Genomic DNA, 144,179 nt, shown 5'->3' on the forward strand with positions numbered 1-144,179 from the left:
AACTATGCAGATATACAATGCTACACTTAGGTGTTTATTTTTTTTCAAATCCTCTCCCTATAGTATTGAATCATAGAATAGTACAGCACAGAAGTAGGCTATTCGGGCCATTGCGTCTGCGCTAGCTCTGTCAAACAGCAATCCAGTTAGTCCCACTCCTCCCGCTCTTTCCCCATATTCCTGCAATGTTTTCCTCCTTCAAATATTTATACAATTCCCTTTTGAGTTAAAAGAAAGTCAAGAAAACATGAAAGTCACTTTATACGAATATACTATTTTATAGACGTTGCTGTAAACATCACGGGCTTAAAACTTACACATTTTCATTTAGCTGTATCACAGTAAAAGTATGGAGTACCATACAGTCAAGTTTTCACATGATATCTTTTCTATTTTAAACAAAAATGCAGTTTCCCTTGGTTTTATCGTATATTAGCAATATACAGCACTTAACCAAAAAGAGCACTGAAAAAGCAAGAGTTTTCATGATAAAACTGTTCAAAAATGTTTTCTAAACAAAGCTGGAAAGCTGTTGAAATAAAATTAATTTTGGTCACTACAGAACTATTAATGTATACAGATAATGATGGACTAGTACCAGTGCATAAATTATATTATCTAATGAATTTGAAACATCAAAAACTCCACTTGTGTTGCATAGGGATTTAATATGTATTCAGTGTTCACTGTTATTGGTGCTATGTTTAATCAATTCTGTAGACATAATTTCTTCTTACAGTAGAAGCCACTTAGGATGATTACTGGTTAGTGAAATTCTTGTCAAAAGAACTGACTTACATAAAATCCATTTTTTACCAACAGAAATTTATGAATGGACAATATAAACCAAATACGCAGATGAGATAGCACGAACCTTGTACTTTTAACCCATATAGTGTAATGAAGTGAGGTTTAAAAAAAAAGTTCTTAAACGAAGTTCTGTTTGTAACTTGTAATGTTACAGGGATCAGCTGGTGTGATCAAAATCAAGCAATCCTAAATATCACTAAGTAGCTTTTGCTGTAGGAACAGTAACAATATTTTATATTTGATATTTCTCTAATGTCAATAGACAGTCTTTTCTCTTTGAAGGGGTCAAAAAAGTTTGACATTTTACTTTATTCCTTTTGAAATTATCTACTAAGCTGCCTTTTATAGCTAAAATTATAGTAGGCTGGATTAAAATAATATAAATAATTGTATTTTTCCACATAGGGCTCAGTGCATAATTGTAATGGAATTTCAACAGGCTCCAAGCCTCTGCTGTGTCAGATCAATGCACATAACATAAAAGGATGCACATTATTAGCCACCAAAAAAGCCACGCCCATTCGGAACTATTTCTTCTATTACAATTATTTGAATTTATTGGTTGGGCTCCTGTTTCAAGATGGACAAGAATCACTTTCTTCCTACTCTGGTTTCTTGCAAACCTTGATATGGTTTTACAATCACAATGCCGATGGTAACCCATTTAAAATGAATGGGTTAGCATCAGTATTACAATTGGAAAACCCAAGCTCTTTAGTCCCATCTTCCCATGGAAATTGCCAACATATTACAGCAGAAAATAGCACTTGACCACTTTTATATTCCTTTCCCTGTCCACATCACTCATACATAGAACAAGCAGTGGAAAATAAGTTTATTCTTCCCCACACTAAATTGTCCAGTGTAATATATTGGACATTCAAAACACACGCATTTCAGGTGTTTGAAAATATTAACTGTAAATTACAAATGTCTTTCAGAAAATACATGATTAAACAAACTTTCCCAATATTATTTATACCTTTGATTTCCCCCCCCCCCCCAAAGATCCAGAACTCCTTTCAGTAACTTTATGGATGCAGGACAAGTCTTTTAATGACATTTATGACCATTGCAACATACTTTCAAATAGAAAGCTGAATGAATTGGATAGGACACATGCTAATTGCAATGAATATCCTTAAAAGTAGGCAACATTTTTTTAGTTACAAAAATTAGCAAAATATGGCACATGAAAATTTATCGATACATACATTTTAGTTTACGAACAGCAAAACCTTTTTCCCTGTGGTAAAACTGCAGTATTTAATTGCAATTCCTTCCACTTTAAATCAGAGATGCAGTATTTATCAAGTACCTAGGAATAGGTCCTTATTAGCAGCACTTTAAAATTATTATGTTTACTGCATTCAGCTAGAAGGGGTTGATTAAGGCCTTTGTGCCAACTTGTTCTTTCCTTCTTCTTGTTCACGAAGTTTAAAATGGGTGTAAGACAAAATGCCACATAATGTACACAGAATCCCCAGACCTTGATTAAGTGAAAGGGGATCTTTAAACAAGATATACCCTCCCAGTAGGGTAATGCAGAATTTGAAATGTCCAAACATGTTGTATCTGGAATTTAATTTGTCAAGGAACAAAACAATACTGTGGAACAGATTACATTTTGTCCTGCTTGGTAAGAAACATAAGAATTCATGCAACGAGAGATTCTGCCCCATTATAGATTTCACCAAACTATTCAATCACATGAAGCAACATTGTGCAAAATATCTCCCTAGCGACCAAAGGCATTGAGCAACTCCAAAATAGCTATCCACACTTACAACTTCATTATTCAAACCACAACAGTTGCTTTTCACAGCTGAAAATTTCAGTCCACATGCATTCCACCCTTCTCCAAATACTTAGCTAGGATGTGTGCGTGTATGTGTTTTTGCATGTGTGTGTAGGGGTAGGGAGAAAGGGAGAGAACTTCCTCAAATCCATATCTTTGCCCAATGCAAACTTATACCCATATCATCTAGTCTGCACCTAGCTTAAATAGCCTGTTCACATATACATCATCCATGTTTTCCATTATTTTAAAGACTGGAATTATGTTCCCCATAAACTTTGTTTTCCTAAATGAAAAGAGGTTTAGTTCTGTAAGTAATTATTTTAAAGTTACAGTCCAATGTCCCAGAATCAGGCTTGTATTCTTCTCTGTCCCCTCACCAATGCATCAATGTTGTTTCAAAATTGTACACTCAATTTCAAAATGTAGCTTCACCAATGGTTTGGCTAAGGTGCAGAAAACTTATTTCAACTACTGTTGAAATGTATCCTAATATCTGATAGGCTAGCAGATTCACATCCATTAGAAACATCAGTAAATGGTCAATAATCACACCTTTGGCGATGAACATCCTTTCATCAGGTACACATTTCATTGCTCCTGTTCCAATGTGCACTACTTTTATTTATTCACATTAAGATCCTTCTATTATTCCTTAAACTTATCTGTTTAACTGTATTGTTCACTTTTTTGTGCTATCAGTCTCCTTTACAAGAAAGTAGATAATGAGGCTTCTGCATAAACATACGATGAAATGATTCAGACAAGTTTACAAGGCAGCATTGTTGTGAAAACATTTACAAATGCAGCAAGCATAAGCAGCATAGTGTGCTATGCCCATGTAATTTTAGGATGCAGATCCATGAGTGATTCCTTACACAGTGAACTCCTAATCTCAATCATATCATCAAGGAAAGTGCCAACTGGAGGCTAGGTACTGCCCGCTGGGAGGAAAATACATGAAATTCCTAACTGGATACAAAACAACATTTGCAAAAACCTTAAGGCAGGTCATCTAAATGCCCTCCGAGTGGCAGGTAACGTGTTTCATGGAGATTCTCGAGAGAAAGAAAATACATACATACATACATAAAGGCCTTGGAGAATTTGCCCACTCTCAAGCCAAACCACTTTTTAACAAAATTGACATAATCCATACGTGAAAAAGAAAACAAAAATCTGGAAATTCACAATTTTAGCAACATATTAAATTGCCATGACTTGACAGAAATACCAAATGCAGAAGGATACGTAACAGGCGAGGTATTTCCAATGATCCAGTAAATTGACAAATTCACCAGAAAGGCAATTATTCCAGAAAGCAACACCATCATCTATAAAAGATAAAGTTTACATTGTAATTTTAAAACACATTATATACATAGTAGTACATTATATACAAAGTAGTAAAGCGGAAACAAATAATGAATCGGTTTATAATTAACAACCCTATTTTTCAAATGCAATTTTTATTTAGTCCAACATATTCTGTTTTATCAAACTAAAAGCATACTTGTGTTTAACGTTTAAAATGATACAAAGTTGTCAATGGAAGGCAAACAGTTCATAGCTGGTGGCAGTCAGCTACATTGGAGCCCATCGTATTTACTATTTAAAAATTACTTCCCTCTGGATGGTGTAGCACTTCATTGTAATGACCGGAGCCAAGAATTGAATATATTAACTCTGCGTGCATTTAGCACTCTGCAGTATTACAACCCTCCCATTATTTCTGGTTTTACAAGTGGAATGGCATTGGAGTAATTAGCAGGTTGCATGGACTTGCTTAGTATATTCAAAGTGTAGAGTTGCAATCTAAGAAATTATTAACTTGGATCAAGGCAACAATTTTATGCTTGGCTCTTGATGCAATATTTCACCTCGAGCCAAAATTGTTTTTGCTTTGCCCACTTAGTATTAAAAATATATACACTCATCTAGCTATATCACATGTCTGCTATCAGATGATTAATTACCCAGATAGACTGATGGAATGAAAGTCTCCTCTCTGTTGGTATATATATATATAAGGGTCTTATATGAAACGAGTCTGGCCATTCTCAGTCCAGGATTTGGAGGTTGTGGGCAAACAGCACATAACTTGTAACTAAATTGCATGTTTCATTCAGAGAGGTCACTAGAAAGGCTAGTAGGAAAAATTAAAAATGTCACCTTGGTGCAGCAAGGATACTCTTTTGAGGTCAGGATTAAGGTACACTGTTAGACAGAGAACATGGAGCTTTATTACTCTGTGTCTGTGATACAGCTAATACAGGAGTGAGTGATACCACCAGTGAGTACCCAAAATAACTTTCCCTAAGCACCAACATTTCTTATCTTGATGTGTACAAAATATTTTTAAATTAAAAAATGATCTGCACATCATTCTTGTTCTACGTATATTACAAAAATGATGTTTATAGAAGCATCACTTTAGTTTTGGATAGTTTTACATGTTCTACAATATTCTGCTTTTTTTTAACAACATGCTAGAAAAGTGAAGAAATTCTCAAATTTCAACCCCTGTCCCAAATTTTAAAAATTGTATAAATAACGATGCCAAATATTCAGGAAATCTTACCAATGCTGTACCAGACCAGTTTCCAAAGATTCCTCCCTCTCCAATCACTGGCTCAAAAAAAGGAACAGCAAACATGAGAATGGCAGAGGACATTGGGGCCTGGTAGTATAGGAGCTGCATAGAATTCACCTGCAATTCATGTTGTTTAGCTCCTACCCACTGTAAATAAAACCAAAGATACCTCATATTACACAAATGATCAAGCGATAATTGAACAGTTTTAAATGAATGTCTTTATTATTTCGTACTAGTGGATTGAAAGAGCACAATAGTACAGAGAAAAAAATGTCAAGAGAAAGAAAAAATGTACAGGGTTGTCAAAGATTGCACAGGGGTGAAAGAGAGAGCACCAGGTCATGCATGCATGACTGGGGCCCATTGGAAATGAAGGAACAGGAAACAATGCTAAAGTGAAACGCCAGGCAAAGAAAAAAAGTGAGTCCCCAGGTCGATCTCCCCACCTCAAGATATTGATAATTCTCTGTAAAGAACCAGCAATACCAGACTGGCAACTATATGGATAAATGATTTTAGGGGAAATTATTCAATTTTACTGGCTCTGTTATTTATACAGCTATATATTCAGCTGGATTCTAATCAAAATAGTGACTGGAACCACACCGGAAAAAATAAATTCAATAATGTGAGTGGTTGAAATTGCAGCTTTTGAAATGACTGTTTCTGTGGGATCTCTGTTGATCTACATTTCAGTAAATTAGGACTGTCAAGTTACTTACCCGAGTCAAACATTTGGCTAATTCCCGGATCCGGCATTCTATGTCAAGAGGCTACTCTTGTAAGAAGTGCTGGGCAAGAATTCGCTAGCTCACATACCTTGATTTTCCATCTATTTAAATTAACAGATGGAAAAATCAGAATCTGCATGCCTTCCTCGCTGGGAGTGCCCAATCAGGGAACCAGCCCTTTAATCTTTTCCTAGATCAGACAAATTTAATGTGTCATCTTACATGTTTAATGTGTGACTTGTTACATGGAGGAGTTTTAATTACAAAGACAGAAAATAAAAAAGATCTACAGCAATATTAATAAACTGGAGTGGTCTAAAAAGAAAGAAATTTTAGCACTTTGTAATACAAGACCAGAAACAAAAAATCCATTTTCAACATCAATAGGGTAATAAATATTTTACAATGCCAATTCCAACATATAATATTTATGGTAGAAGTCCTTAAACAGGCTTTCAGGAAAGGTAGCTTCACTTGGGATAGCAATCAGTAGCAGGAATCCTGCCATGGCTAGAATCAGCTAATTCAGCACAGGTCGGACTAAACGAAGGATCTTCCTGTTCTGTGTGGTACATTAAATAGTGTATTGAAGCCAGAGAGAGCAATACTCTTGTGCAAGAAGGGAATCTTTCCACAATTTAGCACCTGAGTGCAAGGGTGCCCAAGATTTTCTTTGTCTCCGTGGGCAACATAAGTACGTACCATGGAGCCTCAAGGGCAAGAGTTGAAATGCATGTTCATATTAATTTGCAGATAACTCACTTTACTGATACTAACAGCACTCGGTGTTCTGATCTACGATTTCTCCACTACTGAGCCAACAGCCCTTTCTAAACCCCTATGCCCCCAGAAACAGGACAAATAAGAAATAAAGGCAAATAGGATCGAGTTCCCTGGGCCTTGAGGGCCAAATTACCAGGACTTGGGGAGCCATATGTAACTCAGCTATATTAAAAGTCTTGTATGTGGCACACACTTACAACATTCACAAGGTGTCAAGCAGTCACATTTTGTTGATTTGTTGCCATTTTACTTTGAGGCAATCAGTAATGAAAAGATAGGAAATGTATGAACTAAAAGCACAATAAGCACTTAGAAAACAACCAATGAGAAACTATTAAGGAATTATGAAAACAACCAATACTGAATGGTACATTCTCCTGAGTAGTCAATTAAAAAAAGGAAAAAATGAACCAATCAAATCACTCAAAATACTTTTGATAAATATTTCCCTCAAAGTAAATTTTAAATTCCAGAATAAGCTTTTAAAAAGTGTTCAGAGATGCACTTGGAATAATATAATTGGTCATTATCTTTGAACAAGTTCTTCTTAAAGTACTTTTGATCATCCTGCTGTTGCCTCAAAACATCAGACTGTTGAGAACCTGAAAGTTCAGATTGTGAGCAGCAAGTATTTTAGTACTAATTACTTGCAAAACTACACAAGAAAAAAATATCAGAACTACTAACCACTTGATATAGAGAGGTAACCAAAACGCCAAGTGTTGCAAAAAGTATTCCTAGAAAATTAAACTTCACGTCAAAGTAAGAGTTCAGAACTACACCCAATGTAATAGGGATCTGCAAGAAATAAATGGGAGACGGTTAGATCAGGTTTAACAGTTACAACCTTACAGCTGGTACAAACTACAGCGTATTACATTTTCCAGAAGAGATGGACGAAACACAATAGACTAAACATCTAAAGCTGGAATTTCTGCTTGGAGGAAAAGGAGGAATTGTTGTTCTAGATTTTTAAAACAGCATCTTTCAGAATATTTAAAGCTGTAGATTTAAAAAAATCTTTCAGAATATTTAAATACTAATTTACTGATAAATTAGTTGTAAGAAATATATTGCAAAATACTGATTTCAAGGAGTCTCACATTAATTTTACTGATCATGAGGATAGATCTAAAATTCAAATAAATAATCCCAAGTATCTTCACTCTGTTACTGTTACAGTTGCAACATCTGTAATAAAAGGTGACCTGTGTAAAAATGTTGATTCAAACATACAGTAATCTTTTAAAAACACTGCCAGAAAAGCACAGTACTAGTCATTCATTCACTGCTATTTCACCCCCGTGTTAAAGTCTTAGTCATAAAAATTCCACCGTATTCATTTTCAAACAACTTTAAACATATCTTATTCCACTAATGCATATTAGAAAAGGCAGTACTGTGCAGAACAGTTATGTTATTCAAGGTTTTGGCCTAAAGGGATTTGATTGCCTGTCTTTATTTCCTCTGGGTGTAGATTATAATGTAAAACCCTATAATCACCATTCCTTGACTTATTTCAGTAGTTTTTCTAAAAATTTCTGCAACTCATTTTAAAATAGAGAAATATGCACAATATTAAAATATCTGAGCTATAAAATGTAAATAAAAATTGACCAGATTTAAGTTATAAAAGATTCTCATGCAGAAGTACTCCAGTCTTTACGCAAGAATTAGTCCATATTGCAACATTCAACGTTGAATGTAACTTTTACTAAGCAAAGCTTTGCTAATGCCATTATTGTGATGCTTACATAAAGTTTACTATTGTGCTTATAATTTAGATCCTGTTGACTGATTGTTATCAGTTTGCATTTACTGTAACCACCAATACTCTTGGTCTTTGATATTGGCAAGCAAAAGCTGCATCTGACTCCGTGTTATTTTACTATGGTCCCCCTTTTATCGATTGGACTTGGTTAATTAACAATATCTTTCAAACTGGGCTAGTTAGGATAGTTTGAATGAGCTAATTTAAGCATCATATCAAACCCTAGCCAAATCCTAATCTAACACTAACACACAAGTGTTCGCATTTCTTACAGCATGTAACTGTTCAGAGGAGAGAGTGCAAGGATATGATTAACATGACTGTGAACACATTGGGCTGGATTTTCATTGAGGAGGTGGGACTACAACTTTTGGGGTTGTAGTCCCGCTTACATCGAGTTCTAGCCAACCCACGCAATTTTGACTTGATTGCCCTTGTTGAGCCCACCAGCTGTTTGAAGCTGTCAAACACTGACAATCTGTACTCCAGGTTAATTCCTTCCTCTCAGGATGATTTAGAGATCTCCCCGGAACAGAAAGCAGAGGCTGCAGATTTTGACAGCTGGCGGCCATTCTGCTTTCTGTGCTGGTGAGATGAGGGACTCCCGAGACCTGAAGGAAGGAAGGCTGTAAAAGGTAAGTAAAGGCTAGTAGAACTTCTTTAAACACTTTACACAGACCAAACACACTTACCTCTGCACTCATGCACCCATCACTCACCTGAACACCTCGATCCCTCCAAGCCCTTCATCCCGATGGCCCGCTTCGCTAACCTGGTGTGGTTTGGAGCAGTCGGGAACCCCACATTTCAACAATGAAAATAGGGATTAGGCTAAAAACTGCCTGTTAACTACCTGTTAACAGGCAGTTAATTGGCACTAATCCCCTTCCCGCCTCGGGGAGGCGGGTCACAGTGCGGGGCAGGTACCCGCCTCCTTTGAAACTGGCATGGAGGTGGGTTGGGGGCGGGATGGGATCGGGACCCCCGATTTCGGGATTTTAACCCCCCACACGCCTCCAAACCCGGCTCCACAGCCCAATGAAAATCCAGCCCATTGTGTGCGTTGTTGTCGCTTCTTTGTTTTATTTTAGTAAAACCAATGAGGGTTAACTAAGATTTGGGGGATTTACAAAAATCAATAGGGAGAAGTTGCATATTAGACTCCATTTTGTGAACATAAAAGTTACTCCACCACTCTAAACATCGAGGAAAAGACAACTACTTAAATCTATTAAAAACAGATTTCTCTAATTGTGCAAAAGAGAAAATGGAAAATTGGTAGTTGATTTAGCTTGCATGTGATGAAATATTCCATTCATCACTGCCTGTGACTGTGGTTGGTTTCAGGTTTCCCCTCACCATTGTATTGTATATTGGAATGTATGGAATGTGTTGTGTGTAGGGCTCCGCCCATACCTGGCCTCTATGTAAGCCAGCTCAGTCTGGCCTCATATCCAGTACTGCAGAGCTCCAGATGGAAGATACCTCTCTCCACTGCGTGTTATCTTCTAAGTTAATAAAAGCCTTGTTTTGTTCCGCTAACATCGAGTCTCGGGATTATTGAGGCACATCAATTTTATTAACTTATTTTTCAACACAATGGATCAACCCCTGAAACCCGAACGTTTGGATTTGGATCAGCATGCTCCGGACGCATCAGCACGCTTCGGACACTGGTTTATGTGTATGGAATTCTTCCTGGACAATTCCGCAGCCGTCAAAGACGCTACGGACGCTGCGAGTATGAAACTCGGAATTCTGCGGAATTGGGTAAGCCACCGGGTTTACCCCCTCATCCAAGACGCCGACACGTACCTGGCCGCCTGCGACATCTTAAAGGCGCATTACCAGCAGCCTACGAATGAGGTGTATGCTAGGCATCTGCTCGCCACTCGCGCACAGCGACCTGGGGAATCGGTGGAGGAGTTCCTAGGCACCCTGAAAATGCTTGGCAAAGACTGCAAGTGCCGAGATGTAAAAGCCGCAGTGTACACCGACGAGCTTGTTCGCGATGCCTTTATCACAGGCCTCAGCTCCACTTACATCCGGCAAAGACTGCTGGAAAAAACGGGATTGGACCTGAAACAGGCTGCAGACACCGCGCGATCCCTGGATGTGGCCCAGAGAAACTCGGACGCCTACTCTTCAGCCCGCGCCGTCCACGCCGCCACGTGTGCACCAAGGGCGCCGCCATCTTGGAAGGCATCTTCCCCGCCCGGCAGCCCGACACCGTCGGGGCCCCGCTCTCCCCCCAGAAGCCCTACGACAGCCGCGACGCGTCGGGGACCCAACTGCTACTTCTGCGGGCAGCCAAAGCACACCAGAAACCTGTGCCCGGCGAAAGGCACCACCTGCTTTAAGTGCGGTAAGAAGGGGCACTTCGGGAAGGTGTGCAGAGGGAACCCCGCCGGAAAACCAAAACCCGCCACCGCCGCGTGTGCGCCGTGGGAGCGGCCATCTTGGACGCCATCTTGCCCGACCTCGTGGGGTCCGCCATCTTGTGAGCAGACAGCGTGGACGCCATCTTGTCTCGATCAGGGCCCTACAGTGGCATCGGTCACAGTGGACCAGACCAGGCCCCACCCGCTATCCAAATCAATGGTGGACATCGAGGTAAACAGGTGCCGGGTTAAATGTTTAATTGACAGCGGAAGCACGGAGAGTTTTATCCACCCTGAACTGGCACAACAACTCTCCCTAAAGGTGGTCCCTACTCGGGGTACCATCTCTATGGCTGATAAAACCCAGACATCGACCATTCTGGGTTACTGCACGGTACAATTGTCCGTTAACGGGACTGTATACGATAATATTAAAGTATTAATCATGAAGAATCTATGCGCGAGCGTGATCTTGGGCCTGGATTTCCAGTGCAACCACCAAAGCATCACGCTCAAGTACGGTGGGTCCCAGCCGCCCCTCACAGTGTGCGGCCTGGCTACCCTGAAAGTAAAGCCGCCTTCGCTATTCGCGAACCTTACCCCTAACTGCCGGCCAATAGCGACCAAAAGCAGGAGGTACAGCTGGGAGGACAGGCGGTTTATCGCGACCGAGGTAGACAGGCTCCTGAAAGAGCGCATTATTGAATGCAGCAATAGCCCGTGGCGCGCCCAAGTGGTGGTGGTAAGGGGTAGCGAGAAGAAACGGATGGTGATCGACTATAGCCAAACGATCAACAGGTACACCCAACTAGACGCCTACCCGCTACCCCGCATATCAGAAATGGTGAACCAAATCGCCCAATACCGGGTGTTCTCCACCATCGACCTCAAGTCAGCGTACCACCAGCTCCCTATCAGAACAGAGGACCGCCCGTACACCGCCTTCGAGGTGAACGGACGCCTCTACCAATTCCTCAGAGTCCCCTTTGGGGTGACGAATGGGGTCTCGGTCTTCCAGAGGGAGATGGATCGCATGGTCGATGACCACCACTTGCAGGCAACCTTCCCCTACCTCGACAACGTCACCATCTGCGGTCACAACCAGCAGGATCACGACTCGAACCTCGAGAAGTTCCTGAAAACCGCACAAAAACTCAACCTCACCTACAACGAGGACAAGTGCGTTTTCAACACCACGCGCCTCTGCATACTAGGCAGCGTGGTGGAGAATGGGGAAATCGGACCAGACCCCGACCGATTGCGCCCCCTACGGGAGCTGCCCCTGCCCAACACTCCCAAAGCCCTGAAAAGGTGCCTGGGGTTATTTTCTTATTATTCCCAATGGGTCCCCAACTACTCCGACAAAGCCCGCCCTCTCTTGAAAGCATCCTCTTTTCCGCTCTCTGCTGAGGCCCACGCCGCCTTCAAAAGCATTAAGCAGGACATTGAGCGGGCCACGCTACAGGCAGTGGACGAGAACACTCCATTTCAAGTGGAAAGTGATGCGTCTGACTTTGCCTTGGCGGCCACCCTCAACCAGGCGGGGCGGCCCGTAGCTTTCTTCTCGAGGACCCTCCAAGGGCCCGAGATCAGACACTCCTCCGTGGAAAAGGAGGCCCAAGCCATCGTGGAGGCAGTGCGCCACTGGCGCCACTACCTAGCCGGCAAACGCTTCACCCTACTTACCGACCAGCGGTCGGTAGCGTTTATGTTCAATAATAAACAGAGGGGGAAGATCAAAAATGATAAGATTCTTAGGTGGCGGATCGAGCTCTCCACCTTCGAGTATGACATCATTTACCGGCCAGGGGCCCTTAACGAATCCCCAGATGCCCTCTCACGAGGGATGTGTGCCAGCGCCACCGGGGATCGGCTACAGACCCTCCACAACGACCTCTGCCACCCAGGGGTCACGCGGCTGTTCCACTTCATAAAGTCCCGCAACTTACCCTACTCGATTGAGGAAGTTCGGTCTCTGACCAGGAACTGCCGCACTTGCGCTGAGTGCAAGCCTCAGTTCTACCACCCTGATAGAGCCCACTTAATCAAAGCTACACGGCCCTTTGAGCGGCTCAGCTTAGATTTCAAGGGCCCCCTCCCGTCCGTCGACCGCAATGTTTACTTCCTGAACATTGTGGACGAATACTCCCGGTTCCCATTCGCCTTCCCCTGCCCAGACATGACCAGCGCCACGGTCATTAAATGCCTCAACAGCCTGTTCTGCCTGTTCGGTATGCCGAGCTACATCCACACAGATAGGGGGGCGTCCTTCATGAGTGAAGAGCTACGCCAGTACATGCTGTCCAGGGGTATCGCCACGAGCCGTACCACCAGCTACAACCCCCGGGGTAACGGCCAAGTGGAGCGAGAGAACGGGACAGTATGGAAAGCAGTCACTCTAGCTCTAAGGACCAAGGGCCTCCCTATCTCCCGCTGGCAGGAAGTCCTCTCAGATGTGCTCCATTCGATATGGTCGCTATTGTGTACTGCCACTAATGCCACGCCTCATGAACGAATGTTTAGCTTTCCCCGGAAATCCACCTCAGGCGTATCCATGCCGTCATGGCTCTCCACCCCAGGTCCGGTATTCGTGCGAAGGCATGTGAGGGGCCATAAGACGAACCCTCTCGTGGAGCCAGTGCACCTACTCCACGCCAACCCCCAATACGCGTATGTCCGGCACGCTGACGGAAGGGAGGACACCGTGTCAATAAAAGACGTCGCCCCAGCCGGTAACGACAACAACCACGGCAATAGCAGCAACAACGACCACAGCAACTCTTACCCACCCACTACTCTTTCATCACCCCCGGAAGAACATCGACCAACGGCACCCCCACCAACTACCCCTTCAACAACCCTGGCGGCACCCCCGGCAGAGACCCAGGAGGCCACCGGGGACACCCAGCCGACACCCGCGACACCACAACAGCCACATCGGTCGCAGAGGACTACCAAACCCCCGAACAGACTAAATCTATAGAAGGGGTGAATGTGATGAAATATTCCATTCATCACTGCCTGTGACTGTGGTTGGTTTCAGGTTTCTCCTCACCATTGTATTGCCTGTGAGTGTGGTTGGTTTCAGGTTTCTCCTCACCATTGTATTGTATATTGGAATGTATGGAATGTGTTGTGTGTAGGGCTCCACCCATACCTGGCCTCTATGTAAGCCAGCTCAGTCTGGCCTCATATCCAGTACTGCAGAGCTCCAGATGGAAGATACCTCTCTCCACTGCGTGTTATCTAAGTTAATAAAAGCCTTGTTTTGTTCCGCTAACATCAAGTCTCGGGATTATTGAGGCACATCAATTGCAATCTAAATTTAAACACACTGCTACATTAAGAGGTTCTCTTCCAATACAAACCTGTCAAAATAGAGTATATGTGGTAAGCAGGTTTCCACTTCAGGTGAACATAATTCTCACAATAGAAAAGCAGTGTAAAATGTAACTTCAAAGTAACTTGGAAACACTAAGTCTAGACTACTAGCACTCATCTGCTAGACATCATACCAGTTAGTATTAAACAAATTCTCTTCAATTTCACACATTACAATATGTTTTGGCAACTGCATTCAGAGTATTCTAGGCAGTCCTCAGAGAAATGTGAAAAATAACATTTCTTTGAGAAGACTGAACAATCTGCACACATTTTTAACTAGTACTTTTTGGGCACATTCATAATTTTTAAAAATACATCCACTGTAATTGCTATAGATATATACTAAGCTTGGCATTGCTTAATTACTGCTTTGCTAAACAAAAAATTACTGCTTTGCTATTTCATTCATCTGCTCTATTTAACTTAAGCATTGCCCTGCACTATGGACACCTCCACCTTGATTACTCAATAATAAAAATATTCTGTATTATAGTTTAATGGTACATGAGCTAGACTTGGATGTCTCCTTTCACACACTGCCTGTCAAGGGGAGTGGAGTCTTCATACATCATAAAACTCATTTGAAATCATGAGAAAATTAAGCCTGAAAACTGGGAAGTTAAAAAAAATAGGTTACAAACTGTGTAAATATAGGCTGCTGACCAACAAAACTGACAATACATACAACTATTGTTCGGGGAGTCACCAAGTGATTTGGTTAAAGATAAGATGGCATCAAAGAGGAAAATTATTTTAAAAAGACAATGAACTTAGACCATGCGCATACACTAATCAACTGTAAACACAACAGCATTGGCAGAGGCCTTCGGTAAGTTCCCTGCCTATTCATCTAAATTTTGCACTAATTCCTGGAAAATAGTCTTATAATAATGAACAGAAATTAAATTTTAAAAAGATTATTCCTTGTAACAATTCCAAATTAAAAATTGCAATAATTTAGGACCAATCTTTACATAAGTATGCAAGATTGAAGTCAGAACACCACTGTCTAGTTCAGCATTATTGTCAATGAAACAAGTTACAGTAGTTGTAGGCTTCAGTCTATATAGAAATAGTTTAATCTTTATAGCACAACCTCTTGTGTCTGTCAACTGTTTGAATTGAAACTGAGACTTGACGATCCTAAGAATCAACTTTTCAAACTTTATGAAAGTTACAAGAAGTAAATATTTCCCAATTTTCAAGGTAGTTATTTTTTTTACAGATAAGAAATAATATGTAGGCATTTTTCTCCCCATCCCAGTGCAAGTTATTCCAATCTTCTTGCTTCTTACCAATGTCAGCTTTATTTTGGAGGAGAAAGTCTTCTTGTAGTAGACAGTCTGTATGACTATAATGGCTGGTGTGGTCATGGCCTTGGCCAGCTGGTAAGTGCCGATGGTGTTATTCTGAAGGGACAGATTTGTGAAAACAACAAACCCGCAGAAGCTCAGAGCCAGCAGCAGGATCTTGGTGGGCTGGAGGCTCTTTGGGGAGAAGATGTCCAGCCTTTGGCAGATGTACAGCCCCAAGCTGGTCATCACAAAGTGCACCAGCGTGAGGGTCATGTTGGGGAAGCCGTACTGCACATAAATCCATTTGTTCACGAAGACGATGCAGATGGAAGCCAACAGGTTAACCAGGAGCCCGATGGCCAGCCGCCCGTGGGCGGGCAGGTTGAAAGCCTCCGGAACCGCCATGGCTCCCCGGACCCTTCTGCTCCTGAAGGCGAACCGAGCCGCAGACCTTCGCGCTGCTCCCAGGCCGAGGTGACGTGCGGGGCTGGCTTATGTGAAATGCTCCGCTTCGCGCTATGTCCCCTCCATTTTGAACCAATATCCGCAGCTCAACTGCTATAATAAAATACGGGTCAGTAGTCCGAGTCTCCGCCTCCTCCCGATCGAGTCTCCTCCTCCGTCCCCCCACATCGAGTGGCAGAGTCTCCCTCTGATCTCCCCCCACCCCCATCGAGTGGCACAGTCTCCTCCTCCTCCTCCACAGCAAACTCCTATTTCTCATCTACATGAAAGAAAGACTTGCATTTATTATACAAGTCTTATATTTATATACACACTTGTATTTATAGGTGCTATGCCCCTTTCACAACCTCAGGATGTCCCAAAGTGCTTTACAGCCAATTATGTACTTTGGAAGTGTAGTCGCTGTTGTAATGTAGGAACGTGGCAGCCAATTTGCCCACAGCAAACTCCCACAAACAGCAATGTGATAATGACCAGATAATCTGTTGATTGAGGGATAACTATTGGTTGGGATAGCGGGGATAAATCCCCTGCTCTTCTTCGAAGTAGTGCCATGGGATCTTTTACCTCCACCTGAGAGAGCAGACTGGGCCAAGGTTTAACGTCTCATCCAAAAGCCATCACCTCCAACCGTGCAGCACTCCCTCAGCACTGCACTGGAGTATCAGCCTAGATTTTTGTGCTCAAGTCTCTTGAAGTGGGATTTGAACCCACAACCTTCTGACTCAGAGGCAAGAGTACTACCCACTGAGCCACGGCTGCCCCTTGGTGACATCATCCGGTGACACAGCATAAGTTTTCATATGTATGCTAATGATACCCAGCTCTACCTTTCCTCCACCATCTCTATACTGACAGACTGCTTGACCGACATCAAGTACTGGATGAGCAGAAATTTCCTCCAATGAAATATCAGGAAGACTGAAGCCATTGTCTTTGGTTCACACCTCAAACAATGTTCCCTTGCCCCTAATTCCATCCCTCTCCCTGGCAATTGCCTGAGGCTGACCAAGTCTGTTCACAACCTTGGTGTTATATTTGATCACAAGTTGAGCTTCCTACCTCAAGATTGGCAGCTCAATATTCCGGGGTACAGAATCTTCAGGCGAGACAGAGGGGGAGGTATAAGAGGAGGGGGTGTCGCAATATTAATTAAGGAGTCAATTACTGCAGTAAGGAGGGATGATATATTAGCAGGGTCCTCTAATGAGGCCATATGGGTGGAGCTTAAAAACAAAAAGGGGGCAAGCACTTTGCTGGGAGTGTACTATAGGCCTCCAAACAGTCAGGGGGAGATAGAGGAACAGATATGTAGGCAAATCTCAGAGAAATGTGCAAATAATAGGGTAATAATAATGGGGGATTTCAACTTCCCCAATATTAACTGGGATAGTCAGAGTGTGAAAGGCTCAGAGGGTGTAGAATTCTTAAAGTGCATCCAGGAGAGCTTTTTGAGCCAGCATGTAGAAAGTCCTACAAGAGAGGGGGCGGTACTGGACCTAATTCTAGGGAATGTGGCCGGCCAAGTGGAAAAAGTGCTAGTAGGGGAGCACTTTGGTGATAGTGACCATAATATGGTAAGATTTAAGGTGGTCATGGAAAAGGACAGGGATGGGCCGGAAATAAAGGTTCTAAATTAGGGGAAGGCCGATTTTAATAGGATAAGGCAGGATCTGGCCAAAATGGACTGGGATCAGCTACTTGTAGGAAAATCCGCATCGGAGCAATGGGAGGCTTTCAGAAGGGAGATTGAGATCATACAATGGCAACATGTTCCCGTAAAGGTTAAGGGTGGTTCCAAAAACCACAGGGAACCTTGGATGTCAGGGGATATACGAGAATGGATTAGGAAAAAAAGGAGGGCTTTTGGTAGATACAAAAGGCTAAAGACGGAGGAAGCCCTAGAGGAGTACAAAAAGTGCAGGGGGATACTTAAAAAAGAAATTAGGAGATCAAGGAGGGGCCATGAAATAACACTGGCGAGCAAAATAAAGGAAAATCCGAAGATGTTTTATAAGTATATTAAGGGTAAGAGGATAACTAGGGAAAAAATAGGGCCCATTAGGGACAAAAGTGGCAATGTGTGTGTGGAGCCGGAAGATGTAGGAGGGGTTCTAAATGAATTTTTTGCATCTGTTTTCACTATGGAGAAGGACGATGTAGACATAGAAATAGGGCGGGGGGACTGTGATATGCTCGAACATATTAACATCGAGAGGGAGGAGGTATTGGCGGTTTTAGCTGGCCTAAAAATGGATAAATCCCCAGGCCCGGATGAAATGTATCCCAGGCTGCTGTGTGAGGCAAAGGAGGAGATTGCGGGGGCTCTAACACATATATTCAGGACCTCTCTGGCCACAGGGGATGTGCCAGAGGACTGGAGAACCGCTAATGTAGTACCATTATTCAAGAAGGGTAGTAGGGAAAAACCGGGGAACTACAGGCCAGTGAGCCTAACATCAGTGGTAGGAAAATTATTGGAAAAAATCCTGAGGGACAAAATTTGTCTCCACTTGGAGAGGCAAGGATTAATCAGGGATAGTCAACATGGCTTTGTCAAGGGAAGATCATGTCTGACTAATTTGATTGAATTTTTTGAGGGGGTGACTAGGTGTGTGGATGAGGGTAACGCAGTGGATGTGGTATACATGGATTTCAGTAAGGCCTTCGATAAAGTCCCGCACAGGAGACTGGTCAAGAAGGTAAGAGCCCATGGAATCCAGGGTGCCTTGGCACATTGGATACAAAACTGGCTTAGTGGCAGAAGGCAGAGGGTGATGGTCGAAGGTTGTTTTTGTGACTGGAAGCCTGTGGCCAGTGGGGTACCACAGGGATCGGTGCTGGGTCCCTTGCTGTTTGTGGTCTACATTAATGACTTGGATATGAATGTAAAGGGTATGATCAGTAAGTTCGCGGATGATACAAAAATTGGTAAGGTGGTAAATAGCGAGGAGGGTAGCCTCAGTCTGCAGGACGATATAGATGGGTTGGTCAGATGGGCGGAACAGTGGCAAATGGAATTTAACCTGGAAAAGTGCGAGGTGATGCACTTTGGGGGGACTAACAAGGCAAAGGAATACACAATGAATGGAAAGACCCTAGGCAAGACGGAGGGTCAGAGGGATCTGGGTGTGCAAGTACACAGATCCCTGAAGGCGGCGGAACAGGTGGATAAGGTGGTAAAAAAGGCATATGGGATACTTGCCTTCATTAGCCGAGGCATTGAATATAAGAGCAAGGGGGTTATGATGGAGCTGTATAAAACACTGGTTAGGCCACAGCTGGAATACTGTGTGCAGTTCTGGTCGCCACACTACAGGAAGGATGTGATCGCGTTAGAGAGGGTGCAGAGGAGGTTCACCAGGATGTTACCAGGGCTGGAGCGTTTCAGCTATGAAGAGAGACTGGGCAGATTGGGTTTGTTTTCCTTGGAGCAGAGGAGGCTGAGGGGGGACATGATTGAGGTGTACAAAATTATGAGGGGCATAGATAGGATGGATGCTGAGGAGCTTTTTCCCTTAGTAGAGGGGTCAATAACTAGGGGGCATAGATTCAAGGTAAAGGGCGGGAGGTTTAGAGGGGATTTGAGAAAGAACTTTTTCACCCAGAGGGTGGTTGGAGTCTGGAACTCACTGCCTGAAAGGGTTGTGGAGGCAGAAACCTTCACAACATTTAAGAAGCATTTGGATGTGCACTTGAAATGCCATAGCATACAAGGCTACGGGCCAAATGCTGGAATATGGGATTAGATTAGGCAGGGCTTGATGGCCGGCGCGGACACGATGGGCCGAAGGGCCTCTATCCGTGCTGTATTACTCTATGGCTATATCCGTTCCATCACTAAGACCAACCATTTCCATTGTAACATCGCCCATCTCCGCCCTTGCCTCAGCTTATCTGCTGCTGAAACCCTCATTCATGCTCTTGTTACCTCTAAACTGGACTATTCCTGGCTGGCCTCCCTGGTTCTACCCTCCATAAACTTGGTCATCCAAAACTCCGTCGCCCGTGTCCCAACTTGCACCAAGTCCCGCTCACCTTTCTCCCTTGTGCTCGCTGACCTATATTGGCCCCCGGTTAAGTAACACCTCCATTTTAAAATTATCATCCTTGTTTTCAAATCCTCCCATTCTCTGTAATCTACTCTACCTCTATAATCCCCCAAGATCTCTGCACTCCTCCAATTCTGGCCTCTTGAACATCCCCAATTTTAATTGCTCCACCATTGGCGGCCGTGCCTTCAGCTGCCTAGGTCCTAAGCTCTGGCATTCCCTCTCTAAATCTCTCCGCCTCTCTACTTCTCTTTTCTCCATTTAAGACGCTCCTTAAAACCTACCTCTTTGACCAAGCTTTTGGTCACCTGCCCATACATCTTAAATGGCTCAGTGTCAAATTTTGTTTTTTGATAACGCCTTGGGACGTTTTATTATGTTAAAGGGGCTATATAAATGTAAGTTGTTGTTGAGTTTCCTCCTCCTCTGCCCTTCCCTGCCTCCTCCCCACCCACCGGCCAGGCAAGTGGCCGAGTCTCCTCCCCCCTCCTCCAGAGCAACTAAATCAGCTGTCTTTAAAGGGACCACTGGAGACTGCCACCAAAAAAGGAAGTAAAACATTTATTTTTATTACCTTAATGTTGAGCCAAAAGGATAAGAAGCGTTGCTCCTGGCGCCATATTAAAATTGTGAGCCACTGCCGAGTAATGCTCACTCCCTCCCATTCTGCTTCCCCGCCCAGACTCACAGTCTCCTGAATGACCGACACACTCCTGCATGTCAGTCTTGCCTCGATCCTCTTGCTCATCAGCTTCAACGTGCTGGTTTGCATTTGCCACTGGGTTCATGCCCAACGTCAGGTGCAAATCAGTTTCTTGGTCATTGAGACAGAAACAATGAAAAGTTGGACAGTGATAAGAGAAAGAGATAGTGGTGAACGATTGTTTTTCAGACTGGATGGAAGTATACAGTGGTGCCCCCCAGGGGTCAGTATTAGGATCACTCCTCTTTTTGATATATATTAATGACCTGGACTTGGGGAAACAGGGTATATTTTCAAACTTTGCAGGTGACACGAGAGTCCAAAATGTAGTAAACAGTAAGGAGGATAAGAAGAGACTTCAGGAGGACAAACAGACTCGTGCAAGGGCAGACACATAGTAGACAATGTTCCTTTTAAGTTGCCTGGCCCGGTGTGTGGAATTTTGAATGGCCAAAAAAATTAGAGGGACCATTGATGGCAGATGCAATTTAACACAGAGAAGTGTGCATTTTAGTAAGAAAAATGAAGAGAGGTAATATAAACAAAATGGTACAAGAGGGTGCAGGAGCAATGAGACCTGTGGGTGTACATACACAAATCTTTGGAGGTGACAGGACAAATTGAGGCGGCTATTAAAAAAAAATTGCTATCCTTGGTTTGATGAACAGAGACAGAGTACAAATGCAAGGAAGTTTTGCTAAACCTTTATAAATCATTGGTTAGGCCCCAGATGGAGTATTGTGTCCAATTCTGGGCACCACACTTCAGGAAGGACGTCAAGTCGTTAGAGAGGGTGCATTGGAGATTTACTTGAATGGCACCAGGGATGCAAGACTTCAGTTATGTGGAGAGACTAGAGATTCTGGGGTTGTTCTCCTTAGAAAAGAGACGGTTAAGGGGAGATTTAATAGGTGTTCAAAATCATGAAGGGTTTTGATAGAGTAAATAAGGAGAAACTGTTTTCATGACAGAAGTGTTGGTAATCAGAGGATACAGATTTACGGTAATTGGCAAAAGAATCAGGTGAGACAAGGAGAAAGAGTATCTATGCAGAACAGTCCCACTTCAAGTATGACAAACTGCACTGATTACACACCTGTTTCTACTTTTGTTACATTCAGATAGTAAGCATCCAATTATTTTCTTCAGTGGAAAATCATTTTATGTTGCTGAAAATGATTTGAATAAAAACATGTATAAGATTTCACCTAAGCTTTAACAAGAGGTATTTATTTTTCACTTTAGGAAGTGTATTATGCTGAAAGAGGAAAAAAAGGAGACAGAGAAAATGTAAGTTTTTTCTAATTGAATTTGAAAACATTTCAAGCAGACAAAGGCTCTGATTTTCCATCAACAAAACATGGGTGATGGCAATGTAAACATTCCATTTGGTAACAGGAGAGAGCGTGAGACAGAGCGCAACACTTGTCCAGGAACCACAACACATGTCTGGGAACCAATCATAAAACACCAAATTTAGTGATTGCAGAGATTTTAGAAACTTACAAATCACATTGCCAGACCTACCCCTTCTTCCTGCCAGTGCTGCCAAGCATAATCCCTCAACCCTCCCCAGTTCTCGTTGCTGACAGAATCTCCACAGAATAAAAACATGAATAAGATTTCACCTAAACTTTTAAACAAGTAGTATTTATATTTAAACCCCATATTCTGTCAAACCTCAAATTTCCCCTCCACAGTAAATGGCATACTATAGGACCCAAGTACTACCCCAAGCTATCACGTTCTAGGACCCCTACATAAGTTGTCAAACTCCAGGACCATGTTCCAACACTAACAAAGCCTAACACCACTCTCCAGTCAAACTAAGCCCCATCCCTTTCCCCAGTACAGCTAAATACCAGGTCCCTACTTGTTATCGAGGACGTATTACCAAAAGCTTATCTAGATCTTGAGGCCAAGCCATGACACACTCAAAGGTAGGGAGTTGGGACTTGCCCACGAGAGTGATTTAAGATGAGCCTAAATAATCTAAACTAAGGGTAGAAAATATTGAAAAATATAAAAGACAGTAACACAAAATGAACCAAAGTGGGAGACAGACAGTTACAAAGATTTTTTTTGTTTATGCAGGAGGCCTGCTATTCTATATCTGCAGTTGTAATAAGAATTTCCACTTATGCTATGAATACTGGGATAGCCTCAAATGTGAAGCCAGATTGGTCAGATTATTGGCACAGTGCAGAGATGATAGATTGCAATCTCAAGCAGAGGGCTCCTGTTGAATTCCAGAGGGCTTCTGTTGAACACTTGAATTCAAGTGTTTATAGGCCTGTTTAATGGCCATTACTTCTTGAACACTTCTCTTATATACATCAGCACTCAAAACAAATCGTGAAAACCAAGGTACCAAGATTTTTGTACAATATATAGAAGCAGTCATCAGATCCAGAATTTGTGCCAAAGGGGGCAAAACAACCAGGTCTCGGTAGAATATACTCGCACTGCACAACATGGCTCGAGAGATCATTCTTGTGTAGAGAAGAGAAAGACTGCTACTTGCATATTTAAAAAGGTTAAAAAAGAGAGGAAAACCCAAGTCATTTTTGATAGTGACTTCAGGTAGTTTCTTAATGCAGGTATATTGTTAGATTGGTCAGATTATCAGTATTTGACTATCTTCAGAAACAGTTTCACTGTAATTTTACAAAACATATGTAAAATTCTACACACGCTGCATACCGTCCGAGAGATGTGAATTGACTGAAGCTAGAAAGTGACCAGCTGTAGTTACACTCTGAGGTTACCATATGATGGCTAATTCCTACATATCTTCAGGATGCTGTTTTTAAATCCATTGAGGGACAAATTGCTGAAGCAATATGGACAAAAGCTGAAGCGTTTGCAACATCTTCAGCCAGAAGTGCCGAGTGGATGATCCATATCGGCCTCCTCCTGAGGTCCCCACCACCACAGGAGCCAGTCTTCAGCCAATTCGATTCACTCCACGATATCAAGAAATGGCTGAGCGCACTGGATACAGCAAAGGCTATGGGCCCCGACAACATCCTGGCTGTCGTGCTGAAGACTTGTGCTCCAGAACTAGCCGCGCCTCTAGCCAAGCTGTTCCAGCACAGCTGTAACACTGGCATCTATCCGACAATGTGGAAAACTACCCAGGTATGTCCTGTCCACAAAAAGCAGGACAAATCCAATCCGGCCAATTACCGCCCCATCAGTCTACTCTCAATCATCAGCAAAGTGATGGAAGGTGTCGTTGACAGTGCTATCAAGCAGCACTTACTCACTAATAACCTGCTCACTGATGCCCAGTTTGGGTTCCGCCAGGACCACTTGGCTCCAGACCTCATTACAGCCTTGGTCCAAACATGGAGAAGAGCTGAATTCCAGAGGTGAGGTGAGAGTGACTGCCCTCGACATCAAGGCAGCATTTGACCCGAGTGTGGCATCAAGGAGCCCGAGTAAAACTGAAGTCAATGGGAATCGGGGGGGAAACTCTCCACTGGCTGGAGTCATACCTAGCACAAAGGAAGATGGTTGTGGTGGTTGGAGGTCAATCATTACAGCCCCAGGACATCGCTGCAGGAGTTCCTCAGGGCAGTGTCCTAGGTCCAACCATCTTCAGCTGCTTCATCAATAACCTTCCCTCCATCATAAGGTCAGAAGTGGGGATGTTCGCTGATGACTGCACAGTGTTCAGTGCCATTCGCAACTCCTCAGATAATGAAGCAGTTCATGCCCGCATGCAGCAAGACCTGGATGACATTCAGGCTTGGGCTGATAAGTGACAGGTAACATTCGCGCCACACAAGTGCCAGGCAATGACTATCTCCAACAAGCGAGCGTCTAACCACCGCCCCTTGACATTCAACGGCATTACCATTGCCGAATCCCCCACCATCAACATCCTGGGGGGTCACCATTGACCAGAAACTTAACTGGACCAGCCACATAAATACTGTGGCAACAAGAGCAGGTCAGAGGCTGGGTATTCTGTGGCGAGTGTCTCACCTCCTGACTCCCCAAAGCCTTTCCACCATCTACAAGGCACAAAGTCAGGTGTGTGATGGAATACTCTCCATTTGCCTGGATGAGTACAGCTCCAACAACACTCAAGAAGCTCGACACCATCCAAGACAAAGCAGCCCGCTTGATTGGCACTCCATCCACCACCTTAAAACATTCACTCCCTCCACCACTGGCATACTGTGGCTGCAGTGTGCACCATCTACAAGATGCACTGCAGCAACTCACCAAGGCTTCTTCAGCAGCACCTCCCAAACCCCGCGACCTCTACCACTTAGGACAAGGCCAGCAGACGCATGGGAACACCACCTCCAAGTTCCCATCCAAGTCACACACCATCCTGACTTGGAAGTATATCGCCATTCCTTCATCGTCGCTGGGTCAAAATCCTGGAACACCCTCCCTAATATCACTATGGGAGTACCTTCATCCCACAGACTGCAGCAGTTCAAGGCGGCGGCTTACCTTCTCAAGGGAAACTAGGGATGGGCAATAAATGCGACGTCTACATCCCATGAACGAATAAAAAAAATTAAGAGTTAAAATTTCTGAATGTTCATTTAAATTCTACAATAAATCTATTTGTTTTGTGGTTTTCAGCTAAATGTAGAACTTAAGTTTAACATTTCAAGGAACACTGGATTTTACCCAGAAGAAAATATTGCAGCAAAATAATGTTCAGGTTTTAGAAAGAACAAACTTACATTTATATAGTGCTTTTGATCCCAAAGTGCTTCATAGTCAATTAAGTACTTTTGAAATGAAATCATTGTTGTAAGGAAGTAAATGATGGTATCAAATTGAAAAAAGGCATACAATGTTGCCAAGATTAGTGGGAGGCCAGAGGATTGGGAAATTTTTAAAAACCAGCAAAGGACGACTAAAAAAAAATGGATTAGGAGAGTAAACTAGCAAGAAATATAAAAACAGATAGTAAGAGTTTCTACAGGTATATAAAAAGGAAGAGAGTAGCTAAAGTAAATGCTGGTCCCTTAGAGGATGAGACTGGGGAATTAATAATGGGGAACAGGGAAATGGCAGAGACTTTGAACAAATATTTTATATCAGTCTTCACGGTAGAAGACACTAAAACTATCCCAATAATACATAATCAAAGGGCTATAGGGAGGGGGGGAACTTAAAACAATCACTATCTCTAAAGAAAAAGTACACGGTAAAATAATGGGACTAATGGTGGACAAGTCCCTTGGATCCGATGGCCTGCATCCTAGGGTCTTAAAAGAAGTGGCTGCAGAGATAGTGGATGCATTGGTTGCAATCTATCAAAATTCCCTAGACTCTGGAGAGGTCCCAGCGGATTGGAAAACCGCAAATGTAACGCCCCTATTTAAGAAGGGAGACAGACAGAAAGCAGGAAACTATAAACCAGTTAGCCTAACATCTGTCATTGGGAAAATGCTAGAGTCCATTATTAAGGAAGCAGTAGCAGGACATTTAGAAAATCATAATAGTCAAGCAGATTCGGCATGGTTTTATGAAAGGGAAATCATGTTTAACAAATTTGCTGGAGTTCTTTGAGGATGTAACAAACAGGGTGGATAAAGGGGAAACAGTGGATGTGGTGTATTTGGATTTCCAGAAGGCATTCGATAAGGTGCCACATAAAAGGTTACTGCACAAGCTAAGAGCTCATGGGGTTGGGGTTATATATTAGCATGGATAGAGGATTGGCTAACTAACAGAAAACAGAGAGTCAGGATAAATGGGTCATTTTCCAGTTGGCAAACAGTAAGTAATGGGGTACCACAGGGATCAGTGCTGGGGCCTCAACTATTTACAATCTATATTAATGACTTGGATGAAGGGACCCAGTGTAATGTAGCCAAATTTGCTGATGATACAAAGATAGGTGGGTAAGCAAGTTGAGAAGAGGACACAAAGAATCTGCAAAGGGATATAGACAGACCAAGTGAGTGGGCAAACATTTGGCAGATGGAGTATAATGTGGGAAAGTGTGAGGTTATCCACTTTGGTAAGAAAAATAAAACAGCAAATTATTATTTAAATGGAGATTACAAAATGCTGTAGTACAGAGGGACCTGGGGGTCCTTGTGCATGAAACACAAAATGTTAGCATGCAGGTACAGCAAGTAATCAAAAAGGCAAATGGAATGTTGGCCTTTATTGCAAGGGGGTTGGAGTATAAAAGCAGGGAAGTCCTGCTACAACTGTACAAGGTATTGGTGAAACCACACCTGGAGTACTGCGTACAGGTTTGGTCTCCTTATTTATGGATTGGAGGCAGTTCAGAAAGGTTCACAAGGTTGAGCAGGTTAGGCCTAAACTCATTGGAGTTTAGAAGAATGAGAGGTGATCTTATTGAAACATACAAGATACTGAGGGGGCTCAACAGGGTAGATGGGGAGAAGATATTTCCCCTCATGGGGGAATCTAGAACTAGGAGGCATAGTTTTAGAATAAGGGGGCACCCTTTTAAAACGGAGATGAGGAGAAATTTCTTCTCTCAGAGGGTTGTAAATCTGTGGAATTCTCTGCCCAGAGAGCTGTGGAGGCTGGGTCATTGAATATATTTAAGGTGGAGAGAGACAGATTTTTGAACAATAAGGGAGTGAAGGGTTATGGGGAGCGGGCAGGGAAATGGAGCTGAGCCCAAGATCAGATCAGCCATGATCTCATTAAATGGCGGAGCAGGCTCGAGGGGGCAAATGGCCTACTCCTATGTCTTACGTTATGTAATTTAGGAAACGCGGCAGCTAGTTTGTGCACAGCAAGGTCCCACAAATAGCGGAGATAAATGACCAATTAATCTGCTTTAGCAGTGTTGGTTCAGGGATAAATGTTTGTCAGGACACTGGGAGCATATGTTGAGCATAGACCATGGGCCGAATGGCCTGTTTCGGTGCAGTAGATTCCATGTAACTCGCCTGGTTTTTCTTTGAATAGTGTCATGGGATCTTTTACATCCACCTGTGATGGCAGAAGGGGTCCCAGTTTAACCGAGAGATGGCACCTCTGACAAAGCAGCACTCCTTCAGTATGGCACTGAAGCGTCAGCCTAGATTATGTATTTAAGTTTCAGGTTTTTTTTTTTAAAACATAAAAGCAATTGTTGACCAAAATAATACAATTATTATATCTTTGCTACATTTAAACTATTTCATGTGTTTCAACAAAAAGTATTTGGGCATAAACAAATCTAGCCAAATTAAAGTAATTTAAAATTTAGCTAATTAAAAAGCTGATTAATAGTGCACTAATAGAATTATGAAATTGTGTCCTACTGATTTGCCAGCATGTGCAATGTATGGGGTGAGTATGATTTGTAGATTTCAATCAATATTTTTAATGGGGAAAAACACAACAGGGTTGATGCCATCAACACAGCAGCTTGAAACTTTTCCACTTTATTGGGTTGTAATAATTACAAAATAGAATGACTGATTTGAGTACAGTTGAAAAAGATTTTTGTACAAAAAAAATTAAACATTTTCAATAAAATTGTAAATCCAAGCAACATCAAATTCCTGCTAAACAAAGTTCAACTTTCTGAAACAAAGAGATGAGGGCAATTGGGGGGGGGGGGGATTACTAAGTTGTCTTTCAAGATATCTGCAAATTGTCGATCCTTATTTTGACAGAATCATACCCTCTCACAGCTATTTTAGGTATCAACTAGGGCTGTAATTCATATCCCAGGGGATCGAGGTTCTGATCCAACAGCTTGAGTGATGACTCCCTCAGCAACCGCAAAAACCTCATCATTTCCTCTTTAGAAAATACCTGTTGTATAGAAAAGCAAAAAAAAACTCAATACTTAATTCTGCTTTGTCCTTCAACACAAAAGTTTCACAGCACATTTTACATTCACCATCATAACAACATCAGAAGTCCAGGAATGCAGGCAGATACCTGAACTAATAGGTCTGAAGTCAATTGTTCATTGAACAAAATATTTTTGGCCATTAAGTGATAGTTATTTTTGTATTCTTATTTAAATTTATTTTTACCCTGTATAAACAAAGTTTATTTTCAACTTTCTTTAGCTTCCCCCCTGACGGGCATCATTTGCTAGCATAGAAAGTGTGTGTGTGTGTGTGTGGGGGGGGGGGGGGGATTGGCTACCTGTGCCAAGGGCTCTGCCAGTGTTTCTCAATGACCAAGAGCACCTCTATACCTATGGAAAAGGCTTTGCGCTCTGCTTGCCAATAGTACAGTCAACATCAGGAACTTGCTGTGTGGGGAATTGGTAGCATGCAGGCCTGTGCCCACAAGTGATGCCAATTTTACATATATAGGAATGAATGAGATTGCAAAGGAGTAAATTTAGGTCAACAGGTGTTAATTTAAAAATTCATTTTTTAAATATCCACTGGTCAGTGCTGTCACACAGTGTACATGAACTTATAGCTTACATTTTGTATCAGGCCTCTTAAATATCAGTTTGTCAAAATTATTACAGATACTGCAGCATCAGATTATCTTAATGAAAAGCTGTTGTTGGCAAAAGCAGCATTAGTAAATTTACAAAGGTTATACAGTTTGAGGATTACGAAGTTGGCAGCATTATACTTAAACATTAACATTTCTTGATGTAATTCTTCAGATGTCATTAATAATAGTTACCTTTTCCACAATAGCTTACCCAGGCACGTCCTTTAAAAAAGCATACATATTACCTATACAATTATGGATGACCCCTTAAGCAGGAATGCCATGTTAACCAAAGTAGCATATATTATTGCAATAAATCCTTTTGGCTATTTGGTGAAATATTTCAAAAGCTTTTAGGACTCCTAAACAGATTTTAAAATTGGTTACCCAACAGCAATAAATCTTTCACCTTGATTGGAATAATGCTTTCAAATATCATGATTGGTAGCCAGCTGTACAACCAGAGTGAATTTCTTTCGGCACGCTCAAATGATATGATTTATTCAGGAATCTTACAAATAAAATTACTATCTTTAAACAAAAGATTCTAAATAGATATCAAATCCGTGTACACAACTTACTTGATAAAGCTTGTGTTGTTCCGATGAAATGATATCAGCTAGCTTTAAGCATTGCTGGTATTGTTTAGTGCTGTGCAGTACTGTGTGAAGCAAGAAGCACATCATTGGTAGGCAGAGCTGACGTAACAAATTCAACTGGTGACTGCGCTCAGCATCCTCTTCAGCATCCTGAGTCATAGTAAACACTTCAGTTAGCTTTAGGAACTTTTTTAAAGCTGTTGCAGGTTAAGTACAACACTTCACCTGGAATGTTAGGTGAAATTTAGCTATTTTCCTCACTTATTGAGCCAATAACTCTCCTGGGTTACCAAAACCAGTAATCACTGTATATTGATAAAAACAGAAAATGCTGGAAATACACAGCAGACTGGTTAGCATCTGAAGAGAAAATAGGTTAACATTTCATCAGAACAGGAAAGTGGAAGATAAACGAGCCCCTTAATAGGATTGAACAACACAAGCGAGCAGCAGACAGAAGTTGTCAGGAATGCTGAATCCTGTCACAGAGAGGCAGATAACAGGCTGAATTGTCAGCAAACAAGGTTTTTGAAAAGCTGGGGAAAAAAGTGTTGATGTACAAAGATCTGTGAAGCAATGAAAAATTATTAAAAGGGATATGAAAAGGTAAGGCAACGAAGAGGCATGGGAAAAATACACAAAAGAAACTGGTGAACAGAAAGGAATTGTTTGGCAAAGTGGTATGAATGATGTCCTCAGCAAGGGCCTGAAGTTCACCCACTTTCACTCCCATATTAATTAACTCAACACAATGACTGAGTTTTTCTGTTGTCACCTCTTTTGGCCCAGTGACTCCACCTCATGAATGTGACCCCTTCTCCTGTCAGCAGCTCTCTGTTGTCCTGGTTCCATCCCTTCTCTACATGATTGAGGTCTATCTTTCTGTGGAGCATGACCTCACTGTCAAACCGTTACTTTCCAGGCTGTCACCAATCTGATTCTTCCAAATAAGTTAAACTGTCTTTCCTCTGTTCAGTTGTAGCCTAATACAAGATCCAAGTTAAACCTGACACTAAAAACTTCACTTAAAATCAGGTATTTAGGAGAATTTGTGATTTTACATTGTACTGGCTGATGCAATTTTTAAAATGAGAATACATGAAGTATAAAAATATTTAATTAACATGAAGAAAAAATTGTTAGCCAAATAAATATTTTACAATGTACAGTAGAATCTCTACTAGATTTTGACTGAACAAAACTCCAACAATGGTCTCCCAGTGCCAGTGATATTTGTTATGTTGGTAATTTTGCGGAGTTTGACTGTTTGAATTTCATGGGCTTGGCAGGTCTGTTGTCAGCACTTGGCTCTCATTTGTAGGGTAGTGCTCAGAACAGGCTCATTGGACTCATGAAATTCAAACGGTCAAAACCCAGTGTTATTGTCTGTAACAATCTCGGCAAATACAGATCATTGTCTGCAGAAGGGCAAGTTATCCAGGCTGGGAGGCCTTCATTAAATCCAGAGTTTCAGTAGACCAGACTTCAGTATGGTGTGGTCCTACTTTGCAATTCTAGAGCTACCAAATTTCCATTCTACCAAAGACGGGATAGAATTATCCAGCATTAATCTTCTGTCAGTGATGGTACTGCACAGAGAATGTATTAAACAGGCAGATAAAATAGGCTCTCAAAATATTCTACCAGAGCCTGGATAACCATCACAGAAATTCAGTGGAAAACAGGTTTGTATTCATTGATGCCTCATAGATTTTCAGTTTTGCTAAAGTTGGTACCAAATAAAGTGGTTCAGTAGCACAAGAGGAGATTAAGTAGCACCCATAGACTTGACTGCTCATTATTCTTCCTCAGTCAAATTAATTTCATCAACTTTTTATATGCCAAGATGGAGTGCCATATAGAAGTCAGCCATTCCATCTTCCACTTATTTTGCTTAGGAGAATGGGAAATAATTTGGGATAAATTACTTGATTTATACCTTGTTGCTGATCAGGAGAAAAACACTAGTTGTAATCAAGGAAAAATGGTCAGATCTTTTGGTAGGAAAACCTACAGACCCTAAAGTTACATCGACACAACACACAGAAGCCAGCCATGGTATTAAACTGTGTCATGTGACCTTGACCATCTAGCTAATAGATGACCAACACATCTCTCTCATATTTAGCAGCCATGTATCCTCTATTTCCACAGCCACCGAAATAAGGTATTCAACTATTTATAAAAACTAAGCCTTTTATTCAAAGTGCAATAAATTCACTTTCTACTTTCATTCACATTCAATTCCTTTTCCTACATAAAATTAAGTGCCAGCTTGGTTCAGCTGGCAGCATTCTTGCCTTTGAGTCAGCTCATATGTTCAGGCCCCACTATGGACTGGAGCACATAATCTAGACAGACACTTCAGTGCACCACTGAGGGAGTGCTGCACCATTAGAGGTGCCGTCGTTCAGAGGCCCTGTCTGCCTGTTCAGGTGCACATATTCGATGGCACTATGCAGTAAAGCAGGGAGTTCTCCTGTTGTCCTGACCAACGTTCCTTCCTCAACTAGCAACCAAAATCATATTACAGGAAACTTTGTGCTATCCGGCACCCACGGGACCGAGCTGCTGCCGTTGCCTCAAAACTTCCATACTCTCCAGAGTTAATGTTGAGAGATACGGAGATTCTTATCTCCGTATTTGACAACAAACACTGTTGCTTAGCAACAGCTTCTAAACACTCGGGTGTGGCCCTAAAGCTCTGTAGCTGAAGCTGTTGCTATAGCTACAGACCTTGCACAACTTGACTGTTCAAACAAAGCAAAAAAAAACAAAGAATAAAAAACGGCTGCTGATTTTTGCCGGTGGCTCCAGATTGCCGGATAGCACAAAGTTTCCTGTATCTGGTTATTCATTTATTTGCTGTATGCAAATTGGCTGTCTACATAGCAGCGACTGTACTGAAAAAGTAATCAATTGGTTGTAAAACACATATCCCGAGGACATGGAAGGTGCTATATAAAATCATTTTTTTCTTTTGGTCTTTTATTACATTTACTAGTTAACCAAGAACATTCTGAATAGCTCAACAAATGTTACATTGTGATTTTACCTCTCTGATGTCAATCAACCATCCTCCATTCACAAAAAGCAAGACATTATAGATCCTCTCTTTTATTTCATTGGTCGCTGCTTCCAAATGGCCACTCCATCTCTCATAATCTTGCTGTTTGGGGGGAAAAAAAAACATCAGTACCAAAAAGCATTGAAAAACACATTGCAACAGCTAAAATTGTATATATTTTGAACCTGGAACTTCTTCTGTTTGTGCTCATGAGCCACTGTCTCTGTGAAACTTGCGCTTGCAGAAATGGTGGGTTCCTGAGGTGCAGATTGCATCTGTTTAAACCATTCATTGAATGCTTCATGAGCTTCCTGGAGAAGAACATAATTTATAAAATTCCATTAGCTAAAAACAAAAGATTGAGAATTCATAAAAGAATTCATCAATACAAGTCAAATAAAACAAGATTACACAGCAAGTGAAATAGGATGTTTTCACAGGTGAAAGACTATTCAAGTGTTACATTTGAAAAATAACTGACTTGCATTTATAAAACGGAGTTACAGGACAAACTAGGAAGGAGCATTCATCGGAATACAAAATCTCCAAGCAGGTTCTTTTTGTATCATATAAATGTTATCTTTAGGGGTGTTGGCCAATTAAATGTTAATGTAACTCTAAACTTAAGATGGTCTGTCATCAACCTTCCTTCAAAATTATAAGGCTAATTCTACATGTACTGGGAGCGCAGATTTGAGTATTGGGACTCCAACAATGTAGCCATATTTCTGTTCCGCATTCCCCTTGAGCATGGTTTCGCTACTAGGAGTGCAGGATTGTGGAATTATCTCTTGTATCTTACCAGATAAGCTCTTATGCACAAGTGCTCCCGGATAGCATTTTCATCCTCTGCTGGAGGCATGTTATCCATTCCGTAATCATCCCAGTTTGTGTACACCTCACCTATAGAATCCTGTGGGATTTTGTTGAACACTTCTTTAGCTGCTTCATGTTTCTTAGCAGCTATAAAACAAAATTATGGCACTTGAATTACATAATACAGATTACACTCGCCCATTACATGGTCTCACTATATATGAAGAATTCCTTAGATTACCTCTTTCTGGCCCCAAACCTACAATGATGCTACATGTAACGGCTCCTCAGCCTCCAAAACAAACCTATCAGGAGGTGATCTTATAAAAATACTGGATACATAATGGAATAAAGTAAATCCGAAACAGTACTTTCAGTTATGCTCGGCACAGGTTGACAGGCAAATTAAAATCAACAGCTGGAACAAGCTACAGTACTAGGAAGGGTGGATGTGGCCACAACATTAGATTAATTTGGGAGAAAACTAGATACTTTAATAGATAAGATATTCTGAAAAGATGAAATAAAATGAGCTGATGGAATTTCTTCATCCAAACCACTTATGAAAAACAATTTTAGAATTATAATTATTAAATGATTAATAATTTTGGATCTTAATGTTGGGATGTGCAATATCAATATTCCTAAAGTATTTAATTAACTATATGTGCACCAATATTCCATCAGAAAAGTCATATTTTAGCATAGTTACCAATTTCACTACTCACAGCACTGTTATCATCCAAAAATAAAAATAGAAAACATGTGAAAAATAAAATGCAATAGATCCTATCTATAATAGAGCATCTGAAGAGCATGCAAAAAGCAGGTCTGGGCAGGAACACAACACCAAGTGTAAGGAGCAACCATGCTCAATGGTTGGCATTATTGTGCATGTTCATAGGCACAATATTTTCACCAAGTACAATACATTCATAGAATAGTAAAAATATCTCAGCAGTGACAGTACACCAAGCAGTCTTTTCACTCATCTACATTATAACTTGTTCAAGCCTGTAGGATTGAATGTAATTAATTTCACAAATGGTCAAGCCCATGGAGCTCTCAACCTCATTTCAATGGAGTAGGCGAGCTGCACACGAATCGTGGCTGAAGATCGGGCCGTCGCTGGGTGGGAGATCAGGCCAGGCTTGCATTCTTTTAACGTGGGGTCAAGAGGAACACTCTTGCTCCTCCCAGCTCCACATTCAGGCAAGTATGGGGACCTGGCTGCCTGTTAGCGCCATGTTGTGCTGTGAGAGAAATGCTCTGGGGCATACCAATATCAAAAATGGGTCCTGCAATTTAAATAACATTCTGATGTTAGCTTAATTTGGACTTGCGCTGCTGGCGCCAGCACATCTGCCTACACCAATATGGCAGGCACTACCAGCTGGTAATGAGCATGCAACTTTACCCAGCCATGTTGGAAGGTTGTTTAGCGCCTGGAAAATGGGCACTGCAGAGCTGAATTTCTAGGCCAGAGAATCCACACATCTATTAATCACAAATCAAAGAGCTTATCAAGCTATATCCATCTAATAGACACTGGGTTTCATCAATTACATTTAGCATGAAAACAAAATCCACATAAGCAAATCATGTATTTACGAATTTTATTGAATCTCTTTAAAATCATATATACAGGAAACAAAACGACATACCCAGGAATTTCCTCATGATAGCATTGCTCTGTTTCAGTGCCTCGGCCCGTTGCGTAGGATCAAACACCAACCACTCAATTACATTAATCTTCATACGATCTTCCTGTAAAAGTCAGCAGTTACTAATTTGACAGCTTGTAAAATTCAAAAATATAGTCACTTTCAATTTTATTGTTAAAACTTTCTTTTTTCAAATATTCATTTGTAACACAATCAAACCAACATTTTTAAAGCAAAGTATTTCAAAATCAAACATCTCATATCATAAGTAATAGTTTGGAATCTCCCATCAAATGAATCACAGTCCAATACAAATATATTAATTATTAGAACAGATTGGGAACAAAATTCCTCCTTTGGAAAGAAGTTAGTTTGAGTACAATACAAAATCCTGTTTTGTTCCTGCATCAGCTTTTTTGTTAAAATTAGATTGCAGGAATTTCACCCCCTTAATATGCAATGAACAGAGTGTATTTTATCATTAAGTACCATTTAAGGTTATAACCAGATCTATGCAGAAAATGACACTCACTTTTGTAGTAGCAGTATCCAAAGATGGCGATAGGTCATGGTGGGTGAACTCCTCGGCATCCTTTTTCCGGATGTTTTCTACAACACACTTGGTCACAGCTGCTACATCAAGACCTAGGTAATAATTTTGGAAAGATATCTCAGTTAAAAACTCATACAAGAATGTGTTTACAGACAGGCTTATATATTTCTTAAAAATGCCATTTAAGCCATATTAACACATTTCAACATTTGTCGATGACTGTATTGTTGTAAATCACTTACTTAGCCATCTTGAAAACAACAAAGTTATTAATGTGAAATGCTTTCAAAAACCTAAATCTAGCCACTTTACTTTGCATGCTTCAATTCAGTAACCAGTAACATTTTTATTCCCTAAAATACAGCATCTGATTTAGTACTTTATATACTGATCCAGAATTTCCTGAAATGGTGTAGCCAGCAAGTTACGCCAAAATTTATACCAATCTTTCCATCGACGAGTTACGTTGCATTTCCTGAGAATCTAATTACCATACTCCAGAACGTAAAAATCGGTGCAAAACAAATGGAAATCAGCGTTAAACAACCGGGACCCGAGGAAAGTGCCAAACTTACACCATATTCAGGTATCACCCTGGGCTTACTCTAGCATCGGAGTCAGAAGGTCATGGGTTCAAGCTGCCCTCCAGAGACTTGAGCACATAATCTAGGCTGACACTTCAGTGCTGCACTGTCAGAAGTGCCGTCTTTCGGATGAGACTTTAAACCGAAGTCCCTTTTGCCCCCTCAGGTGGACGTAAAAGATACCATGGCACTATTTGAACAGCAGGGGAGTTCTCCACTTTTCTGGGCAACATTTGTCTCTCAAACACCATTAAAACAGTTTAACTTTTCATTTATCACATTGCTGTTTGTGGGACCTTGCTGTGTGCAAATTGGCTGCTTTGTATTCCTACAGTACAATAGTGACCACACTTCAAAAAGTAAATCATAGTTTGTGAAGCCCTTTAAGATATCCCGAGGTAATGAAAAGCACTATAAATGCCAAGTTGTTTCTTTCTTTCTATATTCCTTCTTTAAGTCCCTCTCTATGCTAGAAAAAAGTTTGATATCATTTCAGCACATTAGGCACAGCATGTTTAAGAAAATGCAATCATGGATGTATTTCAAATTTAAAATCAAATCATTCTGATGTCAAAGATACAGAAAATACTCTGAGGAGAAATTAAAAAAACACTGGGGGTGGGGGGGGGGGGGGGGAAGCCATAAAACTTCAGAAAAATGACTGGGTCCTGTTGCATCTAAAATTTTAGGCTAAATTTACAGCTATTCAGGACTGGCATTAGTTCAGGAAATGTGTGTGAGCTGCACTTTTGCATGAGCGTGGAGCTACATTAACGAGCTGCAGAGGGTTTCTGTGGCAGTTTCGCGGAATCGGGCGTAAAAGATTGAGGAAATCTGGGCGTAAGTGATTTGCACCCAAATTTCCTCCATCTTCTGCCAAAAATCGATATTACGCCATTGTTTCAATGCAAATTTTCAAGAAATTCCAGGCCATTATCTTTATAGGTGAAACAAACCTAAGGTTTAATTCTGAGAACCAGTACAGAAGAACTGCATTCAATTTTAAGCTACGATAAATGCGAAGAATTCTTGATAAGATTTTGCTACTGCAGTGGCTCACTCCTGAAGGCAAGAGGCAACTCATACGAGCTATTGGAGAGTATTGAATCAGCCTCATTTGCTACTATACTTTGGTCTCAGGATTTTCAATATTTCATTCTGCAGTTTGCAAAGAAATGTTTTGCCCCAAAAGGCTCGCTCCTCCCTTTGGGAGCCAGGCAGCATCCTTCTGATGTGAAATGGACAGTCCAGGGCACAGGTTTCTTTACAGCTTCCATCAATGCTATTTTGTGATTAGACGACAGAAGCATACCATAATATTTGAGCTACCAGATGAAGCACACTGCTGATTAACTAAGCTCGCTGACAACAATGGAAGAAGAGTTTGAGCGACTGTCTGCCTATCAAATTCTGACTGTCTTAATCAAAGATAGGAGGTACCCTGTGCCACCAGGCTGCCCACTATTCAGAAATTACATATAGTAACATTTTATTGGCATTACTCAAAGTTTATATAACAAAAATTAAACATTATTGGATAATACAAACTATTATCTCCTTACCAGCCTCTCTCGCCAGATCTAGACAAAGTTTCCGTTGTTCAGTCTCTGTGACCGTCTCCAAAAATGCAGAATATTGAGCGACAGCCAGCTCCTGTGGCAAGTGGCTGACGTAAAATGCTATTAAATTTGTGTGCTTCGCTCTGATTAGAAGCTATAAGAGACAACATTCAAAACTAATGAAGTTTCAAGATAGATTTTATTCTAATGCAGTAAAGAAGGAGAAGTCAACTTATTTCCATTGTTTAAGAAAGTATGTGATGCTATATTTCTAGGAAGGCTGACTGGATAGCTCTCAGTCACAAATTAGATGTCTTTAACCACAACAGTGAAATAAATAACTATTATCTAGTGGATGGTTTTGTATTCCATTTATAAAAGGAGTGAAGATAAATAATGAGTACATTTTACATTGATTTCAGTCAGTGTGGTAAACCACTTTTATCGTTCACTATCGTTACACTATAGTTATCACTGTTATATCGTTATCACTGTTCACACTGTTGTATCACTATACGAGGTCGCCTCGTCACGCTGTTATACCTGGGCTGACCACTGCTGACTCCGCCCATGGCTCCACCTACCTGCCCAGGTATAAAGGTGGTCGACTGGCTGGTATTCCTCCTTGTTGGATCCGATCGCCCACGAGGGTGGGCTCTGTTATTTAGCCAATAAAAACCTATAGTTACTTTCTTAACTCGTCGCTTTTCATTGGATGAATTGATAGGTATATCAATTTTATTGGCTAAATTTTAAAATGTCGACACCTGGACAGTCAAACGACCAGCCAAGCGACCAGCCAGACGCCCAGCTACAACAGCCACAGCAGCCTGCCTGGCTGCGAGCCCTCAGACCACCGTACCTGGATCTAAATCCACAGGCAGCAAACTCAGCCCTCGACTTTGAACACTGGCTGAGCTGCTTCGAAGCCTACCTGGGAGAATCCGGCGTGCCTCAGAAATCCATGCTAAGAGTTCTGAACGCCCAAGTGAGCCCTAAAGTATTCGCACTCATCCGGGACCTCAAAACATACGAGGACGCCATCAACCGGCTGAAAAGACAGTACCAAACCCCGATAAATTCCATGTATGCCAGACACCTCCTAAGATCCCGCCCGCAACAGCCAGGAGAGCCCGTGGAGGAATTTTTACGGGTGCTACAAGCACTCGGCAGAGACTGTAACTTTAAAGCGGTAACGGCGGCAGAAAATACTGAAGACAATGTCCGCGATGCTTTCGTGAAAGGCCTGCGGTCCGACTACTCACGGCAAAGACTACTGGAAGCAAGGGACCTTGACCTGGACAAAGCTGCAGCCCTCGCTCTCTCTCTAGAAGTGGCCCATCGGGACCTCGAGGCCTACTCAAGGTACTGTAACTCGCGACCCTGGGACTTGGGACCGACCCCGACCGCGATACCCCCCGCAGCACCCCCCCTGGGACCTACCTCAGCGTCGGCGTCCCGGACCCGATCGAGACCGTCACCCCCGGTACCGGCTCCGACATCGGACCCCCGCGATCGGGCCGCCGGCTGCTTCTTCTGTGGCCAGGCGAAACACCCGAGGTTGCGCTGCCCAGCCAGGAACTCTACCTGCTCAAACTGTATGAAGAAAGACCACTTCGCTAAGGCCTGCAGAGGTGGATCATCAGAGGCCAGCAATGCCTCATGCGAGCTGTGGGGGCGGCCATCTTCCTTCAAGGCAACAGAGGCCAGCATCACCACATGTGACTCATGGGGCGGCCATCTTTGATACAGGCAACCGACACCAGCAGTGCCTCATGTGAGTTACGGGGGCAGCCATCTTCTCCGCCATTTTGTCCAACCTCGTGGGAGACGCCATTTTACCCACCACGCTCGATCGCCACCGTGCCTCTAGACCCGACTACCGCCTCACCCGCAGACTACAACGACTCGCTCAGCTATACACTAGCCTCCGTCTCACTGGACCAAGCCCGCCCGCATCACCTGTCCAAGTCAATGATGGACATCAGAGTAAACGGCCACGCCACGACCTGCCTGTTCGACAGCGGAAGCACGGAGAGTTTCATCCACCCAGACACGGTGAGCCACTACTCCCTCCCTGTCCTGCCAACGCGCAACCGGATCTCGATGGCATCGAGATCCCACGCCACAGACATCAGCGGCTACTGTGTTGTGACCCTATCGGTTAAGGGTACGGAGTATAAAAATTTTAAACTCCTCGTCCTTCCCCAGCTATGCGCCGCCGTCCTACTAGGGCTAGACTTCCAATCCCACCTCCAAAGCGTCACGCTAGCATACGGCGGACCCCTCCCCCCCCCCACTCACAGTCGACAACCGACAGATTTTAAACCGCCCACCGCGTAACACCTGCGGCCTATCCACCCTCAAGGTCCCGCCACCTTCCCTGTTTGCTAACCTCACCCCCGACTGCAAACCCGTCGCGACCAAGAGCAGGCGGTGCAGCGCCGGGGACAGAGCTTTCATTAGCTCCGAGGTGCAGCGTCTCCTGAAGGAGGGCATCATCGAGGGGAGCACCAGCCCCTGGCGTGCCCAGGTCGTGGTCGTTAAGACCGGCAATAAAAACCGCCTGGTCATCGACTACAGCCAGACCATAAACAGGTACACCCAGCTGGACGCATACCCCTTCCCCGCATATCTGATATGGTCAATCAGATTGCGCAGTACCGGGTATTCTCCACCATCGACCTTAAGTCGGCCTATCACCAACTCCCCATCCGCCCTGAGGACCGCCAGTATACAGCCTTCGAGGCGAACGGCCGCCTCTACCACTTCCTTAGGGTTCCCTTCGGCGTCACCAACGGGGTTTCGGTCTTCCAAAGGGAGATGGACCGGATGGTTGACCAGAACGGGCTGCATGCCACGTTCCCCTACCTAGATAACGTCACCATCTGCGGCCGCGACCGGCAGGACCATGACGTTAATCTGGAGAGATTCCTCCGTACGGCCCAACGGCTGAACCTTACCTACAATAAGGAGAAATGTGTGTTTAACACCTCGCGCCTTGCCATCCTCGGCTGTGTAGTAGAGAACGGAGTCATCGGCCCCGACCCCGAAAGAATGCGTCCCCTCATGGAGCTACCCCTCCCCCACTGTCCAAAGGCTCTGAAGAGAACCCTGGGGCTCTTCGCCTACTATGCCCAATGGGTGCCCAATTATGCAGACAAAGCCAGACCCCTCATGAAGTCCACATCCTTCCCCCTTACGGAGGAAGCGTGCGCAGCCTTCTCCCTCATTAAGGGAGACATCGCCAAGGCCACAATGCACGCAGTGGATGAGTCCATCCCCTTCCAAGTGGAGAGCGATGCATCCGACTTCGCCCTAGCCGCTACCCTTAACCAGGAGGGGAGACCAGTGGCCTTCTTCTCAAGGACCCTACAGGGCCCTGAGATCCGACACTCGTCGGTCGAGAAGGAGGCCCAAGCGATTGTGGAGGCGGTACGACGCTGGAGGCATTACCTGGCAGGCAAACGATTTACCCTCCTCACCGACCAGCGTTCGGTCGCTTTTATGTTTAATAACAAGCTGAGGGGCAAAATCAAGAATGACAAGATATTGAGGTGGAGAATCGAACTATCCACCTATGATTATGATATCTTGTACCGGCCAGGTAAGCTGAACGATCCCCCTGATGCTCTGTCACGAATTACATGCGCCAGCGCGCAAAGTGATAGACTTCAGACCCTCCACAACGACCTCTGCCACCCCGGGGTCACCAGACTTTACCACTTCATTAAGGCCCGCAACCTGCCATACTCCATCGAGGAGGTCAGGACCATGACCAGGAACTGCCAGACCTGTGCCGAGTGCAAACCGCACTTCTTTAGGCCGGACAGAGCAAGCCTGATCAAGGCCACCCGCCCCTTCGAGCGCCTGAGCATCGACTTTAAGGGGCCCCTCCCGTCCTCTGACCGTAATGTGTACTTCCTCAACATCGTTGATGAGTACTCCCGTTTCCCCTTTGCCTTCCCCTGCCCAGACATGACCAGTACCACGGTCATCAAATGCCTGAACGACCTCTTCGCCTTGTTCGGGTTCCCAAACTATATACATAGTGACCGGGGCGCCTCCTTCATGAGCGAGGAACTCCGTCAGTTCCTACTAGCGAGAGGTATTGCTGCAAGCAGGACCACCAGCTACAACCCCCGAGGGAACGGCCAGGTAGAAAGAGAGAACGCGACGGTATGGAAGGCCGTCCTCTTAGCCTTAAAGTCTAAGGGCCTCCCAACCTCCCGCTGGCAGGAAGTCCTCCCGGCAGCCCTGCACTCCATCCGGTCACTACTTTGCACTGCCATTAACGCCACCCCCCCATGAACGAATGTTTGTTTTCCCCAGGAAGTCGACTACGGGAACCACACTACCAACCTGGCTGACCTCCCCGGGGCCCGTCCTGCTGCGAAAGCACGTGAGGACCCATAAAACGGACCCCCTGGTCGAGAAGGTGAACCTCCTGCACGCCAACCCCCAGTACGCCTATGTGGCTTACCCGGACGGGCGGGAGGACACAGTCTCCTTGCGAGACCTCGCACCCTCGGGCATTCCGGAGACACCACCTTTACCCCCCCCCCCCAAATTCCAGCTCAAGTAGACGGCATGCCGGAACCCCACGAGCCTTCGCCGACCACGCAGACACCAGCATCAACACCGGAGAATGCAACACCGCCGCTGCGACGATCAGAAAGGCTTACGAGGCCTCCGGACAGACTGACTTACCAGAACTGGTAGTACACTTCACCCCGCCGGACTCAAATCTAAACAAGGGGTGAATGTGGTAAACCACTTTTATCATTCACTATCGTTACACTATAGTTATCACTGTTATATCGTTATCACTGTTCACACTGTTGTATCACTATACGAGGTCGCCTCTTGTCACGCTGTTATACCTGGGCTGACCACTGCTGACTCCGCCCATGGCTCCACCTACCTGCCCAGGTATAAAGGTGGTCGACTGGCTGGTATTCCTCCTTGTTGGATCCGATCACCCACGAGGGTGGGCTCTGTTATTTAGCCAATAAAAACCTATAGTTACTTTCTTAACTCGTCGCTTTTCATTGGATGAATTGATAGGTATATCAGTCAGCATTACTTAATTGGGGAAGAAAATGTCGATAGCCAACTTTGCCTTGCAGAGACAAAAGGCAGAAGTAGCACATGGCCATAAATATCACTATGGAGCAGTCGCTCCAACTCAAAATCCTTAAAATAATTTGTCAAATTAAGCGAGACATTGACATCAGCATGAGTATTAATACAAAAAGTTGAAGTACTGTATTTAGTTTGCTTAAAAAGGATATCTGGAAAAACTTGATTTAATTATCTTACCTCTATATAAGTTTTTAGAATGTCTGTACAAACGTCCTCCTGAAAGAAGTAAAACGTCATTTAACCAAGATCATCTGTTGCAGATTTTAACTTGTTTGGAACTATTTATACAAAGCAGAAGGTTAAAACAAGACTGTTAAATTCATCAATAGTTACGCAAGCTTGGGTGGGGAGCAGAGATAGGGATAGACTTCTAGCTAGATTAGAGAGGGAAAGAGAGGTCCTCTTTAACACTGGCCCAGATTTGTTCCAGGATAACAGAATTCGTGGTATTTACAAATTCTTTCACTTAACCCCAGAGGAAGAAATGAAAAAGACTGATTGTAGGCCATTGTTGTCAACATTAGCTCTTTTCATTTTCTAGTAGTAGACCTGCTCATTACCCAAACTTGCTCACCCTTGTGGAATGAATTTCATCAGGTCTTGGTCAGGCTGTTTGATGGAAAACTAAGGAGAGGAAATGGTGTTCACTCTCGATAGAATTAGATTTTAGATGAAGTTCAAGCTTTACTGAATTTAAAATCAAAAAGAAATTGAAATGTGGTTTTCAAATTTTGAATGTTTGTATACTATTGCAATGTTAAGAAACTTTTTCCACAGAACAACATTAAGATGCAATAAACAGGTTTACCTTTATCTGTAGGCCCAAATTCCAAAAGAACAGCACAAGGTGAGTCATGAACCGAAGGAGATGCGCTGGAAGTAGAAATCTGCACTTCGCTAGCCAATCCTGAAATTCATCCATCAGACCTATTATTCATAAAAGAACAATTACATCAGATGGACAAGACATTATATAAATTTTGCATAATAGTACAATTTACAGGATATATGCCAGAATTTCTCTGTACACATACTTACCTACTTCCACTCAGTTTACATTTTTTTTTAACTCACCATCGATGTCTCCCAAGATTATGAATTTTTGAATGATGTGGTAATGAACTTTATTCTCCTCCAACACTTGCTATAAATAAAAATCATAAATTAGTTTAACATTCACATAAATTTCTGTTGAGCACACCCAAACATTTGATACCATCATTTACTACACATTAATGCTATCTAACCTTTGGTACCAATCGCATTCAGACATAAAACGTATGCATTGTTTGATATTAGGCAGTTGCATTTGTGCCATTAAAAAAAAAATCTTATTTATAAACAAAACAAACCAATTTAGGGGAAGGAAAGTGACTTCTGTTTGAAATATATTCTTCCTCACCAGTCTGGAAAAAAATGGTAATTTGTTTTTTTTTAGGAAAAACAGTTACCAGTTATAAGATTCTGTGGGACTAATTGGATAGCTCTTTCAAAGAGGCACAATGGGCTGAATGGCCTCCTTCTGTACTATATCAAATAATGCCATCTAGAATCATAGCACGAGACCATTTCATGCAACTAAAGGCTCCCCTTTTATTAAAAAAAAGTAAAACCTAGGTAAAGGATGAACATTCTGATACTCACGTGGTGACACATTTGTTTCCCATTTCTATTTAACCAAGATATTAAGCCTTCGTGTGTGCCAATCTTAGCCACCCAGTCCTGTTCATTCCATCTTACTTTTTTCTCGCCCAATCTCTCTTTTATATTCCAATCCTTTTCTAACTAAAAATAACTTTTTTTTTACTTAAGTGTTTCCTTTTTTGTCTGGCCTCCACCCATCATTTTGAGGTGGAAACAACTAACCCCTGCTCCCCCTTCAAATTTACAAAATTGGATTTTCATTCACTTTCAAAGCCAGGTTATTATCCTGTCAAAAGGCCAGTCTTAAGATAGATATGGTCACATCTACAGCTAATAAAAATGCATCCAAACAAAATTATGTTCTTGCCAGGCATCATCAGAGCCCTTGGAGTTAGACAGTGCCTGAATGAGCAAACTCAACTACAAGCTGTAAGAGTTTATTGTATAAAAAAAAAAATTCAAATTGCAAGTGTTTTATAATGATTCCCACCAAGTGTTCACCTCATCCCAAGTTAGTACAACTTATTTTTCCTTTTCAAGTTTCCACAAGCAATTCATCACCCCATAAGACCTTCACCCCACCTTTTGTGAATTGTCATCCATAGGCAGCTACTAGGACATGCACATAACTGAATCTCCACTTTTCTCTCTGGGTTTTTGGTTGGAGAAGGGAGTGTTTATCTCTCAGTCAACACTTGCCCATTATGGCACAGCTGAAATAGCACCAATCAGTGCCTATGTCTCATCACTCCATACCACATCACATTGCAGCCCCAATATGTTAGACCATCATGCAGCCCTTCCTCCCTTCCCAGATAAATTCAAAATTCTGGTCTTCATCTATAAATCCCTAAACCATGCCCCACCGTATCTTTACAATTTCAAGTTCTATATGCCCTCTCGAACGCTATGTTCCCAACTCAAACCTTCTGTGTATCCCCCCCTCCCTTCACCCCACTACAGGAGGCAGAGCTTTCAGCTACCACAGTCCAACTCTTCACAATTTCCTCCCTAAATCTCTCTCCACTTTTTGAATAGCTTTCTCTAGATCAATTCCTTTGACCAAGCTTTCAGTCATCCCTAATCTCTCCTTTCCTAGATCGATGTCTTACTTTCCTTATGCCTATTTATTAAATGCTACGGGACATTTCTTTATATTAAAGATGCTATAAAAACACAAGTTCTTATATAAAATTGTACATAAACTTCCAAATTAATTGAAAAAAAAACCTAAGGGGCACTGATTAATCCCATGTCTTTCAAAGAAAAAAAACAACTTTCATTGGTACACAAATCTCACTTCATAACTTGCTTGTACAGTGCTAGTCACAAAATGAGAGGTACTTGCATAATTACTTAGCTGCTGGAAATTCAGAACTAAAAAAGAGGCATTTTGAAAATAGATGATTCAGGAAAAGAACATTTCATCTCATGTTTTCTCTTACCTTTTTGTCTGTTGCTTTCAGCTCTTCAAATATTGCCTCTAATGTCCAACTAAAAATGTACAAGATTGGATTTGTATTTACTTGATCTGTTCAAGAAAACTGCATGAAACATGAAGTACAGTTCACCTGTTTTACAATGTCTATGAAAAGCTTTAGAGTTTATACTTACTTTGCTTCAGTGTACTCTTTAGGTAACTCTTCTAATTCACGCACAGGAGTACTCAATGCACGGATTTCTTGTTCCACAAGACTGTCTACCATGACCCTGAAGTATGCCCAAACACAGTCTTCCCAAGTATCGCACACTGAAAGGAGCTACAATATATAACAAAAATTACTGTATTACTGTAGGGACACAAGTATTTCAACATTTCTTTGTTTTTAAATGTATTTTCTTTTTCTATATGGATTTTCTTAAGAACTGGGATATATAAAGGGAAGTCTTGCATATTTTACCTGTTTGAGATTTCCACTTAGGGCTGCGTAGATTGCTCGCTCATATCTGTTAAATTGTTCCTATAAAACCAAATTTAGGAATTCACAGCTGTTTATTATTAAAAACATTAACCGTGAACTGTTTAAACAATGTTTATGACTTCCTCATTAATATAAAGATCCATGTAAAAATCCTTCTTACAAAATGACTCTCGAGGACGACAAACATTTTGCATAACTCCTAAATTAAACATTATAAACGAAGCACATTGTACTTTAATTAATTTCAATACAACAGGTAAACAAATTAAAATACTGTTTAAAATAAAGTCTATTTTAGGTTCCAGGATATCTACTGCATTGTTCATTCTGCAAGTTTTTAAGAGGAAATTAGAGGCTACATTATCCAGCATGCCCATTTCCTCCTGTAAATAAATTCAATATAGTGTTCATGTCAGCTGGTTCAATAATGGATAGAATGAATAACAAGCGAGTGGAGAGCAGAGATGTACAAAGTGGATCAGGCACATAAAAACACTACTATAGCACAGTATACCTTCATGGCTACCGCTATAATATGATACTTACACGTGAGGGCATGCTGCCCATAATGTATTGCAGGAAGAAACAATCACCCTTCTCTCGTGCGACATTATGAATTAGACTGATGATCAACAGCACAGCAGTAAGTTGTTCAGAACACGACACACTTTTGAAGAAACTACTGAAATTTACCATTTTAAATATGGTTGCAATTCCTTTTATCTATATAAAAATAAATACTACTGACTTTGCATTGATTTGCATTAAGTAATCCAATAACAAATCTGTTGCAGCCCAAATATGCCTATATAAAGCAGGAATCTCTGCTGAAGCTATTTAAACCCCTCACTATCCCCAACCAATTTTCCCTATTGCATTGTATAGGGAATTCATTGATAAAAGAGCAACTGATCACTTTAAATTAACTGACATCTACTGAATATGGCCTACATCAATGACACGTTAATTCTGAACATAACTGACAGTGGGTCCAAAGAAAAGAAATTAGTTTTAAGAGTTACTCAATTAAAATTTCACTTATATAGAAGATTACATTATGCCAACTGGGAATTCTGACCAAATACCTTGCATGTTACAAACTGCAAGTTAAAACTCAAATTTAAATTAATTTATCGCAAAGTGTTTTAACTTTCAAGCACATAAATTAATGCTTCTAATTAAGAGAAATATGTTATTGCATTTGTGGAAAGCAGCAACTAGATTTTTTTTTTTAAAGCTGATTGTCTAATGCTAATAAATAGCATAGTTCACAAGATTTTTTTAACACTTATTTTTTAATGCCTTTAATTATACTTGTATAGCTTACATCTTCAGCCATCCTCCAACAACAAGCCTTCCAAACACCTCTGTATGGGTTCCCTTCCACAGGTTCAAGCACTGCTCCTGAAATCAGACCGAACAGCAATTTAAACAATTCAAACAATGATTTGTTGCCAGGTGAATAACTAAAGACAGTTAACATTCTGGAATAATATACTCACCACCATTAAGATTTGGATCATGGTACAGTTTCCAGCCTTCCAGAGTTGCAGCTCTCCAAGCCTGACCACAACGTTTGCACAGTCTTTGAGCCTGAGGGGCGTTATATTATTAACTAAGTACATGGATTTTTCATAACCAATGAAGACTTTTGAATGTATTAAGTGCATGCTGAAATAAGATCAGAACAGTTCTACCTCATCAGTCATCCCTGCTCGTATAAGAGCAAAGAGATATTTCATGAATCTGGCGTCATCTTCCCTATCCAAATCTGCAAGAGGCATTTTCTGCCTTATAGGAGCATCTGGATCCTTGGAGAGAAAGTGGGAAGAAAAGTTTAGTCACTATTTTGCTTTTGCTCATAGATATCATAAATTTCAAACACAGACTTAGCTGCAGTAGAGATGGTTAGCTTTAACATGTTCCCCAACTCACTGAGTCACTCTAGTTTTGAGTGGACCATAGATCATTGGAAAATCTTGTTCAGCTCTCCATATAAAGTTCTGTTTAACAGGGCATGGGAAAAGTTGATAGTGTTGCTGGAACAACTTAACCATGAATATAATTTGTGGAAAAGCAGAACAAAGTTGTATTACCAGCTCAGTCACAAGCTGCCTTGAAAATCCAGAGATGCCCAATCGCCGTTGTTTCAACACATGTAGTGTGTTTTCCCTACATGAAGAAAATAATGAGGTTCACAAAACACGCAGTAAGCACTATAAAGATCTTATTTAACAATGTCCCTCCTGAAATTTCTCTAGATTCATTAATTTAATGGCTAGTTATCTGTGCGCTACTTTCCATTATTGGGAGACCCAGAAAATGGGTTACTATTCTCCAAGACAATCAACACTCCCCATAGCCTGCAGATGTCCATTTGTCTATGAACTATTACATCAGCCCAACACCTCTCTCCTACCTATACAATCCAAGAAACAAGAGATCAGTGCTTGGATCTAGCCTGAATAATGATTGGTATGCACTTAAACCAAAATACTGCCGAGATAGTTTTTGTCATGTGTAATGGGGAGTAGGGAAATTGAAGTTGGTAAAACTTCAGACAAGGCAGATGTTGTTTGCATCTTTTGACATGGGAGGGAAGAGGTTAACTTAATGAAAGTACTCCATCCTCCCAGGCTCGTGTGGAGCATAAACACGGGCATGGACCTGCTGGGCCAAATGGCCCGTTTCTGTGATTTAAATACTATGGAAGACTCCTCCTACAAGTGTCTGACATCACAGGAAATGTGTTTTTGAACACATCAAAAGTTGGTATTGAAAGAACAAATGAGAGTAGATGGTTACAAATATTCAACTAATGATGAAATCTGAAACAAAGGTCTTGACTTTTCTAGCAATCTAATTTGATTCCCTCACAACCTCCCGCCCGACCGCGCCCCACCCAGCCCCAAAAATAAAATGTGATTCTTACCAGTATACAGATTTTGCATAAAATTCGATGTTCTCTGCAAAATCTCCAGCTTCATCTTTGGCAATACTCTCTAACCAGTCTACAACGATCTATGGAGTTAAAAATAAAAGGTTAACATGTTTCTTAAAAATAAGATTAATTCTTCATTGGACAAAACATCTGAACAGGGAATTGAAATGCTACTGGAAGGCGGCGAATCTCTAAACATCACATTTCCATTTTAACAAGTAAAGATGCGACCTACAATTATTGAGAAAAGCAAATAAATTGGAGGACTTAGATATGACTCTTCTACATAATTGGCCGGAATTCGCTGCAACAGCCATTTTGGTGACAAATGCCACAGGTTAGACTGCTGTGCTTCACTATCATCCACTGGCAAATTTACACCACACTTTGCTGGGGAACTGATTACAATACACCGCAGCGCACTGAATCTTAAGTGGCAGGGCCAATAGCCAATGTATTGATCCCGTCACCGAAGTAACTCACGCCAGAGGATGAAGGAGCAGAAGATAGAACACCTTTACTGGTTTATTTAACAAAACCAGCAGATTAAAATTCTAGTTATGCTGCCAGGTTGGACTATGAAGATTTTACTGTACAGGAAACTTTCGTTTAACCGGAGGTTAAATGTCCGGAAAGCTCTATCTACCGGCAAAATTCAGGAGCTGTTTCCTGTAAGTTTTTTTACTTCTCATTGCTTTTTTTTTTCTCCAGTCAGGCTCTGCAAGGTCTAGCTGAAGCTGTTGCTTAGCTACAGAGACGCTTTTAAGCTGCGGCCGACTGTTTTGAAGCTGTTGCTAAGCAACAGGGTGTTGTTGTTTCATATGGAGTTGAGAAGCTCCGTATGTTTTAACATTAGCGCTGGTTTATACGGCAGTTTTGATGGGACAGCACCAACTCGGTCCCGTCAGTGCCGGATACCAGAAAGTTTCCTGTACTATTTCATTTTAATAATTGCAAAGTGTCCGACATTTTAAAAGGTAGATCATGTCACCCGAGATAGTTATTGACTTTTTGAATATGTAAAGCACAGAGAAATTCTGATTTTCTGCATACGCAGTTGTAAGAGATTGTGATTTTAATCAAGCAGCTCACAACCCTACCATTTTGTTCACACCCCATCTAAATAGAGGCGGTCATCCATATATGGTGCGTGTACTTGTAATCAAGACAAACAACAAATATAATTACAATAGAGGTCATTAAACTCTCCATGCATCCCCTTGGGACTCACAAGTAGCCTTGTCCCATTGGAATTTGCCACTTCTTGCATTAAATTGTATTAAATCACACACTTGTCATTTTCAGATTGCTAAAATTAGAACAGTTTTGCATCTGTGTTCACTATGGAGAAGGACGATGTAGGCATAGAAATCAGGCAGGCGAATTGTGATATACTTGAACAAATTAGAATTGAGAGGGAGGAGGTACTAGCGGTTTTAGCGGGCTTAAAAGTGGATAAATCCCCAGGCCCTGACGAGATGTATCCCAGGCTGCTGTGAGGCAAGGGAGGAGATTGCAGGGGCTCTGACACAAATTTTCAGAACCCCTCTGGCCACAGGGGAGGTGCCAGAGTACTGGAGGACAGCTAACGTAGTACCATTATTCAAGAAGGGTAGTAGGGATAAACCAGGGAATTACAGGCCAGTGAGCCTAACATCAGTGATAGGGAAATTATTGGAAAAACTTATGGGGGACAGAATTAGTCTCCACTTGGAGAGGCAAGGATTAATCAAGGATAGTCAGCATGGCTTTGTCAGGGGGAGATCATATCTAACCAATTTGATTGAATTTTGAGGGGGTGACTAGGTGTGTGGATGAGGGTAGTGCAGTTGATGTAGTCTACATGGACTTCAGTAAGGCTTTTGACAAAGTCCCACATGGGAGACTGGTCAAGAAGGTAAGAGCCCATGGGATCCAGGGCAATTTGGCACATTGGATCCAAAATTGGCTTAGTGGCAGGAGGCAGAGGGTGATAGTCGAAGGTTTTTTTGTGATTGGAAGCCTGTATCCAGTGGTGTACCGCAGGGATTGGTGCTGGGTCCTTTACTGTTTGTAGTGTACATTAATGATTTAGATATGAATGTAGGAGGTATGATAAGTAAGTTCGCAGATGACACAAAAATCGGTGGAGTGGTAAATAGCGAGGAGGGAAGCCTCAGGCTACAGGACGATATAGATGGGTTGGTTAGATGGGCAGAACAGTGGCAAATGGAATTTAACCCTGAAAAGTGTGAGGTGATGCATTTTGGGAGGACCAACAAGGCAAGGGAATACACAATGAATGGTAGGACCCTAGGAAGGACAGAGGATCAGAGGGACCTTGGTGTGCATGTACATAGATCCCTGAAGGCAGCAGGACAGGTAGATATGGTGGTTAAAAAGGCATATGGGATACTTCTATTCTATGCCTCGGCTAATGAAGGCAAGAGCAGGGAGGTTATGATGGAGCTGTACAAAACCCTAGTTAGGCCACAGCTGGAATACTGTGTGCAGTTCTGGTCGCCACACTATAGGAAGGATATGATTGCATTGGAGATTCACCAGGATGTTACCTGGGCTGGAGCGCTTCAGTTATGAAGAGAGACTGGACAGGCTGGGGTCGTTTTCCTTAGAGCAGAGAAGGCTGAGGGGGACCTTATTGAGGTGTACAAAATTATGAGGGACATGGATAGGGTAGATAGAAAGAACTTTTCCCCATAGTAGAGGGGTCAATAACCAGGGGACATAGTTTAAAGGTAAGGGGCAGGAGGTTTCAAGGGGATTTGAGGAAAATCTTTTTCACCCAGATGGTGGTTGGAATCTGGAACTCACTGCCTGAAAGGGCGGTAGAGGCAGGAACCCTGAACATTCAAGCAGCCTTTAGAGGAGCACTTGAAACGCCATTGCATACAAGGCTATGGACCAAGTGCTGGAAAATGGGATTATAATAGACAGGGCTTGATGGCCGGCGCGGACATGAAGGGCCGAAGGGCCTCTTTCTGTGCTGTATAACTCTATCTATCTATTTACTTACCTGGATTGAAATGCTCCTATAATCAAACACTTGATTACCTATGTTGAAAAATTTAGTGCAAAATATATACAATAGTCTTTCAAAAAATTCTCCAAAATTATAGGATAAGCGATACAAATTTGCATGTGGCATGCAACTTTTCTAGTTTGTAAATAACACAGTAGTACCTGGCTCTGTCGGATCAGCGAATCCCGTTGGAAAAGCATCTCTACAATGGTCTTTTCAGTGGCATTTGGGGCCTGCAACAAGATATTTTAGCAAGCAACATAAATTAGCTGATTTAAAAAAAAATTCTGAATGTTCTTTATGTTACTAGATTACTCCACCTACAGTACCATTTCACCGGCAGGAGTCTCAATTACTACAGGTCAAGACATTAGTTTGCTCCTATTGCATGTGAAAGAATTTGTAAGTGGTCAACTGCAAGAACATATCTGTCGTACATAATAAAAGGTTAAAAAATTCATCTTCCATGATTGAACATTTTAATTTGTTTTCAGAGCTTTCCTCCCCGCCTTTCAACTCCCCCTAGATAATAGATAACTTTTATATAGTGAACATTTTGTTTTTAGTTAGTACAGCTAAATCTTGATGCAAGCAGCTTGTCACAATTATGCTCAGTTTAAGATTATTATAAATTTTAACACATACACAATCTGTAAATCTTTGTAACCAAAAACCCATTTCATCATTAATTACATAATTTAGGTTAACTTGTTACACAAAAGCAATTAGTTTTTGCCCCGCCACTTCCTTCTAGGTCTCCTGGATTATTGCACCATAAAGCAGAAAAGTGGTCAAGGCAGACCAATCCATTCCAACATTTCAACCTCGAGAGGAAACCGCATTGTTGAGATTAAAAACTCATCATATGCAAAACAGTAAGCATAAACCCAAGTCCTCCCACTTTGTAACTCCACCTACTAATTACACTGATTATTTAACATTCAATTGCTTCAATTTAATGCGAACAAAAAAAGGATAAATTAGAATTTAAAATCAGGAACTCTACAACAGGAATGCATTTCATATGTTCACTACATTGCATTTATATGCTTAAAAGCAGAAGTGTTAAGCACGGTATGCATCAACAATTTGAATCTTGTGTAGTCATTAATTTGCTTTTGCTCTCTATATAACAGACAAGGCCACAGTAGAATTTAAAGTGATTACTCCACTGTCTGATCTAACTAAATTTAATTCATTATATTGCAGTGCTCCTTCGACATCTGATTTTTCAATTCTGGAAACAAATTTTATATACTAAATTTTTTCAACAATTTTATTTCTCATCTATTTTTGTTATTGGCTCCCCTCCCACAACCTTTATTTGTAAACAATATTCCTCGTACTCCTTTTAATTTGTAGTTCTAGATCAGGGGTGTCAAACTCAATTTACACGTGGGCCTGATTAATCCTGGCACTTGGCGAGGCCACATTCAGCAAAGTTATTTGGACACACTGGGGTAGAAATTGGTCTGCGTCTCAGCCGTTTTTTGGGTGTAAAATGGGTGCAGTGTATACCAATTTCTGGGTGCGAGGTCCTGCACCGGTGGCATGGCTGCTGCTATATTGGTTCTCACTATATTTAGATGTACAGGAAACTTCGCGATATCCGGCACCGACGGGACCGAGCTGCTGCCGATCTATCAAAACTTCCGGATAGACCGGCGCTAATGCTGAAGGATACGGAGGTTTTCATCTCCGTATCTGACAACAAACACTGTTGCTTAGCAACAGCTTGTAAACACTCGGCCCGTACCTTGGAAGCGTCTCTGAAGCTGTTGCTAAGCTACAGAGACGCTTTCCAGAGCCTGACTGTTAAAAAAATGCTAGGAGAAGAAAAAAAAACCTAACCAAAACGGCTGCTGATTTCTGCCGTTAGATCGAGGTTTCTGGACATACAACGTCCGGATAAACCAAAGTTTCCTGTACCTGGTGGCTGCCACAAATTAGTGTTTGATGAATTTAAATATGTAAAGAAGAGTCTAGCGCCTGATTCAGGACCCTTCTTGGTAAATGCATGAGAAACTAAATGGAGCATGCAGCGTGTAAGCTTCAACTACTTTTTCCAGTTCTACAGTGGCCTAAAAGGGAGCGGCTGAGGAAATGGTAGGGAAAGTTGTTTTTAAAAAACATTTCCTTCTGTGGAGCGCAGAGGAGCAGGAACTGCTGTGGAGTTCATTTAGTGTCCCATTCCAGGACATATGGCAACCTTTAGCACAGCACACGCTGGCTGGATTACACTGTATCCCGGGCCGTTTGACACCTCACTAATAAGACAAACATACAAAAATGACAGACGGGTTGAGAGTCTCCAATAACCCCATCTCTGTGCAGATGGTTATCTCTCATGATCTCTGCTAGCAACTTGCCTATACCCAAAGTGAAGCTAATGGGCCTATCATTTTATGGTTCAGACTTGCTGTCCTTTTTGAATATTGGTAATTAGCCTCCAGTTCACGGGAAAAGAGGTTAACCAAGAAATAACTTTGGCGGTCTTTACAATCAATATGCTTTGCTGGAAAATTACAAACAATTTTATTACATCTCTGTGAATGAATACTTACAGCTACTTCAAACATCATTCCCTCTTCCACACTGGATTCCATCCTATCCCTACAAAAATAACAGCACACTAAATCAGTTGAGGAAAATAACAGATTTTTTTTTTTTTTTTTATATAAAGTGCATCGACTTCTTAGTCACCATACTTCACTGTACACCGAACCAAAATTATTTCTTTGCAATACTGATCCAGTCCTCAAAGTCAGAAATATTAGTAATCATAAGAAATGGGTGGTTGAGTCAGATTATTTCTCTTTCCATTTTATCTCATCTTTTCTGCCCTCAAACATTTCACTGAGAAAATAGTAATAGCTATAGTACCTGATCTTGCCACTGAATGAAATAACTGTCCATCTGTACAGAATTATACTATATTGCATCCATTGGCATCAATGTGCTGAAAGACAACAGTGATTGATGTAACTCTAAAGCACCAAATGGCACCAAGCGTTTCCCTACATTACAACAATGACTACACTTCAAAAGTACTTCATTGGCTGTGAAGCACTTTGGGATGTCCTGCAGTTGCAAAAGGCACTATAACAATTATTTTATTGCAATAAAATATGCTTCCTCAGATTATTACTGGAGTCAGTGAAAATCTGAGGATTTTGGTTCTACAACCATTTTTCCAATGAAATCACAGAGACAATGACATTTGCAGGACAATTTCCAGCAATACAAGCTGACAATACCTGATAAATAAGCACTTCGGAGCATAAAAAATAATTTAAATTCATAAAAGTACATTTATGAACTGTTCACAACAATTAAGACACCTTGAAAATATGCTTTTTATTCATTTAATTGCAGACCTGTAGCATAGCTCTGATGTGGAAGTTATTCATTGGTCAAACTGCTTCTGCCATTTTGTAAATGACAACAGACATAAGGACAGTGTTGTAATGCACACCAGTAATATCAACCATACCAACGTCTACATCAGTAACATACATTCATTTGTGATGTTAGAAAAACATAGCATGCGTCATTGACCAATATTTACCATGGCCATTTCAAGTTTGAATGTGAAAAATGGCAGGTCAATTTGGTGCAATTTTTAAATTGGAAGCTTCCGACTTTGAAAAATGGAATGGTACAGAACAGAATCCTCTTTCCAGCTCAGAGGAACGAGAGAAAAGAAACACATGAAGAACAGATGAGGCCCTGGCCATTATTATTATATATATAAAACACTTAGGACTTAAGATGTCGTAGAAATATGCAGAAAACAGGTTCATACAGATTGTCACCAGAGAGTACAATCATACAATAGAGGAAACAAAATGTGCTATTCTAGACTTCTGATAAAACAAACCAAAAAAGTCCTGAATCTCAGGTCAGTGAAATTTTAACTTTGCTTCAAGGAAAGATATAAAGTAGTTTATTCAAGTTGTGCAATAACAATTTAAAACAGAGATCCATTATCATAGCAGAAATTCATCATACAACAAATCAAGATTCATGCACAGATGTTACAAATATTAATGACAGTTGAAGTAAAATGCATTAAACTGCTGACAATGCAACACAATAAATTGCAGCAAGAAGGGAAAAAGCAGAGCAACTAGTTGTAAGTCATAAAAGCAGTACCAAAACAATTAAACCTCCTGTTTTATAGGATTCTATATGATGTACCTCTGAGTATAAAGGAGCCACACTATCACCATTTCAATTTATCTTCACTGAACATCAAAACCGTTTACAAAGGTCAAAATTGATTGATAGCAACCTATGCAGTGAGATAAAAAAATTGCATGTACAAAGTGGCTGCATCTGTAACACATTAACGAGTTTACCTATAATAAAGATAAATGCAAATGCTGTGCAACCAAGCATGGTAAAATGCTACCAATTAGAAAGTGCAAAATGGTGACATGGGCTTGTGCTGTAAGACGAGATATGATGCATCAACCATATGAAAACTCAGAATTGACCTTGTTCCCAACTGTTTCATACTAAAATTGAATGTTGTTACCTGTAAAGAGATCCAATTAAACGCCAGGTGACCATCTCTTGCTGAAGGAACCAGAGAACACTAGCTGTTTTTGAAAATTTCTGCTGTCCAGGAGTTGCACGGTTCACAATCTTCTTAAGTATATTTACCTGAAACATTTAAGCACTTGGAACTGCTTACCTAGTACTGTATTGTGTTTTAAAAACACATACATGGACAGGACAGTTACTCTGTGTACCTTTATATCTAGCCAATTGCTTTAGTACAGAGTTGAACAGATACAGTAAAGTTATGCAAGACAAAATTTCTCCTTGCACTTAGCACATCTGTTCTTGAGCACTTGGGTCACAGTTTAATCTCTTAAGGACCAATCACAAAACTGCTTCTTCCCTTCCCCAGTCTATGCTGCTCAGTATGTCTTGAAAAACAGAATAACCAATTCACAATTAGTACCTGGAGACCATAAGGACCCAAACTATGACCACTGACAGTTTCCTTATCTAAGGAATCAGCTTATATCAACATCCCACCAGGTACTTCTCAATACAGAACAACGTGGAGAAAAAGTATATTTTAATATAACAGGCAACTGGGGATAAGTTACAGGTTCAATCAATTCCCATAATATTTTTGGACATCTGTGACAGACACAGGCTACAAACTGCATCATATTAAAATATTTCTTAATTATGTAATTTCATTATGAATTATTAGCAAAGCCAAAATTTGTAAACTTAAGTTTCTTAGGTATTCTCTTAGATGCAACAGTACTAGTCATTCCCATATGCAGCCTGACCATCTTTCATTTAGGGCTGTGACCAATAATGCCCAATATCTAACCATACAAAAGTAACCCAGGAGTTTAACAATAAAGACCTCGCAATCTGAACTGGATATTTCTGTCTTTTGCACGTACTCCTCTCCAACCCACCTTTCCTCGGTGTTTAAAACAAAAACTTGTACGAATACACTTTGCTTTAAAGCCCCAAATTTTAAATGCAACTCTTTTCTAAATCCTTTTTGTGGAAAAATGGTCAAAAATCATGAAATGTGACAGTGGCTTTAAAGGAAAAAAAAATCCCGTCAATGCCAGGATACACTTAAAGAAAAGCAAAATACAGGAAACTTTGGTTTATCCGGAGGTTACCTGTCCGGAATGCTCGAGCCACCGGCAAAAATCAGGAGTCATTTCGTTAGTTTTTTTTTCTTTTCGTTGCTTTTTTTTTCCACCAGTCAGGCTCTGCAAGGTCTCGCTGAAGCTGTTGCTAAGCTACAGAGACGCTTGCAAGGTATGGCCGACTGTTTAGAAGCTGTTGCTAAGCAACAGGGTTTGTTGCCAGATACGGAGCTCAAAATCTCCGTATGTTTCAACATTAGCGCTGGTTTGTCCGGCAGTTTTGATGGGACGGCAACAGCTCGGTCCCGTCAGTGCCGGATAGCACAAAGTTTCCTGTACCATGGATGCTGAAAATCTGAATTAAAAACAGAAAATGCTGGAAATACTCAGCAGGTCAGACAGCATCGGTGAAGAGAGAAACAGAGTTTATGGGGTCGATTTTCATTGACCCGTGGAGTCGGGATTGGAGGCGTGCGGGGAGTTAAAGTCCCGAATTCAGGGGTCCCGACACCATCCCACCCCCAACCCGCCTCCATGTAAGTTTCAAAGGAGGCAGGTACACACCCCGCACTGGGACCCGCCTACCCGAGGCGGGAAGGGATTAGTGCCAATTAACTGCCTGTTAACAGGTCATTAACGGGCAGTTTTTAGCCTAATCCCTATTTTAAAACTTGACGTGTGGGATTCCCGACGGTTCCAAACCACGGCAAGTGAGAGGAGTCGGGCCGTCGGGTTGAAGGACTTGGAGGGGTCGAGATGTCGGTGTGCAGGTGAGTGATGGATGCATGAGTGCAAAGGTAAGTGTGTTTGGTGTGTCTAAAGTGTGTAAAGAAGTTTAAATTACCTGTACTTACCTTTTTAGCCTTCCTTCCTCTAGGTTTCGGGAGTCCATCATCTAACCGGCACAGAAAGCAGAATGGCTGCGATGTCAAAAGTGACAGCCTGCAGCTTTCTGTGCCGGTGAGATTTCTAACCGAGTCTGTGTAGAAGGACTCAGGTTAGAAGTAAGACTGTCAGTGATTGACAGCTTCAAACAGCTGTTATTTCATCTGTCAACACGTCTTGACAGATGAAATTTCAGTCTGTGATGTCACCTGTTGCCGGGTGGCCCTTAATTGGCCTGCTGAGCTCGCTGGGCGGGCTCAACAAGGTCAATCAAGTTAAAATCGCGTGGATTGGCCGCATCTCGATAGAGGCGGGACTACAACCCCGAAAGTTTTAGTCCCGCCTCCTTCCCGACTTCTGAATGAAAATCACCCCCAATGTGTCAGGTCGATGATATCGAGCTGAAACGTTAACTCTGTTTCTCTCTCCACAAATGCTGCCTGACCTGCTGAGTAGTTCCTGCATTTTCTGTTTTTATTCCAGAATACACTGATCCACTTCTTGGCAGTCTGTTCAAAAAGCAGCATTGCAAAGGTTTTGAAGTGGGTTATTCAGCCACAACTGATATGGCTTAGGGAGATATGAAACAGTCTGGCACAAAAACAAACCGGGCTAAATTTCACGATTTAGAAAATAGAAGCTTTCTGCTATTCCACAAAAAACTAGTTGCAGAACTCAGACTTTAAAAATCTTACCTGTTCACTACAATTGGCTTCATAAGATTCTACCAGATCAAAGATAGCACTAGATGAATGCTTCAGAAAAGATTCCAAGAAGTTTGGGAACAAGCTGGCTGAAGCTGTCAAAAACAGAAAGTTACAAAACTTGGAAAGTGTTACTAGATTATGGTAAAATACTTAAAACAGCATGTAAATCTAGGTCCAAATTATATTGCTGTTGTCACTAAAATTAAATATAAACTAAAGGGTACAATTCAAAAGGGGTGCATGAACAGAGAGACCTGGAGGTATATGTGCACACATCGTTGAAGGTGGCAGGGCAGGTTGAGAAAGCGGTTAAAAAAGCTTACGGGCTTCATAAATAGAGGCATAAAGAACAAAAACAAGAAAGTTATGATGAACCTTTATAAAACACTGGTTCGGCCTCAACTGGAGTATTGTATCCAATTCCGGGCACCACACTTTAGGATGGATGTGAAGGCCTTAGAGAGAGTGCAAAAAGATTTACAAGAATGATTCCAGGGATGAGGAACTTCAGTTGTGAGGATAGATTGGAGAAGCTGGGGTTGTTCTCCTTAGAGCAGAGAAGGTTGAGAGGAGATTTGAGAAGAGGTGTTCTGATATACCTTAAATAGCTACAGAGACTGGTAGTTATAACTCAAACAGTTGGCTTTTAATAGCTTAGAACTGGACAGAACAGAACACACGTTAGCCTTCTGACCAGCTTCTCAGAAGTGAACTAGGAGGCGGAGCCAGGGGCGAAGTAACAGATCAGGACAATCAATGGCACAGCAGAGTGGTATACAGTACATCAGCATTCCTGGGCAACCAAGAAAACAGCAGGGTTACAATAGATTACAATAGGAAACTATACACAGATAGAATAAGGTATATACTTATAAGACTTATTTCACCACATTCACCCCTCCGATAAGTTAAGTCTGACCGGGGGTTTTACAGTTCGTAGTGAGCGACGTAGCGTCGGCCGAGGAACCTCTTGGGGGACTTGCTCAGGTTCCTCCGCCGTCCCGGCGTCTGCTGGGTTTTCCAAAACGACGTTTTGTACGTCTTGTACCTCCGGGCATCCCACCCCCACAGGCGGCGCATCACGGTGCTCCACACCCGCATCTTCGCTAGCAGCATCGCTCTCTCTCTCTTCTCCTGCCGGAGCCAGGTCCTTTATTGAAACAGTATCCTCACGCCCATCAGGGTATTGAATATATGCGTACTGAGGATTGGCGTGGAGGAGCTGTACTTCCTCCACTAGGGGATCAGTCTTATGACCTCTCATGTTTTCGTAGCAGTACAGTGCCCAGGGACATCAACCACCCGGGTAGTGAAATACCGGAGGAAGATTTCCTGGGGAAACCGAACATCCTCTCATGAGGAGTAGCATTTGTTGCGGTGCACAGCAGAGACCTTATGGAATGCAGTACATCAGGAAGAACTTCCTGCCAGCGAGAGGTCGGTAGGCCTTTCGATTTTAAAGACAGAACGACTGCCTTCCACACTGTCGCATTCTCCCTCTCAACCTGCCCATTGCCCCGGGGGTTGTAGCTAGTGGTTCTACTAGTAGCAATCCCTTTTGATAGTAAGAACCGGCGTAACTCATCACTCATAAACGACGTCCCTCTGTCGCTATGGATATAGTTGGGCATACCGAACAGACAGAATAAGTTGCAGAGGCTTTTGATTACCGTAGCACTGGTCATGTCCGGGCAGGGAATTGCAAAGGGGAAACGAGAGTATTCGTCTATAACGTTGAGGAAATAGACATTACGATCAACCGATGGGAGAGGACCTTTGAAATCAAGGCTTAGGCGCTCGAATGGCCGAGTTGCCTTGATGAGGTGAGCTTGCTCGGGCCTGTAGAAGCGGGGTTTGCATTCCGCACAAACGCGGCAGGCTCTGGTCATCGTTCGGACCTCCTCAATGGAGTAGGGCAAGTTGCGAGGCTCGATGAAGTGATTCAATCGGGTGATTGCTGGGTGGCAGAGTGCATCGTGGAGACTTTGGAGCTTGTCAGTACTAAGGCTGGCACATACCCCTCGAGATAGGGCATCGGGTGGCTCGTTGAGTGCTCCTGGCCTGTACATAATATCGTAGTCGTAAGTGGACAGTTCTATCCGCCATCTTAGGATCTTGTCATTTTTTAATCTTGCCTCTCTGCTTCGTGTTAAACATGAAGGCCACAGACCGGTCAGTGAGGAGTGTGAAACATTTGCCGGCGAGATAATGTCTCCAATGTCTGACCGCCTCGATAATTGCTTGTGCTTCCTTCTCAACGGAAGAATGCCTGACTTCAGGACCCTGTAGTGTACGGGAAAAGAAGGCTACCGGTCTCCCGGCCTGGTTGAGGGTTGCAGCCAACGCGAAATCAGAAGCATCGCTCTCTACCTGGAAGGGTATCCTCTCATCTACAGCACATACCACGGCCTTTTCAATGTCCCGTTTGATGTTGGTGAATGCCTCCTGCGCTTCTACTGATAGAGGGAAGGACGTCGACTTGATAAGGGCTCGGGCTTTGTCCGAATAGTTGGCCACCCACTGAGCATAATAAGAGAAGAATCCCAGACACCTTCTTAAGGCCTTAGGGTTATGTGGCAGTGGTAGTTCTTTAAGCGGGCGTAATCGTTCAGGGTCTGGCCCGATTACCCCATTCTCTATCACACAGCCGAGAATACACAGACGAGTAGTGTTGAAAGTACATTTGTGCTCGTTATAAGTCAGGTTTAGCTTTTGGGCAGTCTCTAGAAATTTAGCGAGATTCCGGTCATGCTCCTGTTGGTCGCGTCCACAGATAGTAACATTGTCCAGGTACGGAAATGTTGCCTCCAACGCATTCTCATCTACCATACGGTCCATTTCCCGTTGGAAAACGGAAACTCCATTCGTGACCCCGAAGGGTACCCTAAGGAATTGGTACAGGCGCCCATTTGCTTCAAAAGCCGTATAAGGACGGTCGTCTACTTTTATGGGGAGCTGGTGATAGGCAGACTTTAAGTCAATAGTGGAAAACACATGATACTGGGCAATCTGGTTCACCATCTCAGAGATGCAAGGCAAGGGATAAGCGTCTAGTTGCGTATATATGTTGATAGTCTGGCTGTAGTCGACCACAAGCCGTTTCGTTTCGTTAGTTTTAACCACCACTACCTGAGCACGCCACGGGCTATTACTATTTTCGATGATACCCTCCCGCTGTAGCCTTCCTACTTCTTCTTTTATAAATTTTTTATCTTCCGAACTGTACCGTCGACTTTTGGTCGCGATAGGTCTACAGTTTGGGGCGAGGTTCGCAAACAGGGATGGCGGGCTTATCTTTAAAGTGGAGAGGCCGCAAACTGTGAGCAGGGGCTGGGATCCGCCATATGCAAGTGTGACGCTCTCGTGGTGACACTGGAAATCTAGGCCTAGAATTAGTTTCACGCAGAGCTGCGGCAACACAAGGAGCTTAAAATCTTTATACTCTGTGCCCTTAACAGTCAGTGTTACTTTACAGAAACCGATTACCTCCGAAGTGAGGGACTTAGATGCCATCGCAATTTTGCTCCAGGTAAGGTACACCTTTAGTGAGTACGGTTTGATGAGGCTAGGGTGAATAAAACTCTCAGTACTCCCGCAATCGATTAAACACTTCGTTGGGTGTCCGTTTACCTTAACGTCCATCATAGACTTTGATAGTGGATGCGGTCTGGACTGGTCAACCGTGACTGAGGCTATCGTAGATCCGTAGGCGGCCGCTGAGATGGTATCAAATTCTGGGACCACGTGTAGGGCCGCGGAGACTGTATCAGGTACGGGATTCCCCTTACATACCTTGCTGAAATGTCCCCGTTTCTTGCACTTGAAACATGTGGTGTCTCTCGCAGGACATCAGTGTCTGGGGTGCTTGAGCTGGCCGCAGATGTAGCATCTTGGTTCACGGGACATCGCTGCAGTGGTGGGGCTGGGTGGAGACTCCCGTGGTGTAGGGCTGGTCCGAGGCCCAGGCGGAGAGGATGGCGCCTCCTCGCTCGGCGCGCACGAGGCTGAGGGCCGCATGGCCCGACGCATAGGTCTCGGAGTTCTTCTGCGCCACATCCAGCGATCGAGCTGTAGCCACGGCCGTCTTTAGATCCAGAGTGTCCCTTTCAAGCAACCTCTGCCTAATGTAATTCGATCGAAGGCCCGATATAAACGAATCGCGAACCGCTTCTTCCTGGTACAAAATGGCCATCACGGCCTTGTAGTTGCAGTCCTTCGCCAGGGCCTTTAGATTCTGTAGAAAATCATCCAGCGATTCCTCCGGTAGTTGCCTGCGGGTAGCCAAGAGATGCCTGGCATACACCTCGTTAACAGGCTTCAGGTATTGGGCCTTGAGAGTCACGAGTGCATCCTCGTATGTAGAAGCGTCCTCGATTAGCGAGTAAGTCCGATGACTTACTAGGTTAGTCAGTAGGCCCAGTTTGTTGGCCCCATCATCGAGCGATGCAATGAAATGTTCGAAACACCGGAGCCAATGTTCGAATTTCTTCGATGCGTCCGCCGAATGTGGATCACTGTCTAGACGCTCCGGCTTCAGGAGTCTGTCCATCCCTGGAAGTAATAAGCTATTAAAATTGATATACCTTAAATAGCTACAGAGACTGGTAGTTATAACTCAAACAGTTGGCTTTTAATAGCTTAGAACTGGACAGAACAGAACACACATGTTAGCCTTCTGACCAGCTTCTCAGAAGTGAACTAGGAGGCGGAGCCAGGGCGAAGTAACAGATCAGGACAATCAATGGCACAGCAGAGTGGTATACAGTACATCAGCATTCCTGGCCAACCAAGAAAACAGCAGGGTTACAATAGATTACAATAGGAAACTATACACAGGTAGAATAAGGTATATACTTATAAGACTTATTTCACCACATGTTCAAAATCATGAGGGGTCTGGACAGAGTAGAAAGAGAGATACTGTTCCTATTGGCAGAAAGGTCGAGAACCAGAGGACACAGATTTAAGGTGATTGACAGAAGAACCAAAGGCGACATGAGGAAAAACTTTTTTACGCAGCGAATGGTTAGGATCTGGAATGCCTGAAAGGGTGGTGGAGGCAGATTCAATTGTGGCTTTCAAAAGGGAATTAGATAAGTACCCGAAGGAAAATAATTTGCAGGGCTACGGGGAAAGAGCGAGGTAATGGGACTAGCTGAAGTGCTCTTGCAGAGAGCCGGCACAGGCTCGACAGGGCGAATGCCTCCTTCTGTGCTGTAACCAACTATTCCATAAAATAGCTTCAGATTTTGAAACCAAAGTTAGTTAGTTTGTTTTCTTCTCCTACAATGCTGCTGGAAAGGCTTTCATTAAATACTTTGGCTTACAAATATTGTACTGCTTTCATTTTTTTCAATAAAATTACCATAATGTATTGTGCTTTATATGGTCATCAAAAGGAAGCAAAAATAAGAAAATAGAATTCAGCCCATACAGTTTGTTCTACTTAGGTTCACCAATAGGACTACTCTAAACAATTTGAATTTATTTAGTACCAAGTCTGCATTACTCCACTCCACTGAAACAGGGAACCACACATATTTTTGGAATGTTCAATTGTTCTCCTTGGGTTTTAAATGTGTATCACAGTTTTTTTTTTTTTTACAGACAAATAAATAGGTGATTCAAATATTTAAGCTGGACAAAACTTAGCAATTCTGAAAGTTCTTCAATCTTTTGTATTAAAGGTAAAGCTAAAAGAATTTTAAGTCTTTTGGTTCCAAGTACAGTTGTCACTTGTTACGAGGTTCACAATTTCCTGCATGATTGCCCGGACTCTAATTTTGCATTGATCATGAAACAGCATCATATCTGTGAAGTGCAAGTTGGTAAACTAGTAACCAGTGTATAATCTTAGCTGAACTTTAGCTATTACAACCACAGGACCTGCCAAGCATTATAATGCACTGTCTAAACATTGCTGTAACATTACGTATTCTGCAGACTGGACAGCTACAATGAAAGTCCCTTGCATGGATTGCAAGGAGAATCTGGTGGGACAGAGTGGTCCTGATACATTTATCTTTCTATTTCAGTAACTCGAGAGGTCAGCGTTCAAGGTTTAAACTAATGATTCCATACTAGGCCAATAGTAGGTTGAGACTACTGAAATTCATTTCACTTAGGACCCTACAAATAGAATGGAGACTTCCATTGTCTAGCCCACCCAGCCCTATTAACAGACTCTTTGATGTTTCAATGTTTGCATACATGTTTATGACCAAGCCTACTACTCACCAGTTAATCCTGGATCATCCTCATGCAACATGACTGCACTAAAAGTTATATCCTCTGTAAAATTTTCTAGTGAGTCAGTTGTTCCTGTCTTCAAGCTCATCCTCTGTGGAGTGAAATAGGCTGTCGCAGACTCATCTATATCATCTGGGATACTCCACTAGACAAAAGTTTTAAAGATTCAAATAAGCAGAAAGCAATTTTTTAATCATTGTTCTTGTTGGCCCAGTAATGACAATACAGAACTTTAAACTGCTAGTAAGGACACAGTTATAATTCCAGTTTCAATTAACACGTCTCAAAAGGAGGCAAATTGTATCTCTCCACCAGGTTATTTGGTGGGAAGGAGGTGAAAACTAACTGGTTAGTATACCCACACCATTCAGGTTAAGTGTTCCTTCTACTAGGTCAAGGAACAAGTACAACTGTTGTCTCTACAGATGACCACAAGCATGCCAACACTCAGAAGGATAGGGAAGAACAGAACGTTTTGATTTCTACTAGTTTATGAAACATTTTTTTCTTGATGAAAAAAAGAGGAAAATATAATGCCTAGGCTCTTAACCAGTGTCTTATGCTTCAATAATGTATCAGCATCACAAAGTTGGGCCTGGATTTTGCTGTAATAATAACGGTGAGATTATTAGCAACTTTTTACTCCTGAACTTGTTCTTAAGAGAAGCACTTCATAAAACTTGGAAGTAATGGTTGGCTCTTACCATCGACACATCTGGTGTTGAAGTCTGGAGTTGTAGAGATGCTAAAATATTGGTATTGGTTTGTTTTAGGGGACAGACTCTAGTCTGTGCTGTATCTGTAACACAATACCAGAAGTTAATTTCAATAATGAGCACTAATGTATGTATTTTACATCAACAATACTCTAGAATTTAAGTAATTTCTATTAAAACATGGTTACTCAACACATTCCATCACAAAATTCATCACCTTTGTAAAATAAAGTGAACTGTTGAAAAGGTCAGCAATTTTTGATGATTATATGTAAAAAGTTAAGAAGCCAAGCAGGCCCAGGACTTAATTTTAGTTGGGAGCATTCTCTTCTCAACCACAGAACATAGTTAAACAAAAGTGAATTGCTAGGCTATGAGCCATAACTGACATTACAATTGTCAGAACGTATTACAATACTCTGAGAATAAGGGGAGAAATGGCAGCAATCCTGAGGTAGCCTGTTGAAGACCTTGTCAACAATACATCGAGATTATAATGTACTATCCTTTCAGGTAGACTTCCCCCAGGTTAGACATTTTTCCATGAGGGGGAAGATAGGCAACTAATTTGCTCCAAAGTATCTGCCAATGCCACTCTTCAGTTAGGCACCTGAAGGCATGCAAGAAAGACAACTAGTTTACCCGCTCTCATTTTTCTTTCCTCTCTAAAAGACAAAGGTCAGGCCTCCATTCTGTGCTTGCCACTGTTGAAATTAGAAACTTGCAGCTGCAAACTAGTGTAATAGCAATGTATTCCACCTTTAATACTTCATGAGAATTCTGCTGATGTTCAATAGAACCATGTAAGTTTATGGCACAAAAGGAGACCATTCAGCCCATCATGTCTGTGCCAGTTCTTTGCTAGAGCAATCCAAACTAATTCCACTGTCCTGCTCCCTCGCAATATTTTCACATTTTTATCCACTGTTCCCAGAGATATAATGCTCAGTGCCTCAAATACTCCCCATATCAAAAGCATGGCAAGCTCCAACAACTTGCAGCATTTTTTTTTTTCTTAATGTTGTTCTTCATTCTTGTAATGACAATTTTAAATTGACAACCCCTCTTTAATGACACCTGAACCAGAGGATATTAAGTGAATAGAGACAGTATCAAACCCCTTCCTAATTCTAAAAACCTCCAGTAAATTTCCTTTTAGTCACTCTGTCTCAGTGGAAAGAATCCCAGGTTAATTCAAAAGGCAATAAATAGAGGATGAGCAACCTGGCCACAGCACCGTGGAGCAGGGGGCCATTCAAGTGGGAGGAGTTAAAAGAAATGTTGTAGTGGTAGGGGATAGTATCGTTAGGGGGATAGATAGAGTTCTTTGCAGTCGAGAGCGAGAGTCCCGAAGGCTGTGTTGCCTGCCCGGTGCCAGGGTTAAGGACATCTCCTCTGGGCTGGAGAGAAACTTGGAGTGGGAGGGGGAGGATCCAGTTGTCGTGGTCCATGTTGGTACCAACGACATAGATAGGACAAGGAAGGAGGTTCTGCTGAGGGAGTTTGAGCAGCTAGGGGCCAAATTAAAAAGCAGAACCACAAGGGTAATAATCTCTGGGTTACTACCTGAGCCACGTGCAAATTTGGCAAGGGTAAATAAAATTAGAGAGAGTTAAATGCGTGGCTCAAAGACTGGTGTGGGAGAAATGGGTTTTGCTTCCTGGGACACTGGCATCAGTACTGGGACAGGAGAGAGCTGTTCCGTTGGGACAGACTTCACTTGGCCAGTGCTGGGACTGGAATCCTGGCGAATCGAATAACTAGGGCTGTAGAGAGGGCTTTAAACTAATTAGTGGGGGGGAGGTTTTAAGAGAGCGAAAAATAAAAATGACAGCGGAGAAGGCAATAGAGCAAGGTAGCAGCGGGGGAATTAAAAACCAGAGCGTGTCAGGAAGGGATAGAATGTATAATGATAAAGGTAAAGTAGTAAAAGCAGGAATAAATTATCAGAAAACATTTGAAAGTTCTTCATCTGAATGCACGCAGCATTCGTAACAAAATTGACGAGTTGACAGTGCAAATAACTACACATGGGTATGATCTGGTGGCCATTACGGAAACATGGCTGCAAGATAATCATGGCTGGGAACTAAACAGACAAGGGTATTTGACAATTAGGAAGGACAGACAGGAAGGAAAGGGAGGTGGGGTTGCTATGTTAATCAAGGATGGAATCACTGCAATAGTCAGAAATGATATTGGGTCAAAGGATCAGGATAGTGAAACAGTTTGGGTGGAGATAAGGAATAATAAGGGGAAAAAGTCACTAGTGGGCGTAGTCTATAGGCCTCCTAACAGTTGCAACTCTGTTGGTCGGAGTATAAATCAGGAAATAGTTGGGGCTTGTAATAAGGGAACAGCTATAATCATGGGGGATTTTAACTTTCATATTGACTGGACTAATCAAATTGGGCATGGCAGCATTGAGGAAGAGTTCATAGAGTGTATTAGGGACGGGTTCCTTGAGCAGTATGTAACTGAACCAACCAGGGGGCAGGCAATCTTAGATCTGGTCCTGTGTAATGAGACAGGATTAATACAAAATGTCCTAGTAAAGGATCCCCTTGGAATGAGTGACCATAATATGGTTGAATTCCAAATTCAGTTTGAGGGTGAGAGAGTTGGATCTCAAACCAGCATACTGAGCTTAAATAAAGGAGGCTATGAAGGTATGATAGTAGAATTGACTAAAGTGGACTGGGAAAACAGATTAAAGTGTAAGACGGTACAAGAGCAGTGGTCTACATTCAAGGAGATATTTCACATCTTTCAAGATAAATATATTCCACTGAGGAAAAAGGGGAGTAAAAGAAAAGACAGCCATCCGTGGCTTAGTAAAGTAATAAAGGATAGTATTCGACTGAAAACAAGGGCATATAAATTAGCCAAGTCTAGTGGGAGGATAGATTGGGAAACATTTAAAAGCCAGCAAACAATAACTAAAAGATTAATTAAGAAAGGGAAGATAGATTATGAAAGTAAACTAGCAAAAAATATAAAAACAAATAGCAAGAGTTTCTACAGCTATATAAAAAGAAAAAGGGCGGCTAAAGTGAACGTTGGTCCCTTAGAGGATGGGACTGGGAAACTAGTGGTGGGGAACATGGAGATGGCAAAGACACCAAACAAACATTTTGCATCAGTCTTTACAGTAGAGGACACTAAAAATATCCCAACACTGGACAAACAGGGGGCAATTGGGGGGGGGGGGGGGGGGGGAGGAGCTAAACACGATTAAAATCACTAAAGAGATGGTACTCAGTAAAATAATGGGACTTAAGGCAGATAAATCCCCCGGACCTGATGGCCTACATCCTAGGGTCTTGAGAGAAGTGGCGGTAGGGATTGTGGATGCATTGGTGATCATTTTCCAGAACTTCCTGGACTCAGGAAAGGTCCCGGCAGATTGGAAAACTGCTAATGTAACACCCTTATTTAAGAAGGGAAGTAGACAGAAAGCTGGAAACTATAGACCAGTTAGCCTAACATCTGTGGTTGGCAAAATGTTGGAGTCCATTATTAAGGAAACAGTATCAGAGCATTTGGATAAACATAATTTAATAGGACAGAGTCAGCATGGTTTTACAAAGGGGAAGTCATGTTTGACAAATTTGCTCGAATTCTTTGAGGATGTAACATACAGGGTGGATAAAGGGGAACCAGTGGATGTAGTGTATTTGGACTTCCAAAAGGCATTTGACAAGGTTCCACACAAAAGATTACTGATCAAGATAAAAAATCACAGGATTGGGGGTAATATACTGGCATGGGTGGAAGGTTGGCTATCTAACAGAAAACAAAGAGTTGGGACAAATGGTTTGTTCTCGGGCTGGCAATCAGTAACTAGTGGTGTCCCACAGGGCTCAGTGCTGGGACCCCAACTCTTTACAATCTATATTAACGATTTGGAGGAAGGGACCGAGTGTAACATATCCAAGTTTGCCGACGATACAAAGATGGGAGGGAAAGCAGTGAGTGAGGAGGACATAAAAAACCTGCAAAAGGACATAGACAGGCTAAGTGAGTGGGCAGAGATTTGGCAGATGCAATATAATGTTGGAAAGTGTGAGGTTATGCACTTTGGCAGAAAATATCAAAGAGCAAGTTATTATCTAAATGGAGAGAAACTGCAAAGTGCTACAGTACAAAGGGATCTGGGGGTCCTGGTACATGAAACACAAAAAGTTAGTATGCAGGTGCAGCAGGTGATCAGGAAGGCCAATGGAATCTTGGCTTTTATTGCAAGGGGAATGGAGTATAAAAACAGGGAAGTCTTGCTGCAGTTATACAAGGTATTGGTGAGGCCACACCTGGAATACTGCGTGCAGTTTTGGTTTCCATATTTAAGAAAAGATATACTTGCTCTCGAGGCGGTTCAGAGGAGGTTCACTCGGTTGATTCCAGAGATGAGGGGGTTGACGTATGAGGAAAGGTTGAATAGGTTGGGACTCTACTCATTGGAGTTCAGAAGAATGAGAGGCGATCTTATCGAAACATATAAGATTGTGAGGGGGCTTGATCGGGTGGATGCAGTGAGGATGTTTCCACTGATGGGCGAGACTAGAACTAGGGGGCATAATCTTAGAATAAGGGGCTGCCCTTTCAAAACTGAGATGAGGAGAAACTTCTTCACTCAGAGGGTAGTAAATCTATGGAATTTGCTACCCCAGAGCGCTGTGGAAGCTGCAACATTAAATAAATTTAAAATGGAGATAGACATTGTCCTAGCAGATAAGGGAATTAGGGGTTACGGGGAGAGGGCAGGGAAGTGGACGTGAGTCTAGATTCAGATCAGCCATGATCCTATTGAATGGCGGAGCAGGCCCGAGGGGCCATATGGCCTACTCCTGCTCCTATTTCTTATGTTCTTATATAGCTCCTTTAATAATATAGTAAAATGTCCCAAAGCGCTTCACAGGAGCGTTATCAACCAAAATTTGACACCGAGCCACATAAGGAGATATTAGGACAGGTGAACAAAAGCTTGATCAAAGAGGTAGGTTTTAAGGAGCGTCAAAGGAGAGAGCGGTGGATAAGTTTAGGGAAGGAATTCCAGAGCTTAGGGCCTAGCCAGCTGAAGGTGGAGTGAGTAAAATCACGCTAAAGGCCAGAATTGGAGGAACACAGAGATCTCAGAGGGTTGTAGGGCTGGAGGAGGTCACAGATATAGGGAGAGGCGAGGCCATGGAGGGATCTGAAAACAAGGATGAGAATTTTAAAATTGAGGCTTGGCCGGACTGGGATCCAATGTAGGTCAGTGATCACAGGGGTGCTGGGTGAACAGGGCTTGATAGAAACATAGAAGATAGGAGCAGGAGTAGGCCATTCGGCCCTTCGAGTCTGCTCCGCCATTCAATGAGATCATGGCTGATCCTCCAAATTCAGTACCCTGTCCCTACCTTCTCCCCATATCCCTTGATCCCTTTAGCCTTAAGAAATATATCCAACTCTTTTTTGAATATATTTAATGAACTGGCCTCCACCGCCCTCTGTGGCAGAGAATTCCACAGGTTCACCACTCTCTGGGTGAAGAAATTCCTCATTTCAGTCCTAAATGGCTTACCCCTTATCCTTAGACTATGACCCCTGGTTCTGGACTCCCCGGCCATCATAAACATCCTTCCTGCATCTAGTCTGTCCAGGCCTGACAGAATTTTATAGGTTTCCATGAGATCCCCTCTCAATCTTCTAAACTCCAGTAAGTATAATCCCAATCGACACAATCTCTCCTCATACGTCATTCCTGCATCCCAGGTATCAGCCTGGTGAATCTTCGCTGCACTCCTTCCATGGCAAGAACGTCCTTCCTCAGGTAAGGCGACCAAAACTGCACACAATACTCAAGGTGCGGTCTCACCAAGGCCCTGTACAACTGTAGCAAGATATCCTTGTTCCTGTACTCGAACCCTCTTGCTACGAAGGCCAACATACCATTTGCCTTCTTAACCGCCTGCTGCACCTGCATGCTTACCTTCAGCAACTGGTGCCCAAGAACACCCAGGTCTCTTTGCACTTCCCCTTCTCCCAATCTATTGCCATTCAAATAATAATCTGCCTTCCTGTTTTTGCCACCAAAGTGGATAACCTCACATTTACCCACATTATAGTGCATTTGCCATGTTTCTGCCCAATCACCCAATCTGTCCAAATCGTACTGGAGTTTCACGACATCCTCCTCGCAGCTTACCCTCCCACCCAGCTTTGTGTCATCTGCAAATTTGGAGATATTACATCCAATTCCCTCGTCCAGATCATTAATATATATTGTGAACAGCTGGGGTCCTAGGACCGATCCTTGCGGTACCCCACTAGTCACTGCCTGCCACTCGGAAAACAACCCGTTTATTCCAACTCTTTGCTTTCTGTCCGCCAACCAGTTCTCTATCCAAGTCAATACCTTGCCCCCAATCCCATGTGCCTTAATTTTGCACGCTAATCTCTTATGTGGGACCTTATCGAAAGCCTTCTGAAAGTCCAAATACACCACATCCACTGGTTCTCCCTTATCTATTTTACCAGTTACATCCTCAAAAAATTCCAGTAGATTAGTCAAGCATGATTTACCTTTTGTAAATCCATGTTGACTTTGTCCGATCCTGTCGCTGCTTTCCAAGTGCTCTGCTATTACATCTTTTATAATAGATTCTAGCATTTCCCCCACTACCGATGTCAGGCTTACCGGTCTATAATTCCCTGCTTTTTCTCTACCACCTTTTTTGAATAGTGGGGTAACATCAGCTACCCTCCAATCCATGGGTACTGTTCCAGAGTCTATCGAGTTCTGGAAGATGACCAGCAATGCATCTACTATTTCTAGGGCCACTTCCTTAAGTACCCTGAGATGTAGATTATCAGGCCTTCAGTCCCATCAATTTTCCTAACACCATTTCCCTACAAATACTGATTTCTTTCAGTTCCACCCTTTCATCAGGCCCTATGTTCCCCGGCATCTCTGGGAGGTTATTTGTGTCCTCCTTTGTGAAGACAGAACCAAAGTATGAGTTTAGTTGGTCTGCCATTGCTTTGTTTCCCATTATAAATTCCCCTGATTCTGACTGTAAGAGACCTACGCTTGACTTCACCAATCTTTTTCTCTTCACATATCTATAAAAGCTTTTGCAGTCAGTTTTTATGTTCCCTGATAGCTTACTCTCATATTCTATTTTCCCTTTCTTAATTAATCCCTTTGTCCTCCTTTGTTGAATCCTAAACTGCTCCCAATCCTCAGGATTATTGCTTTTTCTGGCCAATTTATATGTCGTCTCCTTGGATCTTATGCTATCCCTAATTTCCCTTGTTAGCCACGGTTGAGTCACCTTTTTTGTTTTATTTTTATGCCAAACTGGGATGAACAAATTCTGTAGCTCATCCATTCGGTCTTTGAATGTTTGCCATTGCCTATCCACCGTCAACCCTTTGAGTGTCATTCCCCAATCAATCCTGCCCAACTCGCTCCTCAGACCATCGTAGTTTCCTTTATTTAAGTTGAGGACCCTAGTCTCTGAGTCAACTACTTCATTCTCCATCTTAATGAAGAATTCGATCATATTATGATCGCTCAGACCCAAGGGGCCTCGTACAACAAGATTGCTAATTAATCCTCTCTCGTTACATAATACCCAGTCTAAGATGGCCTGATCTCTGGTTGGTTCCTCGACATATTGGTCCAGGAAACCATCCCGTACACACTCCAGGAATTCCTCCTCCACAGTATTGTTACTAATTTGGTTGGCCCAATCTTTATGTAGATTAAAGTCACCCATGACGACTGCTGTGCCCTTATTGCACGCTTCTTTAATTTCCCTTTTAATGCCATCCCCAACCTCCGCCATACTGTTGGGAGGTCTATATACCACTCCCACTAATGTTTTTTTCCCCCTTAGTATTTCTCAATTCTACCCATACAGATTCCACATCATCAGAGCTAATATCCTTCATTACAATTGTATTAATCCCTTCTTTAACCAGTAATGCTACCCCACCTCCCTTTCCTTTTTGCCTATCTTTCCTGAATATCGAATACCCCTGGATGTTGAGTTCCCAGCCTTGGCTGCCCTGGAGCCATGTTTCTGTAATCCCAATCAAATCATATTCGTTTACCTCGATTTGTGCAGCCAATTCATCCACCTTATTACAAATGCTCCTCGCATTAAGACACAAAGCCTTCAGGCTTGTTTTTTTAACGCTCTTAGACCTATTAGAATTATTATTTACTGTGGCCGCGTTTGATTTAAACCGTTGATTTCTCTGACTGCCACTTTTGTTTTTCTCCTTCCTATTTTTTGCTTTTATCCCCGTTTCCCTTTCCTCTGTCTCCCTGCTCAGGTTCCCAACCCCCTGCCATTTTAGTTTAAACCCCCCCGAACAGTGCTAGCAAACCTCCCCGCAAGGATATTTGTCCCGCTCTGGTTCAGGTGCAACCCGTCCGACTTGTACAAGTCCCACCTTCCCCAGAAGCAGGCCCAATGATCCAGGAAACTAAAGCCCTCCCTCCTGCACCAGCTCTTTAGCCACGCATTCATCTGCTCTATCCTCCTATTCCTATACTCACTAGCACGTGGCACCGGGAGTAATCCAGAGATTACAACCTTTGAGGTCCTGCTCTTTAATCTGCTACCTAGCTCCCTAAATTCTTGCTGCAGGACCTCATCCTTCTTCCTACCCATGTCATTGGTCCCAATGTGAACCACGACCTCTGACTGTTCACCCTCCCCCTTCAGAATGCCCTGCAGCCGTTCAGTGACATCCTTGACCCTGGCACCAGGGAGGCAACAAACCATCCTGGAGTCACGTCTACGGCCACAGAAACGCCTATCTGTTCCCCTTACGATAGAATCCCCTACCACTATTGCTCTCCCACTCTTTTTCCTCCCTTCCTGAGAGTTAGAATTTGGGCAGCAGAGTTTTGGATAAGCTCAAATTTACGAAGGGTGCAAGGTGGGAGGCCGACCTGGAGATCACTGGAATAGTCAAGTCTAGGAGGTAACAAAGACATAGATGAGGGTTTCAGCAGCAGATGAGCGGAGGCAAGGGTGGAGATGGGCGATGTTACAGGGGTGGAAGTAGGCAGTCTTGGTGATGGAGAGGATATGGGTCGGAAGCTCATCTCAGTGTCAAACGTTGCGAACAGTCTGGTTCAGCCTCAGACAGTGGAGGGGGTTGGAATTGGTGGTTAGGGAATGGAGTTTGTGGCAGGGACTGAAGACAATGTTTCCAGTCTTCCCAATATTTAATTGGAGGAAATTTCTGCTCATCCAATACTGGATATATGTGGAACCTGACTTTGAACAGGGTTAAAGCACTGTAAGCGTTAATTCTTCAAAATGGTTAAAATCTGAAACCAATTAACCAGCAAGAATGGTGCAGTGTTATGGCAGCATTTTTTTAAAAAGTTGTTCAGCTTTTAGGAGGACAGGACTACCCAGTGCTGGCAAGTGTAGATGCTCTGTGCTTAAAGTAAAATATGGTACATGGGGCATATTTTCATGCACATATTCATGTCTGTCAAGAACAAGAGGCTGGTTTATATCTAGTACAATATAGGGTTTTAACCAAACTTATAAATGTAAAAATTGGAGAACACTAGTTTTGTAGTACGTGAAATACCATGGTCCTAATGAGCCATCAGCTTCAAATAATCATGAAACAGCAAACAACCATCACATGTGGTGTACCATAATGCAGATTGTTAACAAGGGCAAGAGGAAAGAGGAACACTGTTCAATGCAACAGGCATTGGGCACACAATTACCAAAATTGCTGGCAGCACATACAATCAAAATAATGTGGCAAACACCATGCAATATTTTAAGAACGTGAAGAAATACAACATCATTTCCAGTATCTAGCCACCTGAAACAAACTAATCTTACTGGCTAAAAGGCTTCAGTTATCTTAATCAATACTTACAGAATTCATGGAATATATAACCTGCAGCACGAGTAGCTAATGGTAGTTGTACAACCGAAACATTTTTTCCCAGACTAGCTGCTTCTAGAGAATGAGTTAAGGAAAGTTGGATTTGATAGCTCACAAGCAAATATTCAACATTTATTTCCAATGAGTCTTCATCAGTACTTGCTCTACATTAGTATCAAGCACAGAACTTAAAACAGAATTGACATTCAAACTCTTAGTCTTCAAAACTGTCCCATTGCCCTTACATTGATACTTTCAAAAACTATGGACCATGCTGTAATTGTAAGTCTACAGCACAGAAACAGGCCATTCAGCCCAACTGCTCTATGCCGGAGCTTATGCTCAGCACGAGCCTCATCCCACCCCGCTTCATCTAACCCCATCAGCATATCCTTCTCCCTCATGTATTTATCTAGCTTCCCCTTAAATGCATCTATGCTATTTGCCTCAACTACTCCTTGTGGCAGCGAGTTCCACGTTCTTATTACTTTTTGGGTAAGGAAGGTCCTCCTAAATTCTCATTGGACTTATTAGTGACCACCTTATATTTATGACCTCTAGTTTTGGACTCCCCCCACATGTGGAAACATTTTCTCTACATCTACCCTATCAAACCCTTTCATTATCCTAAAGACCTCCATCAGGTCATCTTTTAGTTGTCTCTTTTCTGGAAAAAAGAGCCCCAGCCCGTTTAGCCTTTCCTTATAAGTATATCCTCTCAGCTCTGGTATCAGCAAAGCGATGGAACATGTCACCATCTCCCCTTGATATTCAACGGCATTACCATCGTCAAATCCCCCACCATCAATATCCTGGGGGTCACCATTGACCAGAAACTCAACTGGACCAGCCACATAAATACTGTGACTACAACAGCAGGTCAGAGGCTAGGTATTCTGTGGCGAGTGTCTCACCTCCTGACTCCCAAAAGCCCTTCCACCATCTACAAGGCACAAGTCAGGGGTGTGATGGAATACTCTCTACTTAGCCGGATGAGTGCAGCTCCAACAACACTCAAGAAGCTCGACACCATCCAGGACAAAGCAGCCTGCTTGATTGGCACCCCATCCACCACTTTAAACATTCACTCCCTCTACCACTGGCACACCGGGTCTGCAGTGTGTACCATCAGTTGGTAGCACACTCGCCTCTAAGTCAGAAGGTTGTGGGTTCAAGTCCCACTCCAGGGACTTGAGCACATAAAGCTAGGCTGACACTCCAGTGCAGTGCTGAGGGAGTGCTGTACTGTCAGAGGTGCCATCTTTCAGATGAGACGTTAAACCAAGGCCATGTCTGCTCTCTCAGGTGGACGTAAAAGATCCCATGGTACTATTTTGAAGAAGAGCAGGGGAGTTATCCCTGGTGTCCTGGCCAATATTTATCCCTCAACCAACAAAATAAAAAAAACAGATTATCTGGTCATTATCACATTGCTGTTTGTGGGAGTTTGCTGTGCGCAAATTGGCTGCCACATTTCAACAGTGACTCCACTTCAAAAGTGCTTCATTGGCTGTGAAGCGCTTTGAGAGGTCCGGTGGTCATGAAAGGCGCTTTATAAATGCAAGTCTTTCTTTCTTTTATCTACAAGATGCACTGCAGCAACTTGCCAAGGCTTCTTCGACAGCACCTCCCAAATCCACGACCTCGATCACATAGAAGGACAAGGGCAGCAGGTGCAGGAGAACACCACCATCCTCCGAGTTTCCCTCCAAGTCACACACCACCCTGACTTGGAAATATATCGCCGTTCCTTCATCGGCGGTGGGTCAAAATCCTGGAACTCCCAACCCAACAGCACTTCATCACACAAATTACAGCGGTGTAAAAAGGCAACCCATCACCACCTTCTTAAGGGCAATTAGGGATGGCCAATAACTGCTGGCCTTGCCAGTGACGCCCACAGTCCATGAATGAACTTAAAAAAAATCCTTGTTAATCTTTTTTGCACCTTATCCAGGGCCTCTATATCCTTTTTATAATGTGGAGACTAGAACTGTGCACAGTACTCCAAGTGTGGGCTAACCAAGGTGCAATACAAGCTTAACATAACTTCTCTGCTTTTCAATTATGTCTCTCTGGAAAGGAACCCGTGCTTGGTTTGGATTTTTTTTTTAATGGTCTTATTAACCTGGGTTGCTACTTTTAGTGATTGTGAATGTATACCCCTGGATCCCTTTGCTCCTCTACCCCATTTAGATTATCCATGCAGTATGTGGCCTCTTTATTCTTCCTACCAAAGTGTACCACCTCACACTTTCCTACATTGAAATTAATTTGCCAATTACACGCCCATTCTGCAAGTTTATTAATGTTCTCTTGTATTTTCCCCCCCATTCTTCCTTTGTGTTAACCACACTCCCAATTTAGTATCCTCCACAATTTTTGAAACTGTAGTTCCAATTCCAGTGTCTAAATCATAAATTTGTGAACATTAATAGTTCGAGTACCGATCCCTGTGGAGCACCACTTCCCACCTTTTGCCACTCTGAATGGGTACCCTTAACCCCTACTCTGTTTTCTGATTTGTAGCCAGCTTGCTATCCATTCTGCTGTCTTTCCCAACTACACATTCTCTGACCTTAGTCATGACTCAACTATGCAGTACCTTATCGAAGGCCTTTTGAAAATCTAAATACATCACATCAACTACATTACCCTTGTCTATTCTTTCTGTTACCTTGTCAAAGAATTCAATAAGGTTGGTCAAGCATGATTGTCCCTTTTGAAACTGTGCTGACTACTCTATTATATTTTCGGTTTCTAGATGACTTTCAATTACACCCAAGTAAAGATTGCATTATCTTTCCTACCACCGAAGTTCAGTTAACTGGTCTATACTTCCCTGGACTTGATCTATCTCCTTTTTGGTCTAATTATGATCACCAGCATGGTCATTTTACTGGTGAACTTGCTGTCCACATTATATACATTTGGAGCTGTGCTCTTCAACACTATGAATCGTGTCATTTCATCGGACCTCTCCAAAGCCCAGCATTCTCTTCTAAAGACACAATGGCCTGGATTTTGTAGTGGGTATGATGTCATACCGCCTTTGAAATCCACCGCAAGTTTGGGATTTCCGAATGCACTTGCGCTAAATCCCGAACTTGCGGTCTGTCAACGTACACATTAACAGGTCATCCGCGCCGCCTCCAAAAACCTAATTGATGACACAGAGTTGGGCTATTTACCCACCATCTGCCCAGCAATTAAGTACGGAAATTCTACGGCTGGTGAAAACAGGCGCAGGGCCAGTTTCCACCGCGTATAGGGATAATGTTCTTTTTTTAATTAAACATTAAAAGCTTTAATGAGAAGCAATCCTACTGTAAGTTAAAGCTGCAGGTTCTTTTCAAATACAATTTACATTTCATAACTCTCTGCACAGTATTTGTTCAGAAGTGGGAATTATAAGTAATGAATTGGATTCTCACAATAAAAAAGTTAAATATGTATGTATTTTAAAGGCTGTAGTAATGAATTAATGTAGTAATGTAAATGAATGAAAGCCAATCTGTTTTCTGATTGGAGGGCCAGGCCCACGCTTCCGCACAGGTTGTGTCCCTGGGATCCGTGGACCATTACACTGCCCTCCTACTCAGTGTCAGGCAGCAAGTTTACGCAGGAGGGCCCCCATCAGGTAGGTTCGTATTCGTTTTGCAGGTCGGCAGCATACTCTGGAGGTACACAGCTGACTGCAATTTTTGGCTACATATGATACCACCCCACCCCCACCTCCACCTCCACCTCCACCTCCAACACTATGCTCATGGTTGCAAAGTGGCCAAGGTTGGGAACTAAATATTCCAGGATTCTTAACTTTTAGAAGAGATAGGTAAAATGGAAAAGGAGGAAGGGTAGCCCTGATAATAAACGATGGGATAAAGACAGTAGAGAGAAAGGATCTTAGCTCCCAAAATCAAGTAGGAGAATCAGTTTCAGTGGAGCTAAGAAACAGCAAGGGGCAGAAAACATTGGTGGGAGTTGTTTATAGGCCCCCAAACAGTAGTTGTAAATTAGGGCAGTGTGTAAATCAGGAAATTCGAGGCGCATGTAACAAGGGTAATACAGTAATCATGGGAGACTTTAATCTACATATAGACTGGGCAAACCAAATTTGCAGTAATAGTGTGGAGGACAAATTCATGGAATGTATGCAAGATAGTTTTCTAGATCAGTATGTTAAGGAACCAAATAGGGAACAGGTTATTTTAGATCTAGTATTGTGCAATGAGAAATGGTTAATTAATAACCTTGTATAAAGGGGCCTTTAGGGAAGAGCGACCATTATATGATCGAATTTTATATGGAGTTTGAAAGTGATTTACTTAAATCCGAAACTAGGGTCTTAAAAGTAAATGTGGGTCCCTTACAGGCTGAGACAGGAGAAATTATAATGGGGAATAAGGAAATGGCAGAGAAATTAAACAAATACTTTGTGTCTGTCTTCATGGAAGAAGACACAAAAACTTCCTGGAAATAGTGGAGAACCAAGGCTCTAGCGAGAATGAGGAACTGAAAGAAATTAGTAAACAAAAAAGTACTGGAGAAATTAATGGAACTGAAAGTCGATAAATCCCCTGGACCTGATGGCCTACATCCTAGGGTTTTGAAAGAGGTGGCTATAGAGATAGTGGATGCATTGGTTGTCATTTTCCAAAATTCCAGATTCTAGAACAGTTCCTGTGGATTGAAAGGTGGCAAATGTAACCCCACTATTTAAGAAAGGAGGGAAGAGAGAAAACAGGGAACTACAGACCAGTTAGCCGGACATCAGTAGTAGGGAAAATGCTAGAATCTATTAAGAACATGGTAACAGGGCACTTAGAAAATAATAATAGGATTGGGCAGAGTCAACACGGATTTATGAAAGGGAAATCCTGTTTGACGAATCTGTTAGTTTTTTGAGGTTGTAACTAACAGAATAGATAAAGGGGAACCAGTAGATGTACTGTATTTGGATTTTCAAAAGACATTCGATAAGGTGACACACAAAATTAGAGCTCATGGGATTGGGGGCAATATAGTAGCATGGATTGAGGATTGGTTAACGGACAGAAAACAGAGTAGGAATAAAGAGGTCATTTTCAGGTTGGCAGGCTGTAACTAGTGGGGTACCGCAAGCATCAGTGCTTAGATCTCAGCTATTTTCAATCTACATCAATGATTTGGATGAGGGGAATCAAATGTAATATATCCAAGTTTGCTGATGACACAAAGCTGGGTGGGAATGCAAGTTGTGAGGAGGATGCAAATAGGCTTCAAGGGGATATAGACAGGCTAAGTGAGTGGAGCAAGAACACGGCAAATGGAATACAGGAAACTCTTTGGTATCCGGCACCGACGGGACTGGGATGGTGTCGGTTGATTAAAAATTCCGGATGACAGAGCAGGTTATCTACCGAGGCTATTTTTAACAAACAAAAATTAAAAAAATCAAGAAATGTGCAGTACAGGAAACTTTGTGCTATCCGGCACCCACGGGACCGAGCTGCTGCCGTTGCCTAAAAAGTGCCGTACTCTCCAGAGTTAATGTTGAGAGATACGGAGATTCTTATCTCCGTATTTGACAACAAACACGGTTGCTTAGCAACAGCTTCTAAACACTCGGGTGTGGCCCCGGTGGCTCCAGATTGCCGGATAGCTCACCTCCAGATAGCACAAAGTTTCCTGTATATAATTGGCAGATCGGAAGAGACTACCGGCAGCGCGGGAGAGTCAGACTCCTGTTATTGAGGTGTTCGGACTTCCGACAGCGCCAAGAAGCCGAGTAGTGGCAGTTTGGAGAACTACCCCCACTGACTGACTAACTCGGCCACCGCGGGAGACTTGGACTCTTCAACAGTTCCGGTTATTGAGGTGTTGTTTTCGGAGTATGAATTTTGCCAGTTAATAGAGAATTCTGGATATTTAGGTGCCGTTTAAACGAAAGTTTCCTGTATAATGTGGAGAAATGTGAAGTTATCCACTTTGGTAGGAAAAATAGAAAAGCAAGAGTATTTTTTAAAATGGTGAGAGATTGGGAAATGTTGGTGTTCAGAGGGACCTGGGTGTACATGAATCACCGAAAGTTAACATGCAGGTACAGCAAGCAATTAGGAAAGTAAATGGTATGTTGGCCTTTATTACAAGAGGATTTGCGTATAAGAGTAAAGACGTCTTACTGTAATTATAAGGGCCCTGGTGAGACCACACCTGGAGTATTGTGTACAGTTTTGGTCTCCTTACCTAAGGAAGCATATACAGCGGGAGCAGCGAGGAGGAGCTTGGGAAAAAACCCGGCGACCAGCGAGGCCCGAGACCAGTCGGGAGCAGCGTGGTGAGACCGGTATAAAAACCGGAGAGAGGCAAGGCTTACCAACTCAGCAGCGGGGAGAGAGGTAAAAAGTAATCAGTGTGTGACGTCACCAGGGAGCAGGTAGGTGATTGGTTGGTGAGTATTTCTCTTTTTTCAATACAAGCTTGAATTCTGTGGTGTTAAATTTCTGTGGTGTAGTGGGGATAGTTGGTAAATAAAGCGCCCTAGAGCATACCTGTAACTGGGGTATTGAATAAATTTTTTAAAGTAATTAAAGGGGTAAGTCATGGCAGGAGAGTTCAGACCCGTGCTCTGCTCCTCCTGCTCTATGTGGGAAGTCAGGGATGCTGCCAGTGTCCCTGACGACCATGTGTGCGGGAAATGCATCCAGCTGCAGCTACTTGTAGACCGCATTGCGGCGCTCGAGCTGCGGGTGGATGAATTTTGGAGCGTGCGCGATGCTGAAAGGCTCGTGGATAACACGTTTAGCGAGTTGTGCACGCCTCAGGGTAGGGCAGCACAGGGGGTGACCATCAGGCGGAGCAACAAAGGCAGGCAGGTAGTGCAGGGAACCCCTGCGGACATCCCCCTTTCAAACAAGTATACCGCTTTGGATACTGTTGAGGGGGATGACTCACCAGGGGAAGGCAGCAGCGGCCAACTTCCTGGCACTGGGGGTGCTCCTGCTGCCCAGGAAGGGGGGAAAAAGAGTGGGAGAGCAATAGTGGTAGGGGATTCTATAGTAAGGGGAACAGATAGGCGTTTCTGTGGCCGTAGACGTGAATCCAGGATGGTTTGTTGCCTCCCTGGTGCCAGGGTCAAGGATGTCACTGAGCGGCTGCAGGGCATTCTGGAGGGGGAGGGAGAACAGCCAGTGGTCGTGGTCCACATTGGTACCAACGACATAGGTAAAAAGAGGGATGAGGTCCTGCAGCAAGAATTTAGGGAGCTAGGTGAAGGATTAAGGAGCAGGACCTCAAAGGTTGTAATCTCTGGATTACTCCCGGTGCCACGTGCTAGTAAGTATAGGAATAGGAAGATAGAACAGATGAATGCGTGGCTAAAGGGATGGTGCAGGGGGGAGGGCTTTAGTTTCCTGGATCACTGGGTCTGCTTCTGGGAAAGGTGGGACTTGTACAAGTCGGACGGTTTACACCTGAACCAGGGGGGAACCAATATCCTTGCGGGGAGGTTTGCTAGCACTGCTGGGGAGGGTTTAAACTAACTTGGCAGGGGGTTGGGGTACAGAGTGGAGCTATAGTAGGGGGTGATTTACGGCCAAATACAGAGGGAAAAACAAGTCAGCTGGGAAGGCAGAGCAAATATGTGAAGGCAAAAGAGAATATGGCAGGGCTGGAAGGCATTTATTTTAATGCAAGGAGTCTTGCAAATAAGGTGGATGAACTGAAGTTGTTGTTGAACACATGGGAGTACGATATTGTTGCTATCACGGAGACATGGTTGAGGGAGGGTCAGGACTGGCAGCTCAATATTCCGGGGTATAGAATCTTCAGGCGAGACAGAGGGGGGTGTAAAAGGGGAGGGGGTGTTGCAATATTAATTAAGGAGTCAATTACTGCTGTAAGGAGGAATGATATATTAGCGGGTTCCTCTAATGAGGCCATATGGGTAGAACTTAAAAACAAAAAGGGGGCAAGCACTTTGCTGGGAGTGTACTATAGGCCCCCAAACAGTCAGGGGGAGATAGAGGAACAGATATGTAGGCAAATCTCAGAGAAGTGCGAAAATAATAGGGTAATAATAGTGGGGGATTTCAACTTCCCCAATATAAATTGGGACAGTCAGAGTGTGAAAGGCTTAGAGGGTGCAGAATTCTTAAAGTGCATCCAGGAGAGCTTTTTGAGCCAACATGTAGAAAGTCCTACAAGAGAGGGGGCGGTACTGGACCTAATTCTGGGGAATGTAGCCGGGCAAGTGGTGGAAGTGTCAGTAGGAGAGCATTTTGGCGACAGTGACCATAATTCGGTGAGATTTAAGGTGGTCATGGAAAAAGACAAAGACGGCCCGGAAATAAGGGTTCTAAATTGGGGAAAGGCCGATTTTAATATGATAAGGCAGGATCTGGCCAAAGTGGACTGGGAGCAGCTGCTTATAGGAAAATCCACATCAAAACAGTGGGAGACTTTCAGAAGGGAAATAGAGAGAGTACAACGCCAACATGTTCCTGTAAAGGTCAAGGGTGGGACCAACAAGCAAAGGGAACCTTGGATGACAAGGGATATACAAAAATGCATTAGAAATAAAAGGGGGGCTTTTGGCAGTCACAAAAGACTAAAGACAGAAGAAGCCCTAGAGGAGTATAAAAAGTGCAGGGGCATACTTAAAAAAGAAATTAGGAGGGCGAGGAGGGGCCATGAAATAACACTGGCGAGCAAAATAAAGGAAAATCCTAAGATGTTTTATAAGTATATTAAGGGCAAGAGGATAACCAGGGAAAGGGTAGGGCCCATTAGGGACCAAAGTGGCAATCTGTGTGTAGAGCCAGAGGATGTAGGCGGGGTTTTAAATGAATTTTTTGCATCTGTGTTCACTATGGAGAAAGACGATGCAGACATAGAAATCGGGCAAGGGGACTGTGACATACTTGAACATATTAGCATCGAGAGGGAGGAGGTGCTAGCGGTTTTAGCGGGCCAAAAAGTGGATAAATCCCCAGGCCCGGACGAGATGTATCCCAGGCTGCTGTGGGAGGCAAGGGAGGAGATTGCAGGGGCTCTGACACTAATTTTCAGAACCTCTCTGGCCACAGGGGATGTACCAGAGGACTGGAGAACAGCTAACGTAGTACCATTATTCAAGAAGGGTAGCAGGGATAAACCAGGGAATTACAGGCCAGTGAGTCTAACATCTGTGATGGGGAAATTATTGGAAAAAATTCTGAGGGACAAAATTAATCTCCACTTGGAGAGGCAAGGATTAATCGGGGATAGTCAGCATGGCTTTGTCAAGGGTAAATCATGTCTAACAAATCTGATCGAATTTTTCGACGGGGTGACTAGTGGGGTGGATGAGGGAAATGCTGTGGATGTGGTTTACATGGACTTCAGTAAAGCTTTTGACGACAGTCCCGCATAGGAGACTGGTCAAGAAGGTAAGAGCCCATGGGATCCAGGGTGCCTTGGCGCGTTGGATCCTAAACTGGCTGAGTGGCAGGAGGCAGAGGGTGATGGTCGAAGGTTGCTTTTGTGACTGGAAGCCTGTGTCCAGTGGGGTACCTCAGGGATCGGTGCTGGGTCCCTTATTGTTTGTGATCTACATAAATGATTTGGATGAGAATGTAAAAGGTATGATCAGTAAGTTCGCAGATGACACGAAAATTGGTGGGGTGGTAAATTGCGAGGAGGAAAGCCTCCGGCTACAGGACGATATAAACGGGTTGGTCAGATGGGCGGAAAAGTGGCAAATGGAATTTAACCCTGAAAAGTGCGAGGTGATGCATTTTGGACGGACAAATAAGGCAAGGGAATACACAATGAGTGGTAGGACCCTAGGAAGTACAGAGGGTCAGAGGGACCTTGGTGTACATGTACATAGATCCCTGAAGGCAGCGGAGCAGGTAGATAAGGTGGTTAAAAAGGCATATGGGATACTTGCCTTCATTAGCCGAGGCATAGAATATAAGAGCAGGGAGGTTATGATGGAGCTGTACAAAACGCTGGTGAGGCCACAGCTGGAGTACTGTGTGCAGTTCTGGTCGCCTCACTATAGGAAGGATGTGATTGCTTTGGAGAGGGTGCAGAGAAGATTCACCAGGATGTTACCTGGGATGGAGCGCCTCAGCTATGAAGAGAGGCTGGACAGGCTGGAGTTGTTTTCCTTGGAGCAGAGAAGGCTGAGGGGGGACCTGATTGAGGTGTACAAAATAATGAGGGGCATAGATAGGGTAGATAAAGAGGAACTTTTCCCCTTAGTGGGGGGGTCAATAACAAGGGGGCATAGATTCAGGGTAAGGGGCAGGAGATTTAGAGGGGATTTGAGGAGGACCTTTTTCACCCAGAGGGTGGTTGGAATGTGGAACTCAATGCCTGAAAGGGTGGTGGAGGCAGGAACCCTCACAACATTCAAGAAGCATTTGGATGAGCACTTGAAATGCCATTGCATACAAGGCTATGGACCAAATGCTGGAAAATGGGATTAGACTGGACAGGGATGGATGGGCGGCGCAGACACGATGGGCCGAAGGGCCTCTTTCTGTGCTGTAAAACTCTATGACTATGAGAGGAAGTACAACAAAAGCTCACCAAACTGGTTCCTGGGATGGGGGGATTATCCTCCGATGACAGATCGAGTAGACTAGGCCTATATTCTCTAGAGTTTAGAAGAATGAGAGGTGATCTCATTGAAACATACAAAATTCTTACAGGGTCGATGCAGGAAGGACATTTCCTCTGGCTGGGGAGTCTAGAACCAGTGGTCAGTCTCAGAATAAGGGGTCGGCCATTTAGTACTGATATGAGGAGAAATTTCTTCACTCAGAGGGTGGTGAATCTTTGGAATTCTCTACCCCAGAGGGCTGTGGAGGCTCAGTCATTGAGTATATTCAAGACAGAGATTGATAGATTGTTGAATATTATGAGAATCAAGGGATATAGGAATAGTGCAGGAAAGTGGAGATGAAGTAGAAGATCAGCCATGATCTTATTGAATGGCAGAACAGACTCGAATGGCCTACTCCTGTTCCTATTTCTTATGTTGTGTAGTTCTTCTCAAAATGCTATAGTTTTACTGTATTTGACAGTTCAGCTCATCTGCTTTCATTTAACTTCGGGTTCCTCAAAGCTCTATCCTCTCTCCCACTGTTTCTTCTTCATACAAATGACCTCCCGCTGCTCATCATTCCACTCAATGCTTTCAATCTCCAATCTTCCAACACTGCAATGGATCAATCCACCTCAACCATGTCATTTACTGGAGCAATGAATTTCTTGTTCCTTTTGATTCTTCAAAAGCAGTTTTATCGAGTCTTACACAAAGCTGAACAACTATCAAGTCTTATTTCTGTCAGCCCCAATCTTTTTGTGTCAGAGGACATTCTTGGGCCTCTCCAACAGCAAATGAAGCCCCCATATCCAACAACAAATGAAGCCCCCATATCTTATAGCCCAACATCAAATGAAGCCCCCATATCTTATAGCCCAACATCAAATGAAGCCCCCATATCTTATAGCCCAACATCAAATGAAGCCCCCATATCCAACATCAAATGAAGCCCCCATATCCAACAGCAAATGAAGCCCCCATATCCAACATCAAATGATATCTCCACCATTACTGAAATTGTCCCCAAGAAACTTGCCATCCTCTTTTCTTCCTTAACATTCCTGTCTTTCTTTCCTTCTATAATAATCAAGCTGTTAATATGTATATCAAAGCCACTTATGTTCTTTAAAAGTTTTTTTGAAGTCCAAATAAACATAGCTTCCACAGGCAAGTTCACTGTTTAGACTCTGTGGCAAATACTCACTCATTCTCTTTTCCTTCTGGACATTTTCATTTTATTTTGTTGACTAATATACCTGTGTGGAGAACAAGATAACTAGAAGCTGCACTGCCATAGTGAGAAGTGGACAAAACTGATTTATGAATGCCCAAAATATGTTATATATTATAATTAAGCTGCTGCTATACAACCATAACTTGCCACAAGTAAACTCAGAACAGATGCACACTAGGTATTGCAATTATCTTTGCAAAAGTATGGAAATACATTTTTTTGCAGTACTTAAAAAAAACATCAATATCCTAGGCAACTCTATTTCTGCCACTGATTTCACTGCATGGAGATGGGGGCCTGCCTGACTTTGCTCTTTCCTCTCCCATTTGTTGTTGGTTTTATCCTTCCACAGGTGTTGATGGCCATGTCTGTGCTTCAAATGCTTCTTCTTGGTGTGTTAATTTTTTGAAGTCTTGATAATCATCTTCCAGATCTTTCCTAATGTAAATTCCAGGACTTAATGTCCTCGTCCGAACCATCTAGATATGAATGGCAGATCTCACCCCACCCCCTTCAAAAATACACCAATATTTCCCCGAGCCACAAAGAGAACTGAAGAGAGATTGAGTAGAAAGGGCATATACTCTCTGGAGTTTAGAGTAATGAGAGGTGATCTCATTGAAACATACAAAATTCTGAGGGGGATTGACAGGGCAGATACTGAGAGATTGTTTCCCTTTGCTGGAGAGTCCAAAACTAGGGGGCATAGTCTTAGAATAGGGGGTCAGCCATTTAGAACTGAGATGAGGAGGAATTTCTTCACTCAGAGGATTGTGAATCTTTGGAATTCTCAACCCTAAAGGGCTGTGAATGCTGACTCGTTGAGTTTTTTCCAAGTCTGAGATAGATCGATTTTTGAACTCTAGGGGAACCAAGGGATATGGGGATCAAGCGGGAAAGTAGAGTTGAGGTCGAGGATCAGCCATGATCTTATTGAATGGCGGAGCACGCTTGAGGGATGGTATGGTCTACTCCTGCTCCTAATTCTTGTTATGTTATGAAAAAGCTTAAACTGAATCAGTGCAACACCAGATTTAAAAAAGAAAAACATTTGAGAGATCTTAAATAAAGAGAAAATGCTGGAAATACAAGAAATGCATCATATCTGATGAAGAAAACACAGGTTAAACATTTCAAGTAGAAATCCTTTGTCAGAACGGACGCAAAGTGAAAAGAATACTGTCGTCTTTTTGTCTTGGAGCGTTGCGTCTCAGAGCAGCTCTGCTAATCTCAGCGTCCCGAACTGCAGGGGACATCACATCTCCACTCAATCGTCTAGAATAAAAGGTTTAGAATAAAAGATTTAGAAAGCAATGTTTGGACTTTAAAAGTAATTGTGCAAATTCTTATTGCTATGCAATTCAAACTAATTTCACTATGCAATAGTTCCCTTTAAACTATTGAGCAAAATATGCTATATTATAAAATAACAACAGAAAATGCTGGAAACACTCAGCAGGCCAGGCAGCATCCGTGGAGAGAGAAACAGTTAACGTTTCGGGTCAGGCACTCTTGTAAGAGGCCGAGGACAGAGCGATCACAGTGGGAGTGAAGCGGAGAATTAAAGTGACAGGCAACCGGAAGCTCAGGGTCACCCCTTACGGACTGAACGGAGGTGTTCCGCAAAGCGGTCGCCCAATCTGCATTACCAAACCTCTTACATTGTTCCAATGAAGCTCAACATAAGCTCAAGTAACAGCACCTCATCTTTCGATTAGGCACTTTACAGCCTTCTGGACTCAACATGGAGCTCAACAATTTCAAACTAGAACCCCTGCCCCCATTCTTCAGGCTGTATGATTTTGCCATCCCCATTTGCGACATTTTATCTTTCCTGCCTCCTATTTAGCACAGAATGTTCCTTCAGTTCCTTCCTCCCCCCGCCACCCCACCTACCCTGCCTCTGCATCTACTTAAAATCTGTTACATCTCCAGCTTTTTCCAGTTCTGATGAAGGGTCCCAGACCTGAAACTCGTTTCTCTCTCCACAGATGCTGCCTAGCCTGCAGAGTGTTTCCAGCATTTTCTGTTGTTATTTCAGATTTCCAGTATCCACAGTATATTGCGATGCTATTTATTAGTTCGGCAGAGTACTTTAAAAAAAAAAATAGACTGAGACACCAAATGATGATCAAACTAGAGGCTTTACAAAAACCTTCACTTGGAAGATAATACCGTGTGCCGCCCTCAGCCCCTTCTCCCCGGGCTCTACACTACCTCGCGCACCCCAACCTTCTATGTTTCTATAGGGACCGGGTACTGAATTTGGATGATCAGCCATGATCGCATTGAATGGCAGAGCAGGCTCGAGGGACCGAATGGCCTACTCCTGCTCCTATCTTCTATGTTTCTATGTCCCCCGTACAGATCCCTCTGCCCCATTCACATCCCACACACCATCCATCCACCGACCCCTCTCCCATTCACATCCCACACACCACCCACCCACCGACCCCTCTCCCATTCACATCCCACACACCATCCACCCACCGACCCCTCTCCCATTCACATCCCACACACCCACCGACCCCTCTCCCATTCACATCCCACCCACCGCCCACCCACCGACCCCGCTCCCATTCACATCCCACACACCATCCACCCCTCTCCCATTCACATCCCACACACCATCCACCCACCGACCCCTCTCCCATTCACATCCCACCCACCGACCCCTCTCCCATTCACATCCCACACCGCCCACCCACCGACCCCTCTCCCATTCACATCCCACACACCGCCCACCCACCGACCCCTCTCCCATTCACATCCCACACACCACACACCCACCGACCCCTCTCCCATTCACATCCCACCCACCGACCCCTCTCCCATTCACATCCCACACCATCCACCCCTCTCCCATTCACATCCCACACACCATCCACCCACCGACCCCTCTCCCATTCACATCCCACCCACCGACCCCTCTCCCATTCACATCCCACACACCGCCCACCCACCGACCCCTCTCCCATTCACATCCCACACACCCACCGACCCCTCTCCCATTCACATCCCACCCACCGACCCCTCTCCCATTCACATCCCACACCATCCACTCCTCTCCCATTCACATCCCACACACCATCCACCCACCGACCCCTCTCCCATTCACATCCCACCCACCGACCCCTCTCCCATTCACATCCCACACACCGCCCACCCACCGACCCCTCTCCCATTCACATCCCACACACCCACCGACCCCTCTCCCATTCACATCCCACCCACCGACCCCTCTCCCATTCACATCCCACACACCATCCACCCCTCTCCCATTCACATCCCACACACCATCCACCCCTCTCCCATTCACATCCCACACACCATCCACCCACCGACCCCTCTCCCATTCACATCCCACCCACCGACCCCTCTCCCATTCACATCCCACACACCATCCACCCCTCTCCCATTCACATCCCACACACCATCCACCCACCGACCCCTCTCCCATTCACATCCCACACACCATCCACCCCTCTCCCATTCACATCCCACACACCATCCACCCACCGACCCCTCTCCCATTCACATCCCACCCACCGCCCGACCCCTCTCCCATTCACATCCCACACACCATCCACCCACCGACCCCTCTCCCATTCACATCCCACCCACCGCCCGACCCCTCTCCCATTCACATCCCACACACCATCCACCCACCGACCCCTCTCCCATTCACATCCCACACACCGCCCACCCACCGACCCCTCTCCCATTCACATCCCACCCACCGACCCCTCTCCCATTCACATCCCACACACCATCCATCCATCCACCGACCGACCCCTCTCTCCCGCCCGGGTGCGCAGTGTGCGACAGGGGCCCAGGCTCAGGAGGACGGGCCTCAGGTTCGCGGAAAGGCGCGGGCCGCAGGTCTTACTTCTGTGTCGACGCCAGCCACGATCCCGACATGATAAATGCCGGGAGTTAGGGAATAAAGCCCCGTAACTTAATCCGCACAATCAGCCACCGACACAACTAAATCCGGCGCCAGATCGGCGCGCAGCTCAACTGACGGTCGGTTCAGGGCCAAGAAGCCACGGCTTTCCTGCAAGGCCCGGCTCCTCACCGTGCGCCCCCTGGCGGATGGGAGGCGGCCTGACTTATACACTCCAAGCGCCCCTTGATCCAAATATGGCACTCACTTTCATCTCTTTTGTGGTTTTTTGTGGTTGTACCGTTTATCTGCAACTTAAGAAAACGTCAAAATCAAGCTTATCAACTTAAATTAAAATAACATCGGCCGGGGATCAGTTGTCCCTCTTTTGGTTGTACAATTTATCTGCAATTTAAGGAAAACGTCAAATAAGGCTTATCAGCTTAGATTAGAATAACATCCGCCGGGGAGATGATGCACTCCAGTCCCCGCGGTGCCCACCGGTCTCGGAAGGCTTCGAGCGTGCCGGCGGACACCACATGCTCCATCTCCAGGGCCACCCGGGCACGAACATAGCTGCGAAAGGGAGGCAGGCAATCGGGCCGGACGGCCCCCTCAGTTACCCGCTGCCTGGACCTGTTGATGGCCACTTTGGCCAGGCCCAGGAGCAGTCCCACGAGGAGGTCCTCCAACCTGCCCGCTCCCCTCCGCACCGGGTTACCGTAGATCAGGAGTGTGGGACTGAAGTGCAGCCAAAAATCGAGGAGCAGCCCCTTTAGGTAGTGGAACAGGGGTTGCAATCTCTTGCATTCCATATAAACATGAAATACGGAAATACAGAAAAGGCAGTCAGCCTGGGAGTCCGTAAACCTACTTAAAAACTTATTGCACGGGACTGCTCCATGCAACACTCTCCAGGCCAAGTCCCCAATAGAGAAGGGGAGGACTCCCACGTAGAGAGCCCTCCATTGGGGACCTCCGCCTCCGCCGGACAGCAAGATGGCACGTCCGGTCGGTAGACGAAGATGACAAAGTGGAGGGTGTGCAGGAGCAGCCCGCATAGGAAACCCCTCCGCGCTGAACTAAAAGGCACGGAGGGTATTTCCCCGAGAAGGCTCAAGTTGTGAGGCACCGGCCCCCGAGAGGGATTTCGGGGCCACGCGCCTATGAGGAATTCCGCCCGAATAGGGGTCAGCTCGGACGGGATCACCCCACGTGCCTGAGCCTCCTCGATGCACTTAGTGGAGTCGGGGCCCAGTGCTGCTTTCAGCGACTCGATGGCTTTGGCCGCGCGCCAGACGCCGGCCAAGGACAGACGCCACGCCAGCTTCTCCGGCGTCATCCAGCCCGCTCCTCCACCATCGAGCAGGTCCCCGACTCTGATCACCCTGCCAAGCACAGCCCTGCCCTCCACCAGCCACCCGGATCGCCGGTCCTGGAGGTGCGGATTCCTGAGCAGCGGCTCCCGAAGGAGAGCCGCCACTCCTGACGGGGGAGAACTGCGCCTGGAGGCAATGCTTTTCCAGACCCATAGTAGTTCCTGGTAGAAGACAGGCAACTTCCGCAGACAGGCATGTGTACCGCCCACGTCCACAAAGAGGAGCTGCGTGTCGTAATTGAGGCATGCAGCTGGCAGAAGAAATACGTCGCCAGCGCACACCACCGAGGAGGATTCTCGACGTACAGGTATTTCTGCAGGATCTGAAGATGAAAAGTCGCCACCTGGGTGCGAAGGCACACCATCGCTTGACCGCCCTCCCTAAGCGGGAGACTCAGTACCGCAGCAGAGACCCAGTGCTTCCTTTTGTCCCAGAAGAAGTCGATGAGCTTCTTCTGCATCTTGGCGACAAACGCAGGGGGAGGGCTCAAAGTGACCAACCGGTACTAAAACATGGCGGCCACCAGCTGGTTTATGACCAGCGCTCGACCCCTGTAGGAGAACAGTCGGAGCAGTCCTGTCCAGCGTCCTAGGCGAGCGGAGACTTTGGCCTCCAGCTCTTGCCAGTTCGCCGGCCAGGCGTCCTCGGCAGGGCTAAGATGGACTCCCAAGTAGAGGAGGTGCGCGGTGCTCCAGGTGAAAGGCCTGAACTCCTCCGGCAGAGAGTCTACCCGCCACTGGCCCACCAGGAGTCCAAAACATTTCTCCCAGTTGATCCTGGCGGAGGATGCGTCCGAGTAAATCTGCTGGCAATCTCGCATCCTCCGCAAGTCAACGGGATCCGTGACCATGAGGAGCACGTCATCGGCGTAAGCTGAGAGGACGACCTTCACACCCGGCCCTTGCAGAGCCAATCCCGCTAACCTCTTCTGTAAGAGGCGTAGGAAAAGCTCCACGCAAACGGCGTATAACTGATCGGACATGGGGCATCCCTGACGCACCCCCCTCCCGAAGCGAAGGGCCGCCGTTCTTACTTCTGTGTCGACCCCAGCCATGATCCCGACATGATAAATGCCGGGGGTTAGGGAGTAAAGCCCCGTAACTTAATCCGTAAAATCAGCCACCGGCACAACTAAATCCAGCGCCAGATCGGCACGCAGCTCAGCTGACGGTCGGTTCAGGGCCAAGAAGCCACGGTTCCCCTGCAGGGCCCAGCTCCTCACCGTGCACCCCCTGCTGGATGGGAGGCAGCCTGACTTATACACTCCAAGAGCCCCTTGATCCAAATATGGCACTCACTTTCATGGGGAGGTCAAGTGTTTAACAAACCTCTTTTTGATTGGGGAGAGAAAATAGCCCTGCATTCTTCATGCCGCACAGCATCATCTGTAGGGGACTCAATAATATAAGTTAATGTTAAGTATGTTCAGGTTCAGATTGGTTGGCTGCAGAGTGCCCAGCAATCTGATGAGATATTATTCCTGAAGTTGACAAATGCAGAGGTTAGTAGGGTCTTAACATTTCCCATGCCTCTGGTCTCACTGCCTTCCCCCCCTCTCTCAACCATTCACCAGATCATCTCTCATGATTTCTTCCATCTACAGCATGATATCAAAAAACACATCTTCCCTTCCCTTAAACAGCAGGTGGGTGGGGGAATTGAGGAGCCCAGGAGAGAGGGGTCTGTGGGGAAAGAGGCGTCTGGGGGAGAAAGAGAGCGGTCTGGTAGGCGAAAGACCCCTCCACCAGCACAACTTCCAACTGTCCTTCTGCTGAAACTTTCCAGTAGAACTGCAAAAGATGCAACACTTCGCTTGCTCCCATGCCATTGTTCAACAGACCAAACACACCTTTGTGAATCTGCAATTTATGTGTACTTTTTGGAACCTAGTAGAGCCAGATACACTAATACGATAGCAAAATACTGCGGATGCTGGAAATCCGAAACAACAACAGAAAATGCTGGAAAAACTCAGCAGGCGTGACCCCGAACTTCTGGTCGCCTGTCATTTCAATTCACCATTCCATTCCCACTCAGACCTCACCGTCTGCAGCCTCTTGCATTGTTCCACGGAAGCTCACCGTAAACTCGAGGAACAGCACCTCATCTTCCGATTAGGCACTTTACAGCCTTCTGGACTCAACATCGAGTTCAACAATTTCAGATCATAACCTCGGCCCCGATTATATTTATATATTTTTTATCCACACTTTTGGTTTGTGGCTTTTCCTTTTTTCTCTCTCCCACATGGCAGCTGTCTCTCACTCTGCCGGCGCATTTCACACTTCATCTCGAACCATTGTCTGTTTCTTTACCTGTCCTATTACTATCTCGTCTCACCTTGAATATCTCTTAATGTCTCTTCTTTCATCCCCTCCCCCATTTCCCAGTCCCCAAACTGCCTTTTGTTTCATTTCCTGCCTTTTCTCTCAGTTCTGTAGAAGGGTTTCAACCCGAAACGTTGACTCTATTTCTCTCTCCACAGATGTTGCCTGGCCTGCTGAGTTTACCCAGCATTTGCTGTTGTTATACCAGATACACTGTTCAGTGTCATGTCCTCTACACTGTGAAGGCCAAATGCAGATTAGTTGACTGCTTCACTGAACATTGCTGTTCTATTTGCAAGTGTGACCCTGAGCTCCCTGCTGCTTGCATTGTTAACACCCTCTCCCATTCTGAATCTGATCCCTCTCTCTTTGGCCTCCTACACTGTTCCAGCCATGCTCAATGCAAGCTTCCATACCTTCCATTTTCTTTACAACATTGGGTGTTGGTGATATGGAATAGTGGAATGAATCTGTCGTTCTTCAAACACTGGTGAGCTGTGGGTGCCAAACGGGTGCCTCACTGCAATGGATGCTCAATGGGGTGCGGGGCAGGGGGAGGGGGGGAGTCGTTAGGATCTCTCTGAATGGATGAATTAAAATGGGTTGAAATGCCTTCTTCATCTGTAAATATCTTGTGATCTGGTGCTAATATCATTTCTGCCATTTAAGCATCTCCTGTTTTCCACGTAAGCATTTAAACTGGCTTACTTGCTGAATGTTTCCATCATTCTTTGTTCTTGTTTTAGCTATTTGCATGCTCTTTTGTTTTCTTAATGCCTCTAATTTCTTTAATCCTTCTCATTGCCTGACTGAGATGATTGGGTAGATTTTAACTTGAGCCGCCCGGCGTAAACAGGGAGGTAATGGCTGGAAATACCTTACCACCTCATTTATGCCAGCCCACCGACAGCTGCCAGAGATGCCTGCATGTTTCAGTTGGGAGGTCATTTTAATATGTGAGCCTATTTATTTTCCAGCTGGGACTAACCTTTTTTCCTATTCTATTTCACTGACCCCAACCAGAGGAAACAAACTAAACAAACATTCCCTATCAAAACCCTTCATGTATTTTCTATAATAAGGTGTCCAAATTGGCTCACAACTGTGGTCTAACCAATAGTTTGTACGTATTTCTCATTACTTCTTCACCTTTTTACACAATGCCCATATTTATAAAACCCAATGGCTTTATCTACCTGCATTTGCACTGTTAGGGGATTATGAATCCCTAAGTATCTCTGTGTTCATCCAAATGCTTCAGTGCTATTTCCATTGAATATATACAACTTCCATTCTTTGTTTTTCCTCACAAAATGTATTCCCTCATCCTTATGCACGTTAGATTGTATCTGTCACTTGTGTGTCTTTTCCAGTCGGGGGAGCTGATGGCAGTGTACACGTGGTCTCCCTGTATCTGGCAGCTAATGTCATCAAGAAGACGACCGAACACCTGAAAACGGCCTCCTGGTCTGAAAAACATGAAAGCATTGAATATGTCAACCAAAGGTCCCTTTCAGGACCAACCAACCAAGATAATCGGCCCAGCACTCTGCATTTATCAACTCAACGTTGAAGACCTATCCAGAGCAAAGTGTGAGGTCTTGCCAAGGGAACTTAGAACACAAATGGTCGATGTTCTTGCCTTCCAAGAAACCCACCTACCTGAACCCAACCCATACTGGATGCAGATCCATGGATTCCACATGATAGTGTGCCGATACCACGCAAAATATGGTATGGCCACATACGTCCAGGTCGACCTAATTACCGAAGCTGAAGAAATCCCGCCAGCAGACAGCTCACTGTTCTTCATCACAATCAGAGTGGGAAAGCTGACCGTCATAAATGTCTACAAGCTGCCGACAGAGACATGGCCAACCATCGCCCTACCAACCGCTAACCACCCAGCCATCTACATTGACAATTTCAACAGCCACCACTACATGTGGGGCTACCAAAAAGTAGACCGAGCGGGCGAACAACTAGAAGACTGGGCGCTGGCCTCTGATATCCATCTCATCTTCGATGCCAAACAGCCAGACACCTTTTCCTCTGCCCGCTGGCGGAAGGAATACTCACTGGCAATGTTCCCGACAAGGCTGAGCTTTTGCAGTGTAAAGTTTCGCGCATGCACAAAACTGTGAATGGGCCACGCAGCCCCTTAAAGGGGCCGCGTATCCAAAAAAGAAGAGGAAATATTGCTCACCGGACCTCTGTTTCACGACCGGTGCCAGCAAAGAGCGGCCACTCACCAGCTCCCAGAAGATTGTTAAGAACTTTCACCGCTCACAACACTGAGCCAGCATTGTACATGTAGGGATCGAGGTACCAATAGTTGCCTCGGTCCCGAAACCAAGATAGAACCTCCGTAAGGCTTCATGGCCCACCTTCATGAGCATTGTTGAGGACACAATCCAGAAAATAGCACCATCCCCAAACAACTACAACCATTTTGCTCAACTGCTGAAAGTGGAGGCCGCAAGAAACATCCCGCGCAGCTCCAGGGACTTGAGCACAAAAATCTAGGCTGACACTCCAGTGCAGTGTTGAGGGAGCGCCGCACTGTTGGAAGTGTCATCTTTTGGATGAAACGTTACACCGAGGCCTCGTCTGCTCTCTCAGGTGAACATATTTTAAAGAAGAGCAAGTGAGTTATCCCCGGTGTCCTAGCCAATATTTATCCCTCAATCAACATCACTAAAACAGATTATCTGGTCATTATCACATTGCTGTTTGTGGGAGCTTGCTGTGCGCAAATTTGTTGCCGCATTTCCTACATTACAACAGTGGCTACACTTCAAAAAGTACTTTGTTGGCTATAAAACATTTTGGGATGTCCGGTGGCCATCAAAGATGCTATATAAATGCAAGACTTTCATTTTTTTCTCTGACCAGGTCCTTGCACTCACTACCAGAGTTCCAGAAGCAGCTGAAGATTGCAACTGCCTTTGTAGACTTGTTGGCATACAACACTGTCTGGCATGAAGCTTTCAATAATCATCCCATGCCGCAAGACTCTCAGGCTTATCAACACTCTAACGAACAATCGTAAGTACTGCGTCTATCTTGGTGACAAGACCAGCTGAACACGGACGCTCAACAACGGTCTGCCACAGTGGTCGGTGCTCGCAATGGTCTTTTTCAACATCTATATGGAGGACATGCCCTGCATCAAATCCCAGAAGTTCGCCTATGCCGATGACATAGCACTGCTGATGCAAGCATCAATGCTAGAGGAAGTAAATAGGACGCTCACAGCCAACCTGGACCTACTGGAATGCTACTTCCGACTTGGCGCCTCCGCCCCAATCCAGAGAAGACAGTTGTGTCACCGTTCCATCTGAACAACAACCCCGCCGGGAAAGAAACATAGAAACATAGAAGATAGGAGCAGGAGTAGGCCATTCGGCCCCTCGAGCCTGCTCCGCCATTCAATGTCATCATGGCTGATCATCCAAATTCAGTACCCGGTCCCTGCTTTCTCCCCATATCCCTTGATCCCTTTAGCCTTAAGATATATATACAACTCCTTCTTGAATATATTTAATGAATTGGCCTCTACTGCCTTCTGTGGTAGGGAATTTCACAGGTTCACCACTCTCTGGGTGAAGAAATTCTTCCTCACCTCTGTCCTAAATGGCTTACCCCTTATCCTTAGAATGTGACCCCTGGTTCTGGACTCCCCAACCATCGGGAACATCCTTCCTGCATCTAGTCTGTCTAGTCCTGTCAGAATGTTATAAGTTTCAATGAGATCCCCTCTCATTCTACTAAACTCCAGCAAGTACAAGCCCAATCGACCCAATCTCTCCTCATACGTCATTCCTGCCATCCTGGTGAATCTTCGCTGCACTCCTTCCATGGCAAGAACATCCTTCCTCAGATAAGGCGACCAAAACTGCACACAATACTCAAAATGTGGTCTCACCAAGGCCCTGTACAACTGCAGCAAGACATCCTTGTTCCTGTACTCGAACCCTCTCGCTACGAAGGCCAGCATACCATTTGCCTTCTTAACCGTCTGCTGCACCTGCATGCTTACCTTCAGCAACTGGTGCACAAGGACGCCCAGGTCTCGTTGCACTTCCCCTTCTCCCAATCTATTGCCATTCAGATAATAATCTGCCTTCTTGTTTTTGACACCAAAGTGGATAACCTCGCATTTATCCACGTTATATTGCATCTGCCATGCTTCTGCCCAATCACCCAACCTGTCCAAATCATACTGGAGTTTCTCGGCATCCTCCTCACAGCACACACGCCCACCCAGCTTTGTGTCGTCTGCAAACTTGGAGATATTACATCTAGTTCCCTCGTCCAGATCATTAATATATATTGTGAATAGCTGGGGTCCAAGGACCGATCCCTGCGGTACCCCACTAGTCACTGCCTGCCACTCGGAAAAAGACCCGTTTATTTCAACTCTTTGCTTTCTGTCTGCCAACCAGTTCTCTATCCAAGTCAATACCTTGCCCCCAATCCCATGTGCCTTAACTTTACATGCTAATATCTTAGGCGGGACCTTATCGAAAGCCTTTTGAAAGTCCAAATACACCACATCCACTGGTTCTCCCTTATCTATTTTACCAGTTACATCCTCAAAAAATTCCAGTAGATTAGTCAAGCACGATTTACCTTTTGTAAATCCATGTTGACTTTGTCCGATCCGGTCACTGTTTTCCAAGTGCTGTGCTATTACATCTTTTATAATGGACTCTAGCATTTTCCCCACTACCGATGTCAGGCTTACCGGTCTGTAATTCCCCGTTTTCTCTCTACCACCTTTTTTGAACAGTGGGGTAAAATTAGCTACCCGCCAATCCATGGGTACTGTTCCAGAGACTATCGAATTTTGGAAGATGACCAGCCATGCATCTACTATTTCTAGGGCCACTTCCTTAAGTACCCTAGGATGTAGATTATCAGGCCCTGGGGATTTATCGGCCTTCAATCCCGTCAATTTCTCTAACACTATTTCCCTACAAATACTGATTTCTATCAGCTCCTCCCTTTCATTAGACCCTATGTTATCCGACATCTCTGGGAGGTTATTTGTGTCCTCCTTTGTGAAGACAGAACCAAAATATGTATTTAATTGGTCTGCAATTTCTTTGTTCCCCATTATAAATTCCCCTGATTCTGACTGTAAGGGACCTATGCTTGACTTCACCAATCTTTCTCTTTTCACATATCTATAAAAGCTTTTACAGTCAGTTTTTATGTTCCCTGCAAGCTTACTCTCATACTCTATTTTCCCTCTCTTAATTAATCCCTTTGTCCTCCTTTTTGAATCCTAAACTGCTCCCAATCCTCAGGTTTACTGCTTTTTCTGGCCTATTTATATGTCCTCTCCTTGGATCTTATGCTATCCCTAATTTCCCTTGTTAGCCACGGTTGAGTCACCTTTTTTGTTTTATTTTTATGCCAAACTGGGATGAACAAATTCTATAGTTCATCCATGCGATCTTTGAATGTTTGCCATTGCCTATCCACCGTCAACCCTTTGAGTGACATTCCCCAATCAATCCTACCCAACTCGCGCCTCATGCCATCGTAGTTTCTTTTATTTAAATTCAGGACCCTAGTCTCTGAGTCAACTACTTCACTCTCCATCTTAATGAAGAATTCTATCATATTATGATTGCGCCGACCCAAGGGGCCTTGCACAACAAGATTGCTAATTAATCCTTTCTCATTACATAATACCCAGTCTAAGATGGCCTGATCTCTAGTTGGTTCCTCGACATATTGGTCCAGGAATCTATCCCGTATACACTCCAGGAATTCCTCCTCTACAGTATTGTTACTAATTTGGTTAGCCCAATCTATATATGTAGATTAAAGTCACCCATGATAACTGCTATGCCCTTATTGCACGCTTCTCTAATTTCCCTTTTAATGCCATCCCTGACCTCCGCATTACTGTTTGGAGGTCTATATACCACTCCCACTAACATTTTCTGCCCCTTGGTATTTCTCAGTTCTGCCCATACAGATTCCATATCATCAGAGCTAATATCCTTCCTTACAATTGTGTTAATCCCCTCTTTAACCAGCAATGCTACCCCACCTCCTTTTCCTTTTTGCCTGTGTTTCCTGAATATTGAATTCCCCTGGATGTTGAGTTCCCAGCCTTGGCCACCCTGGAGCCATGTTTCCATAATCCCAATCATATCATATTCGTTTACCTCTATTTGCGCAGCTAATTCATCCACCTTATTCCGAATGCTCCTCGCATTAAGACACAAAGGCCTAGAAATTGGGTTGGTAGCGCCGGTGCTGAGCGCCTAAAGAGACCTAGAATTGGGGCGAAGCCCTATGTTGGGGCGGACGCTATGAAGATAGTGCCAACTCAGATATTGACTATACATTTAGCGCCTGCGCTAAGTGTTTGCGCGCGCCTGCGAGCGCAAGCGGCTCATGACGTCATTTCAGTGTGCAACGCCTTTTAGGAGCACCTGAGCGCATATTGGGTGGCGCCCGGAGCCTTAGCGCCCAGCGCTATTAGTGACAGTTCGAGGGAGGGCTAACAGGCCCTTCTCGGAGTAGGAGGGTGCTATTTAAAGGGGACAGCTCTAGTGCAGAATCTTCTGCCACTTGGCCTGCTCATTGCGATCGCTGCTAGAGAGAGTTGGCGAGCTAATGTGGAGTGGAGTTCTGGGAATTTAGCTTTACAGTACTTGGGACCTTCAACCCTGTCCGAAGCACTTGCAGCACTACACCTAAAAGCCTTTTGACCAACTGGCATCGGAATGGGAGCTTGTTTGGAGGGCGACGGCCTCATCGCCCAACACTGTGAAGGGGCAGAGAGATGGCGGGAGAGAGGTCCGGGATTGGCCAGAAGGAGGAGGGGCAATGGAGGTCGGCCAATCCGACGGGATGCTGCGAGGGTTTTTAGGCAGCAGGTGACAAGCCTTGACATGTCGGAGGAGCAGTGTTTGGAAAGGCTCCGAATCTGGAGGGACATTGTTACTGATCTGTGCCACCTGCTTGGTCAGGATCTGCAGCCGCGTGAACGCTGCAGATCCTCCCTGTCCGTGATGGCTAAACTGACTGATGGCCTCCATTTTTATGCCAACGGATCCTTTCAGTCAGCCATTGGGGACAATGCGACTGCCACTCAGGCTGCAGTCCACTGTTGCATCCGGCAAGTGACAGATGCCCTTTATAGGCGAACGCGTCAATTCATTACCTTCCCTCGAACCCTGCAGAAGCAGGTGGAGGAGGAGGAGTATGAGGAGGAGTATGAGGAGGAGGAGGAGGAGGAAGAGCAGGCGGATGAGGAGGAGGAGGAGGAGGAAGATGGAAGGGCTGCTGAAAGTGGAAGGTCCATACGTCAGAGGCTCCTCTGGACTCCTGTCGACACCCCTGTGGCGGAATGATGAGAGTCTTAACTCATGCGCACTTTGGATGTTTGAGGGCCTCTGAATGCCAGCATCACTGAAAGTAGTCACATGCACCATGCCACATTGAAACTTCTGTTTATTGGCACAAAAGTCTTTCATTACAGCTAAACAACGTAATGTCAGCAGAAACCATAACTTTCAAAATAACTGTGAACTGTTCGGCAAAGCCGCAAAACTCAACCAACCTTCTGCAAATATAACAGCAGGTGAGGGTGTCCTTGAATTTGGACTAACAAACGTCTCAGCACCTCCCTCTACAACTGGCCCCTTGAGGGAGAACGACTTCTCTTTCGCGCCCGGCCCCTTCCCTCCCTGCTGCTCCTACGTAATTGGACCCCAGTGGCGGGCTCAAGGCTGGGGGACGCCTCCTGACTGTCTGGAAGCGCAGAAGCCCCTGAGGGATGGCCTGGCCAACCTCTGGGCTTGGAGGGTGCGGACGCAGGATGCTTGCTGTGACCATGGCTGGAAGCAGTGTGGCCTGCAGGTGGTGGCAGCTGCAATGCAGGCGTCCCAGCGCTGGCATGTGCAATGGTCTCCTGCCGAGAGAGGACACCTGCACCATGGTCGGATGACACACTGGCTATCTGAGGCGAGCGGCTCGGCTCATCCGCCACAATCGCATGCTCCACTGATTCCTGGCCTTGTACGGGAGTGGAAGGGCCCGGGGTGATCCTGTCTGATGCAGAGAGGGTGGCTGCAGTGAGAGATCGCGTTGCGTCAATCTGGCTATGGAGGAGCCCAGCAAGTGACTGCGTGGCAACAGTGAGGACCTGTGTGCCAGGTGCCAGTGCTTCGGAGAAGGCCTGGACAGTTCTTCCCATAGCTTCGGACAAGCCAGGTGCCGACCGCTCCACTGCCTCAGACAAGCCCTGCACAGACCTTTCCAGGGATTGTCCGAAGCCCTGAACAGTCCTTTCCATAGCCGACTCAAAGCCGTGGACAGTCCTCTCCATTGTTGGGCCGAAGCCCTGGATAGTCCTGGCCATTGTTGCCCCGAAGCCCTGGATAGACCTGTTCATTGTTGCCCCGAACACCTGGAGAGTCCTGTCCATTGTTGCCCCAAAGCCCTGGAGAGTCCTCTCCATTGTTGCCCCGAAGTCCAACATACTCTTAGCCAATGAATCTATTGACTCAGGCATCTTCTCCACTGCAGCCATCAGCTCCGTGTATCTGAGCCGGGCCTGTTTGCTCATCTCAGCCAGGCGACGGACCTCATCTGCACTCTGTGCAGCAGTCATTACGACCTGCCTTGCCCTGTGGGGAGACGGTGGCCGCACTTGCCTATCCCCCGTGCGTGGCTGCATGCCGCTTGGTCCGGCAACTGGTTCATCCTCAGAGCCCCCCCCTCCCCTCCAGGGGACTACTATCCCCAGTCTGTAGATGTGTCAGCTCCCCGGATTGTGCAATGGCTGGTCCGGATTCCTCCTGGTCCTCGCCTCCGGTGGCACTGGCACTGGCAGCTTCAGCGCGTTGAGCCCGAGTTGGTGCTGCTTCATCTGAAAGTGGGAGGTGGAAGAGTGGCTTTAGCAAAAGGACAGCTTTGTTGAAAGGCATGCCAGATTGCGGCAAGGCTCTGACATGACTGCACACTGAGGATGCATGCTGGCGGGGGGACCAAGTGGAAGGCAACAGGTGAAAAAGCTGAGAGTCTTACCCTCGCTGTCGGTAATGGGGTCGGCAGATGCAGTGGTCACAGGACCAGACAGACGTCCTCCAAGTATCTGGTGCACTCTCTCCTCCAGATCCGTGAGAGTGACCACTTGTGGAGGTCCGCCACCGGTTCGACGCTGCGCCTTTCGAATCATCGCCAGCTTGGACTGCAGGGGAAAGAAGGGGAAGTTCTGTAACATGATGCCTTGAGACCTCATCGCATGCCCCCCATGGTGCAAGAGCCCTTACGTGAGGCCTTGAGACCTCATCGCATGCCCCCCATGGTGCAAGAGCCCTTACATGAGGCCTTGAGACCTCATCGCATGCCCCCCATGGTGCAAGAGCCCTTACATGAGGCCTTGAGACCTCATCGCATGCCCCCCATGGTGCAAGAGCCCTTACATGAGGCCTTGAGACCTCATCGCATGCCCCCCATGGTGCAAGAGCCCTTACATGAGGCCTTGAGACCTCATCGCATGCCCCCCATGGTGCAAGAGCCCTTACATGAGGCCTTGAGACCTCATCGCATGTCCCCCATGGTGCAAGCGTCCTTACATGAGGCCTTGAGACCTCATCGCATGCCCCCCATGGTGCAAGAGCCCTTACATGAGGCCTTGAGACATCTGTCCATGTGTGTGGCCAGAAAGGGCCATGAGTGCTTGCTGACAGATGGCCATTTGGCCATCATGGCAACAGGGTGCCCGAAGTCAGCTGCAGATGGAGGGAAGCACAAGTTTGCTAAACCATCACTCACCCTAACGATCCGTGTGAGGTCGTTGAATTTCTTCCTGCACTGAACAGGGGTCCTGGTCGCCATGCTGCTGGAGTTGACCCTCACAGCAACCTCCCTCCAAGATCATCGGTAAGCCTTCTGATTCAGCCTCTTGCCATTATCCGGATACAGGACCTCTCGACGGTGTTCAACTGCAGCCACCAAGTGGTCCAGGGCCTCAGTGCTGAAGCGCTCTGCTCTCTGTCTAACCTTCTCCATGATGAACAAGTTTGTACCGCCAGACAAGGGCGAGCGCCGAATCTGAGGCCTACAGGGCGTTGGGTGTTGAAGCTCAGGCTGACTGGCCCACCCCTTTAAGAGCCGGCCGGCGCCTGGAGGTCTCGTGCTTTCCCGTAATTGAGTTCACCTGCGCTACGCCCGTCCGCGTCGATATTGAGTAGCGCCTGACCTTTTGCGCCTTAAGAGCACCGTGCAACGGCTGATTTAGCGCCTCAATCCCCTTTGGGGGCAATGCAACCCAATATCGCGCCAGGCGGCGCTAAGTTTCGTCTGGCTATAAACTTTGCGCATCGCCAGTTCTAACGCCTCAAGCGGGGCTATACCCAATTTCTAGGCCAAAGCCTTCAGGCTTGTTTTTTTAACGCTCTTAGATCTTTTAGAATTATTATTTACTGTGGCCATGTTTGATTTAAACCCTTGATTTCTCTGTCTGCCACTTTTGTTTTTCTCCTTCCTGTCTTTTGCTTTTATCCTTCTTTCCCTTTCCTCTGTCTCCCCGCTCAGGTTCCCAACCCCCTGCCATTTTAATTTAAACCCTCCCCCACAGCACTAGCAAACACTCCCCCTAGGACATCGGTCCTGGCCCTGCCCAGGTGCAAACCGTCCATTTTGTACTGGTCCCACCTCCCCCAGAACCGGTTCCAATGTCCCAGGAATTTGAATCCCTCCCCCTTGCACCATTCCTCTAGCCACATATTCAGCTGAAATATCCTTCTATTTCTACTCTGACTAGCACGTGGCACTGGTAGCAATCCTGAGATTACTACCTTTGAGGTCCTATTTTTTAATTTACCTCCTAACTCCCTGTATTCAGCTTTTAGGACCTCATCCCGGTTTTTACCTATATCGTTGGTACCTATATGCACCACGACAACTGGCTGTTCACCCCCTCCCCTTCCAAAATGTTCTGCAGCCGCTCTGAGACATCCTTGACCCTTGCACCAGGGAGGCAACACACCATCCTGGAGTCTCGTTTGCGGTCACAGAAACGCCTATCTATTCCCCTTACAATAGAATCCCCTATCACTATAGCTCTCCCACTCTTTTTCCTCCCGTCCTGTGCAGCAGAACTCAATGTTTCCTTCTGCGGAAGGCAAATTACCCATGAACCCCACCCAAAATACCTGAGCATCACCCTAGACAGAACTCTCACCTATTGGCCTCATCTCACCAACACCAGCCAAAAAGTAAAAACCAGGGTAAGCCTCGCTGGAACATCATGGGAGAGCACAGCCAGAACACTTTGCACTGCGGGAATGGTAGCATAGTGGTTATGTTACTGAACTAGTAATCCAGAGGCCTGGACTAATGATCCATGAGTTCAAATCCCACCACGGCAATTGGGGAATTTAAATTCAGTTGTTAATAAAGCTAGTATCAGTAATGGTTATCATGAACCTACTGGATTGTCGTAAAAACCGATCTGGTTCACTAATGTCCTTTAGGGAAGGAAATCTGCCATCCTTTCTCGGTCTGGCCTATATGTGACTCCAGACCCACAGCAATGTGATTGACTCTTAACTGCCCTCGGAGTTGTACCAAACTGCTACAAAGAAATATCACCACACGGTCTGCAGTGGTTCAAGAAGATGACTCACCACCTTCTCAAGGGCAATTAGTGATGGGCAATAAAGCTGGCCTTGCCAGCAACGCCCACACCATGTGAATGAATTAAAAAAAACAGTGGCCCTAGTCTGCCCTGCCTCATGGCCCTGCAGCCAGCACAAAAAGATTGCGGACATGCAGCTAAACGCCACCATGAGGACGATATCAGGGACACTTAAGTCCGCTCCCGGTGCTGTCCCATATTATTCACCGCGATGCCACCATGCTCCACGAGATGGACAAAAAATCATAAGCAACATCGACCTTCCCATTCACGAAGCCTTGAAAGACCCACCACTAAAGTGCTTAAAATTGCCGCAGCTACTCTGGGAAACAGCAGCCAATATTCATGCAGCTGGTATGAACCCACTAGCCAGATGGATGGAATAGTGGAACGCACGCAACAGAAATGACCAACACCTCATCACTGACCCAACAGCAGAGGTCCCTGCCTTCAACCAACCTCGAAGACAGTGGACAGCACTCAACCGAATCCACACAAGGCATGGGCGATGCAGCCACCTGCTCCACAAGTGGAAGATGAGGGACGACCAACAGTGCACCTGCTGCCCTTGTCCTTCTAGATGGTAGAGGTCGCGGTTTTGGAGGTGCTGTTGAAGAAGCCTTGGCGAGTTGCTGCCGTGCATCTTGTAGATGGTGCACACTGCAGCCACGGTGCGCCGGTGGTGGAGCGAGTGAATGTTTAAGGTGGTGGATGGGGTGCCAATCAAGCGGGCTGCTTTGTCCTGGATGGTGACGAGCTTCTTGAGTGTTGTTGGAGCTGCACTCATTCGGCCAAGTGGAGAGTATTCCATCACACTCCTTACTTGTGCCTTGTAGATGGTGGAAAGGCTTTGGCGAGTCAGGAGATGAGTCACTCACCACAGAATACCCAGCTTCTGACCTGCTCTTGTTGCCACGGTATTTATGTGGCTAGTCCAGTTATGTTTCTGGTCAACGGTGACCCCCCAGGACGTTGATGGTGGGGGATTCGGCGATGGTAATGCCATTCAATGTCAAGGGGCAGTGGTTAGGCTCTCACTTGTTGGAGATGGTCATTGCCTGGCACTTGTGTGGCGCGAATGTTACTTGCCATTTATCAGCCCAAGCCTGAATGTCGTCCAGGTCTTGCTGCATGCGGGCATGGACTGCTTCATTATCTGAGGAGTTGCGAATGGGACTGAACACTGTGCAATCATTAGTGAACATCCCCACTTTTGACTTTATGATGGAGGGAAAGCCATTGATGAAGCAGCTGAAGATGGTTGGGCCTAGGACACTGCCCTGAGGAATTCCTGTAGCGATGTCCTGGGTCTGAGATGATTGACCTCCGACAACCACAACTATCTTCCTTTGTGCTAGGTATGACTCCAGCCAGTGGAGAGTTTTCCCCCCGATTCTCATTGACTTCAATTTTAGTATGGCTCCTTGATGCCACACTCGGTCAAATGCTGTCTTGATGTCAAGGGCAGTCACTCTCACCTCACCTCTGGAATTCAGCTCTTTTATCCATGTTTAGACTAAGGCTGTAATGAGGCCTGGAGCCGAGTGGTCCTGGCAGAACCCAAACTGAGCATCGGTGAGTAGGTTATTGGTGAGTAGGTGCTGCTTGATAGAATTGTCGACAATACCTTCCATCACTTTGCTGATGATTGAGAGTAGACTGATGGGAGGGTAATTGGCCGGATTGGATTTTTGTGGACAGGACATTCCTGGGCAGTTTTCCACATTGTCGGGTAGGTGCCAGTGTTGTAGCTGTACTGGAACACTTGGCTAGAGGCACAGCTAGTTCTAGAGCACAAGCCAGGATGTTTTCAGGGCCCATAGTCTTTACTGTATCCTGTGTGCTCAGCCGTTTCTTGATATCACGTGGAGTGAATCAAATTGGCTGAAGACTGGTTTCTGTGATGGTGGGGACTGCAGGAGGGGGCCAAGATGGATCATCCACTCAGCACTTCTGGCTGAAGGTGCTTGCAAACACTTCAGCCTTGTCTTTTGCACTTGCATGCTGGGCTCTGCCATCAATGAGGATGGGGATGTTCATGGAGCTTCCTCCTCCCATTAGTTGTGTGATAAAAATAATAACTTCCGGGAAGTTATGTCATCACTTCCTGTGAACTGTGAACTGTGAACTATGAACTGTGTACATACCTCACTTCCTGTCATGTGTCACTTCCTGTTGGACTGGTATAAATACTGGTCTGTTCAGTATTGTAAGAGGCTTCTACCAGAGGCATGGTAAAGACCTCTCTTGTATATAGTGTGTTTATAAGTTACTTAAAGCTTACTTTAAAGTTACTTGATGGTAAGCCTCCTTTTTCTTACATCAATTTAAGTAACTTAGTATTTACACTCACGAATACTAGACCTTCGGACAAACTCGGAATTAAGGATCCAGGGAACCACCCATCATGGAGAAAATCCTTAGACCTATTCGTCTGGACTTGGACCCGAATGCACCAGCAGCTGGCAGGGTATGGAAGCATTGGTACCGTACTTTTGAGAATTTTCTGGATGAATGTGAAGCGGATGCTCCTGCTAGATTGAAGATACTTATCAATTATGTGACCCCAAAAGTGTTCGAATATGTTGATGAATGGGATAATTACGATGAGGTGATTCGGGCACTTAAGAAACTGTATGCCAAGACCCCAAATGAGGTCTATGCTAGACATCTACTGGCCACAGCCCGACAAGGGCCAGGGGAATCAATTGACGAATTCCTGCAAGAACTTCGCAAGCTCAGCGTAGATTGTAACTTTCAGGCAGCCTCAGCTGAGCTGTACCGCCAAGAAATGATTCGTGATGCTTTCATCTGCGGGATTGCCTCTCCATTTATACGCCAGCGTCTACTAGAAAGTAAAACACTTGAGCTACAAAAAGCTTTTGACCTAGCTTGTTCACTGGATTTGGCAAAGAGAAATGCAGACCTCTATCAGCTGCCCAGATCTCGATCTGCTGCTGTAGCTGCAACCAGACAATTCAAGCGGTCTCAGGTGAACCCTATCATGGGGGAATCTAATTCTGATAATTCTGATGAAGAAGAGGAGGACGACCCCACTTTAGCAGCCTCTTGGCAATCTAGGAAGGAATGCTTCTTTTGTGGAGATGCTTTTCACCCTAGGAAAACCTGCCCTGCTCGCAATGCAATCTGCAGTTATTGCGGGAAAAAAGGACACTTTGCTAAAGTTTGCCTATCAAGGGCCTCTACGAGGGCCAATCCAGCTAAGGCCTACCGAACTGCCCCAATTAGGGCCTATCAAGATGCTCCAGCTAGGACCTATCAAGCTTCCTCTCGAGCTCTCTCCCGAAGAAGCACACCGAGAGTTTTAGCCACTCTCTGTGCAACGACACCAATTACAGCTGCTTGCCCACAGAACCTGTCTCATGCTGCCACAAAAATTTCAATTAAAGGGCATACCTTAGATGCCTTAATTGACTCAGGAAGTACTGATAGTTTCATTAAGGAACAGATTGTTGCGAAATTGAAACTACATGTCTTCCCATCGGACCAGGCAATTGCGATGGCCCAGTCATCACTTAATACCAGAATCTCCGGCTTTTGTGTTGTTGATATGACACTTCATGGTCGTATGTATCCCTCCACCCGACTTTCGGTGCTCAAGGACTTATGTAGTGATCTCCTCTTAGGACTGGACTTCCAAAAACAGCATAAGAAACTCACCATTGAGTTTGGTGGATCCAAACCCGGACTTACTATTTCTAATATACCGTCTAAATTACCATTTTGTGCATTATCAGCAGCTTCACTTGATGAACCCTCATTATTTGCCAGTATTCCGCCTCAATGCCAACCGATAATAACGAAATCGCGGCGCTTTAATCAGGAAGACCAATCTTTTATTGCGGCTGAAATCTCTCGACTTCTAGCAGGGGATATCATTGAACCATGTTCGTCGCCCTGGCGGGCTCAAGTCGTCATTGTCAAGAACCCTCTAAAACCTCACAAACAGCGACTATGCATCGATTATTCGCAAACCATCAATCAATATACCGACTTGGACGCCTACCCATTGCCACGCATTGATGATATGGTTAATAAACTGGCCGAATACAAAGTGTTCTCAACTTACGATTTAAAAAGTGCCTATCATCAGTTACCCTTGAAGGTCTCAGATAAGCAGTACACAGCCTTTGAGGCTAATGGACGGCTGTACCAATTTTGTCGCCTCCCATTCAGGGTTACTAATGGAGTGGCTGTCTTTCAACGGGCAATGGATGGCCTGGTTAAGCAGGAAAACCTAAGGGACACTTTTCCCTATCTTGATAACATTACCATTGCAGGTCACGATCAACAGGAACACGACTCCAACCTCCAAAAATTTCGGGATGCCCTCCATCGCCGTAATTTGACCCTGAATGAATCCAAATCTGTTGAGTCGCAACCGACCATCAACATCCTTGGCTACTGCGTAGGCAATGGTATCATTAAGCCAGACCCAGAAAGACTTCGCCCGCTCCAAGAGCTCCCGTCACCTAAGAATCCAGCTTCTTTACGTCGGGCTCTTGGTCTGTTTGCATACTACGCTAAATGGATTCCTCATTTTTCGGACAAAATCCAACCCTTGCTGCATGCTAGATCATTTCCACTGGAAACAGCGGCTGTTGCAGCCTTTAACCTTCTCAAAAAACAGTTGGAGAAAGCGGCTCTTCACTCCATTGATGAGAATCTCCCTTTCGTGGTTGAATGTGATGCCTCGGAGGTGGCGATCTCGGCTACTCTGAATCAGGAAGGTCGTCCTGTAGCATTTATGTCCAGGACCTTACAAGGTGCCGAGCTACATTATCCTCCGGTTGAGAAAGAAGCCACAGCCATCATAGAGGCAGTACGGAAGTGGAACCATTTTCTAGCTCGCCAGCACTTTACATTGATCACGGACCAACGATCAGTCGCCTTCATGCTCGATAATCGAAAACGAACCAAAATTAAGAATAATAAAATACAACTTTGGAGGATGGAACTGGCCTCTTTTGGTTATACCATTCTCTATCGGCCTGGCAAGGAGAATGTGGCCCCGGACACCCTCACACGGGCATTCTGCTCCACTATGTCATCCTCCACCCTCATGGATGTCCACAATGGTTTGTGCCATCCTGGCGTTACGCGCATGCTACATTTCGTACGATCACGGAATCTCCCTTTTTCCACTGGAGATGTAAAGAAAATATGCTCAGAATGCCGGCTTTGTGCGGAATTAAAACCTCAGTTCTTCCGCCCCTCAGATGGTATACTCATACATGCAACCCAACCGATGCAACGACTTAGCATCGATTTTAAGGGCCCAGTGCCCTCTTCAACTCGGAACACATATTTGCTCGCCATGATCGACGAATATTCACGTTTTCCGTTTGCCTTCCCCTGCTCCAATATGCTGGCGTCCACAGTAATCTGCTGCCTTGAGCAGGTATTTTCTCTCTGTGGCATGCCGGCTTATATTCACTCAGATCGGGGTCCATCCTTTATGTCGAGGGAACTCAAGGACTACCTCTCAGAACGGGGAATTGCTACAAGCAAAACAACACCATACCATCCCATCGGAAATGGGCAGGTAGAGAGGTATAACGGTATCATCTGGAATTCCGTACGTCTCGCTTTAAGATCTCGGGGCCTACCAGACCAGCAATGGGAAACAGTGCTTCCGGATGCATTGCACTCTATACGGTCCCTGCTTTCTACAGCCACAAATACTACACCTCATGAGCGGTTCTTTGGATTCCAGCGTCGCTCACCTCATGGGACATCACTCCCGTCATGGCTAACTACTCCTGGACCTGTATTACTCCGAAGATACGTTCGGACGTCTAAAAATGACCCTCTTGTAGACGAGGTCGAACTAACCGATGCCAACCCCACCTATGCAAACATACGATATTCCGACGGCCGAGAATCTACCGTATCATTACGGGATCTGGCTCCCTGCCCACCAGGACCTAGTGGGACATCGGGTGATGGCATTTCACCAGGAAACTCTTGGGACCTATCGGGTACCCCTCTCCAGGATCCTGATCGGACACCAACTAGCTTGGTGCCGGTAGAACCCCGTGCTCAAGGTTGCGACCCTCCCAGTACCACGCATGAAAGTACTGGTCTGCCACAGACCAGCTCTGCACCTCCCTCTGAACAGAGGCAGTCTGACTTTGAACCTATTGGGGCTCGTACTCGAAGCCATGATCTCCCCGACCCTTCACAGGGCAATCCAGGCCACACGGACTCTGGCCAATGGCCAACCGCATGTAAGTGGACCAGCGACCCTCTACGACGGGAATCCAAACGGGTGCGACTCTTCCTTGTTCGGCGGCTGCGGACCAAAAGGTAGACCACAGCCTCCTAAACCTGCAGGAGGGAAGAATGTGATAAAAATAATAACTTCCGGGAAGTTATGTCATCACTTCCTGTGAACTGTGAACTGTGAACTATGAACTGTGTACATACCTCACTTCCTGTCATGTGTCACTTCCTGTTGGACTGGTATAAATACTGGTCTGTTCAGTATTGTAAGAGGCTTCTACCAGAGGCATGGTAAAGACCTCTCTTGTATATAGTGTGTTTATAAGTTACTTAAAGCTTACTTTAAAGTTACTTGATGGTAAGCCTCCTTTTTCTTACATCAAGTTGTTTAATGGTCCACCACCATTCACAACTGGATGTGGCAGGACTGCAGAGTTTTGATCTGATCCGCTGGTTGTGGGATCGCTTAGCTCTGTCTAAAGCATGCTGCTTTCGCTGTTTAGCATGCATGTAGTCCTGTGTTGCAGCTTCCCCAGGTTGGCACCTTGTTTTTAGATGCGCCGCTCAAGTATCTAGTGGCTGTTGCTACTGCACCTGCTTCCTGTTCTTCATGAGTCGGTTCTAAAGCACCAACAATGTCATCATCAGGCTCTCTGGGACATCTACTTGAATTGAGAAGTTGTGAAGCACAAAACATGCTACCACAATGTATGAGATGATGCTGGGCACATACTGCAAGACATCCTTGGACTGATCCAGACACCAGAACTTTCTTTTGACCAGCCCAATGGTTTGCTCAGTTGTTATCCTCATGTGTGCATCATTATAATTCTGTAAAGAGGTTGTCATTTGTAAATATATTGGGCTAGAATTCCTTTGAGTTTAATAGAATTGAAAATTGGACGGTTTCTATAATGGGCAGCCGATCCACAAAGTTGGTTTTATGCCCGGGGGCAAGTTGAAAATATACCTCATTAAGTTTCTTGATTTAAGAATTGAATCATTTTTTCCTCATAGTTTATATTTATCGTTACTTTTAGAACACTTTTGTGATCAGTTAACCCATGGAACTAGGCTAATTCAAGAGATTTTATCGTGATGTGTTGTATAAATAATCTGAAGATTACATTTTAATTGAATTTCAGAAATGTTTTCTTGTGGTCGACCTATTCAAAATATTTTTGCTGAACTGCTAAAATGTAGTTTTCAGTAAATTTTCTGCAAATGGCTGACTCTTTTAGTAACATTTTCCCCCCAAAAATACATTTAGTGCATTAGTGAAAAGTTTGGGAATAGGGCATTATCAGCATATCAATCATCAGATTTTAAGAGGGTCAGGTCAGTTATGTTATATGTGGCCTGGCTCTGATCTTCCCTCAGCATGTTGTAATGAAGTGCTAGTAAGAAGCCTTCAAGCCATTTATATAAAATCTAGATATAACCACGGTTTCAACCAAAATATAATCCTGTTTAAGGAAATGCTGCTCGAATGTCAGCACAACTGCAAGAACATGTGACATCTAGAATTTTTAAACCTTTCTTTGGATTTACAATTGTAATAAGAGAAACTTAGAACATGTGTTACGATGTGCTTATAAAAGTCACACATTATTTGATTATAATACAATATGCGGTGTCTGGTAAATATTTGTTGCAAGAAAACTGTGCCATATCCTTATGTTTGTTACATGATTGTATAATCATTCAGTACTTTATAAAGAGATGCAACTCTGCACTGCACTGGGGAAAGCGCTCATCAGCTATTTGGGTGCACATTGCAAATCGTGGGGATTACATGCCCAAACTTCAAATATAAGAAGTCACACAACACCAGGTTATAGTCCAACAGCTTTATTTGAAATCACAAGCTTTCGGAGCGCTGTTCCTTCGTCAGGTGAAGTGGAGAAATGCATAAAGACACAGCTTATTTAGTCAGAGAATAATGTCAGATGTTTACAGATAATTCCCCGCCTTTTCTCTACCACCTTTTTTGAATAGTGGGGTAACATTAGCTACCCGCCAATCTATGGGTAGCGTTCCAGAGTCTATCGAGTTCTGGAAGATGACCAGCAATGCATCTACTATTTCTAGGGCCATTTCCTTAAGTACCCTGGGATGTAGATTATCAGGCCCTGGGGATTTATCGGCCTTCAGTCCCATCAATTTTCCTAACACCATTTCCCTACAAATACTGATTTATTTCAGTTCCACCCTTTCATCAGACCCTATGTTCCCCGGCATCTCTGGGAGGTTATTTGTGTCCTCCTTTGTGAAGACAGAACCAAAATATGTATTTAGTTGGTCTGCCATTTCTTTGTTCCCCATTATAAATTCCCCCGATTCTGACTGCAAGGGACCTACGCTTGACTTCACCAATCTTTTTCTCTTCACATATCTATAAAAGCTTTTACAGTCAGTTTTTATGTTCTCTGCAAGCTTACTCTCTGTGGTAAACCACTGTTATTGTTGTTCACTGTTGTTGTTGTTGTTGCACACTGTTGTACCTATGCATGCCTCAGCATGTCTCTGCTGGCTCCGCCCCTGGCTCCACCCACAGGCCCAGGTATAAAGGTGATTGCTCTGCAGCCCCCTGCCTTCTTGGAACCCAGTCAACCACGCGAGGCATGCTCTGTTCTTTGCTAATAAAAGCCTTTTAGTTACTCTCCTAACTCTCCGTCTTTTATGAGTAATTGATAGCGCATCAATTTTATTAGCAAAAACAAAATGTCGACAACAAACGCTGAGTGGCAGGAGCTGCTGCGAGCCCTCAGACCAACATGCCTGGACCTAGACCCCCAAGAATCGGGTTCGGCTACCAAACTCGCGCATTGGCTGCGTTGCTTCGAGGCCTACCTGCAAGCCTCAACTGTGACCCTGGACGAAAACAAGCAGGAAATCCTGGCCTCAAAGGTGAGCCACCAAGTTTATACAATATTCCAAGACGCGACGACCTATGCGGCGGCTATCGATCTGCTAAAAGGGCAATACGCACGCCCGGTAAATACGGTCTATGCCAGGCACCTCTTAAGATCCCGCAGACAGCAGCCCGGGGAATCGGTGGAGGCCTTCCTACGGGCACTACGGATACTCGGCCGAGGCTGCGATTGCAAAGAAGTATCAGCCGCAGCACACACGGAGGGACTGATCCGAGATGCTTTCGTTGCGGGTCTAAGGTCCGACTACTCCCGGCAGAGACTGTTGGAAAAGGGAGAAATGGACCTGAGAAAGGCAGTGTCCCTCGCGCTCTCGCTCGACGCGGCCCACAGGAATATGGACGCCTTCTCCCCTAACCGCTCCGCAACGTGGACGCCACAACCTTGGGTCATGGGACCGCCACCTTCAACTGCTGCTGCGATGTCCAAGGCACAGAAATGCTATTTTTGTGGCCAGGCAAAACACCCCAGAGCACGCTACCCGGCGAGAAATGCTACCTGCTCCGGCTGCGGGAAGAAAGGACACTATGTCAGCGCCTGCAAAGGTAAAACCGCTAACGCCAGCAGCGCCGCGTGCGAACCGTGGGGGCAGCCATCTTGTCCGCCATCTTGGGCTCCCCCAGCCGCGTGGGGATCGGGATCATGGGCGCCGCCATCTTGGACGTCTCCAACTTCAACCACGGGGGACCCGGACTCAACCACCGCCTCATCTGACGACCACATCGACTCGCTCGACCATATGCTGGCCTCCGTGACGCTGGACCAATCTCTCCCTCATCAACTGTCCAGGTCCATGATGGACATTACGGTAAACGGCCGCGCCACTACCTGCCTTTTTGACAGCGGGAGCATGGAGAGCTTTATCCACCCCGACACGGTGCGCAATTACTCTCTCCCGGTCCTGCCGACGCGCCATCGGATCTCTTTGGCTTCCAAAGCCCAGTCAGCGGACGTCGTTGGCTACTGTGTAGTGACCCTTTCAGTACGGGGCAGAGAATACAAAAATTTTAAACTTCTGGTCATGCCACACCTCTGCGCTGCCGTTCTACTGGGGTTGGATTTTCAGTGCCACCTTAAGAGTGTCACATTAGCGTACGACGGACCCCTCCCCCCACTCACAGTCTGCAGCCAGCAGCTTTTAAATCGCCCGCCGCGCACCATTTGCAGCCTCTCCACCCTTAAAGTCCCCCCCCCTCCTTGTTCGCTAACCTCACCCGCGACTGTAAGCCCATCGCTACCAAAAGCAGGCGTTACAGTGCCGGGGATAGGAGCTTCATTAAATCCGAGGTAGCGAGACTCCTGAAGGAAGGGATTATTGAAAATAGCACCAGCCCATGGCGAGCACAAGTGGTGGTAGTGAAGACTGGCGAAAAACAGCGCCTAGTTATTGACTACAGCCAGACGATCAATCGCTACACCCAGCTAGATGCATACCCACTCCCCCGCATATCTGACATGGTCAATCAGATAGCACAGTACCGGGTGTTCTCGACGATTGATCTGAAGTCGGCATACCACCAGCTCCCCATCAGGGCTGAGGACCGCCAGTACACGGCTTTTGAAGCTGACGGTCGTCTCTACCACTTCCTCAGAGTTCCCTTCGGCGTCACCAACGGGGTTTCAGTCTTCCAACGGGAGATGGACCGAATGGTTGACCAGAACGCGCTCCAGGCCACTTTCCCCTATCTAGACAACGTCACCATCTGCGGCCACGACCAGCAGGACCACGATGTTAATCTAGAGAAATTCCTCCGTACGGCCCAGCGGCTGAACCTAACATACAACAAGGACAAGTGTATGTTTCGTACCATGCGCCTTGCCATCCTTGGCTGTGTAGTGGAGAATGGAGTCATTGGCCCCGACCCCGACAGGATGCGCCCCCTTATGGAGCTCCCCCTCCCCCACTGCCAAAAAGCACTGAAGAGATGCCTAGGGTTTTTCTCGTACTATGCTCAGTGGGTGCCCAACTATGCGGACAAAGCCAGGCCCCTCATCAAGTCCACCTCCTTCCCCCTGGCAGCAGAGGCCTGTGCAGCCTTCACTCTCATAAAAAGAGATATTGCAAGGGCCATGATGCACGCAGTGGATGAGTCCATCACTTTCCAAGTGGAAAGCGACGCATCCGACTTTGCCCTAGCTGCAACCCTTAACCAGGCGGGGAGACCCGTGGCCTTTTTCTCAAGGACTCTCCAGGGCCCCGAGATTCGACACTCCTCTGTCGAAAAGGAGGCCCAGGCCATTGTGGAAGCTGTGCGACATTGGAGGCATTACCTGGCCGGAAAACGATTTACCCTGCTCACTGACCAGCGTTCAGTAGCTTTTATGTTTAATAATAAGCAGAGGGGCAAAATCAAGAACGACAAGATCTTGAGGTGGAGAATCGAACTCTCCACCTACAATTACGATATCTTGTACCGGCCCGGGAAACTCAATGAGCCCCCAGATGCCCTATCACGTGGTACATGCGCCAACGCGCAGGTTGATAGACTGAAGACCCTCCACAATGACCTCTGCCACCCGGGGGTCACCAGGTTTTTTCACTTCATCAAATCCCGTAACTTGCCTTACTCCATCGAGGAGGTCAGGACCATGACCAGGAACTGCCAAATCTGTGCCGAGTGCAAACCGCATTTTTATAGGCCAGACAGAGCAAGCCTGATCAAAGCCACGCGCCCCTTTGAACGGCTGAGCGTCGATTTTAAAGGGCCCCTCCCCTCCTCCGACCGCAATGTGTACTTCCTCAACATAATTGACGAGTACTCCCGTTTCCCGTTTGCCATCCCTTGCTCAGACATGACCAGTACCACGGTCATTAAATGTCTGAATGACCTCTTCGCCTTGTTCGGTTTCCCTAGCTATATTCATAGCGACAGGGGCTCATCCTTTATGAGCGACGAACTTCGGCAGTACCTGCTCGCGAGAGGCATTGCTACAAGCAGGACCACCAGCTACAACCCCCGGGGGAATGGCCAGGTGGAAAGGGAGAATGCGACGGTCTGGAAGGCAGTCCTTTTAAACTTGAAATCTAAGGGCCTTCCGACCTCTCGCTGGCAGGAAGTCCTCCCTGCGGCGCTCCATTCCATTCGGTCACTGCTCTGTACAGCCACCAATGCTACCCCTCACAAGAGAATGTTCTCCTTCCCCAGGAAGTCCACATCGGGGATCTCGTTACCGACATGGCTGACTTCTCCAGGACCCGTCCTACTGCGGAAGCACGTGAGGTCCCATAAGACGGACCCCCTGGTCGAGAGGGTGAGCCTCCTCCATGCCAACCCTCAGTATGCTTACGTGGTGTACCCGGACGGGCAGGAGGACACAGTCTCCATACAAGACCTCGCACCTTTGGGTGCTCCCGAAACACCTCCCTCGCCACCCACCACTACCCACGCCTACCCCCAGTACGCTTACGTAGCGTACCCGGACAGGCGGGAGGGCACAGTCTCCATACGAGACCTCGCACCTTCGGGTGCCCCTGAAACACTACCATTGCCATCCACCACTACCCACAACCCAACCCCGCTAGACGGCATGCCGCAGCCCCAGGACCCGTCATTGACCACCCAACCACTCAATGAGACGTCAGATTCAACGTTGGATGCTGCACCATCACCGCCGCCACCACGACGATCAGGACGGCATACAAGGCCACCTGATAGACTTACTTACACGAACCTTTAATACACTTCACCCCGCCGGACTCAATTTTAAACAAGGGGTGAATGTGGTAAACCACTGTTATTGTTGTTCACCGTTGTTGTTGTTGTTGCACACCGTTGTACCTATGCATGCCTCAGCATGTCTCTGCTGGCTCCGCCCCTGGCTCCACCCACAGGCCTAGGTATAAAGGTGATTGCTCTGCAGCCCCCTGCCTTCTTGGAACCCAGTCAACCACGAGAGGCATGCTCTGTTCTTTGCTAATAAAAGCCTTTTAGTTACTCTCCTAACTCTCTGTCTTTTATGAGTAATTGATAGCGCATCACTCTCATATTCTATTTTCCCTTTCTTAATTAATCCCTTTGTCCTCCTTTGTTGAATCCTAAACTGCTCCCAATCCTCAGGATTATTGCTTTTTCTGGCCAATTTATATGCCCTCTCCTTGGACCTTATGCTATCCCTAATTTCCCTTGTTAGCCACAGTTGGGTCACCTTTTTTGTTTTATTTTTATGCCAAACTGGGATGAACAAATTCTGTAGTTCATCCATTCGGTCTTTGAATGTTTGCCATTGCCTATCCACCGTCAACCCTTTGAGTGCCATTCCCCAATCAATCCTACCCAACTCGCTCCTCAGACCATCATAGTTTCCTTTATTTAAATTGAGGACCCTAGTCTCCGAGTCAACTACTTCACTCTCCATCTTAATAAAGAATTCGATCATATTATGATCGCTCCGACCCAAGGGGCCTCTTACAACAAGATTGCTAATTAATCCTTTCTCATTACATAATACCCAGTCTAAGATGGCCTGATCTCTGGTTGGTTCCTCGACATATTGGTCCTGGAAACCATCCTGTAAACACTCCAGGAATTCCTCCTCCACAGTATTGTTACTCATTTGGTTGGCCCAATCTATATGTAGATTAAAGTCACCCATGATGACTGCTGTGCCCTTATTGCACGCTTCTTTAATTTCTCTTTTAATGCCATCCCCAACCTCCGCCTTACTGTTTGGAGGTCTATAAACCACTCCCACTAACGTTTTTTTCCCCTTAGTATTTCTCAATTCTACCCATACAGATTCCACCTCATCAGAGCTAATATCCTTCATTACAATTGTGTTAATCCCTTCTTTAACCAGTAATGCTACCCCACCTCCCTTTCCTTTTTGCCTATCTTTCCTGAATATCGAATACCCCTGGACGTTGCGTTCCCAGTCTTGGCCTTCCTTGAGCCACGTTTCCATAATCTTAACCAAATTGTATTTGTTTACTTCTATTTGCGCAGCCAATTCATCCACCTTATTGCAAATGCTCCTCGCATTAAGACACAAAGCCTTCAGGCTTGTTTTTTTAACACTCTTAGACCTATTAGAATTATTATTTACTGTGGCAATGTTTGATTTAAACCCTTGATTTCTCTGACTGCCACTTTTGTTTTTCTCCTTCCTATCTTTTGCTTTTATCCTTGTTTCCCTTTCCTCTGTCTCCCTGCTCAGGTTCCCAACCCCCTGCCATTTTAGTTTAAACCCTCCCCCACAGCACTAGCAAACACTCCCCCTAGGACATTGGTTCCAGCCCTGCCCAGGTGCAAACCGTCCGGTTTGAACTGGTCCCACCTCCCCCAGAACCGGTTCCAATGTCCCAGGAACTTGAATCCCTCCCCCTGGCACCATTCCTCTAGCCACGTATTCATCTGAAGTATCCTTCTATTTCTACTCTGACTAGCACGTGGCACTGGTAGCAATCCTGAGATTACTACCTTTGAGGTCCTGTTTTTAAATTTATCTCCTAACTCCCTATACTCCGCTTTTAGGACCTCATCCCGCTTTTTACCTATATCGTTGGTGCCTATATGCACCACGACAACTGGCTCTTCACCCTCCCCTTCCAAGATGTTCTGGAGTCGCTCGGAGATATCCTTGACCCTTGCACCAGGGAGGCAACACACCATCCTGGAGTCTCATTTGCGGCTGCAGAAACGCCTATCTATTCCCCTTACAAGTGTTGATCACTCTCTGTGTCAAGAGGAACATCCTGATATCAGTCCAAAGATTACTTTTTACTAGATTTCCAAAAAAAACAAGGTGTGACGTCCCAGGACATCAGATAGGTGATTGGTTGGTGAATATTAAGGTATTTTTTCTCTCTAACCTAGGACAGTGGTTTAAACTAGGAGCGGGGAACTATAACATATTGTATTAAATTTATAGCTTAACTAGTTAAACTAATTAATATAACTATAAATAAAAATAAAACAAAAAAGTAGTTCCCCCTTAAAGGTACATACATTACAATTCCTCCTCTTTTAGATTAACAGTACCACAACACTCATTTAACAAAGAAATACCAAACTAATTACTATTAACACTTTTAACATGCAACATTAGCTGAAAATAGTCTATTTATAAATTCAGTCTTTGGGGAGGCTTCCTGATCCTTTCTGGATAGTGCCTTTCCCGAGTGTCTTGCTCTTGGTGCGGAGGCGATTCTGGCCCCCTGTCGTCAGTTGGTTCATCAGCTTCCGATGCTACTGTTTCTGGGGTAGATGCTACCTGTACATCGGGTTCATCACCAGGTACGTATGGGCGAGGCATGGGGTTGACTTGTTCCTGTGACTCTAGGATCTGGTCAGCATGGCGTCTCACGATGCTCTCCCCAACGTCCACTGTGTACATTAGTGGCCCCTGCCGTGTGCATATCGTTCCTGGTTGCCATTTCTCTGTTCGGTAGTTGCGGGCCAAGACTGGTTGCCCTACATTGAAGCTCCTTGTCGGCTTCTCATTGATGTGCTGGAATTGCTTACTCTCAAAATCTCTTCGTACATTTGGTCTGAGCAAATCCAGACGAGATCTCAACCTTCGGTTAAAGAACATCATGGCCGGGGCCTGGTTGGTGACTGCATGTGTCGCATTTCTGTAGGCTAACAGGAAATTGTCCACCTTATGCTGCAGTGGAATGTCGTCATCGCACATGGCCTTTACTGCTTTTTTAAAGGTTTGTACGAACCTCTCAGCCAATCCATTCGTGGCTGGATGATACGGGGCGGATGTATAATGCCTTACCCCATTCCTTTTCATAAATCTTTGAAACTCTTCGGACACAAACTGTGGTCCGTTATCAGAGCAAATCTGCTCTGGCAAGCCGTTCCTGGTAAAAATGGTCCGTAGGACTGCAATAGTTTTCTCCGTGGTGGTGGAGGACATTTTGATCACCTCAGGCCATTTCGAGTGCGCATCCACGGCTACTAAAAACATTGAGTCCATGAATGGACCAGCAAAATCAATATGCACCCGTTGCCATGGAGATGAGGGCCACTCCCATGGGTGTAGAGGGGCATGTGGTGGTGCATTTTGGACCTTCTGGCATCCTGAGCAGCTCTTTGTCAGGTCCTTGATTTGCTGATCGATCCCCAGCCACCACACATAAGCCCTAGCAAGGCTTTTCATTTTTACCCCTCCCAGATGACCTTCGTGAAGCTCATTGAGCACTCTCTCCCTTAACTTGGGTGGAATTACCACTCGGGATCCACACATCAAGGTCCCCTGGCATACTGACAGCTGTTCTCTTCTGGATGAGAATGCTGGCAACAGTGAGTCGCCATGTGCTGGCCATCCCTTCACTGTCAAATCATATACCCGAGACAGTGTCGGGTCATTTCGGGTCTCCTTCTCTATACCAGCGTTAGTTACTGGCAAGCATTCAATTATAGTCGAATGAAATATTTCGACAGGATCTACTGCTGGTGCTTCCTCCACAGTAGGCAGTGGCAGGCGTGATAGCCCATCAGCGTTTCCATGCTGTTTCGTGCCCTTATACTCGATTTCATATTGGTGCGCCCCTAGAAAAAGGGACCATCTTTGTAGCCGTTGCGCAGTCATCACCGGAACGCCCTTCTTTGGATTAAAGATGGAGACAAGTGGTTGGTGGTCAGTCAGCAAGGTGAACTTCTGCCCGTGCAGATATTGATTGAACTTTTTCACTCCCCACACTAGGCTGAGGGCCTCCCTGTCAATCTGGGCGTAGTTACGCTCGGCTGAGGTTAGTGACCGAGACGCAAAGGCTACTGGCCTCTCTGAGCTGTCCGGGAATTTGTGCGACAGCACCGCTCCAATGCCATAGGGTGATGCATCACACGCCAACCGGATTGGTAGTGCTGGGTTGAAATGAGCCAACACCTCTTTTGATGCGATCAATGCTTTGCTCTTCTGGAAAGCTCATTTACATTCGTCACTCCACTTCCATGGTACCCCCGTTTGCAGTAGGGTGTTCAGTGGGTGTAGTACGGTAGACAAATTCGGTAAGAACTTATGGTAGTCGTTCACCAGCCCGAGGAACGACCTCAGTTGTGATACATTTTCCGGTGCTGGAGCCTTGACTACTGCCTCAATCTTTTCAGGGGACTTATGTAACCCCTCTTTATCAATAACGTGGCCACAATACGAGATCTGCTTCTGGAAAAACTCGCATTTGTGGCGATTAGCTCGGAGCCCATATTCCTTCAATCTAGTGAGCACCTGCTCCAGGTTGGTGAGGTGATCACTGTCATTTTCGCCCGTGACCAGGATGTTGTCCAAATAACACTGGGTCCCTGGAATCCCTTGCAGGACTTGTTCCATTGCCCTTTGCCAAATAGCCGGAGCTGATGCTACCCCGAACACCAGCCGGTTGTATTGGTAGAGACCTTTATGAGTGTTGATCGTGAGGTACTGTTTCGAGGCTTCTTCTACCTCCATTTGCAGGTACGCCTGGGCCAGATCAATCTTAGTGAAGCGTTTCCCTCCAGATAGCGAGGTGAAAATATCTTCAATCCGCGGAAGCGGATATTGTACAGTGTGAAGGACTGGGTTCACTGTCACCTTAAAGTCCCCACAGATGCAAACCTTCTTTGGTTCCCCAGGCGTATTATTCAACGACCTCTTCATTACAGGAACGATGGGTGTAGCCCACTTGCTCCAGTCCACTTTGGACAGTACTCCTGAACGTTCCAAACCTTCCAGCTCTGCTTCGACGGCTAGGCGGATCGCATAAGGTACTGGTCTGGCCTTAAAAAACTTTGGGCTTGCATTTTCCTCTATTTTGATCGTCGCTGTTATGCCTTTTAGTGTTCCGAGTCCCTGCTGGAACACTTCTTGTGCATCAGTTAGCATTTTTGACAGTCGTCCAGGTGTGACGTCGTCATCCTTTTTGGCATCTACAGTCAGTGCTTGTATGGAATGCCAATCTAACTGTATCTTCCAGATCCATTCACGTCCTAGTAGTGGTGGTCCTCCATATGGCAATACATATAGGTCAATTTTTGGTGTTTCCTTGCCGTTATATATAACGTTCACCCTTATTTTTCCTTTGGGGTAGACTTTTTGCCCCGTGTACGTCTTCAAGACAATCTTTGGTATCTCTCAAATGTATATGTGAGAATAGCCGCTTGTAGTCCCTTCGGTTTATGACTGTTAGGGCTGATCGTGTGTCCAATTCCATTTTCACTTGGACTCCTGCTATCTTGAACGTGACCCAGATAGTTTGGTGATCCTCCGTTTTGATCACATTATGTAGTTTCAGACAACCCAGCTCCTTGCTTCTGGAGTCTGTATCACTCTTCTGTTCGTCTGAACTACTCTCCGTCACCTTATGTACCTTCTTGTACTTCTCCTGTGGAGATTTCTTGCTGCTGGTTTTCTTTCCCGACCTGCAGACTCTTGCTATGTGTCCTACTTTTCCACACTGTCTGCACACTTTGTCCTTGAACCAGCAATCATTATGGTCGTGTGTTGTTCTGCCGCAGCGATAGCACTTCACTGTTCCATATGACATTTCATTTGTGCCATATTCTTGCGGTCTCCGTTGTATCTCTGCAGCACCCCGTGCTGCTGCTTCGTGTGATACTGCAATGCTGAAAGCCTTGTCCAGTGTAAGATCCTTTTCTGATAGAAGCCGTTTCTGGGTTCCTTCACTTTGAAGCCCACACACAAACTTGTCCCTTAAAGAAACTGGCAGTGTTTCGAGAGCTTGCGCAGTTCCGTTAAATACTCAGCATTACTTTCATCTTTATGCTGGTTCCTTTTGTGAAACTTAAATCTTTCTGCTATCAGCAGTGGTGTGGGGTTTAAGTGGTCCTGTAGGATTGACACTATGTTTTCAAAATCCTTTTCTACTGGCTTCTCTGGGGTTACTAGGTTTCGTAGTAAGCCATATGTTTTTGCACCCATTGAATTCAACAATACCAGCGCTTTCTTGTCATCTGGCACTTCATTCGCCTTGCAGTGTACTTCTATGCGTTCGACATATGTCGTCCAATCTTCGACTTCATTGTCGAACGCTGTGATACTGCCACTCTTCGGCATTTTTGGGTGTGGTTATACTGGCTTAAAATGGCATCTCCCGCGCTTTCCTTTCTTCCCCGCTGTGGCTTAAAATGGCGTCTCCCGCGCTGCTGCCAACGCCGCTCTCGGCGGTCCTCGTGGCAAATGGCGACGCCCTGTGGGTTTCGTGCGCTGCTCCTGCGCTGCTGCCAACGCCGCTCTCTGCGGTTCTCGTGGCAATGGCAGCGCCTCGCGTTTTCCTGCGCGCCTCTCTCCCCCGTTGACGCTGCTTGGCCCTTGACCACCGGCTGCGCTCTGCTCTCTCTCGCCTCTCTCCCCCATTGACGCCGCTCGGTCCTGAACGCCGGCTGCGCTCTGCCCTCTCTCTCTCCCCCGTTGACGCTGCTCGGCCTTTTTCTGTGCCGCTCGGTCGGGCTCTAGCCCATCACTGTCCGGGAAGGGTCTGCGCAGTACCTGTTGCCAGCCCGTTTCGCTGGACCACCGTGACTGGAAAGCCAAGCCTGGCTCTTGACAGCCTCCCCTGCGATGCTTAAATCTCCGCTGGATGACTGGGCGGTTGCCCGTGCTTCTGGACTCGACCTTCTTCCACTGTTCTCCAGGAGCGAATCCCTGGGAGGTGATGCAGAGTTGCAGGTTGGTTCGAACTTGCTTGTCGCCACTGTTACGTCCGTGTAATAATAAGAAAAGGACTGCAGAGAACGGTACAACAGGTGTTTACTCAACGTGGTTCAAACTGCAACTGAAACAACAGATTACTACTCAGCGTTATATACAGGTGTGGTCACTGCCGGTACTACAGTATACATGAGCTGTAGAAAGTAGTTCCCCCTTTAAAGGTACATACATTACAAATATGATCATGGCTGATCCTCTATCTCAATACCATATTCCTGTTCTCTCCCCATACCCCTTGAAGGAGGTCCCGCAGACACTGGTCCTGTCCAACAGGTACAATGTACTCGCTACCTGCGGGGACAATGAGAAAGACTGTAGGGAGGACAGCCACAATGCAAGACCAAGGCACTGTGGCTCAGAAGGCCGTCCAAGGAGGGGAAGAGCAGAATAAAAATTTGGTAGTGATAAGGGATTCTATAATTAGGGGGATATATAGCATCCACTATAGCCAAGAATGAGAATCCCAAAGGGTGTGTTGCCTACCTGGTGCCAGGGTAAGGGATATCTCATGGCAGCTGGAGAGGAACTTGGAAAGGGAGGGTGGAAATCCAGTTATCTTGGTCCATGTTGGAACAAACGACATAGGTAGGAACAGGGAGGAGGTCCTGCTGAAAGAGTATCAGGAGTTAGGATCTAAATGAAAAAGCAGGACCTTGGGCTCCACCTGAACCGGGATGGGACCCGTGTCCTAGTGGAAAGGGTAAATAGAGAAGTGGCAAAGGCTTTAAACTAGTAAGATGGGAGGAGGGATCTACAAGAAACGTAACCAGCCTAAATATAAACAAAACAGGAAAAGAGAGCAAGGGAAGAATAAAGTAAGGGAGGACATTCAATGCAATGGAATAAATAGAGTTGTAGAACAGAAGTCCAAAAAAGATGGTTAAACATAAAGTGAGAGGAAATCCTATTAAAAAGGAGTTAAACTGTCTGTACAGCAATGCACACAGTGTCCGTAATAAAACAGGGGAGCTGGAGGCAATCATACGTTGCGAGGAAGCAGACATAGTAAGGATTACTGAGACATGGCTACAGAAAAATCAGGACTGGGAATTAAAAATTGCAGGTTATAACATATTTAGAAAAGATAGAGAGGGGAAAAGGGGGGGTGGAGTAGCGGTACTTATTAGGGATAACATAATAGCAGTAGAAAAAAGTGATGCAGATATCAGCAAGACAAAAATAGAATCCATATGGATAGAGATAAAAGATAATAAAGGATCAATCACACTGATAGGCGTAGTCTACAGACCACCTAACAGTGGAAGGGAGGTGGAGGAAGAAATATGCAGACAAATTAGGGAAATGAGTAAAAAGCATAGAATAATAATGATGGGGGATTTAAACTACCCCGATATTAATTGGACAGAAGAGGTAGGTAAAGAACTCCTTTCTAACCCAATATGTAAAAAGCACAACAAGGGAGAAACATAGAAACATATAAACATAGAAGATAAGAGCAGGAGTAGGCCATTCAGCCCCTCGAGCCTGCTCCGCCATTCAATGCGATCATGGCTGATCATTCAAATTCAGTACCCTGTCCCTGCCTTCTCCCCATATCCCTTGATCCTTTTAGCCTTAAGAAATCAGTAACTAGTGGTGTTCCGCAGGGGTCAGTGCTGGGACCCCAACTCTTTACAATCTATATTAACGATTTGGAGGAAGGGACCGAGTGCAACATATCCAAGTTTGCCGACGATACAAAGATGGGAGGGAAAGCAATGAGTGAGGATGACATAAAAAACCTGCAAAAGGACATAGACAGGCTAAGTGAGTGGGCAGAGATTTGGCAGATGCAATATAATGTTGGAAAGTGTGAGGTTATGCACTTTGGCAGAAAATATCAAAGAGCAAGTTATTATCTAAATGGAGAGAAACTGCAAAGTGCTACAGTACAAAGGGATCTGGGGGTCCTGGTGCATGAAACACAAAAAGTTAGTATGCAGGTGCAGCAGGTGATCAGGAAGGCCAATGGAATCTTGGCTTTTATTGCAAGGGGGATGGAGTATAAAAACAGGGAAGTCTTGCTGCAGTTATACAGGGTATTGGTGAGGCCACACCTGGAATACTGCGTTCAGTTTTGGTTTCCATATTTAAGAAAAGATATACTTGCTCTCGAGGCGGTTCAGAGAAGGTTCACTCGGTTGATTCCGGAGATGAGGGGGTTGACGTATGAGGAAAGGTTGAGTAGGTTGGGACTCTACTCATTGGAGTTCAGAAGAATGAGAGGCGATCTTATCGAAACATATAAGATTGTGAGGGGGCTTGATCGGGTGGATGTGGGGAGGATGTTTCCACTGATGGGTGAGACTAGAACTAGGGGGCATAATCTAAGAATAAGGGGCTGCCCTTTCAAAACTGAGATGAGGAGAAACTTCTTCACTCAGAGGGTAGTAAATCTATGGAATTTGCTACCCCAGAGAGCTGTGGAAGCTGCAACATTAAATAAATTTAAAATGGAGATAGACAGTTTCCTAGCAGATAAGGGAATTAGGGGTTACGGGGAGAGGGCAGGGAAGTGGACGTGAGTCTAGATTTGGATCAGCCATGATCCTATTGAATGGCGGAGCAGGCCCGAGGGGCCGTATGGCCTACTCCTGCTCCTACTTCTTATGTTCTTATGAAATATATCCAACTCCTTCTTGAATATATTTAATGAATTGGCCTCCACTGCCTTCTGTGGTAGAGAATTCCACAGGTTCACCACACTCTGGGTGAAGAAATTCCTCCTTATCTCTGTCCTAAATGGCTTACCCCTTATCCTTATACTGTGACCCCTGGTTCTGGACTCCCCGGCCATTGGGAACATCCTTCCTGCATCCAGTCTGTCCAGTCCTGTTAGAATTTTATAAGTTTCAATGAGATCCCCTCTCATTCTTCTAAACTCCAGTGAGTATAAGCCCAATCGACCCAATCTCTCCTCATATGTCATTCCTGCCATCCCAGGTATCAGTCTGGTGAATCTTCGCTATTGGATCTAGTAATGGGGAATGAATCAGAGCAGATAAGAGAAGTAAAGGTAGGGGAACATATAGGCAATAGTGACCATAATATAATACGCTTTAAGATGATAATTGAGAAGGACATAAGTATGACGAAAACCAGGTTAATAGATTGGAGAAAAGCTGATTTTGAGGAGCTGAGAATAGAACTTGGGGGAAAAAAATGGACAACAATATTGGCAAACAACGATGTAGAACAGCAATGGGAAACATTTAAAATGGTGTTCAACAGAGTGCAGGAACAATATATTCCATTAAAAGGAAAGAAGGAAAGAACAAACTAAACAATAATGAGACTCCATGGATGAATAAAGCCATAAGGGAACAATTGAAGATAAGGAAAGAGGCATACATTAAGTACATAGACAGCAGGGGAGTGCATGATAAGAGAGAATACAAAAAGATTAGAAGAGAAGTCAAAAAAACAACTAGGGAGACAAAGAGGAACTATGAAATTAAATTATCAAGGAACATAAAACAAAATAGTAAAATATTTTATAGGCACATCAATAAAAAAAGGAAGGTTGGGATGGGAATAGTGCCATTAAGGGATAGTCAGGATAATACCACAGGTATCGATAGAGAGATGACAGAAATATTAAATAATTATTTTGCTTCAGTATGTACCAGGGAGATAGAACAGGTGGACATGACATTGGATGATGAGATTAGTAATGAGATAAGTGCATTTAAAATAAAAAGGGGATATATTAAATAAATTAATCAAGCTCAAAGAGGATAAAACCCCTGGTCCGGATGGATTGCATCCATGCATTTTAAAAGAATCTAGAGAAGAGATAGCAGAGGCATTACTACTCATATTTAATAATTCATTAGAAAAAGGTATAGTGCCAGAGGACTGGCAGATAGCTAATGTAATACCTATATTTAAGAAGGGGGATAGAACATGTCCAGGGAATTATAGACCAGTCAGCTTAACATCGGTGGTAGGAAAAATAATGGAATCCCTACTAAAGGAGAAAATAGAAGTACATCTAGAAACCAAAAATATAACAATGAATAGTCAACATGGATTTCAAAAGGGAAAGTCTTGCTTGACCAACCTTATTGAATTTTTTGAAGAGGTAAGAGAGAGAGAGTAAACAATGGTAATATAGTAGATGTAATTTATCTGGATTTTCAAAAGGCCTTTGATAAGGTACCACATAATAGACTGATGAACAAGGTCAGAGAATGTGGAATCGGGGACAAGTAGCAGAATGGATTGCTGGCAGGCTTCAGGATAGAAAGCAGAGAATAGGAGTAAAGGGTAGCTATTCACAGTGGCAGAAGGTGGGTAGTGGTGTTCCACAAGGATCAGTGCTGGGACCACTGTTGTTCACAATTTACATTAACGATTTAGACTTAGGAATCAAAAACACAATTTCTAAATTTGCAGATGACACCAAATTGGGAGGGGGCTGGTGGGATAGTCAATACTGAGGAGGATTGCAACAAGTTACAGGAGGACATTAATAAACTTGCAGAATGGGCATATATTTGGCAAATGAATATCAGCATAGATAAATGTGAGGTATTACATTTTGGTAGGAAGAATAGGGAGGTCACATCACTTGGAGAGTGCGCATCTAGGCGGGGTAGAGGAACAAAGGGATCTAGGAGTACAAATACACAAATCACTAAAAGTTGCAACACAGGTTAGCAAGGCCATAAAAAAAGCAAACCAAGCACTAAGGTTTATTTCTAGAGGGATAGAATTGAAAAGTAGGGAAGTTATGCTAAACCTGTATTGAACCTTGGTTAGACCACACTTAGGGGTAGATTTTCATAAAGCTGTTGGGAAGGAGGCAGGACCACAACTTTTGGATTTTAGTCCCGCCTACATTGACGTCCAGCCAATTCATGTGATTTTCGCTTGATTGCCCTTGTTGAGCCCGCCCAGCGGGCTCAGCAGGCCAATTAAGGGCCACCCAGCAACAGGTGACATCACAGACTGAAATTTCATCTGTCAAACACTGACAGTCTGACTTCTAACCTGAGTCCTTCTACACAGACTCAGTTAGAAGTCTCACCGGCAATGAAAGCTGAAGGCTGTCACTTTTGACAGCTCGCAGCCATTTTGCTTTCAGTGCCGGCTGAGTGATGGACTCCCGAAACCTAGAGGAAGAAAGGCTGTTAAGGTAAGTACAGGTAATTTAAACTTCTTTACACACTTTAGACACACCAAACACACTTACCTTTGCACTCATGCACCCATCACTCACCTGAACACCGACATCGCGACCCCTCCAAGTCCTTCAACCCGACAGCCCGCCTGCTCCAACCTGGTGTGGTTTGGAGCCGTCGGGAATCCCACACGACACCCCTCAAAATAGGGATTAGGCTAAAAACTGCCTGTTAACTACCTGTTAACAGGCAGTTAATTGGCACTAATCCCTTCCCGCCTCGGGTCAGCGGGTCCCAGTGCGGAGCGGGTACCCGCCTCCCCTGAAACTTACGTGGAGGCAGGTTTTGGGCGGGATGGTGTTGGGACACCCGAATTCCGGATTTCCCCCCCCCCCACATGCCTGATACCCCGCCTGATGGCTCCAGGAAAATCAACCCCTTAGAGTACTGCGTACAGTTCTGGTCGCCATATTATAAAAAGGATATAGAAGCACTGGAAAGGGTGCAGAGAAGATTTTCAAGGATGATACCAGAAATGCGAGGGTATACATATCAGGAAAGGATGAACAGGCTGGGTCTCTTTTCTCTTGAAAAAAGGAGGCTGAGGAGTGACCTAGTAGAGGTCTTTAAAATTATGAAAGGTTTTGATAGAGTGGAAACAGAGTGTTTCCACTTGTGGGGAAGGGCATAACTAGAGGTCATCAATATAAGATAGTTACCAAGAAATCAAATAGGGAATTCAGAAGAAACTTATTTACTCAGAGAGTGGTGAGAATGTGGAACTCGCAACCACAGGGAGTGGTTGAAGCGAATAGTATAGATGCATTTAAGGGGAGGCTAGACAAGCATATGAGGGAAACGACAATAGAGGGTTATACTGATAGATTTAGATGAGGAAAGACTGGCGGAGGCTCGTGTGGAGCATAAACGCCGGCATGGACTGGTTGGGCCGAATGGCCTGTTTCTGTGCCATATATCCTATGTAATCCTATGTAGATTGAATATGTTTTTCATTGTCCTACTGCCACACCTTAATTTTTTTCTTCTTCGTTCATGGGATGTAGGTGTTACTGGCAAGGTCAGCATTTATTGCCCATCCCTAATTGCCCTTGAGAAGGTGGTGATGTGCGCCTTCTTGAACCACTGCAGTCTGTGTGGTGAAGGTACTGCCAGAGTGTTGTTAGGGAGGGAGTTCCAGGATTTTGAACCAGCGACGATGAAGGAACAGCGGTATATTTCCAAGTCAGGATGGTGTGTGACTTGGAGGTGATGGTGTTCCCATGTGCCTGCTGCCCTTGTCCTTCTAGGCCGAAGAGGTCACGGGTTTGGGAGGTGCTGTTGAAGAAGTCTTGGTGAGTTGCTACAGGGCATCTTGTAGAAACATAGAAACATAGAAGATAGGAGCAGGAGTAGGCCATTCGGCCCCTCGAGCCTGCTCCGCCATTCAATGCGATCATGGCTGATCATCCACATTCAGTACCCTGTCCCTGCTTTCACAGAAATCACAGAAACCCCACAGTGCAGATAGAGGCCATTTCGGCCCATCGAGCCTGCACCGACACATATCCCACCCGATCCCCGTAACCCCTACACCAACACATATCCCACCCTATCCCCGTAACCCCACGTATTTAATCCCCCTAACACTAAGGGTCAATTTATCATAGCCAATCAACCTAACCCGCACATCTTTGGACTGTGGGAGGAAACCGGAGCACCCGGAGAAAACCCACGCAAACACGGGGAGAATGTGCAAACTCCACACAGACAGTCGCCCGAGGCTGGATTCGAACCCGGGTCCCTGGCGCTGTGAGGCAACAGTGCTAACCACTATGCCACCGTGCTGCCCCCATATCCCTTGATCCCTTTAGCCTTAAGAAATATATCCAACTCCTTCTTGAATATATTTAATGAATTGGCCTCTACTGCCTTCTGTGGTAGAGAATTCCATAGGTTCACCACTCTCTGGGTGAAGAAATTCCTCCTCATTTCTGTCCTAAATGGCTTACCCCTTATGCTTAGACTGTGACCCCTGGTTCTGGACTCCCTGACCATTGGGAACATCCTTCCTGCATCTAGTCTGTCCAGTCCTGTCAGAATTTTATAAGTTTCAATGAGATCCCCTCTCATTCTTCTTAACTCCAGCGAGTATAAGCCCAATCGACCCAATCTCTCCTCATAAGTCATTCCTGCCGTCCCAGGTATCAGCCTGCTGAATCTTTGCTGAACTCCCTCCATGGCAAGAACATCCTTCCTCAGATAAGGCGAACAAAACTGCACACAATACTCAAGGTGTGGTCTCACCAAGGCCCTGTACAACTGCAGCATGACATCCTTGTTCCTGTACTCAAAACCTCTTTCTACGAAGGCCAACATACCATTTGCCTTCTTAACCGCCTGCTGCACCTGCATGCTTACCTTCAGCGACTGGTGCACAAGGACACCCAGGTCTCGTTGCACTTCCCCTTCTCCCAATCTATTGCCTTTCAGATAATAATCTGCCTTCCTGTTTTTGACACCAAAGTGGATAACCTCGCATTTATCCACATTATATTGCATCTGCCATGCTTCTGCCCAATCACCCAACCTGTCCAAATCATCCTGGAGTTTCTCGGCATCCTCCGCACAGCACACACGCCCACCCAGCTTTGTGTTGTCTGCAAACTTGGAGATATTACATCTAGTTCCCTTGTCTAGATCATTAATATATATTGTGAATAGCTGGGGTCCAAGGACTGATCCCTGCGGTATCCTACTAGTCACTGCCTGCCACTCGGAAAAAGACCCGTTTATTCCAACTCTTTGCATCCTGTCTGCCAACCAGTTCTCGATCCAAGTCAATACCTTGCCCCCAATCCCATGTGCCTTAACTTTACACGCTAATCTCTTATCGGGACCTTATCGAAAGCCTTTTGAAAGTCCAAATGCACCACATCCACTGGTTCTCCCTTATCTATTTTACCAGTTACATCCTCAAAAAATTCCAGTTGATTAGTCAAACACGATTTACCTTTTGTAAATCCATGTTGACTTTGTCCGATCCTGTCACTGTTTTCCAAGTGCTCTGCTATTACATCTTTTATAATTCACTCTAGCATTTTCCCCACTACCGATGTCAGGCTTACCACCTTATTTGAATAGTGGGGTAACATGAGCTACCCTCCAATCCATGGGTACTGTTCCAGATTCCATCGAATGTTGGAAGATGATCCGCAATGCATCTACTATTTCTAGGGCCACTTCCTTAAGTACACACTGCAGCAATGGTACGCCGGTCGTGAAGGGAGTAAATGTTTAAGGTGGTGGATGGGGTGCCAGTCAAGCGGGTTGCTTTGTCCTGGATGGTGTCGAGTTTCTTGAGTGTTGTTGGAGCTGCACTCATCCAGGCAAATGGAGAGTATTCCATCTCACTCCTGACTTAGGAACAGGAGTAGGCCATTTAGCCCCTCGAGCCTGTTCCGCCATTCAATGAGATCATGGCTGATCTGCGACCTAACTCCATATTCTCGCCTTTAGCCCATATCCCTTAATAACTTAACAAAAATTTATCAATCTCAGATTTAAAATTAACAATTGATCTAACATCAATTGCCATTTGCGGAAGAGAGTTCCAAACTTCTCCCACCCTTTGTGTGTAGAAGTGTTTCCTAATTTCACCCCTGAAAGGTCTGGCTCCTATTTTTAGACTATGCCCCCAATCCTAGACTCTCCAACTAGCGGAAATAGTTTCTCTCTATCTACCCTATTTGATCCCTTTAATATCTTGAAAGCTTTGATCAAATCACCCCTTAACCTTCTAAATTCTAGGGAATACAACCCTAATTTGTGTAATCTGTCCTCATAATTTAACCCTTGGAGTCCGGGTATCATTCTGGTAAACCTACGCTGCACTTGCTCCAACGCCAATATATCCTTCCTACGGTGTGGTGCCCAGAACTGCTCACAGTGCTCCAGGCATGGTCTAACCAGGGCTTTGCAGCCTAACTTCTACCCCCTTGTATTCTAGTCCTCTAGATATAAAAGCCAGCATTCCATTAGCCTTTTTGATTATTTTCGCTACATGTTACTAACATTTTAATGATCTATGTTCCTGGACCCACAAGTCTCTTTGGACCTCCATTATTTTTAGCATTTCATCATTTAGAAAGTACCCTGCGCTATCCTTTTTAGGCCCAAAGTGGATGACCTCACATTTGTGTACATTGAAATCCATTTGCCACAGTTTTGCCCATTCACTTAATCTATCGATATCCCTTTGTAATTTTATGCTTTCATCTACACTGCCTACAATGCCGCCTATCATTGTGCCATTGGCAAATTTGGATATGTGGCTTTCTATGCCATAATCTAAGTCATTAATAAATACTGTGAATAGTTGAGGCCCCTTGTAGATGGTGGAAAGGCTTTGGGGAGTCAGGAGTGGGGAGGCGAGACACTCGCCGCAGAATAGCCAGCCTTTGACCTACTCTTGTAACCACAGTATTAATGTGGCTGGTCCAGTTAAGTTTCTGGTCAATGGTGACTCCCCAGGATGTTGATGGTGGGGGATTTGGTGATGGTAATGCCATTGAATGTCAAGGGGCAGTGGTTGCACCTCTCTTATTAGAGATAGTCAATGCCTGGCACTTGTGTGGCACAAATGTTACTTGCCACTTATCAGCCCAAACCTGTATGTTGTCCAGGTCTTACTGCATGCGGGCACTGGCTGCTTTATTATCTGAGGAGTTGTGAATGGAATTGAACACTGTGCAATCATTAGCGAACATCCCCACTTCTGACATTATATTGGAGGGAATGTCATTGATGAAGCAGCTGATGATGGTTGGGCCTAGGACACTGCCCTAAGGAACTCCTGCAGTGATGTCCTGAGGTGAGATGATTGGTATTGAACAACCACAACCATCTTCCTTTGTGCTAGGTATGACTGCAGCAAGTGGAGAGTTTTCCCCCCCCGATTCCTATTGCCTTCAGTTTTACTAGGGCTCCTTGATGCCACACTCAGTCAAATGTTGCCTGATGCCAAGTGCAGTCACTCTCGCCTCACCTCTGGAATTCAACTCTATTGTCCATGTTTGGACCAAGGCTGTAATAAAGCCTGGAGCCAAGTGGTCCTGGTGGAACCCAAGCTGAACGTCAGTTTAGCAGGTTATTGGTGAGTAAGTGCCACTTGATAGTACTGTCGACAACACCTTCTATCACTTTACTGATGATTGAGAGTAGACTGAGGGGGGGGTAACTGGCTGGATTGGATTTGTCCTGCTTTTTGTGGATAGGACATAACTGGGCAGTTTTCCACATTGTCGGGTAGATGCCAGTGTTATAGATGTACTGGAATGGCTTGGCTAGAGGCACGGCTAGTTCTGGAGCACAAGTATTCAGCATTACTGCCGAGATGTTTTTGGGCCCATAGCCTTTGCTGTATCCAGTGCACTCAACGGTTTCTTGATATCACGTGGAGTGAATTGAATTGGCTGAAGACTGGCTTCTGTGATTGTGGGGACCTCAGGAGGTCGAGATGGATCATCCACTTGGCACTTCTGGCTGAAGGTGGTTGCGAATGCTTCAGCCTGGTCTTTTGCACTCACATGTTGAGCTCCACCATCATTGAGGATGGGGATGTTCATGAAGTTTCCTCCTCCTGTTAGTTGTTTCATCAACCACCACCATTCACGACTGGATGTGGCAGGACTGCAGAGCTTTTATCTGATCCATTGGTTGTGGGATTGCTTAGCTCTGTCCATAGGATGCTGTTTCCGCTGTTTAGCATATATGTAAGTCCTGGACTGTAGCTTCACCAGGTTGGCGCTTCATTTTTAGGTACACCTGGTGCTGCTCCTGGCAGGCTCTTCTACACTCCTTGTTGAACCAGGGTTGGTTCCCTGGCTTGATAATGGTCGAGTGAGGGATATGCTGGGCCATGTGTTACTGATTGTGGTGGAATCCAATTCTGCTGCTGGCCCACAGTGTCTCATGGATGCCCAGTTTTGAGATGCTAGATCTGTTCTGAATCGATCCCATTTTGCACGGTGGTAGTGCCACACAACATGATAGTGTCTTCAGTGTGAAGACGGGATTTCATCTCCACAAGAAGCGTGCGGTGGTCACTCCTACTTTTATGGACAGATGCATTTCCAGGTAGATTGGTGAGGATGAGGTCAAGTAGGTTTTTCCCTCGGGTTGGTTCTCTCAGCACCTGCCACAAGCCCCGTCTGGCTGCTCTGTCCTTCAGGACTCGGCCAGTAGTGGTACTACCGTGTTATTCCTGATGAACATTGAAGTCCCTCACCCATAGTACATTCTGCGCCTTTGCTAACCTCAGTGCTTCTTCCAAGTGGTGTTCAACATGAAGGAGAACTGATTCATCAGCTGAGGGAGGGAGGTAGATGGTAATCAGCAGAAGGTTTCCTTGTCCATGTTTGACCTGATGCCATGAGATTTCATGGGGTCCAGAGTCAATGTTAAGGACTCCCAAGCAACGTTCCCTGCATTGCCAATTCAAACTACTGAGCATGCGCGGTTCCATTGAGAAACTGGCAAGTGACCTGCGCGGGAGTTTCAGGGAACATTGCTCCCAGGGCCACTCCCTCCCACCTGTATACCACTGTGCCACCACCTCTAGGATGGTGATGGAGTAGTTTGGGACGTTGGCTGAAAGATATGATTCTGTGAGTATGACTATGTCAAGCTGTTGCTTGACTAGTCTATGGGACAGCTCTCTCAATTTTGGCACAACTGCCAGATGTTAGTGAGGAGGACTTTGCAGGGTTGACTGGGTTGTGTCTGCCTTTGTTGTGTCTGATGCCTAGGTTGATGCAAGGTGGTCCGTCCGGTTTTATGCTTTGTAGTCGTCGTCGTACGTGTCTTCACACTGTTCCCTTTGGGGAACTGTATGAAGTGGTGGAAGGATTTCTGGCCGCGATTAACGCTCCTTCCGTGACCATAACCATCTTCGTACCAGCCATTAGGGTGGTTAGTCCTATGGCGGGAGGGTTTTACGGGCTCCCACAACCCATATGAGGGGGGGGGGGGGCACCCACACCCATGGACGCAAGTATCCCGCTGGATGTCAACCCAGAATTTAGAGCTGGAACTCCGACTCCAGTTGCCGGGACTGTCTGGAGCAGGGTTCGAAACCCTATGCCTTCTGGCCCAGCGGCGGGGATGCTACCGCTACGCCAAAGGCCCATTCCATGCTTTGTAGTGATTTGGTATAACTGAGTGGCTTGCTAGACCATTTCAGAGGGCAGTTAAACGTCAACCACATCACTGAGGGGTTGCAGTCACATATAGGCCAGACCAGGTAAGAACGGCAGATTTCCTTCCCTACAACAATCGGTAGTTTCATAATCAGCATTACTGATACTAGCTTTTTTATTCCAGATTTATTTAATTAACTGAATTTAAATGCCCCAGCTGCCGTTGTGAGATTTGAACTCATGGCTCCAGCTCATTAGTCCAGGCCTCTGGACAAATTTAATTTGAAGTATTATTCCAGATTAACTTTCTCAACTATTTACTATCCTATATACTTGTATAAGATCAGCACTCTGGCACCTCTTTCCAGTCTGAAAAGCCCAGTTGTCTCCAGCCTTTCCTTCTAACTCTGCCTCACACTGGAGATCAGCCTTGTGGTTCTCTCCACTGCCTCCAGCACTTGAATGTTTCCCTTGTTTCATGGAAATCAGGGCTGGATAAAGTATTCAAGATGCGGTCTGACCAAAGCACTGTATATTTTGATCACAACATATACCGTTCTGGCTCTTTAGTTCAATATTCTATTGGCTTCTTGATTGCTGGCCTGATGCTAACCCTTACCCTTCAAAACGGACTGGGCCTGCTGTTGGCAGTAATGGGCCAGCGCACTCCACTGGTCAACCACCAGATAGTTCTGAATTACTTTCCCATATTCACCACTGAATTCTCACTAGCCAAACTCTAGCTATGGAAGTATTGTTTTCACTTTGTCCTCACCATTTCGTGATGTGTTCTCGGCTCAAATTCACCCATCAAAACCTTTCATGATTTAAAAAAATCTCTATTAAACCTTCTTTTAGTCTTCTCGGCACAAGTCAAAATTATTCTGGTATCTCAAGTCTCTCCTCATAACTATAGTTCCTCTGGTATTATTCTGGTGAATAATGTGACAATAAGTGGACAATTGGGAAATATTGACTACAGCAAAGTTAGATTCAAAGCGAAATAAGAAAAAGGCAAAGTTCAGCATGTTCAGATGGGATCTGCCCAAATTAACCGAATGGGAAATTTAGAAAACTGGACACAAATCAGTGATAGGGAATCTTCAAGAATTAGATGAATAGACTACAAAATGAATATATTCCTACCAAGCAAAAAGGGAGTGCATAAAAGGATGGAACTCTGGATAAACAGATTAAAACCAAACTGGAATTTATAAAAGGGAAAAATGTGATAAAACAAGGTCTAATAACAACTGTTATTTATATAGTGCCTTTAACGTGGTAAAACGTCCCAAGACGCTTCATGGGAGCGTTATAAAACAGAACCAAATCATGATGAAAACGGAAGTGTGGTGAGGAGGTGAACAAGGAAATTAGAAAGGGTAAAAGGGAATTTGAAAAAGGCTAGCAAGTAACATAAAAGGAAAAAGATGGCATTTATAAGCATATAAAAATAAAGAGGGCAAGATCACTTAGGATGAAGGAAACTAGTTGTGAAGAATGAAAATATGGAGATACAGGTTAAGCATCCCGAATCCGACAACCGCAGGACAAAGGCCGAGTCGGTTTTCGGGGTTTTCCGGACTTCAGAAACACGTGCCGAGTCCGGAAATGCCTGGGCCCAGGTTGTGCCATTTCCAGTTTTTGGTAAGCCTCCCTCAGGGTGTCCGGATTCCAGAACATTCTACGGATTCCAGACCCCTGCCACCAATCGTCCCGGAGTCCGGATTCCAGAGCATTTCGGATTCCGGACCCCTGCCACCAATCGTCCCGGAGTCCGGATTCCAGCGCATTCCGGATTTGGGACGCTCAATCTGTATTAAATAAATATTTTGCATCAGTTTTTACAAATGTCGGTGGACGTAAAAATGTACTAGAGAGGAGGATGTGGTACAATTATTAGAATTAACTATAGAAAGGGAATTGCTTCAGAGAATTAGCAGAACTTAGTCTCTGGATCCAGTTGCTACGCACTCTAGTCAGAGAAGCTACAAGAGGCACTGACCACAATTTTTCAATCTGCCTTAGATATAAAAATTGAAGAGGAATTAACCAGCTGATATGAAGGGTACATATCCATAATGTTAATTCCTCAGTTTGCTCTACATCGGAACAAAAGTAGGCCATTCAGCCTGTTCCAATTAGATAATGGCCGATATGTATCTCAACTCTATCTACCTGCTTTGGTTCCGTAACCCTTAATACCCTGGCCTAACAAGAATCTATCAATGTCAGTTTTGACATTTTCAATTGGCCCAGCCTCAACAGCTCTCTGGGGGGGGGGAAAAGAGAGTTCCAGATTTCCACTACACTGTGTGTGTGAAGAAGTGCTTCCTGACATCACCCCTGAACAGCCTAGCTCGAATTTTAATGTTATGCCACCTTGTTCTGGACTCTCCCCACCAGCAGAAATAGTTTCTATCTACCCTATCAAATCCTTTAATCACCTTAAGCACCTCCATTAGATACTGCCTGACCTGCTGAGTGTTCAGCATTTTGTTTTTTTTAAAAAAAAACATTAAATTGCCTTGGCCAGCAGAGACAAGAGTTCCGGTCTCTGAACACTGGGTTGACATCTAATGAGGTACATGCATCTGAGGGGAGACGAGTGGCGATAGTCCCCAGCTCCACCCCGTATCTTACCGGTTCTCCTAGTAGGGGGTTGAGAGTCAGACTAACAACCTGTCTACATAAAAAGGGTCTTCGTTATGGAAATAATCCAGAGCACGATCTGTTGGATGTAAAAGCAGTGGAAGAAATGGGTTGCCTTATGCCACTAGGCATAGATGAGAAAGAAAAATCATTAAATGGGTAAATTAGCAGAAGCAATGGCACATTAAAGAATTATAGTGGACACAGACTTGGCTATCTCTCCCAAGATAAACATTAAAATAAACTATATAAATAAGTTATGTGTTAAATTGCAATGTAAATTAGATCAGACACCTTTACATGTTAGTTTTTTGTTGATCATCCATTGATTCCCTCTTTAATGGATTCAAATGATTTACCCAATTTGAACAAAACTGAGATATACTTTAAGAAAAAAATGACCAGGCAAAAATTTCTCTCAATTGCAGAAAAGCAGATAATCAAGCATATATGCAAATAAAAGACAAAATGCTCATATTTGAATTGAGTGGTTTGGACATATAACTAGACAATGTTTATATTTTGGGGCTAGTGTTTCAAAACAAGGTATACCGCTTTGAGCGTGAACCTGGTTTTAAATGCCATAATACCCATAAAAGAATCCAATATAACATTACACAAAAATGCTTCACTTTTCACAAATACCTGCCCATAGGCTAGCTGACACCAGGAATGTGCCATGTACCTTCAGCACATTCGTTTGTTAAAATAGGTCACCCTCAAATGTAATTTTTAAAGTGAAGATAATTTCCATTAAGACCAGATTATTGTTTAAAGAGTGTAGATGTTAAAATTTTTATTCATAAATGTTACAAGGAATGATCTTAAATTGCCATAACAAAGACTGTTTTTAATAGCATCATTCATTCCCAGAAATCAGTGCTCAAGCCCAAGGAAGAAAGATATTAGGGGTGAAGTTTGTTTTGGGTAGTAGTGCGCAATAGTGAATCGGCAGCCCGTTTTACATTCATAGGAACAGTCGGCCATTCACCCCCTTGAGCCTGTTCTACCATTCAGTTAAGAGCATGGCTGATCTGTATCTTAATTCCATCTACCAGTGTAGTACTTATTATAGGTGGTGGTGTAGGAGTCTCTGTCTAATATATGCAAGAGTGTCCCTGTAAAATCAAAATAATAAATCATGAGCGGTTACAGAAGTTAAGATTGTATAACCAGTAAATGGCAGATATGTGCGTCACTTAGGAATGGATAGCACTTCTACAGATGGAGGTTCATCACTGGGATATCTCAGAAGGCCAACACCATCCTACCAGAGCTGTGAAGGAATGAGCCGTATAACCTATTCAGAAAAATACACTATCGTATGAAAGTATTCTGGCCTTATTAAAACAGGACAAACTGGGTTTGGAAATTTAGAAACCCAACGATGAAACAGCTGTGAAAGCATTCTGGCTATTGAGAGAAGACAGTTGTTGACCCTGAATAAATAACCTTATTGAAATAGAAGGTGAAGGGCTCG

The 144,179-nt window shown here is 44.7% G+C and overlaps 2 protein-coding genes across 4 annotated transcripts; both read right to left on the reverse strand.

Moving 5' to 3' along the window:
• Nucleotides 1-254: 254 nt before the first annotated feature.
• Nucleotides 255-16,225, reverse strand: slc35e3 (solute carrier family 35 member E3). The gene is made up of 5 exons (XM_086009217.1): nucleotides 15,550-16,225; nucleotides 7,406-7,516; nucleotides 5,190-5,348; nucleotides 3,860-3,942; nucleotides 255-2,385 (listed from the first exon to the last, which is right to left on the reverse strand). Exons 1-5 carry the CDS (start codon nucleotides 15,952-15,954, stop codon nucleotides 2,199-2,201), a joined length of 945 nt encoding a protein of 314 aa, XP_085865343.1. The 5' UTR covers nucleotides 15,955-16,225; the 3' UTR covers nucleotides 255-2,198.
• An 11,917-nt stretch (nucleotides 16,226-28,142) lies between these two features.
• nup107 (nucleoporin 107) lies at nucleotides 28,143-92,718 on the reverse strand. 3 transcript variants are annotated; one of them, XM_086009220.1, is made up of 28 exons: nucleotides 92,517-92,718; nucleotides 89,808-89,902; nucleotides 76,806-76,883; nucleotides 66,885-66,979; nucleotides 66,169-66,325; nucleotides 59,920-60,023; nucleotides 57,244-57,371; nucleotides 55,268-55,316; nucleotides 52,865-52,936; nucleotides 49,676-49,764; nucleotides 48,840-48,915; nucleotides 48,441-48,554; nucleotides 48,246-48,336; nucleotides 48,071-48,147; nucleotides 46,723-46,782; nucleotides 46,436-46,581; nucleotides 46,267-46,315; nucleotides 44,252-44,321; nucleotides 43,986-44,104; nucleotides 43,355-43,393; nucleotides 38,036-38,186; nucleotides 35,869-35,981; nucleotides 35,337-35,439; nucleotides 33,659-33,819; nucleotides 33,042-33,167; nucleotides 32,845-32,958; nucleotides 29,772-29,939; nucleotides 28,143-28,539 (listed from the first exon to the last, which is right to left on the reverse strand). In XM_086009220.1, the coding sequence occupies exons 1-28, from the start codon at nucleotides 92,546-92,548 to the stop codon at nucleotides 28,432-28,434; spliced, it is 2,784 nt and encodes a 927-aa protein (XP_085865346.1). In that variant the 5' UTR covers nucleotides 92,549-92,718; the 3' UTR covers nucleotides 28,143-28,431. The 3 variants fall into 3 exon arrangements, with proteins under 3 accessions (XP_085865346.1, XP_085865344.1, XP_085865347.1); XM_086009218.1 differs by having other exon boundaries at nucleotides 76,806-76,889; XM_086009221.1 differs by lacking the exons at nucleotides 57,244-57,371; nucleotides 66,885-66,979; nucleotides 76,806-76,883; nucleotides 89,808-89,902; nucleotides 92,517-92,718 and having other exon boundaries at nucleotides 66,169-66,286.
• Nucleotides 92,719-144,179: the final 51,461 nt, after the last annotated feature.

Source organism: Somniosus microcephalus, chromosome 16 (assembly GCF_052327205.1).
Source record: "Somniosus microcephalus isolate GS21.2 chromosome 16, FLI_Smic_1.0, whole genome shotgun sequence".
Taxonomy (NCBI): Eukaryota; Metazoa; Chordata; class Chondrichthyes; order Squaliformes; family Somniosidae; genus Somniosus; species Somniosus microcephalus.

What these genes read in the sequence shown, in the direction of transcription:
- nup107 (XM_086009218.1), bottom strand. Translation starts at nt 92,548, where the DNA reads ATGTCGGGATCGTGGCTGGCGTCGACACAGAA. An exon ending in CGCTGATCCGACAGAGCCAG is followed by an intron (nt 49,765 to 52,864) that starts GTACTACTGTGT and finishes TTAACTCCATAG; the next exon opens with ATCGTTGTAGACTGGTTAGA. An exon ending in GTTGGAGGATGGCTGAAGAT is followed by an intron (nt 46,783 to 48,070) that starts GTAAGCTATACA and finishes TTGGTTTTATAG; the next exon opens with GAACAATTTAACAGATATGA.
- slc35e3 (XM_086009217.1), bottom strand. Translation starts at nt 15,954, where the DNA reads ATGGCGGTTCCGGAGGCTTTCAACCTGCCCGCCCACGGGCGGCTGGCC. An exon ending in TTACCTCTCTATATCAAGTG is followed by an intron (nt 5,349 to 7,405) that starts GTTAGTAGTTCT and finishes TTTTATTTACAG; the next exon opens with TGGGTAGGAGCTAAACAACA. An exon ending in GGAAATACCTCGCCTGTTAC is followed by an intron (nt 2,386 to 3,859) that starts GTATCCTTCTGC and finishes ATTAAATTCCAG; the next exon opens with ATACAACATGTTTGGACATT.